Here is a 143,304-nt window from a genome sequence, read left to right as displayed (position 1 = left end):
GACTGCACAAATGGCTTCTCCAAGTGCCACCCGCACTGCGTTCAACAGCCCCAGGGAAAAGCTGGGAAAGTGAAGTCACAAACCTGTAGCCGCCCGGGCATGTGCATATAGAGAGAGATATATATTAATATATTTATGATCGTTAGGGGCAGGTGCGGTGTTCATTTAAATGTCCACATCAAAATACAACATGCGCAGCAAATTCCAGACACACGTTTCGTACCTGCTGTTGATATTTACTAGATAACATTCCGATATTTGTTTAAAAAAATTTCATGGCTTTACGTTCCACATGATTGGAGGGAGGAAGAACAAAAAACAAACAGCAAAGAGGAAGGGAAGCTGGGGCAGCTTTGGTTAGTTCTGTACTGCGCAGAGTTTTGGTCAGAGCTATCTGCTTTGGAGTAGACAGGCTGCAGTTGATCCCGGTAGAAGCCACCATCCTGGGCAGTTAATGCTGCGGCTGCCCCTGCCGAATGCAATCACGGGGTAGTTAATACTGTGGTTGCCCAGGGAGAGAATACTTACAAGCAGAGTGGAGAGAGGCTTTGATCCTCTAGCAGTCTGACCCCCCAGGGGATGCTGAGCACCACAGCTCCCCTTGCAATCAACGGGAGTTTCAGCACCTCCCGGGATTTGGCCAAGGAAGCGGCTCCATCCTAATATAACCCCCATGCCGTGGTCTGACCGGTGATTTGTCTACAGCACAAGGAGAGCTTGGTTTATTCTGCTACTTGCTGCTCCACGTGCACCAGAAGCAGCCCGTAGCTTGGGAGAAATAGCTCTCCTGGGTGCTGTCCACCAGGCATCTCAAAATTGCCTTTGAGGAGCTGCTTCAAAGCCCAGCTGCAGCACTGCAGTTCAGACAGGGCAGTGCTTAGGCTAGGTTTTAAACTAGTTCAACAAACAGGCTTTGGGATCCAGTATGGACATGGGCTAGTGAGCACAGGCAGCTGATGGATAGGAGCTTCGGCTTTGGAAATCAGCTGTGTGTGTAAAAGCATTTGAGGAGGGATGCTCACTTTCACGCTTAAAACAACAACAGAGAAAGATGTTTAAGTTACTATGGAGAAATTTCTGCCCTGGGGGAGAAAATGGAAGCAAAGTGTAAGGACTTGGCCCTGACATCAGGACATCCAGGAATGGTAATCCAAATTAACTAAAGGTGCAAGTTAAAAGTAGATTAGTTAAACTGCATAAAACCCCGGTGTGGGCACACTGATTCAGAATAAAGATGACCTTACTTCACTTCAGTTTAATTCACGTTTGAATTAAGCTACACCAAATTAACGCCACTTTAGTTCAGAATGAGCATCCACACTGGGGTGTAATGGAGTTTAACTATTCCACTTTACTTTCCTGAGTATGCTTGTGCAAACAAGCCTCAGAAATCCAGACTCAGTGGAATGTTTTAAATGCAAACTATTTATATTTTGGTGGGGGACAGGGCTTTCCAGCTATATATCACACACTGCCCCCTACATCTCATTATTCCACAGTCCCTTCCTACTGTGATCTGCTCAGAGGGGACGGGGCTGGGGAATTGGAGCCTTGGGGGAGGGGGGATTTTCAAAGGACAAAAGGACAGTGATGTGCCTAACTCCCATTGGCACCTGTAGAAAATCTCACTCTTGCTTGCTTAGAAATGTGCTTCAGTGAACCACCTGTAATTGAAAACCTAAATCAACGGTGTCCTCATAACCCCACACCCGAATCTGGTACCACACTCATGTCTTCTTGCTGTAGCAGCCTTCCTGGAACAAGGGGATATGGGCAGGGTGGCTCTATGAATAGAAGCTGCCCCTGATTAGGCTTCCACCTGCCTCCTGGACAGAGACGAGCCCTGTCACGGATGCTCAGGAGGTCAGTTTCAAGTCACCTGATGTGGTGGGGAGGAACAGAGGGGTCATGCAGGGGGTGACGTAGGTGGACCCCAGCTGCTGTGATCAAGTCAGAGATTCGGGGACCTCTGCCTTGGGGCTAGTGGGAGCATGGGCACTTTGTAGCCGCATGAGAACTGGTTTGTTTTTGTTTCTTTACAAAAATAAAAGAATCATTTGAAAAAAGAATTCAAGGTGAAGGTAAAAATAAAGATCTCAGACGAACCACCCACTTTCCTGAACGGGTGTGCAAACTGCATAGAGAACACCTTGTCTCAAGATTGGGAGGAGGGGGGAGAAAAGGGGACCCAGAGAATGTGCTTGTTAAAAGAAAAAAAAAGTAGGGGGCGGGGGAAGAAATCCAGAAGTTCAAAGCTCTGCAAAGCTAGAAATGGAGTCACATCAGCCAGTAGGTATGGAGATGCTCCTGAACCTCCCACTTTCCTGCACACTGCCCCCAAGTTGCCTCAAGGGCAGCAGGAGTCTCTTCTGAACCATCAGTCCCTCTCAGCATTTCTTCTTGAGGAGCTCTTGCAGATAGCGGCAAACTTCTACAGCCGAATCCCAGGGAACCACACTGGCCTGGAAGGCTCTGGGTTGCTTTTTCTCCATCTCCTGGGTCATCTGGTGCATGGGGTAGCCCTTCCGTGGGAAAGCAATATCTGTCGAAGTCAAAGCCACGGAAGGGCAGAAGTCATTGGCCCCGTCCCCAACATAGAAAATGCTCTCGAATTCGGCTCCCTCCTGGGCCCGCTCCATCAGGTACTCAGTGAGGATTTTGCGCTTACACATATTTGCGGGGCACTGGGGGCACTTGTGAGTGTGATAGGGCCCCAAGGTGAGGTAGCCCCTCTTGTCAAACCCAGAGGGGTTGCTAAAGATTTTGCGGAAGAGGGAGTGGACACCGGCGGCTCTCAAAGTGCACTCGATGCCAAACATGTTGGCGTCGGAGAGGAGGATGATCTCAAACTGGTCTTGGTTCTTGGAGAGGAACTGAAAGAGCTCTGGCATCCCAGGAGACAGCGGGATGTTCTCATAGGCCGTTTTGTAGTTCAGCATCTTGACTCCTTGGTCTCCCAGGTACTCGAAGACACGCTGCATGTACTCGTTGTAGAAGCCATCCCGGAAGGTCTGGCGGATGTGCTCTGGAAGCACCTGGCCCGGAGCAGCCCTGATGACCGAGTCATCGCTGTTTTCATTGATGATAGTTTCATCAAAGTCAAAGACTAGGAGGTATTTTGGAGGCTTGGGGGCAGCCATGCTGATGCCCTGTGAGTTGAACCAATGAGACATGTCAGTTACTCAAGATGGGGGAGGACTCTCTACCCCAGATACCCTGGTGTTGTTAATGGACTCAATCTGACATGGGTTGAGAGCTATCAACGTAACGCTAATTAGGTAAAACAGGGCCGTCTCTCCCTCTCTCCCTATATTTTTCTGTCCTAGCTGGGGACCTAATCTGTTCCTTGTATATCCTAACCCTGACCTGAAGAGGCTTACGCGGCCTGTAAAGAGAGCATTTTGTCACTCTTAATCCTGGACTTTCCTACCCTCAAGATGGTCACTGTGCCAAGCTGCGTACTGGACTCGTTCTCACAAGAGGATCTAGTTAACCTTAGGGCGGCACTTTTGACTCCGCAAAACTGCAGCCGGATCATCTGTGTTTATCTGTCTCTCAATAAGTCCCAGTCAATGTGCTGGGTTTACATGCAGAAAAGTACGTGGGGAGGTTGCCCCTTAGAGCTGCCAGATTTGCAGACTCACCCTGGCCTCCGAAAGCCAAGCTAGACTCTCAGGCATCGTCCTGCCACAGAGAGATTCTGCAGGTCAAATTCTGCTCCCACATGCAACTTTCATCACCTTCAAATTCTGGGTCTGATTCACCCCCGAGTCGTTCCATTGACACCAGACATGGGCAGTGGTGAATCAGGCCCTCATGTCTTCAGTTATCCAGGTGCAGCCCCCAGTGCCTCAAAAGAAGAGGGGCCCAAGCATAAGGGAGAACAGCGTCTAGCCCTGCCATTTGAATGTAGCTAACAGAATTTTGCTGTGGCACATGAGATAGGACAGGACAGAACGCAGCTCAGTGTCCCAGAGCCACATTTTCTCTGCAGGGCTAAGTTTAGGTACTGAAGTGGCAGAACTGCGCTTGCTTGGAACCCCCTGATTTAGGACTCTGCAGGGGTGTGAGAATCTGACCATGTGGAGAGAGACATGCAGGCTCAGGGCCTTATTTCTGTCACCAGAAGCCAGCAGCTGTGACTCTGAATATGCACAGGGTGAGCCGAGCAGCTGAGCCAGCTTTGCAGCCACTTTTCACGGCAGGATTGCGCACCAGTGACAGGGGCACCTTTATTAAAACCAGCTGCTTCATAAGCTGGAGAGGGAGGAGGAGACAGCCCTGTGCAAAGAGATCAAAATGTTGGAGAATTGCACTAACCTTAAAAAGGCATCGCAGCCCAACACCCTCAAAGCACCCGTTCATTTTAAGGACATCACTCGCCAAACACTGCTTTTCCTGCTGCTACAGTTTAAGGCTCCCTTTGTGCTGGTCACATCACTGCAAACCACAAGGGTAATTTGGTTAACAACCACTTTGTAGGCCCCCTTGCACTTCAGGGTACTGTGTCAAAAGTCACAACAGATTGCTCCAGTTCCAAAGGAAATAATCTCCCCTCCCTGTCCCGGATGGATCATGCTGGCCTCCAGCATCAAGAACTATAACAGTTGTTGTGAAGGGAAAGGGCTGAGTGGGCAGAAAGAGATTGTTTAACGCAGCTGATCCTTCTTAACCCCTTCAGATGCTAAGGGCTTGTCTACACTGCCTGGCATAGGTACTCCAGAACAGCTTTCCCAGGTGGAAACACTCTTCCCAAATAAAAGTGACTTTATTCTGTAAAAATTACTGTGCTCACAAGAACAACAAGTATCAGGGGGTAGCCGTGTTAGTCTGTATCTACAAAAACAACTAGAAATTACTGTGCTCAAAAGAGAAAGTCACTTTTATTCTGGAAGAGTGTGTCCACACGAGCTATTCCAGGATAGCTACTGGAGAACAGTTATTCTGGAATAGTTGTTCTGTTAGAGCTATGTTGGTCCATTTCCCCATGTAGACAAGCCCCTTAAGTGAAGGGAAAACCTAGGGGAGCATACAATGCATTAGGTTGTGCACTTACTCTTCCTGGGTTCTACTGACCCCTTGTGGCCAGTAACTGTCAAAACTGGACTCTATAAACAGTCAAACCTGCTGGTAATTTTCCACTGTGCTGAGCACCCGCAGCTCCTATTGGAGTCTAAAGTATAAATGGGTACTCAGTGCTCCTGGGAAATCAGACAGCTGTTAGCCAAGGGACTGTTCTGGGGGAAATGGGCATTTGTAGCTCAAGAATTCTGATCTGATGGGGAGTGAGACTTCAATCAAATTTCATCGGCATCCTGATCCAATTTTTTTTTTCCGGTGGCCTCAAAATCATTTCCTTTAAGTCTTTTTTGTTCTAAATCCAGTTTCAGAGATGATTTTGGCCAGAAATTGTACTAGAAAGAGTTTTTGCCCAGAATCCTTGTGTTGAACTAATTGCTGCTACTAGAACAAACACCACAAGTTATTTGAACATGTCAAGGTATTTTTAAGTGTAAAGGGACATGGACAACTAAAGTTAGGCCCTAAATTGAAAAGTTGTTAAAATGGGCTTTCCTTGAATCTAGAAACCAAAGTCGTCTTTTCACTTTTAAAAAGATATCCATTGAAAACACGGCAAGCATTCCTGCACCCAAATATTGCTGCACTAAGAACTTGAAAATGAAACTGACTATAAGCAAAAGTGAAACTGACCTCATTGATTTTCATTGTCCAAGTAGAGAGAAAGCAAAAAGTAAACAGTACAAACATAAAAAAAAGTCATTTGGATTTTTAGAAATTCTTTTCTTCTTAACAATGATTTAATACTAGTGGGTAGCAGAGGTGAGGAAATGTTTGTTTACATTTGATTAAGTGGACAACGTCCCTTTAAAGTAGCTTCTATGCATGTTCAACAGTTATAGGCTATACTATTTTATACCAACTTTCTATTCACAAAATTCTAACCAGTGAGAGTCTCTGGAGAGCTAGGGTCAAGAATTTAATGGTGGGGAAATAATTTCAGTCTAAGCCCAAAGAAGGTGTTAAGATATCAGCATGAAAGTAGCAATGAAAACGTGTTGGAAGGGATGTTAATATGTCTCCATAGAAAAGAGTTACTAGTTAAGCTACACCTAAGGGAAAATGGGTCAATCCACACAGATGTGGGAAGCAAACCTGTGTTTTGAAAAGCTCTGCAGGGGCCCAATATTTCTGTGTTTACTCACATGGGTAAGGGCTGACAGATCAGACCCTCAGATTCTTTAAGCTAAGCATGTCAGATTACACACGGACATTTAAAGTAAAAAAAAAATAATTGCAGTAAATAAGCAGGGGGGGTTTTAAGTCACACTTTGGTGCCTTTCACTGGAAGATCTCAAACACCATGCACATAGTTGCCTCCTTTGAGTTAAGTGTTGTTACACAGCAGAAAAATCCTGGTTCAGCAATAAGTGAAAACAATTGAGTCAGTTAATTTCTGTTCTTCATCTCATCTGTGAGCAATAGTTCTGAGGTCTGCAACACTGTGAGGCAAGGAGATCACACATCGTGACTGTCTGCTTGTCCACAGAGGAGTTCTTGGAAAGGTGGTTGCTTCTCGGGAGATAAATTTTTCCTCTTTAACACATTTAAGGGGAAGATAAAGTTGGAAGTCATTTTCTGTGGAACAACTTTTGAAATTTGTGGCCACAATGGGGAGAATTCTAGCTACTTCTGATGAAGGCTGCACCATCAAAACATATGTAACAATACATGTATCAACCTCATGTCCATGAAGTTAAAACAGTGCGCTAGGGTCAATAAATGTTGATACTCACTGCAGTGTCACCCCTCCCCCATTTTTACATAGGGGCAAGTGAATCATGGACACATTTAGGCTGAAGTTTTCAAAGTGGCTAAAGGAGTCAAGTGTCCAAATTCCATTGAGTTTCAATGAGATTGGGTGCCTGAGAGAGGCAAGCATCTTTGAAAATCCCAGCCTAAATGACTTGACCAGGGCTATATAGGGAGTTGGTGGCAGACCCAAGATCAAATCTCCTGCAGAAGTCCTGGCTCCGGGTTCTCCTCTGTAACCACTAGACCACACTCCCTCACCCCACAGCTTCATCAGAGAAGCTAGACTAACAATACATATTCCTAGCAGGATGTGTGAAGGTGCAGGGTTAGGATCACGTGGGAATAGAACAGACACAACATGGGGCCGGGGAAAGCGATGGCGGCACCTAAAAATGCTGTAGAAAACGGTGAAGGCAGGTCATACCTGTGCAGTTAACTTGGACACTTGGTGCCATACCATCGTTTTTGTAAATAGCAACGCATTAAATTTCCCCTCCAGGCACTAGCAAGGAGACGTCCATCAGAAATCCCCTGTACTGTGATTAACAGAACCCAGTGTGGGTCTTTTTGGGTGAGGAGAGGGAAGGCAAAGGAACACAATCTGATCTCTTAAAATTAGCAGCTGTGTGGCCTAACGGATAGAACACTGGACTGAAACCTGGGTTCTATTCTTGGCTTAGCCACTGGCCTACAGGATGACACTGAGCCTCAGTTTCCCCATCTGATGATACTTCTCCTCTGTAAAATCTTCCAATTAAAAGCGCTATTTTTTATTATTAACCCAGAGGTTGTGAACATCTTGCCATTCTCATATTGCTAAATGGGCTAGGTCCTGGCTAGCATGAGAGGGAGGGGAATGGTACAGAACAGGGGTTCATGTTATGGAAGGTTTGAGAACCACTGACTCAGCCAGTTTAGCAATGACTTAAGATCACGTCTGATAAAATCCATGTCAAAAGTTGGCTCAGTCTGTGAGCAGGAGGGGAGACCAGAGACGAGAAAAACACTGTTTAACAGGAGTCTCTCTTCTCTCTGTCCTGAATTACCCCATCTAGTAAAGCAATGAGCACGTGTAATGTCCGGTGGGTGAATCAGCAGTACCACATGTACAAAGCATGCGTACATGGACACGAGCCATTGATTTTGGATTTGCTAGGGGTTAGCCACAGAGAGAGAAGCACGAGCGAGCTGTCCACAACCATCATCTTCCTTCACAACAGACTCAGGGCTTGATCCAAAGGTTAGTCTTCCTCCTTGCGCCCCACCCCTACCTTTTTGAAGCCAGATGTTGGTTTGGCTGGAATCAAACAGGCCCACGTAGCACCAGCTGCTGGCACTTGTTGGTCACACACAATAATGCTGTGGTCAGTGTTAAAACAGAAGGGAAATGAAGGCCTATGAACTCACAGTCAGCACACTACTTAGTTTTTTAGGCTGGCATTTCATAAGAACCCTGCTATGCACTGGCACTGCAATTTTTTATCAAAAGGCTCCAAGTGGGTATTACTCCTGTGAGGAAATTGATGCACAGAGAGATGAAGTGACTTGCCTAAGGACACACAAAAGTCAGTGGCAAAGCTGGGGATACAAGCCAGGTCTGCAGACTCCCTGATCCTGTACACTAACCATTATACCACATTGTCCCCCATTTTGCTGAACACCTCAACAACAGCCTTGAGCTCCTCTCGAAGGCAGGCTGGATTGCTGTTAAAGAACTTGGGGGTTTTCAAAACTTTTAACAACTGTAGTCAGCTTTCCCTCAAGAACTTTCTGCTTCGTGGCTGTGCCAAGCATGGAGCCTTGGGTAACACTCTCGCCAGAACTATTTATATATTGCAATGACTCACCTAAGGGCTGCTTCCTGGGTGGGTGTTCTTCTACCTTCTGTAAAAAAAGTAGTCCCTCCAAAATAAAATAAAAGTGGCCGTACTTCCTAACATTATTCAAAGCCTGAATGTTGAAACAGAAAATAGAACGGAAGTTTGCTTATTAATTGTGTGAACTACTGTTTTTTTTGGAAAAGGTTTAAAACAAAATTAAATTTGGGGCAAGGCTCATGGTGCAAAGTGGGGCAGCCATGGAAGGAAGGGTCAGGAGGAATCTGTCTCATGGAGAGGAACTGGTCATTGGGGGAGGGGGCAGATGGAACTTCTCCCCATGGTCCCTCACCCTTTTTTCACCCTGGAGTAAAGAGAGGAACATACAGTACCTCCAAGCCTTCCTAACAGGATCCTCCTCCTGTATTCACTGGGGTGGGGGAGAAAGGGCCAGCAATACTCCTCACCTTGACTATCTCAATTGCAGTGCATTCTGGGGAAACTCTGTGCCCTCCTGTCATTCTTGTTAACCAAGGGCCTAATCCTGTAAAGGGGTAGACATGTGAACCCTGGGAGTTGTAGGAACAGTCCCTCACCCGCGTAAGCCTTTACAGGATCAGGCCCATAACTAATAAAAATCACATGAAGTCGAGCCTGCGTAGGATTTACGCATGTGCCTACGACTTTGTGGGATCAGTCATTTATTTCCAAAGTCTAGAATCGCTGAACTTTGGAATCATCTCAGGCCATATAAATTTCCCAAGAAGGTATGAATGAATAAATACATAAATATACATACAGACCGTTAAACGTAAGTGCAATTGTTTTCCGGGACTCAGTCACACCGTGCCTGTGCTATCTATTCTCAACTCGCTTTGGTCACATCATGTAAAAAAAAAAAAAAGATTCTAAGACTAAACAAAACTCTGAATGCTTGAAACAATGGGGGAGTTTTTGGGTCCCAAGGGGCCACAGGATCCAGGGGCGGATCCTGTGGTCCCTTGGGATCTGAAAGCTCCCCATTGGCGCCAATAGGAATTTTTTGGCTGCTCGAGGAATTCAGGGATGAGGCCCTTGCCTATTAAACTTGCTCTCAACTCTTGCTCTCTCTCTGCCCAGCTTGGGTGTGGCCCAGCTCCAGACAGGAATGATTTTAGAGAGACCAGGTGGGGGAAGTAATGTTTTATTGGACCAACTTCTGTTGTTGAGAAAGAAAAGGTTTGGACCTTACACAGAGCACTTCTTCAGATCTGGAAAGAAATGTTGAGTGCCTTCAGAATTCAGGAAGGAATGGGATGGTGGTGAGGGAGGTTAAAAATTCCTTTCTGCTATCCCGTTTGTCTCAGGAGCTCCCTTGAGAAGATGGTTCAACACATTTTCTCTTCCTAGTTTTTGACAGTATTACCCTTACAAAAGTACTGTTCTGTGGTTCTAGGGTCATATTTTAAAAAGGTATTTAGATCCCCAACTCCCACTGAAATCAATCATCATTCCAAACTAGTCGTCAATCTGTCCTCAAACCTACTTCCTCAGGTATCCCCCACAAAATCAAAATCGAGACAGAGAGAAGCAGAAGACTACTTATTGTTGCCCCGAATGCAGGCAACTGAAAAACCATACATCTTCCTCAGCCCGTTGTCAATTACACTAATATTTTTACATGCTAGAGGACTCCAAAGGTGACCGGAGAGCCTGTTTGCTCTGACTGGATACTACTGCTTTTCAAATTTATGGATGACAAGCACAGAGGCTTAGGAACAAGATTTTCAAAAATAGGAGTCTAGAATTAGGTACCTAACAATAGAATTAGGGTTGGATTTTCAAAGGTGCCTATGTGACGTCGGAGTACAAATTGCACTGAAGGTCAACAAATGTGCTTTGTGCTCTTAAGATGTCTCAGTGCTTTTGCAAATTGTACCCATAGAAGGGTAAGGAACTAGTCCGATTTTGAAAATTGCCAACACCCACCAGCTTAATTTCATCAGAGGCTGTTGGGTGTTCGGCACTTTTGGACACTGGGGTAACATTTTCAAAAGCATCTAAGTAACCCAACATCACTGGGTCTTGGTTGCTTTTGAAAATTTTACCCTAGCCTGCTTATTTAGGAGCCTACATAAAGAATTAGGAGCCTAAGATTTTAGGCTTCTCTTTTTGAAAATCTTGGATCATAGTTTGTTTTACTTTGGCTCTTTAAGAAACTAAACACCATGACCCAAGCTATCTGGGAACTGAATTCCCACCCGCCCATGTGAACAACAAAAACAAAACAAAACACTCACACAAAAACCAAATTCAACCCCCCAGATCTGGATAGTTTGTGACACTACCAGAGGGTTAAACAGATTTGTGGAAAGCTCTGGGTCAATGCAGGTTATCAGGGTTACATTTTTAAGATGCCCTACAGAAAATTAACCACCAAAATATTACATTAAGCTCAGTGGCTTTTGCAACAAACATTGAGGCTGCGTGCTTGATTTAGTAAGAGATCTAAAAGTGCTTATTTCTCCAGTTGCAACATTTTGGTGGCATGTGCTAGATGCCTCACAGGGAAATGGAGGCATATGTCAAATTGGCTCAATTTTGAGTGGCATGTTGCTTGCCCTTCAGAGGCAGCACTGTCTGTAAAGCTACTTTAAAACATGTTTTTTCCAGTTTGTAATATGTAGCAAAGTTATTGCCTTACTTTTTAATTTTGACATTGTGAGTTTTCTTTTGGTGCTTCATTTTTAGGGGAGGGATTTTAATTTACAGCGGATTCAGTTTAGTTGGGAGCTTCTAAACGTAGCGTTCACTGTTGATCTCTCTTTTAAAATATTCAGTACAGTTTGAACTATCTATTCCACACGCACACAAAATCAGGCCAGATGGCAGCTGGTTTGTGGGAGTCCCACAGAAATGCCTGACCCAGAAAAACCTGGAGAAGAACAAACAAGAGGGAGGGGGAAGGGAAGCAGGGAGTTAAATAAATAAAACTTTGTATAGCAAAGTCTGTATTTGTATTATATACTCCATAAACCGGTGGGACACCCTGCTAGGGAAAGAGGATCGCCTAGGAGCTATATTTAAGGTGTCTGGAATAGAGTATTTTTGGACACATCTCAGTCCAATGCTGTTCCTGTCCTCTCCCTACCCCAGGCAGAGGGATGAATAGGCGTAGTTTGGCGGTACAGTGTTACTCACCTGAGGCAGAGGGCATTGGGAAGAGGCAAAGAAAGCAAAGGAGAACAGGATCAAGAGTCAGAAAGGGTATTCTGGAGTGCATGTGTGTGCAGGGGAGGGTAATGGGCCTTTGGAGCAGTGAGTGAAAAGATAAAAGGTACCAGGAAAGGAGCAGGAATGGGATATTAGGGACATCAGAGAAGTCCAGACCAGGGCTGAGCCAGAGAGAGTGTCAGAACCCTGTACACATGGATTGGATGCAATGAATGCAGCATTAGCAGCCCCTCCCCACAGAGAGTACTAGGGTCCTTCCTGGACTGGGACCTAGTTCATCAGCATATTGACACCTGCTAAACGCTTTTCTCCAATACCAACTACTGGATCATTGTTCCTGGACCCCCACCCTCCGTCCTGGTATTGGTCCAACTCACAACCCATTGCTCCTAGGCACCAACACCCCTTCTGGTACCAGTGTCAACTCCTGGTCCACACTTCCAGGATCCTCCCCCCATCTCCACCCTCAAAACCCCCCCCCCAAAAACTTCTGGTTTCAGAGTAGCAGCCGTGTTACTCTGTAGCCGCAAAAAGAAAAGGAGTACTTGTGGCACCTTAGAGACCAACAAATTTATTTGAACGTAAGCTTTCGTGAGCTACAGCTCACTTCATTGGCTGTAGCTCACAAAAGCTTATGCTGAAATAAATTTGTTGGTCTCTAAGGTGCCACAAGTACTCCTTTTCTTTTTGCGGATACAGACTAACACGGCTGCTACTCTGAAAAAAAAAAAAAAAAAAAAGTCTGTTACCAGTGCTACCTTCAGGCCCTCTGCTTCTGGATACCCCTCCAATACATGAATGGTACCGGTCCCACCTCCTGGCCCATTGCCCCCTCAACATCTATGGTACCAGTCCCACCTCTTGGACCATTTTGCCCCCGTACACACACACACACACCCCTTGCCTTCTGAGCACCTCTTGGCCTACAGTGTCCTTCTAGTACAAATATCACCTCTTTGGCACGTTTTTCACGGTCCCTGTGGAACCCACGACACCGACACCAGCACCATCCTCCCCAGCGCATCGCCCGTGGCCCTTTCTGGCCTCCCCGGCACCGCTGCCGGGCTGCGGACTCACGTGGGATCCACCGGGGGCTCCTTCGCTGAGCGAACGAGCGTCTCCAGGATCCCCGGCGCTGGGGTTGGCCCGGTTCGACCCCGTTTCTGGGGCGCCAGAGGGAGGCTTCAGCTGTTCACGGCAAATTTTCGCCTCTGCTCCCCACCCGGCTTGGGAGCCTTGCTCCGGGTTCGGTGCCAGCCGGGCGGATCAATGGGGAAACCCAGCCCCCGACCCGGATCTCCGGGCTCCAGCAGCCCCGCGGTCCCTTTAAAGGGACGGGAAGGGAGCCCGGCGCTGCTACATGGGGACCACCGCAGTCCCCGCCCGTCACAAACGGGCCAGCCCATGGCAGCCGCGCCGGCGCAGATCAAAGGGGAACGGGAGGGGGCCGCGCAGCAAGCGCCCCCCCCCCCCGCCCGAGTCTCTGCAGCTCCGGAGCCCAGAGCCCGCCTGCAAACAAGCCCCGCAGAGCGGCCTGCCCCTCACGCACGCGAACACGGGTGGGCCACGCTGAAGGAGGGCGGGGGGCAGGGGGGGGACACCCCCCAAAGGCCCGCCCAGGGGCTGGGAGCCCTTAACGAAAGGCAGCTAAACGATCGGACCGCTGTGCCCGGCGTCCGCAGGTCCCCCCAGCTGGCTCGATTCGTTCCGAATTGAAGGTCAGTGAAATTACAAAAAGGAAAGGAGGACTTGTGGCACCTTAGAGACTAACTTTTTTTTTTTTTTTTTTTTTTTACCTTCAGTCCTTTCGGTATGATGTCCATCTGTTTGCATTTGGAGAGGAAGAGGATGTCTGTCTGTATCTGTGCGAGTTTTTTTCATGAAGTTGATAGATTTCCACTCTATACGGCTAAATTCAGTGCCTTGCATAATGACAGGTTTCAGAGTAGCAGCCGTGTTAGTCTGTATTCGCAAAAAGAAAAGGAGTACTTGTGGCACCTTAGAGACTAACATTTATTAGAGCATAAGCTTTTGTGAGCTACATCCCATGAAATGCATCCGATGAAGTGAGCTGTAGCTCACGAAAGCTTATGCTCTAATAAATTTGTTAGTCTCTAAGGTGCCACAAGTCCTCCTTTTCTTTTTGCGAATACAGACTAACACGGCTGCTACTCTGAAACCAGTGAAATTACAGTTGTCGTCCTTGAATCGGTCCCTGCTGCACCTCTGAAAAGGTCTCGACCCATCTGGCTTGGAGATGGGACGCAGCCAGCAAGGCTGCCCCCTTAGAGCGGGAAGGGCTTTCCCTAAAATGCTAACAAAAAGAAAAACACATAAATAAGCCCAAACCCCAGAGACTGCGGGAAGTGAAGAAAATGACCTTCACCTTTTTAACTAGCCTGGGAGGTGATGTGAACTGGGAAAAGGAAAAAGGCCAAATTGGGTAAGAAATACATTTACTTAAAACACTTTTGCCATCAGAAACAGAAATGACCCTTGGTACTGTAGCCCTCTAGTGAGACATTTGTACACCTCTTGCATCCCATCTATTACTGCAAGCATTAGATCTTTGGACTCTTTTATATTTAGGTCAAAGCCCTACAACATAGCTCCCTACAAGATAGCCAAAGATAAATGACAGAAGTCAGTGTGCTTCACTGTACGCATTTCTTCCCCACAACTCCTCTCTCTTTTTTTGGTTCAATTTTAACTTAAAACGCCCAGTGAAAAAATTGGAGACCCAGAGAACACAAATACGCTCTCTTTGGCTAAACAAGTTGCCCACAACTGGGCAATGGTCTGGTATTAATGGCTAATTTTAGATCTCAACTCTGCCACAGGACAGGGGATTACAGAGAACTCTTCCAAATCAGTCTTCTACAACTGAAGACACATTAAAACAAGTTTGTCCACACCCTAAAATATTATCAACGACGCTTTAGGCGGTGCCCTAAGTATCATCTTTGGTTTTGCAGGACTTTCTAATTTGTACCATGGGCTTCAAAGATAAAGAGAAGCTTGTTCTAAAATTTGAAGGCAAGGGGAGAGAGGGAGGGAGTGGTCAGAGCAACATGACATTAAAAAACCAAATAGGAGAAGGTTACAGAAGTATTTTTATTTTATTTTCTTTTAAACCAAGCTTCCAAAAATGAAAGGAACAGGCCAAAATCCAAAAGGGTCCCCCCAAACAGCACAACTCCTTGGACCCTGAACCCTGAACTCTGTGCTTTGATGGTGTCACTATATTAGACAGCATACATTACACAAAGAAGTTCTGAATTAAGCTCGATCCCCCTACACTTTCAAACCTTGCCTTGGACTTCCACACTGAGCAAATTTCCCACTTTTGGTAACAGGGGTTCAAGGTCCACAGGTGGGAGTCGCATCAGGAGCCCTCTGGCAGCCAGCCTGCTGGAGTTTTGAGCACTGCCTTGATCTGACCCTGCTGTTAGCAAAGGTTAGGTAGCACAGTACTTAAAATGCTGGTGGCAGTTGATCCACACTAAAATTTCCAGCGTTGCAACCACTAGTGGTAGTTACCAGCATTGGCTGGTGTTGCCGACGATGGGAACTAGTGAAGACAAGTCCATTGACTCCTTTCTACACTCAACCTCCCTTACACTTAAGTGTAAAGGAGTCTAATCAGCATGCCAAGGAGTCAGAAGGATGTGTAAACTAAAGTAGTCCACCCCCTACTTGACTTAAACCCATCTGTTGGTCTCTTTTCTTGCTATACTCCTATTTGCTAGCCCCTCAGATTGAGTTACACCATCCTGAACTCTCATACACAGATACACACACCACCTAAATTTTGTTTATGTGGGTGGGAGTCTAAGGACCAGATTCACTACTGCTAGTGGATAGCACCAGTGCATCATCTCCACATAAGCTCCCAGCGCAGGGGGCATTCCAGGAGATCAAAGGAAGGGAGGGCCGTATTCCAGGGTAGTCGTGTTTCCCAGAGATTTCCCACAGCTGCAAACCCCTAGAGAGCAAGTGACGACAGCTTTACCCTGCATTGAACTAATCCCTGGAAACCCCAGAATAGATGAGATGTAATCCATCTCATCTGTCCCTCTGTGAACACAAGAATTCCCTGTAATGGTGTAACATGTTGGGGTGCAAAGAGGCAAACTACACAAATTTACATTTACTTCTCTTTGAACTTTGGTCACTGTTCTGAACTTGTGAGAGCTTGTGTGTAGTCTTAACAACTCAGCGACAAGCCCAGAAACATTCATGCATGCATATTCCTTCCAGCTGTTTTTCGCTATCATATTTTCAAGTGGTAAAAACTGAGGCAGCTTTAAAGCCTGAATTGGTTCAGTGGCCTACAAGAAATGAGTCTGGCGCCTCAGCACAAGTGTCCAACACAATTGGCATTATTAATTGGCTCTGATGTTATCTCGGGAAAGGGCCCCAAAAGCGGAACTAGTTCTAGAGGCAGGTGTTCTCTACAGCATGGTCCTGAGGTACACTGACAGGAAAATCAACTGCAGCTACACTCACATTGTATCAGCCTTTTTCCAGTACAAAATTCCCATTACCAATGTTTCTTTTACTATCATCAGTGATTTGGCATCTGCATAAAATGTATATGCTCTTATGCTCCAGCGGCTAGCGCACTGGACTGGCTAGCTAATCTATTCTACAGCCAGTTTTTCCATCGACTTATTGTGTGACCTGGGACATCTCTTCTCTGTGCTTCAGTTTCCCCATCAGTAACAGGAAAATACCTACCCACCTCTGTAAAGCACTTTGAAAATCTATGGATGAAAAGTGTTATATAAAAGCTAAGTATTAGTCAACTGATGTAATGCTACAGTTAGATTTTCAAAGGTTCCTTGGCTGGGAAGTAGCCTCATGGTGTGCTGGGTTATTGAAAAAGACTACCTGCTGCTGACTTACGTTGCACACCAAATGCAATTAGTATTTAATATTGGGCTAATAAGCATTTCATTAAGAAGGGGAGAGAAATAAAAGGGCAAAAACAAGTAAAGAACTCTGAGCCAGGGACATGTGTTGCTAATTGAGCAGTGGTGGAAAGGCAGTTTGAAAACTACGGCCTACACATTTAAAGTGTAGATCGCCAAGAGCAACTACAGAAGCTGCTGGCTAAGAGTCTCAAGGCAAAAGCCACACAGTGTATAAGAATAGTAGTCAAGAAAGCATGTAACATAAGGCTATAATTCCATCAAGGGTTATACAATAAAAAGAAGCTGTAACGGATTGTTAAGGGAATGCCAAGTTATGATTATGCAGCCATACATAAAATGGGCAACAGGAAAGGGGCCACTTATCAGCTGGCAGAGGTTTCAGCTGTGGTGGTACATACGTACACGCAGCAGTACAGGCCAGCCCTGGCCAGCCAGTTTAGCCACCCTCACAGCAGTATGGTGATGCAAAGACTAATAAAGCTCCTTCTCAGCAATGGCAGTTCACACTGTAAAAGACGACCATGCATTTCTACACATTTAATCAGATAGCCGACTTCTTGTGCATGCAAGTAAATTCAATCTTGTTCTATAGTACTATCCTATCAACTCAAAGCTAGGAATCACCCCTCCCTCTCTCTTTTGTCAGGTCCCCATAGCTCCCACAGGGTAGCACACAGATACTGTTGTGATGGATGCTATAAAAAGCCTAAGCAAGACAGTCAGACAGGTAAACTACATACTTATCAGGATCCAGCAAGCACTGTTTGTAGATACTGCTAGAAAACCCAAGAAAAGCATGCGCAGGAATTGGATTCAGTCTGTGCAATTCACAAGTCGTCAGACAATCCTGCTATCAGAACAGCTGCCATGAAAACGGATGCAGTGTCACAGAAATAGAATTCGCAAAAAGAAAAGGAGTACTTGTGGCACCTTAGAGACTAACAAATTTATTAGAGCATAAGCTTTCGTGAGCTACAGCTCACTTCATCGAGCTGTAGCTCACGAAAGCTTATGCTCTAATAAATGTGTTAGTCTCTAAGGTGCTACAAGTACTCCTTTTCTTTTTGCGAATACAGACTAACACGGCTGCTACTCAGAAATAGAATTGTGGTGCTTTACACTGATTAACAAAGTTAGGTTACATGTGATATTAGCATCCCCAAAGGTAGAACTGTAAGCATTAATTTAGGAAGCAATGAAAGTTTAGTGAGATTAGTATATGATAATTATTCTGAGAGAACGAAGCCCGAACAGTAGAGCTCTACTAAACCAGTATGTTCCTTCACCCAGGGGTTCTACAACACCACCAACACCAAAGCAATGTGTATCCTCATTTTGTCTCCTTAGTTTGCTTGTTTTAGGGTCAGCAGCAGGTGTGGATCAACTCCACCCACTACCATCTTCTATCTATCACTCCAGAACTTATTACTACTGCTTGCTCTCTCTCCTCCAGTTCAAAAGTGGATCCCAAATCCTAATCCCATGTTGGATGATTTCCCCAATCACTAGGACTTGGGAGAAACCATGAAGTACAATGGTAATAGCAAATGAGGAGTTAATGCAACTCACGTTAGGTCAGTCAGTCTCCACAGTTAAACCAGCCTAATTCACACTCTCCATGGTGATCCAATGTTCATTTCACTGGAGATGGGGAGGGCAATCAACCAAGGATGTCTGTACTCTGATTATACAGAGATTAAACCAGAGATTTGTACTCGCTTTCCCAACGGTATCTACAGATTTAGAATCCAAAGTTTGTAGTGCAATCCCACTAAATCACTTGGAGTTTACATACGGAGGAATTCTGATTGCACCTGTATTCAGAAAATGAGGGAGTTTTAATTTTAAACTTAAAATAATTTAAAACGCTAACAAGCATTGGAATACATACTAGATGCCTGCAGTGGGACTGGACCTAAGGTTTCTATTTAGCAGGGATTCTATCTAGCTAGAATTACTTACATTCCACATAACTGCTTTTAAATGGATTACATTCCATTTATACAAATCACTTGTATATAAATGTGGAAGGTCACAATTAGTACATATGACTGCATACATCATCATTTGCGACTGTTTAGTCTGCTGAGTCTAGGAAAATATCCAGAAATAGTCCAACATTTCTTTGAATGTGTACTTATTGATATAAAGCCATTGTGTTTACTTGACAGATTACACAAATTATATATCACAAGAGATATAACTTATTTGAACATGTAATCAACTATTTATTTCAACCAGTACACATTCAAATACAGGGTATATACAATATATTTTTATTAAGTATGTGATTATTGGTCTGTAATGAAGTACTTGGTATCAATGGCTACCTGCTCACATGTATATCTGAACGCTGCACATTGCAGAATGTATTTTGCATGCAGAATATAGTATTTTTTAAACACTTCGTTTACTTCTATATCAAATTTCTTTGAACATGTCAAAAGGCACAGAGGACTAACTATGATAAGTCATACAAATCATGCTTAAAATCAAGGTAAACAAATATACACAAAGCTGTATGAGTGTGCAATACCTAAAGAGTTATATTCTGTAACATAAGGTCCAACAAATATATCCGACTTTCCATACAACTTCACAATTATGAGCAGTTTCAGCTCCAGTAGGTATTTTCCTTCAGATGTAATCACCCCAAAACAAGAAGATTTATACATGCTTATTTCTAAAACTAAAGTCTCAACTCTAATTATAGGGTTACTGGCATATTGTAACATACAATCACCAAGAAAGAAAGGGACTGTATCATTTTCAGTTACAAATTTGCAACTAAACTGGTCAGATAAATAGGCTTCCTCAGTTGCCAAGGCATCCAGCAATATAAACAGTCCAGTCCGAACAGGAAGTATAGGATAACATACCTAATTTAAATCACAAGGCCCATGTAAGGAGATAGAGTTATAAAAACTGGAATTTGACCAGGACACAGTAACTCATATCTTATGAAAACTGCCATAGGATCTTTATGGCTACAAATGGTAGTTAGGCTTATCTGATAGAGGACACCATCAGCAGCTCTGAATTTACTAAACCTGAAACAAAGCTTGAAGTGGATATGGTTCCGGGTCATAAACAAATTAAAATGTGTTCTCTCTTGTCTGTGGCTTTTGCCTTCACATATCAGTTTAAGTGCAACCTCACACTGAGGTACACTGATAATATCTACCACCTGACTATACCATATACAATCCATTGCTAGAGAAACCTTACAGAGAGAGGATCATAAGAAACTGAAGAGAAAAATCTGTGTTCTTGTGATTAGAACTCGGGATTGGGATTCAAGATACCTGGGGTCTTTACCACTCACTCAGGCAAGTCACACTGTTTTCCCATCTATAAAAATGGGGATAATGTCTTCCACCCAAGAGTGCTGTGAGGATGAATACATACATGAGCTGCTCAATTACTAGAATACTGAGCATCACAGAAAACCCTGTAGTGCAGGCAGAGACTGTCTGCCACAGCAGTGCTTTCTAATGAACTTCCTTGTTTTTCTCACGTTTATGGAGAAAGGTGTCTAGCTGGCAAAGTCTGACACCAGATATTTCTCTTTCTCTGAAGAGTGAAAAGGGAGAACTTTTAAACAAACAAGTATATGGAAGCCTACAAATCTAGGTGTGTCACTGGACAGGGATGCACACACTGCTTCAATTTATTATCTTGTGTTGAGTTACTAAGACAAAAAAAGGCTGAATTCCTGTTGGAAAGTTGAACAGCAGAGTCTATATTGTAACTGCTGCCTCATGAGCTCCTAATTTTGCAAGTTTTCTAGCGTGCCTATCCTATGTGTGATTTCTGGATTGTTCTGTAAAGTGTGCAAGTCCACAGATATGCAGACATCGGTACAGCACTTTCCTAGCTGTAACATATGCAAGAATCTGAACTGCTGTTTCTGTATCAGCATATGTTATAAGCAGTTCCAAACTCCACTCATTATCTCCTGCCCCAACCACATCTCTCTCAGCTATGGTCAACCTGAAGATGAAGCTGTGAAATTAGGACAACAGTCACAGCAGCTCACAGTTAAGAACCTAAATTGATTTTCCATTACAGCCAAGACTGAAATAAGGAAAAGTAATTATGTTTGATGGATCCTTATGGTTTTAATTTTTTAGTTCAATATTAGCAACAGCAGGGGCTCTTATCAGTATTCTGATTAGTCAGTGTCTATACTGCAGCTTTTCCACTGGTTACTTCTGACCTCTTTTTTTTATTGCTTGCTGGCACCAGCTCCCAAGTGCAATGATATATACAGTTATCTATAATGGGGGTGAGGAGAAAAAGTGGGAAAAATCTCATCTCTCCTAAATTCTTAAAAGAATCTTAGCTCTAGATTTTGAGTAACTTCTCCGACATGGAAATGTAGTTACTTTGCTTCTCTTTCTGCAGTCTACATGATGTTATTTATAGTATGACTTATTTTATTGGACCTGCAATTTTGGAACCTTCTTTTGGTGTTCAAGACATTACACAAATTAAATTGATATTGTACAAAAGGGCCCAATAAACCTTCCCTCAACTGATTTTGTAAGAAGGGTAAGTGCAACATACACAGTAAAGACAAAAAGAAAAGGAGTACTTGTGGCACCTTAGAGACTAACATTTATTTGAGCATAAGCTTTCGTGAGCTACAGCTCACTTCTAAGCTTATGCTCAAATAAATTTGTTAGTCTCTAAGGTGCCACAAGTAATCCTTTTCTTTTTGCAAATACAGACTAACACGGCTGCTACTCTGAAACCTGTCATTATACAATAAAGACAGACATTTCTTTTTACTTTGAACATTCGCAAAACGTTGGTTATTGTACACATTCAAAGGCTCAGCACGTCAAACATTGCGAAATGGCACATCTGGTAGCAGAGACTCAAGAATAAAATATACAATGCAACAATGATGGGCTAATAAAACAGTTTTTACAATGTGTAACTGTTATAAACTTTATTTTTCAGAGCCATGTTTGAGTTGGGGGAAGTGCACTCTATTGCTAAGGAAACAAACTTAGCAACTGAGTAAATATAAAAAGAAAAAACTCCAGTCCGACTGGATTCGTCCAGATGCAGACGTGAGAGCATTCTGAAGAAAAATTGAAAATTGTGAGCTAGTTTGAGACTACAGAAGAGGAAATGTGGGAACTTACATATAATGAACTAGTGACCCAACAGTGCCACTGGTGCACCATAAACCAGAGTGGACTCCTCTCCACCCCATCATGGCATCAATCCAAAAAGAGTATATAGTCTCATTCATTTGCAAGCATCTCAACACCAAAAGCCCCTTGTATTTTCCACAGGGCAAGGGTTACTGCCAAACACCTCATCCTGATATAAACTCCAACTGGCCATCTTTGTTTCTTTGCTAGTATGATCGAGTGACTAATTCATATGACAAAGGGTTCAATCCTAGACATCCAACGGAATCAGTGGGAGATGCGTCCCCAACGACTAGTTTACCTTTAGCTAGCTTCTCTTTAGATGCCATCTGTTTAGTGATGTTATCACTAAACAGTCTAGCTTATTGCTTAGATCTAGCTTTAAATGATTCACTGGATGTTTTTCTTAACATGTCAGAAAAGTCCAAGGAATTTTTGTACTAGATCAGAAAAATCAATCCTACTATATACAAACTGATCAGTTTTAGTATTCTTGTTAATTGTAGATTTTACTTTATTATAGAGGTGGAATTAGAGAAATAATGCAAGACAAAATCCTCTAATCAAGAGAAAGGGTAAACACTGCTCAGTATCCTCTGAGTCATATTAACATCAGTATTGCATCTCAAAAGGGGGCAGGATCAGAGTGCTTCTTTTGAAGAGCTTGCAAGTTCTCCAAGCTTAGTTAAAAGGGAAAGAAGTTGAACAAGAGCAATGTCTCTTTTTGGACTGGAAATTTTATAGCATTTCCAATAGTTCAGAATAATCCAAACTGGGCATTTAAAATCTTCATATTAAAGTACATGGTGAAGTACCCTAGCTTACTGTAGTCAACAGTATGAGAACACTTTAGACAGGTCAACACAGATACTGGTTCTTATGCTAAATTAGTAGAGGGTGAGTGGCATGGAGACAATGGACGAGCTGTTTGAAAAAAATGTTAATAGTATAAAGTAAAAGGACAGTTTCCAAACTTCTAAATGATTAGTTTTCTAACCCAGCCTTGTGCAGCTAGGGAAGCTGTGTACAAAAATTGTTTTACATTGGTGTTACTGTGTCAAGAAATGCCGATTTACTGTCATATACAGCCAAATGTAGTCTGTTCATCACACATATGGGGCACAGCTCTTGTGAAAAGGCTGTCACTCTCAATACCCGACACAGTGAGAGAAGAATGATTAAACATTTCTGAAGAATTTCACAATCAGAAGCAATTTCCTACTTCCTTGGCATTTTAAGTCAGTGAAAAGGGCAGCAGAATAAGTGGTTATAATGATCAGGAGGCAGCATCAAAGAGTTGTTCACAAGAAAAAAAATGGACAGGCCATTTTTCTAAAGTTTAGGAGAATAAAAATCACCAAACCCCTCTTAAATCCCTATACTCTTTGAAAAGGCTCAGCTACCAAACAGAATAATCCAACACTGTCTACAGAGAGCTCTGTGGTTACTTTTCCAAAAGCAAAGGGTGCCCCCTGCTGCCCACAAATGGCTTCCTCATTAAGCACCAGAATAAATGACTAGGTGGGCTCAAGCAGAAATTCCTGGGGAGAGCCATGAAATTAACATAATTCTCACCACTTCTTACTCAATCATATTAAAGATTAGCAATCACAAAATTATCTGACTGTTACCAGGAGCAAAATCGTGAGTGTGTTTCTGAATCTTAAACCGGAAGAAAATTTTTACAGAGTTCTCTGCTCAAAAGGCAACTCACTACTGAGTGGAAAATGCAGAAAACTGTTTTATCCTTTATTTTTAGCTCATCTTTCCTTCAGAGAAATTAATCCTTCTACCAGTCCCATCATTTTATACAGAATTTGCCTTAAATTTTCAAGTCTCTCATTGTCATACCAGTAACAATCCACCATGGACCCAAATGAAAGGACTAGTAGATTTTTAGATTTTAAGGCCGGATGGGATCATCAGGATCTAGTCTAACCGGCTATTAATAATTCAAAAATTACTCCTCTCTCCAACCTTTATCTGCCAAACTCTTGGGAGTTTGGTTTGCCTTGTGAAAACTAAATTAGGTGTTTACAGCAAGGAAAGCAAATGGTAGAAGAATGAAGTCAGATGGAACTGATAAACCTTAAGGCTAGACTATTCTCAGTCGTCTAATTTACCCATCCAACTAACCCAGTTTTCAGTCTTTATTCCCCTTTTCAAAAGCAACTAAGATGAGTCCTTTTGTTCGGTTTCAGACAACACAGGGGTGAAGGGAACGGAAGAGAGCTGTTCACTGCGTAAACCCCAGCTGCAGCAGCCAAAATAAAAATAAAAATGGTGGTTTTGTTATTATGTAGGAAGCTGAACCTGATGTGTGAACAATATATTATACCACTTATGATAAAGGCAGCTTCTATTGTACAAGTTCAGAAGGCTTTTCACAGAAAAAAAATCAGGGTAGAAAAGAAAAGTGGTTTATGGAAAGAATTAAAAAGTGACTAGAAGATACTGGGGAGGATTGGAGGAAGTTCAGAATGACAGCTGCATAAAGCGAACATCAAACTTTCAGCTTTTTGCAGCCATGTGGAGGGGCTGGAGTCAAGTGAATGGACAGAGGAGTAAACGGTTGAGTGAGCAAATACTTTTGAAAATAAAGGAAAATTTAGGACTGCATCTGAACATACTTTGAAGCTAGTGAAATAGGACAGGAGATGATGTGAGCTTACTTCCTGGAACAACAACAAATTGCCTAGTAGCAGCATTCTGGTCTCCTTGAACATTAGTGCAAAGGAACGGATCTAGGAAGAATGGATCTAGGAAGAACTGAAATAGGCAATATAGGAAAGGATTAAGATTTCTGCAGAAGTGTTAATAAATTACATAGGTTTCCTGAAAAGTGATTGGAGGTCAAGGAACACTAGATTTCTGAATATACGAGGAAAGCTAGGAAGAGTGATACAGGAGTTGGAGTCATGGGAAAAGGACTTTAAACCAGATCTATAGTTTTTAAATATTCTGTACTAGAAAGTTACAGCATAATCACTATCCAAGAGTCAGAATGGAAGAGAGATAAGATAGCGGGATCAAAGGGTTGGTATGTGGAGCAGGGTGACATTCACATGTAAATGATATTCAAAGATGAAACTATGAAAGAGAGAGAGGAGGACAGAAGAAAGCTAAAAACAGCCCTGAGGCACTCAGTGGAAAGGGACAAAGAGAAAGCCACCCCATCAGAAATTAAAGGAAAATTTTGAACTGGGATGTGTTTTGGAAACCTGGCTTCCTCAATCAAGGCACTCAAAGACAGAAGGGTAGTGCTGACCTGTACAGAGATAGGGTAGGATTGATGGTAAAACACACAGAGGTTAGCACCAAATAGGTGATTCTATTACTTGAAATTCATAGCTGGCCCTTTGTCTGAAAAGTGCATCAAAACTATATTAAATTTTACTAGTCTGAGTTTTATTTAGATTTTGTGTGTCCTGAGATCATGGCAGAAAAATCAGGTTTTATCTATATACATATGAAGGTGCTTGATATAAAGCAGCTAAAACATGTCCCTTTTCTTAAAAGGGGACAAAATAAGTGTCAACTACTAGTAAAGGCACCTATACACAAGAAATCAACAAATAGTTCACAAAATTGTGGAATCAAGTAGTGAGTAAAATAAGTAAATTAGAGTGTAGTACGGTGAACTCTTTAGATGTAGGTTAGCGACTGATGTTGCATAAAGGATATTTAAATCTTAATGAGTATTTCAGAAATGGTAAGATTTTGTGACAAGAGCTTCCCTATTTAATCCTTAGAAGAGTTAAACTATTACATATTCATAAATGTGGAATTTTGCTTTCTTCAACTGTTGCAATTTTGGATGATTTACCTGAAAAAAAATCAGAGAGTCTAGACTTGAATATTAAAAAGTGTTTATCAATTGTGAAAACTGACAAGTTTTTGGCTAATGGCCTTTAAGGTCTAAAATGTTGAGAGCGCCTCTGATTTGCTGAGGTAGTGTCCAGTGCAAGGTGGTTATCAATAATCATAAGTTACAGAGCTAGAATCTATTGCATAATAAAGATAACACTTGCATCCTTAATAAGGTGCAACTATTCTCCATTATAACACACACACATTTTTCAAATCGGAATGTAGTATGTCACCCCAGTCTCAAATTTAGCATGCAAGTTTTTGACTCAACAGCAATTTTTTTAAACCAATTTTGAAAACCAAAATCCATTTGCCCACTTTAAAATCATAAGATTGGGAGAGGGAAAAAAGAGAGAGAGAGAGAGAGAGAGAGAGAGAGAGAGAGAAGCCTGAGATAAAGAGGACTTGAATAGTCATGACTGAAAAATGGTAGAACTCAAAGTTCAGAAATGGGTTAATGTGCATGGGCAGTAAAATTTTTCCATTCTTTCCCCCTCATTCTAAAAAAAAGTATATTGTATTACACAATAGACTGGACAAGCTTCAAGAATGCTATTACTTGTCTATCAAGTACCCAATATTTGTTATGGAAACTGCCTCATGTATTTACTTAAATGACCTCAATGATCTCTCAGGTAAATGTGTGTCTTGGGTATTTTTTCCCTCAAAGCAGCTTTTTAAAGACACAGCTTAATTAAGCCTCTATTTACAGACAAAATGTTCTATCTCAATGGGTAAAATTACACAGTTCAAGTCTATAATTATGAGTTTTTTCCTTTTTATTATTACTCAATGGAAATTAAACCATAAAACTTAAATATTTTAATATGAGTTTGGGCTAAATTCCCACGAGCTAGGAAGTTTGGCATTACTGACTTAGTACACTCATGGGCCTCACTACAAGTCACATGCTGTTCTATCACGAGGTCCCTCAACCACTTTCAAATCAAGGGCATGTACATGTACAATCCATATGCACAATCATAAAATCAAAAGTTTCAGTGCACAAACATTTGTCTCAGAGTCCAGTCACTACTGAATAATATGATACATCACTCTGAAAAACACTTCTAAAATGCCTCTCATACAAATATTGTTCATAGTTGGATCACTAATCATTCTATTTGTACTGCAAAGGGGTAGGCAGTAATTCAAGTAATTCTTAGGTGGGAGAGTTACATTCTGTTGCTCACCTACTTGGTTAAAAACAGAAATGAAAATGACATATGGAAGCGCTTGTGTTTCAGATGATATCACTTCAGTTTTACCTCCTTCCTTCCTTCCAAGAGCAACCAACACCAATAATCATTACAAGCTCAACAGATTACAAGACCAAACCAAAGAAATTCATAGTTCAGGGTAAGGTGCAACAATGAGGTACATAGGAAGCTCCAGGAAAACAGAGAAGAATCCCACCTATTGTGGATTGACTGATGAGATATATTCCCCGTTTAGGACTCAGGCTTGAATCTGGCTCAAGATACTAAATCTAAAATCATAATACCCCAACAGCTGTTTAATGATTCATTAACAGTGTTAGTATTAGTTGTAATGATGGTTTTTTAAGTGGACATCAATCCATTAAGAATTAGACTGACGCTAAATGTTCCTATTGTTAGCAGTATCAGCAAAGACGACAATTGTGTAGGCAGGCATATAGACACAGAACTGCTCTCTCATCTGAAAGGCTGGTTTCCTTTCAGGTCAATCTGAGATACATACTGTATAGGGAAGCTTGCATTACCACTGCCTTTTCTGAAAATAAACGACTTCTCTCTCCAAGACTAGCAGTTTTGTATTTATCATAAGCTCTAAATTGACAGAGAAGGGAAGAAAAAAAAAAAAAAAAAGAAGAGGGCAGCTTGTCCCACCGCTGCTGTCTGACTCCTAAGTTAATTTTGTATGTGACAACTAGTGTTTGTCAATTTTGCTGAAATTTCTCCTTTAAAAATGCATTTAAAAAGTTCAAAAAAAAAATCTGAGTTAGGTTCTAGAAAATTTTGGACGGTCCAGAATTCAGTGCGTCAGACTTCAACAGCTGTGTCCAGATGACAGAAGCACGCAAAACTTGGAGGCAAATCCTCAGCTAGTGTAAGACTGCCTTTGCTGCATTTACTTCAACAGAGCTATGGGATACACGCCAATTAAGGATCTGCTCCTTGGAGAGACTAAGCACTGCCACACCTATTTTAAAGACAAAGTAGGTAAAAATAAGCTTTAAACAGGCAAATCAACTAGCCTACACTGGCTAAAAGCTTCCAAATTTGGAAATGAGTCAGAGCTCTACAAATAAAGAGAAAGCATCTTGTAAATCCACATTTCCATGTTTGTTGTATAGTTTTTTTTAACTCAGAAAATATCAAAATCATTTTCACTTCTGGACTAGCATCTGGGCTGGAATTTTTTCTAGGCTGGAACTTTGTTATATTTTAATACTTTGCTGTCACTAGAAAATTGAGTAACAAACATACTAGTGTCAGGAACAAAACACTTAATATATCCTAAAAAACTCTTTAGGCCAATAAAATACACACACAATAAAGCTAACACAAAACTCATGCATATTTTTCCCCTTCACAACAATGGTAAAGTGTTGGACAAATTCTTGTCATATTTTCCAGTATTGCGTGAACCCTGTAAATGAAGCCCATGTTAATATAATTTAGGGCATATGCCATGTTAAGAATGTGCCAGTAGCCATGGCAAATCTCTCCTTTGAATTTTCACCTGCCCTCTGTTACTGCAGTTTGTAGTTTTATGGTACAATATTGCAGCACTTTTAGACAAGCATGTGAGATTCCATTTTAAGTTTGCCCCCAGATGCTTACAGAGAATTTGTCTCCAAGTCATTTTGTACCATGACATTATATTAAACATGTGCCTATTAAGTTAATTTTTCCTAGCCCAATTTCACTTTCTTCCGCAGAATGCTAGAAGTTCCTATATCTCAGCGGCAAAATCAGCTGAAATCCAAGATGTACAATTACTGTGTACCATAGAAGAGAAAAATGGTCTCAGATTCTCGAATTTTGAATAGCAGCCTAATACTGTAAATTTATTGAGAAGAAAATCATTTTTCAAAACCGGATTACAATTCGTTTACCAAGATTTTGTTTTAGCATTTAAAAACCATTTAATAACAGGCCTGACCACAAAATCGTGGCACAACAGAAACATAGGTTGTAAATGTGACATGGAATGCATAGAACTTTCCTGGGCGGACGTGCCACAGTAAATACAACAGTCATAATCATGAGTGGCTTTATCACCTAGAAGATAAAGGGTGTATATAAATATTGTAGAGAAACATTTAGAAAACCCGCATTCTTTTATTTTTCAGAAATGGGGGGTATGTTCAGTTCAGTCAAAAATGAGTATGTTGGCCCAAAAGGGACTAATTCCTTTTCCTAAAATTTCCTATGAAAAAAGAAAGCATTAACGATTAGATGGCAGAAAGTTTGTAAAATATCAACTAAGGAGCTAATTCCCAAAAGATGGAAAATGTGGTGTTTAAAAAAAAAAAAAATAGTGAACAGCATTAAACTTGAAGAAATAATGCTAGGAAGAATTCCCACCATTTCTGCTACTTTGAAGGTATTGATCAGCCACAAAAGCCCAGTCCATTAACTAAAATGGCAGTCTGTCTACTGGGGTCTTTGGAGATGGAGTTTGGGTGGGATTCATTTTACAAAGCAGCACAAAATAGTAGGAAACATTTTTGAAACTTACAGTACAATGGCCTTGGGCCTCTGTGTCTTCATTGAAGGTGGCAACAATTACCTAGATTGCATAATGCTGCTATATTCAATGTCATTTGAACAAAAATACAAACCTGAAAAATAACCACTCACTGATTAAAACAGATACATTTGGCCTTCCAAGCCCACCACCTCTGCACCAAACTTGTCATTTGCCACTCACTCAGTGCCTCACAAGATTATGAAACAGTGACTTGTCTAAATTCAAAGGTTTCTAACCTATAACTGTCAAACTCCGATTTGCCAAAAAAGGGGACTATGAACCCCTCAGCATCATCCCGTATTGTCTGAATGTGTCATGTTTATGGGACAGAGCTCCATACTGTGGATACATACTGCATTTTTTCAGCAATGTGTCTACTTAAACACCATTTTCCCATTCAAATTTCTCCTCTTCTCATTCTTACAATCAACCAAACACCACATTTGTGAATCTAACTTAATTCCCCTCTCCTAAGTCCAGGAATTTAAAAATAGCAATCTGAATGAGCAGCATTTGATATGATCCCAAAATTAAAATCATACCATAAACAAACATTAAAACCAGGCCTTCCTATATCAAAGAAGATATGCTTGGCTGACTTGAGATAGTTTATTTCCCTCTCCTAAGTCAGATCTCTCACTCACCTGTGACTTCGTAACTCATGAGCTGTTGAGTTTCTTCACCCAACAGGTGTGTCCCTTTCAACCCATTCCACACTTCCATCTAACTGAACTAAGTGAAACTTGTAGAGCAGGAGTGTGGTATCTCAATGTCTTTGTTCAATAAGCCTAAGAGACACTGTGGAAGGGGAAAGGTAAGGTTTAAAAACTACTAAATAAATTACATAAAAGTTCTGAAATCAACACCACTTCTGAGGCAGCCTTGCCAGAGACCTTTTGGGTCCCCCTCTTCTCTGAAGCACCTTTTGAGTTGTATGGATGTAAGAATAACTAACTATAGAAGCTATTTGCATCTTTTTAGAATCACGTTTTGATGATTATAAAATTTTATCTATTATACAACATAGGTCCAGCTACACTGAAAAAATTACACCGCTTATTGAAATACATTTCATTTTAGAAACAGACTACTAAATAGGTCTATACAAAAAACTCTAAAATAATTTCTGTAGTAAAATAAAGAGTGCGTTAGGAGAGCTACACAAACAAATTTTTTTGTCTTTCTCTATAATGCTTGATATACTGTGATACGTGGCTGGCTCACTCCGTAGCCGGCACCAAAAGCTGAAAAGAATTCATTACGATACACAGTGATACAATTAATGCTCTGTATTAATCTCACAGCCTTTCCGATTAGTACAAAGGAAACCAGGCCCATCCCCTCTTTGAGGAGAAGTCCAGGATATAAAAGCAAGCATACCTCATCAGCTGATATGAAATTATAAAATTCCACAAGTCTCAGTATTTGAAATTTATAAAAGTCATCAGTAGAACGCAAGCAAATTGGGTTTCAGTCCCTTTGGTTCCCCTGGTTCAAATGATCACTGCTGATCCAACAGAATTTTCTTGTTCGTTAACTGATTCATGGGAATACCAGGACCTTCCAAGTGGGGAAGAGATTGAAAAATCTTCACTAGCTCTCCCTCTGCAATTTCCAGGAGGGCACGTTTCCATGTGCATAAAACAGGAAAAACAGCTGGCAGGAAGCAAAGGTGTTAGTGGTGTTGTGCTGAAATGTTTTTTTCTGCCAGGTGTCGCAGAAAGTTGTCCTCACTCTGGCCTCTATGATTTAAAGGCTCACTCTTAAATAGGGCTGGAGGTGGGGGTAAATGAGGGACTGGGGGGACTGGGAGATGGTGTGGATGGTGTGGGTGAGGGTGGAGATGAAGGTGTGAATATGGATGTGGGATGGGACGTGGAGGGAGCGTGTTCACTGGGTTCAGGTTAATGGGTGGAGTTGGGGTGGTGGGTGTGTTTGCTACAGAAAGGACCGCGGTAGCAGGAGAAGTTGTGGTAAGTGGGATCTGAACAGCAGGTGGCACATTAACGGGGCTTGTGACTCGGAAGCACTTCTCCTTGTGCGCCTTGAGCATGTTGGAGAAGCGAAATCGCTGGCCACACACATCACATGGGTAAGGCTTCTCCCCTGTGTGAGTTCTGCGGTGTCTCTTCATGTTTGGGCGGCTGGTGAAGCTTTTGCCACAGATTTCACAGATAAAAGGCTTCTCTCCTATAAGACAAACACAGCAGCCAGTTAGGCTGAAAGCTTCTGCTAACATAATTTACTTCAGCTATCAGTGGTCAATGAGTTGTATATTCCACAGACTGCACTCTTCCCTACTTATGGCCAAAATAAAATCACAACCGACACTGCTTTCCCAAAAAAACCCAAACCCCTCAATCTTTGTGAGCTCCTCTCCCAGCTTCACAGTATAGTGCATGAGGAGACCTCTAAAAAGGCTGGTAACGGGCTTCTTCAAACCACAGTAACATGAAGAGAAACATGCACAACCACTCATTTTTGCAGTTGAAATACAGTATACAGTGCAGTGGGAGAGGAGGTTAGGTGTCACCAAGTTACTGGATGGATCTGGGTTGAATTTGGCTTTAGGCATAAGTTTCGTGGGACTGATACACATGGAAGACTGGGCATGTTTATGCCCTGGAGGTGTGTGCATTTTTCTTAGATATGTTCTTACCAGTGTGTGTTTTCATGTGCTCATCGAAGTACTGTTTCATGTTGAAGTCTTTGCCACACCACTGGCACATGAACTGTTTGTGCCCAATGTGGATGCTCATGTGGGAACGCAGCTGGTACTTGTACTGAAACCTTTCATCACAGTTCTGCAACAGACACAGACCTTGACTTTCAGGCATCTCAGGTAAGGAAGCAATGAAGTTGCAGAAGGGTGTTCTACTGTTGCATATATAAGAAATCCAGAAGACCATCCCAAAGCAGTACAAAGGTAGACCCCTCATGCACCAAGAAAACATACAGTGTAGAGATGATTTAACAACAGTAGGGCATCTAGTTAAAAATGCATATATGAAACAAACACACACCACTATTGATACCCACAGTTTTTTGGGGGGTCCATTATTAGGAGCATTATCTTGTGTACCCAGGAGGTATAGCCTTAAAGAGATTTATGAAAAATCAGGGCTTTGAAACTGCTCATCGGATACCTAATAGCCACAAGTAATATGAAAAATGACTCTTCATTTTACTAACAGATTGTTTCATTAGAAAGCTCAGTGTATTCCTTGCACTGCTGAAGAGGGAAAACGATGGACTCTTCCAACAGCACTTTCTCTGGATTCTGTTGAGTCCTATTGTAGTTTGGCATGTAGGTGCCTGGTAAGTTTAGAACGACACCCTCCCCCTACAAAGTTAGGACAGAAAGGGATGTTTTGTTTCTTCATCCTCCCCAACATTGATGAAAGCGATGGCAAGCTTTGTTTTCCTCCATTTGCCCTGAAGGTGCTTGGAAGAGAGATCTGGATAATTGGTCTAAAGATTCCTTCCTACCCTCCTCCATTCCTGGTTTTGGAAATAAAGGGAGAGCTTCTTACCTGCTTTACCCTCTCACCCCCAAACCAATAGCCCTTTTCTGCCCCCATAGTATTCCCAGCAAAGGAAAAAATGACACACTGTAATGGGCTCCTTCCACTGCAGCACTGAATCAACCCAGATTTCTTGACAGTTTTGCATTACTCCTATCTGCACTTATGCTCTGCTCTCCCCAGAGAGTACATTTTTTCCCAATGCCTTAATACAACTGCACCTCATTATAAGATAACACATTTTCACATTTGTAGCTTCACATTGGTGGCTACTAGATGCATATGCCTCGTACCCTGTCAACACATCATTAAAGTGGCTGCCTCACCTCACATCTGAAAGGTTTCTCTCCAGAATGCTGTAGGGAATGCACTTTGAGCGACATACTGCGTTTGAATGATTTTCCACAGGTTTCACATGTAAATGGCATATCCTTTGTATGTGCTGCAACATATATATTACATTATGAAAAAAGGTTACTAAAAATGCAACACAAACATATTACTTCACTCAAAATCTCTCATTCTGGACTCCTGGGGAGAAAGTATTCACCTTTATAGTACCAGTCTATCTGGTGTTCCCAGTACTACGGACGTACATTTTTAGTTTCCCTCTAACAGATTAAGCTAAGGAAGTTAGGTTACTTGCATTATAGGTTATATATTAAAAAGAGTTAAGACCAGGAAGACAACAAGGTATCAGGCTCAGCAAACATAAGCAGCAAGAACTCACCAACCATGTGCTTCCGCACATGGGCCATTGTGTAGAATTTCTTTTCGCAGATCTCACAGGAGAACTTTTTCTCTGCATATCCATGAACAATCTTGATGTGTTCATGGAGAGACCAGAGCTTCTTGAATGATTTCTTACAGGAAACACACTGAATGAGTGGGACAAACAAGGAAGCTTAATTCACAAAGAGTTTCAAAGCCACAAGTCACATATCAACTTGATCAAGGAAGAATGTCCCCAAAACAAGGAAAAGGTAGTATGAATCCCAACATGTCCTTCAGCCCATATTCACTGTCTAAGAATTTGGAAAATTTAGATACACTTACAAGGAGTACAGAACAAGGAAGAGTGGAATGAGGGAACAGAAGTTAACACACTTGCAGTTTGGTGCCATCTGCTGACGTCTCAAGAGCAGTGCAGCTACTACATTACAGTATCCTGTTTCCAAAACCCAGTGGGATCTATAGTATCAGCTCATGTTAGGTTGGACTGTCCAGTCAGATTCTAGTATTGGGAGGAGAGGTTTAGAATGTCCATATCAGGGTCCTTATTCAGCGCCAGAAAGCAAGAAAACTTGCATGCTTTGCATAACTCTTGGCATGGCTCTTTACTTTTCTTGGCAGCAGGACTACATAGGAAGAAACATCTTAATGCCAGAGCTCAAATCCAGCAACAAGCCCAAAGGAGACAGCAATACATGGCCAGATTTCCCTGTTTCTGGATCTTTAGGGCCCTGCAAATTGTAAGGTCAGAAGGCACTATGCAACCACCTTAATACTGACCTGGTGCACTTCTGGACACTGCTATTCTAATCTTGATCCTTTATTGAGCAGGGATTGTCAACTGTGTGGTGGTTTTATGAGATGGATAAGTAAGGCGTAAAGACACACTGAAGTCATTTTCACTAATTACCTAATCCAGACAGCTGGATGCGAGATGGTCATGAGTTCTAACCCTGGCTTGTACAACAACACTGTGATCTTGGACAAATCACTTAACTTCTTTGTGTCTTACTTTCTCCCTCTGCAAAATGAGGATATTACCTGCAGGGGTGTTGAGGAACAGTTAAATTCTTTGTCACTTTCAAGAAGGAAAGCACTATACAAGTATACTAAGCAAGAATTTAAATCCAGTTCTACAGAGGTGAAAGCCTAATACACTAACTCATGTAGACAAACTACTTCTGACCCAAGAACCTTGTTTGCCTTGCCTTCAAGACCATTTTATATAGGGAAATATGCAGTACATGACCTCTCAATTCAACCCCAAACCCCAACCCCAGCATTACCATGAAATCTCCAGACAGGATCAAGGACATGCATCTCACGTACACCCCCATTTTCAAAAGAACATTAATGATAAACACAATGTTTAAAAATCTTTGTACAATTTTATACATTTCAGAACAGTTGTGAATGGAGCAATATATGAAGATAGCGAACTTTTTTTTTTTTCCCCATCTTTGAAGGGAAAGGGAAGGAGTTCTCTAGAAATTTTAATCTTTCCTGGCTGTCATTCTTCCTGCTCATGCTCAAAGTGAGCTGGATGCAGTTTTCTAAGGAGACAGTCAGTGCCACTCCTGTCAACATGAGCTGTTCCTCCCCCCTCATGGGCAAGTCATACTGCCTTCACAGTGCACCCAACTTTTGCTGGACTGGGAGTTTGCATACCACACTGCCACCAGGAAGAGCCTTCTCCTTTCAAAGGACCTATTTGGAGATGTCAGGAACAAACTGCAATCGATGGTGGAAAAACCCTGGAGAGTAAAGCAGTGCTAAAAAGTGATCATTTGATTTAACACAAAGTTCAGCCATTGGGATATGGAAATCTAGCATTTCCATGAGCGATCAACAGCAAGTAATCTAGATACACCAATTTAACATCTGGATACAGCCTAACAGAACAATAAAAACCTTTGTAAAGGCACTAATTTTGAAAAGGTACTTATCCAACAGAATACAAAGGCTCTTTTGGAATGGCTACAATCCATCATATAGAGCTATATTTAGGTTTACACATGACTGAACAGCCATTATCATCAGTCCAACTGGCACTTATGTAATCAAGCCACATGGGATTTGTTCTAGACAAGGCTCTATGTCTTACTTGGCATATTAGAACTATATTACGCAACTCTGCCCCCACCTCTTCACTGCCTTCCCAATCAAATTAATTTTTTAAAAAGCTGCTCCCAAATTTTCATTTTTAACATGCTGCAAGTTTTAGTACTGACAAGGTATAATTGCATAATAGATGTTTACAGGGAGAATCTGAAGAAGATAGTCAGGCACCCATGAAGTTTTGGGAGACAGTTTTGGGTTCTGAGTCTTTTGATACGGGAGAGGGAATATATTCTCCTCTTTCCCTCTCCCTTTTGGGCAGAGGCAGAAGTGCCTAAGGTATTGCCTAAATGAGAGATTTTTGCATTAGTGTAGCTACATCAATACAGCTAAACTGTCGCAAACTCCCAACACAGATATTCTGCACTGGAATAAAGCAGGTCTTATAGGTGGGCTGACTTATCCTGGGTACAGTAGTGCAAAATGCCTTGCACCAACATAAGTCATGTTTATCTTAGGAATTTGGCACTACAGTAGCTATACCAGTGGCTAAAAATCAGCATAAACAAGGCCTTATGTTTGGCTCACATTTAAAAAGTTACTTGTGTAACCAATAAGGGCGAGACTTTTAAATGATCGCTTACCTTTCAAGTGTGGTAAGTGTCCTGACAAATACTTCTATTCAATGTCCTCAGAAGTCCCTTACATACCATACGTTAACTACTTATAAAATCCCATTGACAGTTCTAAACATTATTTGCTGTGAGCTGAGTCACCTAAATGACAATATCATCCTGTAAATTTATACTTACTTGGTCTCTGCTACACTACAAGCTTTAGAAATGTTTAATTTAAAAAGTGCAAGGATTTTTTCAATTCATTGATAGGAATGAGGATGCAGCAGAATGTTTATAATTTTTTACACACACACACACACACTCAACGGCAATGATGTTTACATTTTTACTTAGATGACTTATAAAGGGCATTTATCCATAGTCTACTATGCACTAATTGATGCTACTGATGCTTCAAATTAATTTTATACAAATATTTATCGGCTTTTTTCTTTCTGATCTATTACAGGTAAACCAATAGGTTTAATTTCTCCTAGACTATTGTCCTACTTTGAGGAATTTTAGAAAAAAATCCTACTGGTGCTGTCACTGGTTTAACTGCACCCGGTGTTAGCATCAGTAAAAAGCCTTAGTGTAAACAAGGCTCCAGTGGGTTACAAAGCTTTTATTACCATATCAGTTAAACTCGTTGAGAAGCAGGTTTATTTGACAATGGTAAAAATACTAGAAGCTGCTGTTGTCTTGTGAACACTGTCTTCAATTGATGTTAACACCAAATATAACTGAATTAGTTGTAGCACTACTGGATTATTATTTTTTTAAACACCAAAATGCCCAGGTATAAAATGGCTTTATACTAGGTCACTTCATTACATGGCTGTCTCCTGGATATTTGGTTATGTACATTGGCTTGTCATTAACAGATCATGCCCAACTGTTTTACTGCAATTCTAGCTCCAGGATCTACTTTGAATCCATTCTCAAGGCTTGTCTGCTCTTAGAAATAGTTCTGACTAGGCCAGGAATGGCCACCAATCAGTGTAGCTGCATCAATCCTGACCCTTATTTGTAGACAAGGAGATACAGGTGGGTTTGCACCAACTGAGGTTTACCCATGTTTCTATTGGGGCAAATCCAGGCTTGCCTTGCCTAGCCTATATTTAAGAGTCAGCACCAATGTAGCTACACCACATGCCAGCCACCAGTGGCTGAGTCGGGGGTACTCCTAAGTATAGATACGGTCTCAACTTGGGAGTGAAAACCATTCTGGAATTTGTGTGGTCCAAAGCCTAACCCATTGTAACCTCAATTTTTAAAGCCCAGTGTGGCCTAATGGACAGAACACTGGATTGGGTTCCAGGTAACTTGGGTTTTACTTCTGGCTTTGACACTGGCCCGCTAAGTGACCTTGGGCAAATCACATCACCTCTCTCTGCCTCAGTTTCCTCATTTGTAAAATGGAAATAACGATGCTGATCTTTTTTGTAAAGTGCTTGAGAGCTACTGAAGTGCTCAATAAGAGCTAGGTAATAATAATTAATAATTTATCCTTCCTTTCATCTCCCTCTTATGAGCTGGAACATAAGTTAAAACAGTTCATTCAGAAATGTCATTTGAAATGTACCTCTACAAAATTGGAAAGTCTGCATTTATTTAAAAATTGTTACTTTTTTCCTATATATATTCAGTGTTTTCTATTGTTGTTTACTAACAGTGTAAACTGCATATCAGTACAGGTCCAGAAATGAAATTTAAAATAAAAGGGAAAGCTGTTCAGAGACTTCATAAACAAATTCTAAGTAAGGTCAAAAATTATTGGCTGCTGTACCAAAAAGTTAAGATCCATTTTAGGTAAGAATCCAAGCTTCGTGGCTAGGATTATTTTCAGAATACTGGAGCAGTCCAGTAACTTGTTCAGAAAAGGGCAACAAAAATGATTAGGGGTATGGAATGGCTTCCGTATGAGGAGACATTACTAAGACTGGGACTTTTTAACTTGGAAAAGAGACTACTAAGTGGGGATATGACAGATCTATAAAATCATGACTGATGTGGAGAAAGTAAATAAGGAATTGTTATTTACTCCTTCTCATAATACAAGAACTAGGGGTCACTAAATGAAATTAATAGGCAGCAGGTTTAAAACAAACAAAAGGAAGCATTTCTTCGCACAATGCACAGTCAACCTGTGGAACTCTTTGCCAGAGGATGTTGTGAAGACCAAGACTTGAACAGGATTAAAAAAAACTAGATAAATTCGTGGAGGATAGGTCCATCAATGGCTATTAACCAGGATGGGCAGGGATGATGGCCCTAGCTTTGGTTTGCCAGAAGCTGAGAATGAGCGACAGGGAATGGATCACTTGATAATTATCTGTTCATTCCCTGGCATTGGCCACTGTCAGAAGACAAAAAGAAAAGGAGTACTTGTGGCACCTTAGAGACTAACAAATTTATTTGAGCATAAGCTTTTGTGAGCTTCAATTCATGAAAGCTTATGCTCAAACAAATTTGTTAGTCTCTAAGGTGCCACAAGTACTCCCTTTCTTTTTGCGGATACAGACTAACACGGCTGCTACCCTGAAACCAAAGGGAATGTTTTAATGTTCTGGGCTGAAATGGGGCCTTCTGCTTGACTGTCGGAAGACAGGATACAGGGCTAGATGGTCCTTTGGTCTGACTCAGTATGGCTGTTCTTATGTCACGTTTCAGCCAAATGTATGTATTCTTTTTTAAAAGTGCCCTCTTTTGGTGATATTCATTGGATGGGAATAATTTACTGCCCTTCTGCCTTTTAATGTTTCAACTAAATTAAAATTGAATTCAAGGGGCTTTACCGTGGGGCAGTGGGCCTATTTCATCATTAGGATGCAGCACTGTGTTAAGTTTTCTTTAACAAAGCAAGACTAAATCACCAGATAAAAACAACAATGCCCATGGTTATGAGATAACATATACGCCTAAGAGCAGAAAACAAGTCACAGATAAGTCAAAAGCTCAGAAATTGTATTCCATCATTTAAATTATTTAAATGATTCTTTCATGGCAAAGATTTCCACTGTTGTGTATATAACTAAAAGTGACAAACCTTCTGGTGAGATGCAGTCCAACAAAAATCTCCCTACTAATAGCAAATTCAAAAGGCTAATTATTATTTATTCAGATTTTGCAGCACTGAAGAAATCGGCAGATTTATGAACAGGTTCACCTTTTGCATTATTAGAAGGATTTCCACATGCCTACGTGCATGTATACAAACACCATTGTAAATAATATGTCAAGAGAATTTGAATCATCTTAATGTGATCCAGAGAGCAAAGATGACATATTAACACTTTTCACATCTTGAAGGCATTACAATTTTTCTAGGTCACTTGTGTGTCAGCCAACATTCTATACATTGCTGATTCCCTGACACTTGTCACCATTTTGTTCTCTCCTCAAATTCTTACCTTTACACATTATGTGCCTGATTTTCAAGGGTGCCAAACATTCAAAACTTTGACTGAAGCTACTGGAAGCTGCAGGTGGGTCAGCACCTCTGAAAAATCAGGTCCTATTTTGTACAAAGTGGTGCACTGCAGACAAGTTTTCAACCCATTATTCTTGTATCTGGCATTTGTTAAAAAGTAGTCTGGCATCTTCCCACAGTGTAGATTAATCCTAGCAAGAACTTTGCTAAAACAGCACACGGGGCACCCTCTGGTCCCTACAAGTTATTTCCTTTGGCAGACACCAAGAAATGCTGACAGGTAGAGGTTGATCTCGGTCAGGACCTTGTCTCCATTAAAAAAAAAAAAATCCCTCTCTGAGGTGTCCACTAGCTGTATCCAGGGCACAACAGAAAGGTGTGGAAATCTGGCAAGCAGGTGAACTAACCTACCTGAATGTTTTTTTCACAGTCTGTTTGCTGGTGAAGGGACAGCTCACTTTCTAGAACAAATTTCTTCCCACACTTGTCGCAGATCTGCATACGCCTGTGAGTGACGTTCATGTGCTTCTCCAGGTACCAGCGTGTGTTAAACACCCTGGGGCACTTTTCACAGGTCAAAGTCTCCTTTTCTTCACACTTTGATTTCTGCACAGGTGCCTTGGGCTCCTTTGCAGCTTTCTTCTTACGCTTGGGGGGCTCCACACTCTTTCTACGGCCCCTTGTAGTTCTGGGTGAAGGAGAAGTTGCGGCTGCTGCAACAGATGCAGCTCTCCTTGTTCTCCTTTGGGTAACACTAACTTTTTCCACTCTTTTCTCTTTTTTCTTCTGCCTCTCATTTTCCTCATCATCATTACTGTCTTCAGTGGCCTCTTCCCCACTGTCACCCTCCTCTTCCTCACTGCTGGTCTTAAGAACAGCAGTCTCTTTGGACTGGGAGGGGACACCCTTTTCCCCTTTTGAAACATTTAATGTTTGGTTGTTAAGGTTTACCTCCACTATAATCTGCTCCCTTTTGTAAGTCACTTCATCTTCCTCCTCTTCTTCCTCCTCAGAGTTGTCAGAGTTCTCTCTATCTTCTTTCACAGCCCGGACCTCTCCCACTGATCTGTTCTCCCTGAAATATGGCTGCTCCTCTCTTTCATGGAGATGTGGTTTACTCATTTTGCTGTCCACCAATACAGAGTAAGGGCTTCCTGACTCTCTTTTGTACACTTTGGTGGACAGATCAAGTTCCTGACTGGCAGCATGATAAAATGTGGGTGGCACTTGACCACGACGGCTTTCTTCTTGCGCCATCCCTGCTACATGCACAGCACTGTTTTCAACCAGCTGTTGGCAAGAATTGGCTGTTTGACTCATTGGGGAGGGGGCCCCTGATTCATTGAGCACCTTTGATCCCAGAAAAATCAAATAAACTGCTGTGAAATATGATGAGCTTTCAAGATGATGCCTGTTCCATCTAGATAGAATGACTAAAATACGACTCTCTCCTGATGTTTAGCACTGAAGTGTGTATCACAGAATTCTGGTATTATGGCAAGAGCAGAGCTGTAGTAAATATTCTTCTGAAGAAAGCGACCAACCAATCTCCAAACATTTTATCTACAAAGAAGAACAGAGAAAATTAAGTCATTTTCTTAAAAATAATTGAAGAAACGTATCCTGCAAGCTCCTTGTTTTCTTTCCATGTGTACAATTTAGGCAGAGTCCAGCAAGATCTACCATACCAATTGTTAATTATTCATTATGCTTAGTGGTCTATTCTTCAAATTGCCAAACAAAAAATCTTATTTCCACTGATTACTGGCAACTGTGCAGATCTCAACAGACCCTCTGAGAGAGATAAGAGACTATCAAACTGTAAAATATGAAAATGGACCGTACTACTAGGTCCATAGCTTATAGTGGATAACGTGGGATAAAGGCCATGTGCAAAGAAAAAAAGGGTACCAACCATCTTTTTTTTTTTTTAATTAAACTTATGTCTAAAAGCATCCTGAATGATATCCTTCCTAAAAAAAAAATTTGGGAGGGGTTTTTATCTTTTACATTACAAATTGAAGTCTGCTCTACCCTTTTTTCTGATGATCTATGGAAAGGTAGAGAACTAATAGTATGGCAGATCTCGTTATTAAACCTCATTACTTGAGAGAGAAGTGATTTTCATTCCAATATAGTTTCATTAAAGATTCAGCACACAATTAAGGGCTGAGAAGTCTTGCAATACTCATCTGAGACTACTCCCAAACAAAGTTTCCTGTAAAACCCGAGAATAGCAGACTTAATATTCCTGATATATCAAAGATAAATACAAAGTATTTTTGACGGGGAGGAGGGCAGATAATCTTTTCAAATCTTCTCCATATATCATAAAGAAGCAAAAGAGGCGCAGATCCTCTCTCCCCTTTTCACAGGTCACCTTTAAGTAAGTCAACAAACTCACTGTGGTTCCCAGTAGCACCAAGGACAATTTCACTGTGCTGCAAAAAAAGTTACAGCAGAACAAGAAAAACTCAGATCAAAAAGGCCATGAAAAATTCTGTACATGTGCCAGCCTGGATGAGATGGGTAACCAGACAGGAAAGTTCTGTAGAACAACTGAGAAAGCATCTCTAAACTGCCTCCTCCCTGTTCTACCCTCCAGGTTGTAGTAGCATGCAAACTAGAACTGATTATGTGCCAAAGGACATTTTATTAATGTACATGTGCATGAAGAGTCTCAGTGTAAACATTTTCATCTTGCAGTAGTAAATTAGAAGATATTGGAAGATTGGAAGATATTTTGTGTCCAGTTGTTTGTGTTTCCACCTCACAGATTGTTCATACAATCTCTATTTGATTTAAGGGACCTATTCTCTTCTATCTCAGCTTGTGCTCTGTCCCACGGTTACTCACTCCCCAATTTAGTAGCCATACAATAACACTTTCTATCCATCTAAATTTCACTTGCAGTTATTGAAGTTGGAGTTTGACCAGTACACCAGGGTTAAAGCTCTACTTCTTCCTGCAAAAAATATCACGTGATCTCTACCACTAGTAATCAGAACCTCAAGTTTTTTTCCCCATTCAGGAAATGACATTTCAAGCAGCACAATATTAGAAAGACAATCCAAGGATTTGGATTGAATGGAAGAGATAGAGGAGTATATAAATGTGGGATAGTCAAAAAGTCATGCCTGCAGACAACAGTACATAGAGAGGGTGCAGAAGGAGGGAACCAAGGATAGAGGCCTGGGGGAAGCCCATAGGAAGGAGAAGGGAGGATGACAGATCAGCAAACAAGAGAGTCTGAAGCAGCAATCAGAGAGCTAGGAGAGCCAGAAAAGCCAACCGCTAAACTGTTGAGGTTAAGAAGGAACTTCCTCTATGGGAATATTATTACATAACTGTCCACCTCTAAAGTTTGTTCCACCAGTTCAGAGTTGAGGCACCTTTGATTTAACAACACTGTGTAGTGAGACTTATGCTGCTATTCCTATGCAATACTCATCCCATCAACAGAGTAAAGCACCTTTGGGTACAATTCAGCACCATTCACATGCACTAAATTGACTTCAATAAGAAAAAACTACACATGACTTAAGTAGGAAGAATAGTATATTACAGCTGTACATTACACACTTCTTTCCACTTAGCACTGAGTTACTAATAAAAACATTCTCCAAACCACAAATATGACAACTTCATTCCAGACACAGCTGAATGCAATTTATATAAAGAAGTATATGTTGCATTTCTCTATTCAACAACCTTAAAGAGTTCAATTAAGGTGTTTGAAAAAGGATGACTTCAGTAATAGTTTTTATGGTAAACAAATTCATTAAACCAGTGGTGCTTCACCTAGGGTACAAATTACCAATGATCTGCAGAATAAAAAACAAATATTCTACAGATAGTGCAGGGAGATGAGAGACTGCAAGGCAATATGAACTCAAAGAGGTACTTACAAAGTGGTCTGCACAACAAAGTGTGAATTCCACCATTATGTCCCTCCCATCAACAGAATTTTAAAAATTAGTCATAAAACCTAGCAAACAGTGTTTATGCCATATAGAAAACCATACCTAGTTATTTTGTAAGCTCATTGAACAGATCTAAGTTACATGGCTAAAACTAGAATTGTGTATAATCACTGATAGTATAACACCTGAAATAGCTTAACATGCTGCTGTGAACAAGAAAAAAAAATAAAATCACTTTTTCATTGAATTTTTGTCTTCATATTTATTAGAATTGTTTCACCACTGCTCATTTTAGGAACATTCTATATAATAAAAACCACTCTACATGAATGTATTACCACTTCAAAAGCAAAAGGACACATTTTGAACGTATCAGAAACTGTTTGGTCTTAAACCACTGCACTTTGCAGAAACAGTAACCTAGTTTCACTTTGAATATAATATTTGCAATCCTCAAGAGACCCACAACTTTCGAACAAAATTTCATTAACTGCCACACAGATGGTAAAGAGAGGGACACTTAATACATTCTCAATACAAACAATGCATTGCATCAGAAGATTAAAAAGTTTGAAATAAAATAGTGCTAAAGTATATCTTTTACTAGCAATTTCTGATACAATATACAAATCTTAATTCTGAAAATACAAAAAAGACTAGACAAAAAAATCTATTCTTCTTAATGAGTGAGAGTCTGTCATATCTTGAATTGTTCAGACTCTGAAAGAATGCTTTTCCTATCAGATGGGAGAAACACAGGCTCTCTTTAAAGGAAGTACATCCGAATTCAAACTCGGAAATAGTTTTATTATGCATATAAAATGAATAGTTATGAGGCACCTGCAGGAAATCTGTATTCAGAGACTACACTGGAAAAACCTAAAAAGTGAGGTTACAAGAGTTAAAGGCATAAAGCCCAGAAGCAAAAAGTGCACCAAATCTTGACTTGCAGACAAATGTGTAGGTGGAGGAAGCATCTATGTGGGAGCAGCATTTCACACAATGCCTTTGCTACTTCTAACGAAAAACCACATTTCTTCATGTTATCTGCCATCTAAAAATAGAAAAATCTACCCAGCAATGAACTCAAACAATTATTTGTTCTAACTTTGATTCAGTATCAGCTGTTTTAAATCAAGACCAGTCTGAGTTGGATGTACAGCGTGCTACTGACTATAGATTTTCAATTACATCTCCTCAGTAGTGTGGTTAATAGTAACCAGACAGAGTGAGAAAATCTGGCTTTTATTCTTAACTCTGCCACTGACTCACCAAGTGACCCTACCTCAGTGCCAAATTTCCCCATCTGTAAAATGGAGATAATGCTTATCCCATTTGTAACACATTTTGTGATCTACAGATGAAAAATATTATATAATTATTCCTTCTTAGCATGTTTCTCCATGAACCACATAGTTGTGTAGCTACAGACATACACTTTGAATATCTAGGTGCCTATTACACAAGTGCACTGAATTACTTCTCGTGGCTCCCATGGAAGACAGGAAGATGAAGCATTTTACGTCACTCCACAACCACTTACAGCATTGGGGAAAGCTCTCCAGGGCAGGAGTGACATTGACCTAATTCTTACCAGTTATGCTGCTATCCATAGGGTTCCCAATATCAGCAGTGATTAACTGCCAAAGATATTGGTGGGCTTTCACTTTGCTGTAGCTTTGCAAACCTATAAGCATTTATATAGAGTCATTGCAGTGGTCTCTGCAGACATAGAAAAACAGCACTACACTGGGTTTATACTTAGTTATCACTTGGAAGATTATTTTTGCAACCATGAAGGCTAGAAACTTACTTTTTTAAAATGAAAGTTTAGATTGTATACAATTGGTGGCATTTGCTTGGGAAAGCTCTGTATTCACCATAAAGAAGAGTGAAGGAGCCAAGTTTTCAAGTCCTACTCTCTACTATCTACACTCCTTGCAGGAGCTCTCCAACTTCCATCACACAGATTTGAAAACTGAGGACTGATTCTCACCAAGAAAGAAAGAACGAACGAACTCCAGTAACCGACTCTCAGGCTATGCCAATATAGCCCCCTAGTGTAGACACAATATATGCCAACAGAAAGGAGTTCTGTGGTATAGGACCAGCACCTCTGCAAATGGTATTAGCTATGCTGACAGAAACTCTCTTCTGTTGGTGTAGTTGTGTCTCTCAGAGTTTTGTCAGCACAGATATCACAAGCAGATGTTTTTTCATACCCCTTACTGACACAGCTATGATGGTATAAGTGTAGACTAGGCCTTAGTCTTTAAGCTCAGTACTTACTTTGATTCAGAAACTATTCATTAAAATGTCCTACACTGGCAAACAGTATTCCAGAGTTGGAAGTAGAATAAACTAATTTGTTTATTTTAAACCTCATTTGTGTTGGACTTCACTTCCACCAATGTGGCATAATAAATGCCCCCAACTTTAATAATAAAAGATCACAAAAACCTAGGCCAAAACTGATTTTACAGAAAAGCGCATATTACTAACTGTACACAAAAATTAGGAATTAGTTTTACATACAGGCCCACAGAATGAATAAAACTTACAAAACTGCTTCCTTGTTTTGGAATTTATAAAGTAAGCAATCTAAATTTTGCTTGCAATGCAGAATAAAAAGCCCTGGTTGATGCAAGCAGCCTACTTTAAAGGGATACATGCAGATTACAGATATGACTTCATTAAATAAGAGACCTACTGAAAATTTCACCGCTAGCATAATAATGTAAAAATAAATTTTAATTTTTTATTTTTAATCTTTCCCCACTCTCCCCCTATAAGAAATTTTTGGTTCAGACAAAGACTAAAAGATAGACTTTTCCTTACTGCTTCAATTTAAAAAAAAAAAAACACAGAGAAACAACAAGTTTTGAAATGGATATGGTCAAGTTATATCTTGTCACGTTAACAAGTTCCACTCTGACTTTTAAGCAACAGCATTTTGCCATTTGAGAATCTCTTATCCACACAATGAGAATTCACAATCCACACCAGTAGAAAGTATAATTCAAAAGACTTATTACCTTTTCCTCATTCCACTATTAAGCAATCCCACTTTACCTGTGCATTAGAAATCTGAAGCAGTTAAGAATTGTGAATGTCTTTTAGTTATAATATGCAGTGTTGTAACTGTGTGGGTCTCACGATATTAGAAAGACAAGGTGGGTGAGGTAATATCTTTTATTTGACTAACTTCTGCTGGTGAGAAAGACGAGCTTTTGAGCTTCCACAGAGCTCTTCTTCAGGTCTGGGAAACTTAGGCCATGTCTACACTTCTACTTATGTTGGCAAAACTTATGTCGCTCAGGCGTGTGAAAGAACGCACTCCTGAGTGATACAAGTTTTGCTAGCATAAGCACTCTTGTGCACAGCACTATGTCAGCGCCGATTTAGGTGTTTTTTTATGTGGATAGGAGAGCTCTCTCCCATCGACACAGCGCGGCTACACAAGCGGTCCAACTGTATCGGTACAGCTGTGCTGCTGTAAGCTTACTAGAGTAGACATGGGCTTACTCAGCGTCTCACAGCTTAATACAGGACGGAACAGATTGTTTAGCATTAGTACTTAACTCACATTTCAAGGGACTACTCAAGGTAAAGTGGCCAGTTAACTCTTTTTAGTTATATTGGCAATCAGCGGGTACACTAAGTCCCAGGTTATAAATATATAGCATACACCATGATTGGGGCAGAAGTGTGTTCTGGCTAAAGAAACCAAATGAAAACTCTTATAAAAAGTGGCATGTTATATACTTAATGTCTTTTTTTTTTTTAAAATATGCCTCATCCAAAACACCTCAACATGTTAAAGGACTAAGTCAATCTGCTGGTATTTGAAATTGTAGAAACAGGAAGTCTAAATATTCCAAATTTGATTTTTAGAACACTGAACTATCACACTCTGCAGTTGTCCTTAATTAAAGAAGCTAAAAGACTTCCAGAGACTTAGCACACAAGACCATTAGGTGAATTTAACATTTGCATTATGACATTTACAACAGCAAATGTGAAGATTCAGGTCTCCAGCCATCTCTCTAATGGTTCCACATTATTTCTTTTCGACACTACTTAAAAACTCTCAGGCACCTATTTAACCAATTTGGCAAGTAACATATTCACTATGTGGAGCTGGCCATTTGCCTGCAAATATTTAATATTCCTATGGAAAAGTGGAGCAGACTGGACATCTCCAATTTCAGAAAAAGATACCTTGCATCAGTGTCCTGCAACTGGAGTCGACAAACAAGACTGGCAAACCTGGAGGTCTTCTCCATTAATTAGGTCAGGATCTTATACTGTATCTACAGGTCAGAATTGGGGGACAATGTCTTAAAGATCTGTAACTAAAGGGAATCTCCAAATCTATGGAACTGGAATCTTTTGCAAGCACTAAATTCACATGGAAGAAAGTTGAAGAGGATGTTCTGGCAGGATTCTTTAAAATATAATCCCATAGTCTTTGCTGTATGATGCTGACAAAATTTTCTTTGCTTTTGGGGTTATTTTTAGATAAAAGAATACACCTAGATAGTTTTTTCTATGTCTGTAGTCAAATTATCTTGAAATATGTTCTAGCCCAGAGATTCTCAGACTGAGGATCACAAACTGCAAGTAGTTCTTTAATACGTCTCCTTCAGCTCTTTGCAGCACGGTATTAAAACACTGTGATTTGATTAACCTATCAGAATGCTTTTACTACCAATTGTAGCATACTTGGTCAGTCATTTTGCCGTAAGAATTTTATATTATATTTATATAAATAGTAAATGACACAATTAATTCACTCTACATGGCTCTTTTGGGTAATGTTGATTGCTAATTTGGTTCCTGAATCACTGAGCTCCAAGTGTCACCATAGTTCATTCTAAACCATAAAGTCTAGGTGCACATGTAGAATCAGACTACTATTTCAACAACTAGTGTACGTCTCTACTAATCCAAATTCCTGGAAAACAGACACAGTCAGCAATGAAACTGCCATTTCCCAATGGCATTTTGATTATAATTTCAGCACTGGCTAAGAAGTCTCAAAAATAAAAAAAAAGTCCACTAGACTGTAAATTAAATTAGCTTCTTGAGTTGCTTTCAGGAAGCAAAGAATGGAAGATTCTTGAGAAAAAATGCAATTGCCCTTGACCACTATAAATTTGTGCTTAGAGACTTATGCTTTTAAAGCAGTACCAAACCCGAGTCCATTTAGTACCAATTGCAGAGTCAACTGATTTTAACCAATCATAACAAACAATTGTGCTGGTTATAGTGGGAGAGGCTGTTACAGCGAAGTTGCAGAACTCTCTATTCTGCCTGCTTTTTCAGGCACTCAAAATTTTCTGAAACTCACTTTTTAGGATAAAAAGAAAAGGAGCACTTGTGGCACCTTAGAGACTAACAAATTTATTAGAGCATAAGCTTTCGTGAGCTACAGCTCACTTCATCGGATGCATTTGATGAATGCACATCAGATGAAGTGAGCTGTAGCTCATGAAAGCTTATGCTCTAATAAATTTGTTAGTCTCTAAGGTGCCACAAGTACTCCTTTCCTTTTTGCGAATACAGACTAACACGGCTGCTACTCTGAAACTTTTTAGGATAGTGTCCCAGGTTCATTCCCTACTCCAGGATGATTAATTATATTATTTATTATTATTATTTTAGCTAAGAAGCATTAGCTGGTTTTGAGAATGAGTGAAAAAAAATATTTCCCATATCCTCTTCCAATATTTTTTCCCAAACAATTCTACAGCTGAGAGAGTTACAGTCAGGACAGAGAAAACTGAGCCAGTGCAAACTGTGTTACATCAGTCTAAACTGTGTATATTCTAGGGGTCCGTACTGGTGTAGCTGCACCGCTGGCTGAAGTCCCAGTACAGACAAGGTCTTTGCCTATTCTATTTAGATTATGAGGTCTTTGGGGAGGGACTCTTACTTTTTTTTTTTTTTGTGGGTAGTGCCTAGCACAATGGGGCCACGAGTTCAGGTTGGGGCATATAGGTGCTAACATAATACAAATAATGTTTTCCAGATAAATCAGTGGAAATATGGCACATCAATAACTGGAAACAAAAGGTGCATGTTTCCAACACAGAGCGCTAAATATCCTATGAAATGTGCAGGGATTGAGGAATGACCCTTTCCTTATGAATCTTGTAAGATAAAAGCTGCACACCTAAAATTTGCAGATAACAGATTCTCCTCTGAAAACACTTTACTGTTTACTGTTTAGAGCAGAGAGCTAACTCCTAGTAGGACCTTGCAAGGTAGATAGGATAGGATGTTCTAACGGTGTCATACTTCCACATTATAAAATTAATTTTCTCCATCTCTTTCCTTCTAAAATCCATGGAGTTCCATCAAATATTATATTGACAATCTTAAGGTTACCTTGATGTGCACACACGTCAGAAAATTACAGTTACGGTTGCACATGCAACCTTTAATCTGATCCTTAGCCATCTGTAAGCTCTTTGGGGAAGGGACTGTCTTTTTGTTCTGTGTTTGTACAGCTCCTAGCATAACAGGCCCTAGTCCCTGACTACGGCTCCTAGGGGCTACAATAATATACATTAATGATATTAATTATATGAACATGTACATTTTCTAGTACTGTGTATAACTATATTGAACATGAGAATTGATTAAATTGATTTCTATGACATGCACACAGTAAACTTTCTTACACAACATGTAACTACAACAAAGCACTAGTGAAATACACTAGTATATACAAGCCAGGTTTTCAACTAAACCATTGCTCTAATTGCCTCATCTCCAAAATGGCACCTAAAGACTGATGGTTGGAAAGAAAAGGTACAGTAAATGGCTGATTAAATTATTAAAACATATACATTAAAAATAAAAAACATTTTAGCGTCTAAAAATACTAGATCATTTTGGCAAATAAAATAGTGTAAAGATACCAAAAATACAAGATACTGCCTTATCTAAAGTTTTCAATTTTATTTGATATAGTGTATTTGGGAAATAGCATAGGATCATAACTAAAGACTATCATAATGCATCCACACAAGAAGGCAGAGGTACAGTTGCACATGTAACCTCAACTTTGGCATTTGATGACTTGAGAAATTAATCATGCAACTTTAATATATTTTAGCAATAGTTTCTATGACAATTTTAAAAGTGCAAGAACTAAAACTATTCAATAAAAATCTCTACTTTCAATAGGCTTCATATTACTTGACCTCAGATTTTGACCCCCTTCCCCCCCAAAAAAATCGTAAGACCACATCTGTAGCGGTCATGAAGATTAATTACAGCTGAACAACTTTTTACATTAGAAAGTGCAGAATAATAAATTAATAGCCCATCAAAACAACTCTCAAAATAATGGAAAACAGCAGTGAAATAGATAAAACCTACAAAGATTTTATGAAATGAGATAAAACACACTATATCTTGCATTTCATATGTATATTTATTCTTCAAACAAAAGACACGTACATTGTCCAAAATTAAAAGTTTGCAATGCTGCAAGTAATTTCTTTGAACATAATAATCAAATTCCCAGTCTATTAATCAGTTATACCTAATTTTGTGATGAAGGGATAGCTGGACCAAACCTGAGTAGCACTGCGACCCTGTGCTTCAGGTAACAACATCGGGAGTGGGGGGCCAGTCCCAGCCCCATGGGACAGAAACCACTGCTGTGTGGGATGAATGCAAGGCATGCTTGCACTCAGACAACACCCCCTCCGAGGAACTGCCCTCCGCCCTGGACTGGGATTCAGGTTGCAGTGCCAGGGCAGAAGGTGCATATACGTAATAGTGGGTCACTAAAAAGAAAATGCAGTTAGTGGGTCACTTCAGTAAAAAATTTGGGAACCGCTGACCTAGCCTATAATGAAGTTTCACCCAAACCAAACCAATTGTGTTAAAATACACTCAACAGATGTTGAGCTTATTGGACAGGAGTGGAAGTCTTCTAAACATTGAAAAAATTCTGAATTCAACTGTCCTGTCTTGTGATTTTACTTCTACAATTTCCCACTATTTGACGGAACAAACAATGACAATCTCCTTCAAAAGCAGACTGGAGACAGAAATGTGGATTTTCAACTTTAAATGCAAAAAAAAAAAAAAAAAAGAGTAGAGAATTTAAGATTTTGTTCTAATCACATTTCAGACCTTCTTTTTCTGGGCCCCAATTATGATCTTTGTCTTTGGGATCAATCACGTTAGCTAAATAATAAAGAAGGACCATACCTACTTTTCTTCTTGTATGGTTCCAGTTCTTTGCCATTAATTAGATCAAGCCAGATTTCCACCGAGACTTGAGAAAGAAGTGTTATCAGGCTATAATTTGTTACGTCCCACTGAAACCTCATCCAGTTAAGTTTAGTGCTTCTCTGAAGTCCCTTGTTGTATAAAAGAGATGCTATATTTTGACCAAAGTCCTCTTCAACACTCTTATGGCAGCTGGATACAAACGCACGGTATTCCTTAGATTTCACCAAAAAATGGGACATCAAAAAAAAAAAAAAGCAATGAAATTATCTTTAAGCCCATGAGTGGTTGAGAATTTTTTTTTTTTTTTTTTTTTTTTTTTTGAGTTTCCACAATGTGTTTCAGGTCTGTATTAGTATTACTTCATTCACAGGGCTTAAAGAGCATACTGGACACTGAAACACATCTGATGAAATGGGTTTTAGCCCACGAAAGCTTATGCCCAAATAAATTTATTAGTCTCTAAGGTGCCACAAGTATTCCTAGTTGTTTTTGCTAATACAGACTAACATGGCTACCACTCTGAAAACTGAAACATCAGACAGCTAAGATAAGTGCTCCTGAGAAGACTGTCTTCTTCATTTCAATGCTTTTATATAAGAAAGTGTCACATACCTCCTTTTTCATACTTTTCTCCAAAATTTTGGATGCTATGTGAGCAACTTGGACACAATATTGTTTTCAGATATATAATTAATAGCATTGCATATGTGCACATTTCTCCCCTCTATGGCTGCTTGTACTCATTTACTGGGTCATTTCTCCAGAGTATATCCTGAGCAAAGTGCTTCAATTATTTCTTTAAAACACTCATTTTGTGTTACGCTGAAAGCAACACTACTAGCACAGAAGAAGGTTGCAACTTTATCTAGTTTAAGTCTCTGCCTTTCAGTTGTTTTTACAACAAAACTATTGATTGATATTTGCCATTTGTGAAGCATCACAAACACTGACTGCTCCTTAATGAATCTGATGTTGAAGAGCTTTAATGTGGCTTGAGTAGTAGCGGCAGAGTGCTGGGAGAGAGCTTTCCCAGCACTCTAAAAATACCACCTCCACAAGGGGCGCAGCTATCAGCGCTGGTGCACTGTCTATACTGGTGCTTTACAGCACTGAAATTTGCTGCGTTTGGGGGTGTGTGTGTGTGTGTGTGTGTGTGTGTGTGTGTGTGTGTTTCACACCCGAGCGAGAAAGTTGCAGCGCCAGTGTAGACAAGCCCTTAGTTTCCCCATGTAGACAGCCCTAAGATGGATAGGCCTTTAACACCACATGGTGGGCCAGAATGGGGGTGGTTTCATTTGGAAGGACTTACTTTCTATAAATGCTCTCCTAGGAATCACCTTAATTAAAAGGTTAAAAAGAGTTTTGTTGTTTGACTATAAATTTTTTTTGTCAATTATCCTAAATCATTCATCCTAGCAGGTAATGTGCCCCAATACCAACCATCCACCATCCCAACTTAAATCAAAATCTTTACTGTGAGTCCATTATGATGAGGACTCACTCCACCCGAGCATTTGTCTTAACTCATCCCTCCTAGGTTGACAAAACCATCAGACTTTTTTGTTTTGTTTTTTTAAGACATTTTGACTCACTGCCAGCCTATTAACTGCTGTTTTATAAATTAAAATGTTTTAATAAATTAAACATTTCAAATTTGCTGAGTGCAATAAAAGGTAAAAGTTTGCACTAAAATATGAAGCTCTTTCTGAGCTTTGTGGAAGCGTGCATTTAAAACCAACTTTATTTTTTAAACTTATTGCTTTAGAATTTTGAAATATGCCACCAGATCATGGAGTTAAATGTGCTCCCCTGTTCAATAGAGCCTTATACAATAGTAAGCTCTTCACACACCATATCCACATGCAAAATTGCTTGCAATGGGTGCATAACTGTTATGCACAGATGGAACCACATTTGCTTGGAACGCAACTCACCATCATTAATCTTACACTGAGTCAACTCTGCACCACTATAGTAATAGTGTAGAAAAAGGCTTTGCAATTAATTAATTCTTTTAAAAATCCCCTCCCATCGCCACCACCAATATAGATTACACCAGTTTGGAGTTTTAGTTTAGATCTGCTGTCAGCATTTTAAACCATTAGGTCCCTGAACCCTGCTCAGAGCAAGTCTAGCCAACATGGTGATTAAGATTTAAGTGGCTGTGTCTCTATGCTAGCACTACCACCTGTGGAACTGCACCCACAATAGCAATGGTGGAAAGTTTTTAAGAAAAGAAGTTTAGAGTTGACAAGTTCTAAACGTGCTGATGCTACTGTCTCAGGTAGGTCTGCTTGCACAGTCTCTCAATGCTCCTGCAAACTTTCAATGATCTCCTATGTTCCTAATGACTGTACTTTGTTTTGACCTGCTGAAGCTTCTGTAATTTTATGGATACCAAGTTTGCTTTACAAGATAAAATGCATGTAAACTTAAGTCTTTTCTTGTTTCAACAAAGAACATGTTCATGCATTATGAAACTTCTAACATTTACTCTCACAAAACACATTTTATATAGTAAAAATGTTATACAGTTCACATCTCAAAATTTTTTTGGTACAACACCTCTCCAGCCACATATTGCCATTCCTACAAAACTGTACTTTTCAAACCTGTGCTGGAAACTATGGGTTAGGTACTCAGAATGCATTAGTACTGCAGCAGTTGGAGGGAGTGCTATATCTGGACATGCTGAACAGGTCTACATCAGCCACGATGGCCAGTGCAGACACACTGTACCATTAAAATAGTTCATGTCAACCTTCTTTTTTTGGACTGATGCAAGAGCCACTGCTATACAGGGTTCTTGGATTCTATTCCAAGTTCTTCCACGAACTCATGCCGTGAGGCTGGGCAACTCACCTCCCCTTTGTGCAAGATAAGGATATCACACACCTAAGGTTTTCCATCATTGTAGTACTGCAAACCTAACTCATGGGGTGAGGAGGCTTACATTCATGTTTGCAAAGTGCCTTCACATAACTGGACTAAAGCGCCTGTATGAGCAAACAATACTCCTGTTACTGGTTCTGGAAGCCCATATAATGAAGAGATGTGATCTCCTAAAATGACCGATTTGCTTAGGTGGGTGTAACCAGACCAGACAATCTCCAACGAGATAGCAAGGAGAGAGAAGTAGCACCATAACAAATCCTAGGATGCTTCATGAGAGCTGAAGCAGAGAAACACACTTTTTCCAGAGCTTGAAAAATTCATCTGTCTGTGGCAAATAGGAATCTCTCTCAGACAAATGCCAGCCACCAGCTTATGCATAACCTATGCTTTCATTTTAAAGTAATATATTTCAAGCTCTTATAATTACAAAAACAACCTTCAGCTACTATTCATAGCTTTGGCAAACCCAGAGTGAAACTGCAGGTAGCAATGGAAGTATCAAAATTCAGATTTACATCTTGGAAAAGCTATGAATAGCTGTAGAGGTGGGCTGAAGAGATATTTACTGGGGACATGGACCCAAATCAGAGGTTTGACGATGGCTACATTGGAAACACCAGCCTTGCAACAGACCAGGATTTCTAGTGTGAGAATAGTGGAACAGAAAAAGGTTAGAGAACGTTAAACTGATAAACTGCCAATAAGAACAATCCCAGTATTCTCCTCTTTCCCAATAGTCAGAGGTTTGTGGATGAGGAGGGATGGCTGAGAGACAGTGGGGAACTTTGACTTCATCTAGTTCTTTGGATTTTACATGTTTGGATGGGAGGATGAATAGAAGTGAGGATGGGAGAGTGGCTAAATGCACAAATGGATGTCTGTGGGAGAGATTATTTTTACTTATTTTAAATCACCCATAAATTGGCTCAGTTTACAGAAGATACATAAGATCAGGAACCTGTCTTCAAAGAAAGGTAAAAGTTAGAAAAGAAGTAAGGAAGAGAAAAAGATTGATTTGGGGAGAAGTAGGAGAAATGGAAAAATAGAGAAGGAAGTGGAGAACAAAAAGTAGAGAAAGAAAACAGATAAGGGCATGCAAAACAAAAAGATTTCAGATATGACTGAGGTACATTTTAAGGAAACACAAAGATAAGAAGTTACAATTAATAGCACACAATTTGTTCCATATCTTCAAAATGCAGGAGCCATGGCTTACAGGCAGATAGGCATAGCATGATAGCAGAGGTGGGGTTTTTTACCCTAACTAGGTTTAATCCTTACACTAGATTGAAGACCTGCACATTTCAAAAACCAGACAAACTAGAGCAGTGGTTCTCATCTAGATATTTGCCTAGTTTTACAAGAGGCTACATAAAAAGCACTAGCGAAGTCAATACAAACTAAAATTTCATACAATGACTTGTTTATACTGCTCTATACACCGAAACACAAGTACAATATTTATTTACCAGTCGATTTTATAATTATATGGTAAAAATGAGAAAAAGCAATTTTTAGGTACTGGTGTGCGGTGACATTTTTGTATTTTTATGCCTGATTTTGTAAGCAAGTAGTTTTTAAAGGGAGGTGAACCTTGGGATACAGTCATCTGGAAAAGATGAGAGTCCTGAACTAGAGGGCCATAGCAGCCATTTTTGCCACTACATGACATGGGTAAGGAAAAGTTATTGCTATGTAATTTGGTCCCTGTCTCCAACTCCAAAAATCACTTCTCTGAACAAGAGGTTGTCTTTTTACAGCATAAGTTTACTGAAAGTCATGTACATTGAAGGCCAATCCCATTCTAGTGCATGTCTCCAGAAAAGTATTAACAACAGTGATCTGGATCCAAGTGCAATGCTATATTACAGGAAATCTAGGTGCATTACTGGTAGCAGATGCCATCCTATTGTGAATTGAGGTTGCAACCAATCGTATTATCCATGTGCCAATCCTTTCCCAATGTAAATCTTTAGGAAACCCAGATACGTTCACAGATTTGGTCACAGTGAAAGAATAGGGAACCCAGAGAGGAGATGATAGTAAACTGATCCCATCAAGAAATCTATAAGAAATCCTAATTAAATTAGGTTCCTTCACTGAGTTAAACTGTAGCTGCACCCCTCGATCCACCAAGACTGAAAAACAAGAGGAATTAGTTGGAGTAAGGGATACATAATGGAATTTGTATTTTATGAAATGATCCAACTTGCAAGGAATAAGCAAAAAACAAAGTGTGTAGGAAGGAGAGTTATTAAAGTTACTGCTTAAAAAACCCCAGCTTGCTTGATTTTTTTTAAATGCAAGCTGCAAAGAACATTCACCTTTAGCTGAAATCCTAAATATGAGTATTCTGTAGATGTCGAACACAACTATAGTGATGCTAACAGGACTGTCAGCCTTTATCAATCAGATTAACATACAGTAAATGTCCAATCTCTCTGCTGATTTAATCTGCTGCCTACATTAACCACTAAAATTCACACTAGGCCTGCCATATGATCTGACTTCAGAAACAGCATTCATTGAGACATTAAAGTCTTACAACGCCCTTTCACCACAAACTCTGAGCAGGTTTAAATAAGCAATGCCTCTGAGTAAGTGTAGCATTTGGAGCAGATTTTTATTGTCTTCATCAAAACCGGCCAGCCACAGTGCAACCAAAGTTCCAATAAGCCCTCTGCATCTGCAAGATTCAGCTATGTTCCAAGTCAAATATTTCCATCTTATTGTGTACAACATTCAAACAAATGAAGGTATGCAGATCATAGAATGCTAGCCCATAAATTTCCAACCATAAAACCTACAGCCTGAAAAAAGTTAAGCAGATCTGTACTCTTATACTACTTGATTACCTGTCTCCATGATGTCTCTCTAGCTTGGTTACCACCTCAGATATTCCTTTAAAAATAACACACTAAAAAGAAGTTTTCAGTATTTGGAAAAGAATGAAACTGCTTGACAGGTTTAATATCAGCTGACAGCGAGGAACCCAATACAGTTGACACAAGAACTCAAATCTCCTTGTCAAGGAAAGTATAGTAGTCATCCTCAATTCTAAAGGCTTATAGTATATTTTTTAAGTACACATTTTTGGCAGCCTCTCAAACATTCAGCACAGATTAGAGCAAGGGTGCTTTTAGATGTTTTTGCAACTATATAGAGAAAACTTTTTTGAAACTTCATAATTGCATGTTAATTTAGTACTAAATCATTTTTTGCACTGTAGCAACAAGAAGCAAGCCCACTACTGAACTCTTTCCTATATTCCATTTTTAACACACTTTCCCACAAAAATAATCAAATTTCCAAATAGGAGTAGGAGTAAAACTGCAAGCAAGAACTCCAGAAACTCTGAACGTAGCTCTGGTTGCAGCAGTTTGCAAAGCTTAGGATGGCTAAAATCTGAGTGCTTCTCCTGAGAGAAAACTATTGGTCTGAAACCTCCTTAGGGAAAAGTGTCTGAAAGTGTCAAGGAAACTAATGCAAGCTGTTTGTACTAATGAGTTTGAGCTGCTGGCACCACAGCTACCTCAAGAGTTTCACTCCCTCTGCAATTGTCCTCCAGCAGGGTGGAGTGATATAAATCACTTAGTTTTATGAAGCCTCAAAACAATTTGAACATTTGTACTATTTCACATTTAGAAGATTAGAATTTAAAATGAACTAAATTACAAAGGTTTTCTTTTTTAAAAGAACATTACTGTTAGGGTAATTTATTTTAATTTTTACAAAATTGCAGAACTTGATCCTGCAAATACTTAAGGAGATCAGTAACTTTACTGACATGAACTCACTTAAAATTAAGCATGTACACAAGTATTTGCAGTACGAGACAAAAGCAGTATTTGTATTAAATATTTAGAGGTATAAAATTTGTTACTTCAAAACAAACAACAACAATGTTGTTAATGAAAAGTTATTTAAACTTACAATACAATAAAGTTAATGAGCTTTTTATATATATACACAAATAAAAAAAAATCTAAAGCTAGGATCCTAAATCCATATTTAAGGCATTTAAGGGTAGGATATTCTAAAGCACCTATGTAATTCAGGAGTATAAATACCAGTGACTTCAAACCCTGATGGAGAAATATTAGCATGGTTGAAATATTTTAGCATTCCTGACTTATAAAAGTTCAATATAACCAAAGATGGCACAGGCTGCAATTACAGTATGGGGTATTTGCTTATCAATTCTGTGATTGAATGTGTGTTCTTACAGTAAAGATGTTAAGAATGCACTGGACTTATCTTTTTCAGTATAGATGAACATTTTAAATACGAAGCTCCTTAATGGACAAAATTTCCATGTAAAATCTGAAATTCTACTAACAATTAGGAAGTTAAAGAAACATACAATAATCTACTTTAGTAAGTTAAGATTATAAAATGGGAAGAATGTAAAGAACTAGCAACACAAGTATTTTTTTTTTTAAATTTTAGGGTTTTTTTTTTAAATTATGATTTTATCTAGTTTGTCTTCCAGTACAAGCCAAGCGCTGAATCTCACAGGAAGAGAGCAGTTCTCATAGCAGAACACATTACATGACTAGCTGCTCTGTGTTGTAGGAATTTAAGTAAGTAAATGGTTAGAAAAAGTTCTGTAATATTAACCCAAAGAAGCAGGTTTTCAGAAGAAATTATCTTCTCAACAGGTTGCCACTTCTTTGCCCCTACAAAAGAAATTTAACATAACAGGAACAATAGGCTTGCTTTTTGTACAGGCATATTATGGCACTAGTATATACAGTGCTAAATAAACATGGGTCATTTCTGGCATGCAGTTTTGAAATCACCTAAAACATTTCTATCCCTGTCTCAGAAATATGCTGTCTGCATGCTACTCTTCAATTAAACATTCATATATAAAACATGATACTAAGGATGAAAGATGCTCTCTTGTTTACTGAGGTCTATCCAAGTTTAGCTGCATGAGTGTAAAGAATTTTTTCCACCAGCTCTTCCTGAGGCTAACACTACATAAGCTCCCCTTGCTCTAAATGGGGAAGAAACTTCCTATATGTATACACACAGAGTTTTCCCCTTTATATGCGATTACTCAACTCTAATTATAGTATGATATTTTCACATTCTCTAACCCTAACATTCAGACAACAAAAGCAGATTCTCCCAGCATCCTATATGTCCAAATTGATATATTACCCTTAAAATCTAGCTAACTTGTTACTAAACTAGAGATATCATGAAAGATGTACTCTCATAGGAAAAATTGAACCTCTGTATTTTCACATTTGTGTCAAACAAAAAAGCAGTACCACTTAACCCATCAGATCATTTAAAATAGGCCAGTGATACAGTACTAGCTTAAAAGTGCAAGCCGAATAGCTTCTGCTAGTGTAAATGACATAAGTCCACGTTATAAAGCTAAACAATTACACAAGCTACTTCATACTACAGCTTTATTTTCATTCTGAACTGACCTTCACAAATATACCAGATCTAGTTTCTTGCAGGTCAGTTCTGAAGTTTGTAGCCAGAGAAACCAAATCACTAGATACAATTCTGAAAAAAACTGAACACAGTGCACTAAAAATTTTACAATAATAAATGCATAAAACCCCTCTCCCCGGCACTGCAAAACTGCATAATTACCAAGTCAATATAATCTAAAGATTTTACATTTTATGATCTCTCAATTGTACACTTCCGATTAGAGTCCTATCCAACATCTGCACCACCCCTGACTTATATTGTCAATATCAGGATCTGAGCGTACACTGTCTATGGCAGGGATTGGGTTCTTCTTTTTTCATACAGCATAGACACACTGTAGGTGTTTGATTAATCACCATAAAATAGACAAAGTATCTTAAGTGGGTGAAAAGGGGAGAGAAAAGACTCTAGAAACAAGGTACCACAGGTTATACTAAACCACATCAGGTGTTTAAAGTGGAAAGGGATGATTTTTTTTAAAACCAAACAGTCCATAAAATGTCACTAAAGATACTAAACTTTTTAAATGAGATTCTCAACCCACCCAATCCTTTTTCCATAACATACTCTATGAGCCCAGAACCCATACCAATGCAATTCAGTGCCAGCATAACAGGGTTACAGAGCTCAACCCAGTGGGCACACAAGGCTAACCTCCACATTAAGACAACGTGAACAAACAAGGCAGGCAGTCAATGTCATGACAAATCAAGGTGCATCAGATCATCTTTCACAAATCAATGCTTGCACATTAGAGCATCTCCTCTATTCAGTGCATACACACACACCCCAGCATCATTCTCCTGATTCATCGCGCATACACCACTGTCAACAAAGCATGTGCCAGTTGTCACTGCCAGAACAATAAAGCTCAGGTCATCCTCTGAAAAAAATGCATATCCCTCAAATCCTCAGTGCACACACTACCTCCCCCAGTCTTCCTTAGATCACTTCTACTATACCCAGACCCATAACCTCAGGCACACTATATTAAAAAAGTGCACCTATAATACTGTCATGCTTAACCATTTCATTCTTACAATGCAGGTACCAAGATATTCACAGAGCCCCGAGCTGCACACAAGACAGCTCCATGCAAACCGAAGCATGCATACTGCACGGTTTGTCCTGGGATCATCAAGGCAATGTGCCTTATGGAGTGATTGAAGAAACTAGAAAACATGGCCCACAGCCCCAGAGTAGGAATCACCAGGGGGAGGAAGAGGAGGGGGAATACATTTCCCCCTCCCGGCATAACAACTCCAGAGCCAGCCCCAGAGGAGGGAAGGGGGATGCATGTAGCAGCCCCCACGCATCCCTGCCGAGCTGGGGCATGCACGCACAGCGGGTGCGCAGCGCGCAGGTGACAGCGGGGAAGAGGTTGCACCCGATCTCTCTATTGCCCCACGCGTATGCCGCCGCCCCAGGGAAGGAGGAAGGCGAGACCCGGGCCCATCAGCGAGTGAAGGGAGGGGATGTGCGGAAACGTAACCCCCACTTGCTCAACGCCAGAGAAGGCTTACCTGCTTCGTGCAACCCAGCCCCCACCTGCCCGGGCTGCAAACAGCTGGTGCAAACCCCCCGTACGACCCCTCTGCCCCCAAGGTGCAGCAGCCGGTGCACGCCCCGCGCACCCCAGGGTGCGGCCCCCACCCCGGGGGGCTTCGGCGGCTGCCGCCTGCCGACTCTGCCCAAGTTCCTTCTCCCCCGAGGCTGGGCCTAGCGCTGCCAGCCAGCTGCCCCCGAGGCCCGACCGGGGTCCCCTGCCGGGCGGGCGGCCCGTACTCACCCAGGCCGAGCCCCTCTGGGCCACCTCCGCCGCCGTCCATGCCGGGCGGTGGAGGGGAGGGGAGGAGAGGGAGGGAGGGGAGGGGGGCGGGCGCCAGGGGCCCTCCCTCCCGCTCAGCCCCCGAAGCCGCCGCGGCGCTCGCGTAGCTGCCGCCTCAGGCCCAGGCCCCGCCGCCGCCGCCGCCGGACGCGGCTCCCGCTCCCCTCAGCCGCCGCCGCCGCCGCAGCGCTACGTGGCCGCCGCAGCCAGTCTCGCGACTCAGGCTCGAGCGCGAGCGATGAGAGGGGAGGGAGGGGAGGGGAGGGGGGAAAAAGGGAGTGAAAGGGAGCGCGCGCGGGGCGCCTCGCGCCGCCGCCTTTTCAGCCTGTCGCGCGCGCTGCCCCATAGGCGGCGGCGGCGGCGAAGGAGGAGGATGGAGTTGGCGCATGCGCCGTAGGGCGGCCCTGTGCTCACTTCTGCCGGCAAGTGAAGTCCAGCTGGAGGGGAGGAAGCGGGTGCAGGGGGTTCGCTGCACACGTGAGAGGCTCGCCCTGGGGGTAAGCTGGGTGTTGAAGAGGGGTAGAAGTCAGTGCTCAGAGAGGGGGGTGGATACTGAGCTCAGCAGGGTGAAGGGGGGATCAGGGGTCATGCTGGGGGGGCGCTCAGGGGGGTGGAGTGGGCGCCAGGCTTTGAAGGGGGATGGGTGCTATACTCAGGGGGTTGGAGTGGGCCCTAAGGTTGGAAGGGGGATGGATGCAATGCTCAGGAAGTTGGAGTGGGTGCCAGGCTTGGAAGGGGGATGGGTGTGGGGCTCAGGGGGTTGGAGTGGGTACCAGCATCGGAAGGGCAGGGCTCAGGGGGTTGGAGTGCGTGCCAAGCATGGAAGGGAGATGAGTATAGGGTTCAGGGGGGTAGGTGCTGAGCGCAGTAGCCTGGAGTGATTGCCTGGCTGTGGAGGAGGGTTGGTGGGCGTAGATCACTGGGTTAATGATTATTGCTAATGATTAACACTCTCGGCACTCTTAAGAAACCTAAAATTACTGTACTATACAACTATCGCAAAGATGCAAAAACCTGCAAGTCTTGCCATCATAAAATCTGGGCCACTGACACCATAGAATCCTGTAGCATGGTTAATAAGGGTAAGTATTAAAGACAGAAGCCACAAAATTGTAAAGTGTTGCATGCAATTGTTGCAAATGCAGCACTGTTTGCAGGCATATGTGATTTCATTTTTCTGGGCTCCCTCTGTTGCTGCATGGAATCCTGCAACCAGTGGGGCCATTGCAAAACTCCAATAAGAACAGATTCAGGCACACTGCTGGCGCCTGCGTGAGCAGTCTCTCCTGCAGCAAGATTAAAAAATAGGTTCTACTGCTTTCTCTCTATGCATGCATTTCTGTGCCCCCATCCTGCCCAGTTACTTCTTAGTATTGGCATGCTTACACATCCTCGAACTTCTTATGCTGGAGAAAGAGGCTAATGCTGACTGATTGCAGCACAGATAAAGCATAGTGTAAATGATCCCAGGCTGTGTAAACCAACCGTTACTCTATTGTCCTCATCTAGGTAATTACAGTAAGATTTCACTTAATTAAAGTCATCTGAGCTGGGCGAGCTGTGGCAATGCTCTGAGAGCTTTGAGGCACTGTGGCTAACACCAACCCACGCATGGATTGTCTTTTGGCTCTGAGTAAAAGTGACTGGGTCCTGGGCTCATTTGCTCTTCAGCAGCATGGGGGTTTATATTCGAAACAGCAGTGATTCCTGTCTGTCAGCTTCACTGAGGGGTGCATGGAAGCATGAACCTCTAGCATAACGCAAATGCTGCCCAATTTTCGTTTAATCAAGGGCTTGTTGCACTTAAGTGTCCTAACATTGATATGGAATATATGAAGCATAAAGGTACATGTAGAGAGAGAGATGTGGTCGGGAACCAGAAGCTCTCCCGGGTTTTCTCCTAGCTCTGCTACTGACTCACTGTATGGCACTGGCCAAGTCATTTGATCTTTCTGTATTTGTTTTCCCATCTCTACAGTGGAGATAGTACATATATTACCTACATTCCAGAAGGCTTATGAAGAAGAATGCTTTTAATGTGCTTTGAAGGCAAGTGCCAAATATTAGTAAGTGTTCTTATTGTTTCCAGTGTTGTTGTAGCTGTGTTGGTCCCAGGATATTAGAGGTGGGTGAGGTAATATCTTTTACTGGACCAATTGCTGTTGATGAGAGAGACAAACTTGCAAGCTTACACGGAGCTGTTCTTCATGTCCTGAAAGACAGCTTGTCTCTCTCTCTCCTCAACAAAAGTTGGTCCAATTAAAAAATATTACCTCATCCGCCTTGTCCCTCTCTATGTTCGTGTAGCACTCTACCCCTGCAAGGTTTGGTTCAGATCTCATTGACTGAGAAGGCTTTGGCCCCTCCATCAAAAACATTAACACCCTGCCGGATCTCTCCGGAGTATAGTTATCCTCCATTTTACAGATTGGGAAACTGAGGCAAAAATGTGGTCACTCAGGAAGGCTGATGGTCCTGAGTTTTGTTTTCCTTGGTGTAAATCAGGAATAGCTGCATTGACCTCAGTGGAGTTACGCTGATGTAAAACAGTTGTGGTAGGAAAGTCAGGGCCTGTTGTGTCGATGGAGTTAGGATCAGACTTCAGTAGAGTTAATCCAGTTTGACACTGGTGTGACTACGCAGAATTAGGCCCCAAGAATTTAAGATCTTCAGATCTAGCCACCTCCGGGTTAGATTTGGTTGCAGCTCGGCTGGAAAAGCACCTAGTGTTTTTATAACAGCAGATTGGGAGTCAGGACTCTCTGGTCTAGTCACACCTCTGCCACCAGTTTGCTGTGTAACCTTGGTCAAATCACTTAACCTTGCTCTGCCTCAGTTTCCCTGTTGGTAAAATGGTAATAACATTTAACTTACTAGGATGTTGTGAGGCTAAGTTAATATTGTAACATGCATTGGCATTCTCAGATGAAAAGTGCTATAAAAAGGCAACATATTATATTGTGAAGGCTGCTATGAAAGTACAAGTATTTATCTCTCTCACAGAGGCATTGTAAAACTTTTTAGGTTTTTAATTGAGACAGAGAGAGATTCTATTGATTTACCGACGTCATTGGCAGTCAGCAAGAAAAAACAGTAGTCTTGATTTGCAGTCTGCTGCTCCACACCCTACCTCCAAGTTTCTCAGTCTTTTTCCACCTAGAACCCCCTCCCCGCAGAATTCCGTCTCTAGTGGATAACACACTGGACTGCAACCCCAGGGACCTGTGTTCTATTCCTGGCTCTGTCACTGGCCTTCTTGGTGACCTTGGACAAGTCACTTGACCTTGATGTGCCTCAGTTTCCCCACAGGTAAAATGAAGATAATTATACTGACCTCCTTTGTAAAGTGCTTTGAGATCTACTGGCGAGCAGCACTACATAAGAGCTATGTATTCTTTATAGCATTCTTCCATGGCTTCTTACTGTGACCTGAATTTCCCAGTGTTTTGCGGGAACAGGGTCACTGCAGGAAACAAAGGGGTAGCTCTTTGGTGCTGGTGGGGCTATTGCTTGGTGGGTGGGTGGCTGCTGGCTACAGGTGGCTGGTGGGAGATATAGGGCTGGAAGAGGATGCTGAATTGCTCTGGAACTATTTTCTTCCTGCTCCTGCATCTCACGGTGCTCAGGGGAGGCCTTGCTTTGATAGGCAGTGAAGCCTGTCCAATGGCCTTTAGACACACGACTTCCCTTGCCCCAGAGCTGAACACAGCGTAGGAGGGGCAAGAATTCCTCTGTGACTAGGTTATGGGGTAAAAGAGGGTAAAGCAAGGGAGTGGGAGCAACTGGAAAGGGGAGGGTTCAAAATGATTAACCTGAGCTGATTCCTGGTAGCATTTTCCCTGTGGCTTAGCAATTGGGTTGTGACCCACAGTGAGTGTTGCCTCTGAACACGTATCCTCTGGTCCTTGGGGTTGTTTCTTATATTGCCTTGTCTGTTGTGCACAGCAGGTGAAGTTTGGTGGGAGGTTCTCTAAGCAATTCTTTTTGTATAAATTACCTACAAACAGATTTGACCTGGTCACGATTAGTACAACATGAAAATGACTCTGTGCTTTAATACAGGGTTACAACAAAGCTCTCCTAAGATCTTTCATTTACTACAGTGATACTCAGAGCTAAGTGGCTCAGGAGCCGAATTAGCGATCAGCATTATCCAAAAGAGCCACAGAAGTGTGAATTAATTGTTTCATTTACTATAGTACTGTATATTCATATTTAAACGGTATGATGTGGAAATATTAATAAATATATACTTTTCTCACAGCAAAATGACTGACCAAGTATTATTATTTTAATCAACTACAGTTGGTGAATAGCATAGTAAAAGCATCCTGATTGGTTAATAATTCAATCACACAGTGCTTTAATATCATGTGCTGCAAAGAGCTGCAGGAGATGCATTAAAGAGCCCCTTGTGACTCGTAAGCCTCAGTCTGAGTATCGCTGAATTAAAACCTCAAATAAAAGGGACAAGTAAGTGGGAGAGCTCCCCGTGGCATACAGCTAGCATAGCTAACTTTTGTGTCTCACTGCCTATTGCACTTGCTATAGGGACATGGCTGCAGTACCTTTGCTCCCATCGGTTCCCTGGAAGTCATAACCTACCAGCTGACTCAGTTCAGAGCTGTCCCCAGGCTGTTCTAATCTATACTGAGTCTGATGTAGACTTAACTTGAGAGTCAGGGAGCCCTTGCTGTGGCCAGGGAAGAATCTAGGCCTAATAGAATCAGGGCTGCCTCTTTTGACTGCAGAGAGAAGGCGGCTCAGGTGAAGGGGGAGGGTGGTCTGTTTTTGCAAGAGCAGTACCTGCCTGTGTGAATGAATTCAATTACAAATAAACTCAGTGTGTGCTCCAAAATTACAACTTAAATGCAAAAATTTAGGAACCTGCAGCTTAGAGAGCAGGATGATTGAGATGGCTATGAGCAAAGAGATCTGCCTACTGGATCTGGTATCTCAGGGAAGAAAGGGTTTCTGATCTGGTCTTCCAGTTCAGGCCTGTTTTGAGGAGAATGAAATAGTTTCCCAAACATCTTATCTGTACCACAAAGGCCGAATAATGCCCTATAGAAGATGCCATTCTAGAGCAGTTTGACTTTTCTCGTAGCCTTGGGCCCCTGTCCTGTACATCTCCTACAGGCCCTGAGTGCCTTGTGGGACATGCTCTTTGTTAGTGATTGACCAATCCCAATGACGGTTCTCGGTTTCCCCAGTAAGAATCTCTCAGAGACGTTGGCTGCCAAACTCATTTCCTATTCCCACAAAGGAATAGTTTTGGCTACTTCTAGTTTTCTCTTTGATCCAAGTTTTGACATGAAAAGACATGTCAGCCAGGTAGGAAAAAAAACAACCAAACCCACACCTCTGCCTCCATATGAGCTTCTTCAACACATGGAGCTGCATGCTTGCCAATCAGCCACAGATCCTTATCAGCCCTCTGATTTCCTCATTGTCCTCTTCCCTCTACAGTCTGCTTTCACATCATTATACAACCTCTAGAGGTATGTAACCCATACTGCAACCCCCCCCCCCCCGAAAGGATATAAATCATAAGCCCCGACCACGTGCTCACTGAAGATCCTGTGGCACGGCTCAAGATATCCTGGGGCAATTCCAGTGTGGGTAATTATCTTCTACATTCTACATCCTCCCTACGGTTTCAGATGGATATGACATAGTTCTGCCCTAGACTGTTGTGTAGGGTTCTCAAACAGCTGTTCTATCTCACCCCAGAGGTAGCTGCATTTCAGTGGTAGATGAAGTGCCTCTTGTGCATAGTTTGTAGATCAGCTCATTAAATCTGCAAAGCACCTTGGGATCTCATGGGATGAAAGGTGCTATAAAAAAGTAAGTAATTATTAGGCTAGCATCATTAAACATGCCTGGGGATTTTTAATATTATCGTACATTTATTATATATGAAGCATTTTTTTAAGTTAAAGAATCCCAAAGAGCTTTACAAACTTAACAAATTATAGCAGCAGCACTGAGGTGCAGCTGGCTCTGGAGTGGAGAGCAGTGTCCAAACACCACGCAGCATACTGCAGAACAGTGTGGGAAGGGAAAGCCAAGGACACTGAGGTAAGCTCCTACTTTTACAAGAAGTGCAATGGGATCGTAAACATCCATGTGGCATAGGCAGGGTCTCAGTTTTGATACCTACCATCACCCAGTAAACTAAATGGTCTACATTTTATATCTACCTAGAAAGGAAAAAAAGTTGAGGTCAGCTCTGCTGGGATCAGAACTGATGGTGTCAAGGAGCCCAGGTGTCTCAAACCTAATGCTTAGACTGCTAAGCCATCCTTGCTGGCTGTCACTTTGGGAGAGGAAGAAGCTGCAGACCCAATATAATAATGGAAGCCCTAATAGATCAGCATATGGTAATTAAACTGTAAATTCACCGGGGCAAAGTGTGTCTTATATATGTTTGCACCCTGCTGGACACAGCAGTGATGCTCAGAAAAAGAACAGTTATTCCCCGGGGGTCCGTGTGTGGATCTTTGGTCTAATAACACTTTTAAACACTGGAAAGTAAGCTAATGAGTCTGAGGCTGTGGCAGCTGGACAGGGCTGGGAATGGGAGAGCTATTGTGTGAAAGGGAATCTGGCAGGGGTTGGGGGGAATTGTAATTTACAAATTCTCTTCTGTTGACTCTTTGTTAATATGTTGGTTCTTTGTATCTGTCTGTCTTGTCCTTACTGTAAGCACTTCAGGGCAGGGATGAACTCTTCTAAAGTCTTGTCTACATGGGAAAGTTTTGACCAGTTATACCAGTATAATTATAACAATGTAGTTAACCTGATGTACTGGTATGACTCCACACACGGACACTTTTTTTTTCTGATTTAAGTGGCTTTGGGGGAGAAGGGTAAGCTTAAACCCCTTCCCAAGTAACAAGCTAAAGCTAAACCAAAACCAAGCCTGCTTATACTGGAATAAGTGTCCACATGGGGGTTGTACCACTATAACTACAGTGCTTTAAAATCACATCCTACCTTATACCAGTATAACTTCCCTGTGTAGACAAGCCCTAAGGCTCAGATCCTCCAAGGTATTTAGATGCCTAACTCCCATTGATTTTAATGGGAGTTTGGCCCAGATTCCGCAAGATATTTAGGCACCTAAGAGTTTGTAAAGCACCTAACCCAATGGCTCCAATTCAGGGTGGAGTTTTTGGTGTTAGAAGAATACAAAGAATCTATAGGTTCTTGCTCCCCACCGTATAGAATTAGCCTCTGGAGTCCTGTCCCCTCTAAAGGATTTGTTTGAATTAATCTCTCTTGGACATGCTCATTTTGCTTAGACTTAACCCCTGCTTCCTTCCTGTTATTGCCTCTCTTGATCACAAGAGTATTTTTAACCTAATACTTCGGTGGCATGTTGAGCACTCTTCTGTCCAGCCTTGTCTCACCCTTCCTGTTGCGGCCACCACTCTTTGCCCTCCATCTTAGCTATAACTGAGAGGACAAATTTTGCATCTAGCCAGTGGTACATGGACCCTGAGCCTTCCGCATAACCCTCCTGAACATCCATAGCTCCCCTCTGCTCCTGTTGGACTCTGGGGCAGATCCTAGGAGACTGAAGGGAGCTTGTTCCTTATTACGGCTGCTACCCATGGAGCTGAGAGTCAGGTCTCCTTGGGTAATGAGACCTTCTCTACTGATGTCTTGCTGTGTGACCTTAGGCATTCTCCGTTTGTCTTGCTGCACCACCATGGGTGTCCTTTCGACTTTGCCATCTCTGTGACCTTGAACAAGTATTTCACAGCTGTGTCAAATGGGGATAGTGAGGCTTGCCTTGCAGAGTAACTCTACATCTAGAGATGAAAAGCTGCCTTGTCAGTGGAAAGTTTGGTTTTTTTTTATTAATTTCCTCTATCAAGTCAGTGACACTGTCTCCCAAGTTGGGGTGAAGTGTCTTCTATGGTCCTGCAGCGCCCATCCTTTACAGCTCTGGTTTTGATTTCATGGGATGACAACACATCAGTGGCATTTTTACTTTGTTCTTCATCAGGCCACTTTTTCTGTATCTTTGGGTTTTATGCTGTCGCCCGTCACTGCAGTGTCTGGGCTTCTTCCATGTAAAGAGCTAGAACTAACTCGAGTGTTGCCCCTAACTTGAGTCCAGTCCACACACAAAATCCTTTCACTGGAGGGTAGGGGTGCTTTTCACTCAAGATGGCTGGCCTGCCAGGGGTGTAGGTTCAGTCAGCACAACTTGTCAGCTGCTCCCCTGACTGCTCTGCAGTGTGGATGCAGTTTAGCTTTGCAGGAGTGCTGCTAGTTCTCCTATGCCTTCCCACAATTCCCCCTGGGTGCCCAGAAAGGACAGACAAGTTATCCACCAATTCACTGGGAAAGAATTCATAGAGTGGTTCAGCTTATTGCCGTACAAAAAACCCAGGGATGTGTCCTCACATGAGGGGCCCGACACGAGTGAGTGCAGCGTCAGTGTGGATACAGCCGCTCCAGGGTTCTCTCTCAGTGGGGCCATTCTTGCTTGAGCTTGGCTAATTCGAGAGGAGCAACCCCAGTGCAAATCTCTTGAGTCCCCTCTGCAGCAAAGACGGACCCAAAATCATTAGTGAAGACTCTAGTGGAATGACTCCTCTCCCTTTTGGGGGTGTGAGCGCTGCTTGGGGCGGGGTGTTTTCCTTTGTTTCCATCTGGGTTGTTTTAGGCTGAGTAGATGTGGGTGTCAGTGGTGCGAGAGTCATTTGTGCTATGGTTAAAAGGCTTTCTTGAAGAGGAAGATTTTGCAGTATTTTCTAAAGATGATCAGATTACTATTTACTGTTTGTATCACCGTAGAGCCTAGGGCAGAGGTCCCCAAACTGTGGGGTGTGCCCCTGAGCATTAAGGGGTGTGCTGCAGGGCCTGAACTAGCCCCCACAGCGGTGGGGGGGAGCCCGGCAGCAGCTCCACACCTGGCCACGCAACCAGCCTCAGCCCCTGGCAGAGGCTCCATTCCCAGCTATGCTCCTGGCCCCAGATGCAACCCTTACTCCTGTCTGTGGTTCCCCCCACCTCTCCCCTGGGAGCCACGGCGCTACTGCCAGCTCCGGGGAGAGTGGAAAGGGGGGGCACAACCCTGAAAAGTTTGGTGACTACTGACGTAGGAGCCTCAGTCAGAGACCAGTACCCCATTGTGCTAGGTGCTGTACAAACACAGAACATACAAACTGTCTCTGCTCCAAGGGGCTTACAGTCTGCTAGGATAGTGTCATCTCCTATTCAGGTTTCATCCAGATCTCATTGACTGAGAAGGCTTTGGCCCCTCCATCAATAACATTAACACCCTGCTCGACCTCTCTAGAATAAAGTTATCCTCCATTTTACAGATTGGGAAACTGAGGCAAAGATGTGGTCACTCAGGAAGGCTGATGGTCCTGAGTCTTGTTTTCCATGGCGTAAATCAGGAGTAGCTCCATTGACCTCAGTGGAGTTACGCTATTGTAAAACGATTGTGGTAGGAAAGTTGGGCCTGTGGTATCGATGGAGTTAGGATCAGACTTCAGTGGAGTTAATCCAGATTGACACTGGTGTGACTATGCAGAATTAGGCCCCAAGAATTTAAGATCTTCAGATCTAGTCACCTCCAGGTTAGATTTGGTTACAGCTCGGTTCAGAGCTTTGCTCACTCCCTTCTCCCCCATTTTTCCAGGGCAGTGTATTTCTCACTCTCTGCACCTCAGCGTGGTGGTGTTTTATACTGCCACTGTGAACTACTCCACCAGCTGCAAAGCAACGATGAACCAGACCCTAGGTCTTGCCTTACAGTCCCCAGCCCTAATGGCTATAAAACATACCTTTCAGCTGTGCTCTACGATACACGGTACAGCAAACCCAGGGAGCATCCTTACCTGGATAGAGTTCTGCTCCGGCAGCTGCTGCAACAGAGAGGAAGCATGTTTTTTGTTTGATGGCTAAGTTCCAAGTTACAACCGCTCTGACGATGCCAAGCAGTATGGTTATGCATGGTCTTCTCTTCACAAATCAGGTGAACTGGTTATCTATTTTAAAAAATCGGGGGGGGGGCGGGGGGGGAGGTGAGGCAGAGAGGAAATCAGGCAGTTTCCTGTTTGTTTGTGCTGAACAAAAGTGTGTTTGGTTGTTCTGAGTGATAAGCGAGCCTGTGAGCAGCCTTCGAGAGACTGGAGCACAGCTATGCAAATTATCAGAGAAATTATAAAGATGCAGGTTGAAATCTTCCTCCATATGAAAAATCTCAACCATAAAATCATCTTGGGACACTTAAAACGAGGGAGAGAAGGGATGGAGACCTTCACTTTAGCTTGCACCCATCCTAGGTCAGTAATGACTGGAGCCGGTGACCAGATGATTGCTTACGGGCAGCTTCTGTGAAATAAGTTTGGCAGTTCTCAGTCTAGGTCCTCCTTGGAAAAGCACCAGTGCACTTGGCCCCCGTTGTCTCTTGTTGGAAGTCTCCACTGGCCCAAGATATGGGGCATCCAGCTCAGGCCTGAGAGATGTTGGTGGCGAAATGCTGGGATTAACCATGCACTGCTGTCCCTGTTCTGTGGCTAAATAAATACAGGACCTTGGTCTTAAAGCAAATAGTTGGCGTAGCACTAAGGGCTTGGCTACCCACAGAAGTTGCCCTGACTTAACTTAAATTGGTTTAAAAACCAATTTAAGATAAACCGGTGCAACTTGGTGTGTGGTCACTCATGCTTACAGGCATGAGCTAAACTGCTGTAAGCCAAGTTTAAACTGATTATGAGTGTCTGTGCACAATGTTGCATCAGTGTTTGAATCACACCTGGTGGTGCAACTGTGCTTGTAGACCAGTCCTGCTAGGATAACTAGCTTCTTAATAGGGGGCCTAAGAGAGAAATTCTCACAGAGGGAGGCCCCATTATCCGCATGCCTCATACACCAGCATGTTTTGAAAACCAAATTCCAATTAGCCATAAATCCTCCATCTGATTGATTGGTTGATTGATAGATTGATAGTTAGGTAAGGGCAAGAGTGCAAAGTCCTGCTCCTAAATCCTCAATCCTGATTGGCTAAAATCGATACAAATGCCACACAACGTCCTCCCTCCTTCCTGATTGGCTCAGACCCCAACTGGCTACAGGAGAATGAGGTTGGTTTCCTTTCACTTCATGCATCATCTGTGCTCTGAGTGCAGTATTGTTATTACTGGCAAGGCTGTCTGGGGCAGAAAGAACCCAGATCGACTTTCAAATCGCCGGAGAACTGATGTGTGTCATTTTTTTGGCTTGTAAGTGGACCACATTGTTATTGAGGTCATCCAGTGGCAAGAACGATGAACCTAATACTTTGTCTTAGCTAGCACTTCCCCCCCAAGAATCTCAAAGTGCTATACAGGCATAAACTAATGAATTCTCACAGTCCCCTCATTAGGTTGGTCAATATCATTAAAAATGGGAAGATGGAAATCAAGGCCTAAGGTCAGTGGAATAGCTCTGGATCTCTTGAGGTCCACCTTGTTCTTTAACCCCTAGACCGGGGATCTCAAACTCAAATCACCACAAGGGCCACATGAGGACTAGAACATTGACCCGAGGGCTGCATCACTGAAACCTTTTCACACAGCGATACAAAAGTATAGTCAAAAATGAAAAAAATGAAGAGTAATATAGTATGCTACTAAAAGTCAATGTATTACTTTTTTTTTTTTAAAAAAAAAGTGAATGTGAAGAGGGGTTTTAATAAAATATAAACATCTGTAACTATTCCTTATGTGGTCAGTAACACTGATGGTGATCTACACTAACAGTCTATTAACATTGCTGTAATGGCGGGAACTTTTTACAGTAACTATTCATACAAAATACATTGCCAGTTTTAACAAACATCTTCCCAGCTACTCACAGCAAAGAATCATACATGCTGAACTTCATACCTCAGACTGCTAGTCTAGTCCATGAGGCCCCACCCCTGCCCTGCCACTTCCCACCCTGTGGCCACCCCCATTCCAACCCCATCCCAAAGTCCCTGCCCAAACTCTGCCCCCTCCCTGCCCCTATTCCAACTCCTTCCCCAGATCCCCACCCCGGCCCTACCTCTTCTTCCCCTCCTCCCCTGAGCTTGCCGCATCCCCACTGGAATCCCTTCCCCCTCCCCCTGGAAAGTGCTAAGCACTGCCAAACAGCTGTTTGGCAGCGGGAAGCACTGGGAGGTAGGCGGAGGAGCGGGGACACAGCGTGCTCGGGGGGCAGGGGATGGAGGAGGGGGGGCTGGGGGTGAGGGGAGCTTGGCTGCTGGTGGAGTCGGCGTCTATGGCGGGCCGCAGGAAATAACGCCACGTGTTTGAGAACCCTGGTCTTAAAGGCTTCCAGGCTAGCACTGTCTACAGTTCTACATTCATTTAAACAAATTGTGCAGAACTGATCAAATAAATGTGTACTGGGTCCTGGTGGATTCCTCTGCCTCTGATAAATTAACTGTAGGCAGCAGGACTCCAGCACAACAGAATGGATGTAATCCCTGCACAGCTTAAAATTTCTCCTCTCCAGCTCTTGATTTTATCATTTCTATCCCTCTATGGAGCAGCTGTGAGAAGATCCCAAGTGGATTCCAAGCTGCAGTCTACTGTGGAATGAGAGGTGCTGCATTGGACGTGCAAGAACGATGTGCTTTCAACACCTCTTTTCTTCCTGCTTGTGGATTCACCATCAGGCAAAAATCTTGCAGCTGGATTTGCTCCTGGACACTGGCTGCAAGAAACTTCCTGCAACTGGATTCACCACTAGGGATAAGGTGTGAGACAGCTGTTGTGAGAAATATTGCATCTCCAGAATCAGGGGTGCACAGGGGATGCTGCCATGTCGGGCATGGAAATTGGCAGGGGAAAGGAGGATTAAACAAGGAGCTGGCTATTGACTATTTTGGAGAGCTGAGAACAGTTCCACCCAGGCAGAACAGACAAGTTCTCTCACAATCCACAAACAAATCCTAGAATGGCACCTGCTAGTAAGGTGTGAAGAACCCTGCCATATGTATGTCCGCAGGAGCCCAAGCATCAGACAGGAGCCTGCACTTCCAGAGTAGATGCAGCTACACTGGTAGGGATGAATGTACCAATGCAGCATCCTTGGCAAGCACAGGTTTCACATGCGAGTGCCCAGGCACGGGTACTCTGTGCTGTGTAGATGTGACCAAAGATACAACTGTTGTAGCTACCAAAAGCATGGCATGAGATGTATTAAACAGGGAGAAGGGCAGAATAGCTTGAATGAGACGCCTTAGTATAGTAGCAGTAAACCAGTGAAATGAGCAAGGGAGATTGGTTTGGAAAAGCCTGCCCTGGCAAGGAGTCTGGTATCACAGGTTTAATGGGATAACCTGGCATAGAAGGGGTTAAACAGGCAGCTGAGCACCCAAACTTTGTTTGCACATGACCGTGTGACAGATTTCACACCAGTTGTTTGCATGTTTAGTGCTGGCCCAGCACTTTCTCAGTATTGTCTTTGCCCTCAAGGTCCGGGAAGAGCCTTTCTCCTCTGAGGGTACCTTGACCTATTTACTCACCTGCCCTGATTGCAAGGGAAACACCTTTTCTTTTCCTTCCCTGGCCACAAGTTCTGCTCTGCTCCTGAGATTTATTGCTGCCATCTAGTGGTGCTAAAAGGACAAGGCCTGATCACGATTCCCCCCGCCCCGCTCTGCCAACACAGCATGGGTCTGTGAAAATCGTATTGTTCCCTCTGTACATCTGTGCTTCTCGGTGAATGAAATGGCCAGTCCTGGTTGGAGGCTGCAGCCCTCATTTCCCATCTGGTGAAAGAGCCCCCCCTGATTTTCAGCATCTAAACTATCTTCAGAGATACCCGTAAGAAACTGGAGAAGCCATGGATTTTGTCCGAACACGATGTTGCTATCTGTGTCAGTCAGTAGGGTAGGTGGCTACAGGGAGACTTTGGAGAAACAGAGGCACTTTTTGTTGTTGGTATGGAACAATAAACAGGAAAGATTCTGGACTGGGCATTGCTTTGAGCAACTTCTGTTTTTGTTTCTAGTATATTTTTAGTGATGGTGACGTGCCTGGAGTCCCCTCCAACATTCAGTGAACAGATGCACTGATGTGAGGTGGACACATACCTGGTGGAGAGACCAAATATGGCAGGGAGAGGGGAATTGAGTCTTCATGGTCCAGTCAGTCCCCTTTACTGAGAAGGATGCCCATTAATGGTGATAGTGGTTTTTGATTGCAGACACCTTATCTACTGAGAATTAACTAGAGGTCTTTCAACTTCAGCTAGCTCACGCAACCACCATCCATCTTTGGTCACTGCTGACCCATGTTGGATTCTAGCACAAAATTACCTGCATGCTTGGCACCTTTGGATGATAGGCAAGTACCATTGTTTCCTCGCTGCCTAAGGCTGATCTCTCAGGAACAGGCTTCAAGCATGTTGGTGAGGCAAGATGGAGGAAGCTAGTGCTGCAACTTTCCATGTTGCACCACTTATGCTGGTTAATAGAGATCGGACTGCCTCCTTCAAGGGTGCCAGTCCAGCACCTCTAACTACCACTGAGTCAGTTCTTCTTTCATAACTTCCCAATGGTTGCATGCACTCTGCTATGGCTGTCCCTCCACTAACACAGAATCCCTTTCTTAGGTAGGAAAGGGTAGAGACAAGTGGGTCTAGCAACTCAAGCCAAATTAAGCCTAGGGAGGCTCCCATAGGACTCCTCAGTAGCTGGAGGAGGGTGTTAATGAAAAGGAGAGAGGGGAATAAGAAACAGTGTGCTTTAACTGGAGATCAGGAGTAACAAAATAACCCACCTTGCACTGAGAAGCTCAAGATGTACATGCCTCTGACCTGTCCCCATTTTTTGACTTTCCTTGCATCTTAGTCCTTGCTGGTGTTTCACTTTTGTTATTTACATTATAAATGCTGAACCAAGAGGAAGCCACATTCTTCAAGAGGGCATTGGGCTGCTGATTTTTACAAGAATTCTGCTGGGAGTTGCTGGCTTGATGTGACCTGAGCCTGAAGTCCTCTCTAAACCCCTCAGGCCAAGTACAGAACGGGTTGTGGCACTGCAAGTGTCCTCCAGCCTGCCCTGCCAGCATCTTAACCTTGGTTATAGAAGCTCCCAGCCTCGGAGGGAGGTGGGGGGAGGGGAGAAGAGAGGAGGGAAAATCAGTCTTTGGCTCAATTCAGGCCTGGAGTTCTCTGCTGAGACTGTCAAGGAGGCTGCTAATTAGGGTGGTGTTTTGGGGTGACACGGACAACTGTACACAGAACTGAGCCGACAGCTCCAAGCTCGGTTGGCATAGCCCACAAGATGCCGATGGCTTTGTTACAGCTGAACTCAATCAAAGCAGCGTCCATCAGTATAGAGGCTCTGTATCCTACCCCGATTCCCCAAGCCATCCACTTACCGAACCCTCATTTCAAGCTTCCTGTGCTGCTATTTTTCTCATGTCCCTGATTTTGGGGTCATTGGCCACTGCTGGAGCTTGGCCGGGAGACATGATGCCACATGTTCTACCAACCTGGGAAACTACTGTGGGCACGAGATAGCCAAGAGATTCTCCCTGCACATGGTGGGACAGATGCAGCTTTCAAGAGGAGCTTTGAAATTCTCAGGCTCCTGGCAGCTCGAGGTAGGGTAACAGGGCAGTTAACAGCTAGAGAACATTACATCCAAAAGTGGAGGAAATAGTGAGTAATAAGGCCCAGAGGCCACCATTTAGGCCTTCAATCATCTCCTCCAGCGAGGCTAACAGCAAAAGCAGCAGGAAGTGTTCCACTTCGCTGAAAACATGAAACTGGAGGAAGAAGTAACACAGAACAACAGAAGCTGAGAAAGGGATTTTAGATCCACTGTTCTGAGCCCAGCACCTGGCACATGAAACTTAATCTAGAGAAATGCAGGAAGCACTAAGGGTCTTTAAAGAGGGCCATGGGAGAAGAGTGGAAGCTTCCTTAAAAGACTGTCTAAGGCAATAAAACCCAGAACTAAAGAATGGGAGCAGTAGAGGGGAAAGCAGGTCTGGAAGTTATTTGGGAATTATGTACCTTTCTGCTCAGATGTTTAAAATACTTTGAAAGCTCAGGCACTTCATCACTGAAAGTTCTTACCTTGGCAGCAGAAAGAGGACTGGATGGGACAGGCAGCCTTTTACCTTCTTGCGGATTCCACTGCAAGGATCAAAAGTGGCCATCAGATTAAATCAGGGCGGCACTCTCAGATCTGGTCCTACTAGCAAGGTGTTTACACCACCACAGAAACATAGTGGAGTGAGAGGGGCCTGTGCTAAAGCATTTCATTGAGACAGCACTTCACTCATGCCTAATGGGTGCTTCTTTTAGAACAAAGGAAACACTGCCAGTGGGGGAGATAATTGTTTAGGCGTCCAAGCACGGTCATGCCCCAGACTTGAAGACGCTCTTAACGTTGACGTGATTAAGATGGCCAGATACCGTGGTTGGTGGCACTTACAACCAAATATGACAGAGTTTCAAGTTTCTTTAAAGAGTTTCTTTACAGTGCCAGAACAGCAAAAGAACTGAATAGCTTTCTCAATGGTCATCGCTTGAAACGCATCCCACCCAGTCTACCTTGGAATAACCCTAAATAGATCTCTCATATATCTTAACCTTCTGAGGAAAACTGCATCCAGGTGAGGTCACGTAACCATCTTCTAAACAAATTGGTCAGCACTCTATGGGGAGCAAATGCTCAAACTCTCCAATCATCTGCTTTAGCCCTGTTACTCCGCAGCAGCATATGGTGCTCCAGTCTGGCTCCATTCATCCCACGTCAAGTTGGTGACGCACAACTATATTCAACCATGTGCATTGTAACTGGCACGATTCGACCCACAGTAGTATCATGGTTCCCCATATCAAGCAATATCGCTCCTCCACACATCTGGTGTGAGGATGCTACAGACAGAATGGTTGAGAAGATCAGAGCAAACCCAAGCTACTTTGACCGCCCAAGAGGGCACTTATCAGTGAGGTACCCATTGTGGGCCCACTTGCCTTGTTCAGATTTCTCTCTGATATTGCTGTAGTGAGAAGAATGTTCTGTAGCGGACATCAGAAACCAGTCTCTTATAACTGACCTGACCATGTGTGTACCTGGCTTTGATTTGTCATGCCGGTCCTGGGCCCTTGAGAACAGATTTTGAATGGGCTGGGGTCTACACGCAGCTAGCCTTCACACTAGAGGCTAATGAAAGGATGCCACCTGTGGCTGCGGCCAAAGACGGATAATGTCACACATCACTGACAACTGCTCTCTGACCAGATTTGAGGGTGGTCTGAGAGCTCCGCACTTTGCTGATGAGGTGGTGGCAAATAAGGCAAGCTCCACATCAGATAAGTGGGGGAAGAGGAAAAGGGTCTCTTGAGCTACTACTGCAGTATCTTGTGGCAAAATAATTTTAAATGTAACCCTTCTGTGGTGGCTCTGCCTTGTAGAACTTAGCAGTTCTTTCAAGTGCCACCATTCCATCAGGATGTCTCAGCTATCTGGAGCAGTAACTTTAAGTGGTACCACCCTGCAGAGCTTGTTGCCAGCGAGGTAACCAGTAGCCCAAATGATACCATGCAATGAATGAGTTTCTTTTAAAAAACCTTTCACCTTGAAGGCTGATACCGATGAGGAATTGACTCTTGTCCTCAGAGGAAAGAGGTGGGAGTGGAAGGTGGGGTGATGCTCTCATGGGGGTAGTTTTCATCTGGGAGAAAGCCATTAAGCCACAGAAATACCCTTTTTTGGCCTGTATTCTCAGCTCAGTTCTAACCTGGACTGTATAGAAAGAGAAAGGGCTCTCCCTTTCTGAACTCAAGCAACCAGTCAGGAATTGTTTTTACCCTTGGGAGTGAGATGTAGTTAGTGTATTATATACAAGCTCTTTGGGGCTGTCTTTTTGTTCTGGGTTTGTACACCACTTAGCACAATGGCGGCATGGTCCAGACCTGGGAATTTTAGGTGCTGCCTACAACTAATAGATCTTAGAGCTCTGCCATGCACTGTATGAAGGAAAGTGGTAAGAGTCACTTAACAGATGGGCAAACTGATGTGCAGGGAGGTGAAGTTACTTGCCCAAGGCTACACAGTAGATCAATGGCACAGCTGGTACTAGACCCCAAGTCCAATTCTCAGTCTAGTGCTCTACCCCCAGAATTGAGATGCTTTAGCCCGCTAACCTCTGGAAATCCAGTTGGTGCATCTTTGCAGCGGAAGCCTTGCAAGATGTCTTCTATTCACTGGTTTCAGCGAAAAGTCTCACACCAGCTTCTCAGAGCACTTTGATTCTCACACTAGGTGCAAACAGGAAGTCCAGCAACAGACACATGAAAGTTAGTATTTTCTGATGGAAAATGGCTCAAGTTTTAATTCAAGAACTCCATTGCTCAAGCTAAGTTTTATTTAACCAAAAGCAATTTGTTTTTGTTCCACTGCTTGGGAATTTTGCTCAAGATACACTCTTCTTTTGAGCCAGCGAGAATCTTGCTGCTGGGGACTTTTTGCTTTGTGTCCTGAAATAGCAACAGCAAGAAGCACCTTTTTTCAGAACTTCATTCTTTTAAGAAATGAAAACATGACAGAGCTGGGCAGGGTGGTGGTTTCATTTATTGAAGGCTGGGTTATACAATTTTGTCTTTCACATCCTCATTGTAATTCAGGTTCCCTAAATAAAAACACAGCGCTGGTGCTGCAGCAAATCATACTGCCAAGATCAGACTGTGAACTGTGGAACATTAAGTCAGACCTTCTTTGTCCGAAGTAGACACAAATGCAATCACATTTACCAACCTTAGTAGAGACCCAACCTGGTGTACAACAGGGAGTCACTGGAATCGGGGCACCAAGGAGGGGGAGGAGGCAGAGATGGAGAGAGGGAACTATTTCATTATGCAGAGAAGGAACGTTTCCTGTATAGTAGAAATAGCTTCACTTCTACATCGGGAAAGTTCCATCTTTTGGGGTGGAACTCAGCTGCCCTAACACCTGAAGACATGCCATAAGGCTACACCTCCTGCCTACAATGCCACAGTTCAGAAAGCTGAGCCGAGCAGAGCTCAGAGCAGAGCTTTGCTAACCTGACAAGAAATGTCCTCTTAGCTTCAGCTCACACCTGCAAAACACTGGGTTGACCAAGGAAAAAGGCCCTCAGCACTCCCATTCCCTTTCTGCAGGCAGCAGGGACTAACAGCCGTAGTCCAGGGCATGTATGCCATTGTCTGTATTGGCCATGCTTTGTGAAGTATGACAGTGAAATCTCATTGGTACAGAATTTCTATGGTCAACAGAGAATAGCCTGGGCTTCTACAGATTCAACTAAGAAGTGAACACAAGACATCATTTCCCTCACCCCACTCCTCAAGCTGCCGGAAGAGGGGTGATTTCTTCCATCTAGTTTACTGACCATTGCAGCTTCTGCACTGAGTGTACAAGAGAAACTCAGTATTCTCATCAAAGAGAGCCGAGCATTATGTGATTAAGGACTTGATTGAGGATGCATTTAATTTTGTTTCCTTTGCTTTACCCAATTGGGAAATCTCAATGATTTTTTTGTTTAAGGGATTATTTAGAGGCAATTAGGTAATGACTGGCTGCAAAGCTACGTTCACTGCGGCAGCTGGAGCAGCACCGACTGGCCTGACGGCAGGTAGGTGATGTTGCGTGACCGTGAGAGCTGGTAAGCGATGTCTTCGGCTGCCTCCAGCTTGCGGAGTTCAATCAGGCCGTCACCAGCTGCGGTCAGCGAGGTGGCAACCAGCTCGGCTGCTATTGAATCCCCCTCGGCAGTAATGACAGCTGCTTTTTTCTGCTGCTCAGCCTGCAAGGGAAGCAAAAAAGAACAGGCATGTAGGGTAGGAATAGATGGAATGAAGAACCTGAAAAGCAGAAGGAAAATGCAGCTGCCGTCCTTGGTGATTTAAGACCTTAACTTCCCCTCTCCTGCACAAACAGCCTTAACAAGGGAGCTCAGCCAGGTTATTAATTGACAGGGAAAGAGGGACCCTGGGAAGGTAAGAGATCCCAGGTAAAGGTGCACAGACTTGCTTCATTACCTTCTTACAACTCGAATGGTTAGTTTCACTTTGTTTCCAATCAGTTTCATTTTCAGCATGGGTCAACATGAAACTTGTGTTTCCAAGGCTGCTCAGGAATTTTAAAACAAGACTGTTTTCTATTGAAACTTACAATGCTTTGTGCTCAGATCAGCCAAGGATCTCCCAGTACAATACAAAGAATTAAGCCACACAGCACCCACCTGAAGTAGGTACTATGTCCATTCTCCAGACTGGCATATGGAGAGTTTACTTGACTGTTGCAAAGATTCAGCAAGTCAGAAACAGAATCTGAGCACCCTCAATCTCTCACCCCAGCTCTTGCAAGAGAGGACGCTCCCCCCTTTAAAAAGCCTCCAGAGAACATTGCTATTCAGTAGGTTTGGTAAAAACACCACAGCTGATTTCAGAAGACTCAACAGCACAGCTTCGGAATGTGACTTAAGAACTGATTGAGCCTGTACATTCTGTGGCATGATTTCCTGGTCAGAGCATTCTTAAGCGCTTCAGACCATTGGACAAATGAATGTTACTAGTCAGGGTAGGAACTGGATGACATTGGAGTCAGTCCCCAGCCTAAAGTCGTCCACGGGCACTCACCTTTTCCACTATGAATCTGGCTCTCTCTGCTTCCTGCTGGGCCACTTGCTTCAATTCTACTGCCTCTGTGAACTCCTTCCCAAAGGTCAGATGAGTCTGGGGCAGGGGAGAAGAGAAATGAGCAAGATGAGAGTACCCATTAAGACAGTTCTGCTGCTAGGAACCACTCACCATCTGACAGGCAGGAAACCTGCCTGTATCACTGAAGCTGGAGGAGAGAAGAGGAAGGCGGTCCCTCTTCCTCAGAGATCTTATTTGGTACACTGGACAAAGCAGAAGAGCCACACCGTGTTCTACAGTCTGAACTCAGATCTTATGTAAACAGGCATAGCTCCATTGACGTGAATGAAGAGGCTGCTGCTCCAATCAGGTTTGACTCAGTTTCTCCCTTCAACTGGTTTCTGTTTTGAATTTAATGGGCGGGGAGAGGGGCGGGAATAGAGCTGTAAAGCATTTAATAAGTAAAAGCACCTAAAGCAAAAAAAAAAAAAAAAAATCTAGGTAATGAAATTCCCCCACAGTAGGCTTTAGACTCAAAGATATATGGCACTAGCCTCCCAGAAAGGCCTATTGTAACTTCCCAATGCAGCCAGAGGGGGAGCTCATTGTAGGTCAAGCTGTCCTGAAACCGACCTACCTTTCCCCACTCAATTCTGTACCTGTATTCTCAGCACACTGTTTGAACAGCTGCACTCTGCCGAGATGCAATGGAGGAAAGGTGAGCCTCCCTCAGCAGCATGTTCAGAAGGCAGCCGCATCAGGCAGAAAGAGCCAGTACTCACTTCCAGGAGGGAAATACTGGGACAGGGAACACACGTCACCAAGAGAGTGTTTTTCTAAGGAACATATCCTGCACATCCAAAGCCAAGTCCAGAGTATGCTCTGATAGGCTATCGTAGGGAAATCCCAGGAAGCAGTGCACGTAATAAAGGGCCAAATGACAAAGGGTTTCAGTTTACAACAAGCACTAGAGCAGAGCTCACTTCAAGGATGGTCTCAGAACAGGGGGGAGCTAGGAGGAGGAATTAATTATTGACAGAAAACTGAAGGGAAAGATGCCAAACAAGGTTTGGATTTTTTTTTTACTAGGCGCTCAGGGTCCTGTCCTTCTGCAGGTGAGAGATCTCCTTACAGACATCTAGGGCCTTCCACAAGAATCCCTAAACAGTTTATAAATGGAGGCACAGTTGCCAGCCAGCAAGTCAGTATGGGCCAGGTCCTCAAGGATTTGCTCAAGTCACAGTAACTCAATAACAGAGCCGCTGATTGTAACTAACTATCAGCACCCTGTCCTAGCCCTGATGGTACGTCTATACTGCCAAAAAAACCAAAAAACCTGTGACACCAGGGGTCAGCTCCCACGTCAGCTGACATGGGGCTAGATTCTGCAGGGCTAAAAATAGCAGCGTAGACCAGTTCTCACACTGGGAGTCAGGACCCCTCAGGGGGTCGTGAGGTTATTACATGGGGGGGGGGGTCGCAAGCTGTCAGCCTCCACCCCAAACCCTGCTTCGCCTCCAGCATTTATAATGGTGTTATATTAAAAAGGTTTTATAAAATTTATATTTAAGGGGTGGGTGTTGCACTCAGAGGCTTGCTATGTGAAAGGGGTCACCAGTACAAAAGCTTGAGAACCACTGGTGTAGATGTTTGGGCTCCAGCACAAGCCCCGAGACACGCCCCCCCATGCAGAGTCTAGCCCCACAGCCTGAGTCAGCTGACTCAGGCCAGCCACGGGTATTTTATTGCAGTGTAGACTTGCCCAATGCATCACATTCCTCCCCCGACATTGGATAAAAACCACGAGTCCCAACCTTCAGTCCCCTGCTCTAGCTATCCCGCTACACTCTCGCTGGCTCTTATCTGAGCAAACTCCTAAAAAGAGCGCTCTTACCAAGGAAACGTCATCTAGGATGAGGCCAAAGGTATCTGCTCGCTCTGTGAGGTCTTCACTCACTTGCCTGGACACCAGCTCTCTCTGTGTGATCAGCTCTCCTGCATCAAAACGAGCCTGAAGCCAGGACAGGCAGCAGAAGTGAGGGGGAAAGAGACATGCAAAAACAACATGCAGATTCTAACGACGGAAAGTTCACAATATCTTGAGCTTCTCCACCCAGCTTTCCCCACCACAGACAGGTAGGTTTTGGGGGCTGCAGCCTAAAAGAATTCCAGCCCTTTTCAGTTGGCATCTACTTGCAACCGATTTTCAAGGACACTCTTTGTGCCCCTTATACCATACCCTACTATACCAGTACAGTGCCTGCTGCTATTCCCCCTTTCCGTCCAATTCCTATTGTCCTTTGTTCTTCCTTCTCTTGTCCCTGTCCCAGCCCCCACCCACACACTCCTTTCTTTTTTCTCCCTATGGTGTGTTTGTAACATGCGACTCCTCTCCCTCCACTTTCCAGAAGGCCACATGTTTTTGCAGCTTAATGCTACAAGACTGGGGAAGAGAAGCCTAGGTTGTGGAGGGAGCTGCCTGAAGCTTCTTGACAGCCAGCTGGGAGAGCTGAAAGGAAATGTGAGCAGTTTTCAAGGAGCTGCCTGTGCCCGATGCCAAGGGGTGAAGCAAACAGTTATGCAGTGTGCATGCAAATCAGGGTTCATTCAGCTTTTCTCAGATCCTGCACACACACACACACACACACACCCACCCACCCACCCCAACCCCCGGTTTAATCTGGTGTCCCCATACCCAAAGAGCAGGAAATGCTGAGTTACCTGTTCCATTGAATGAAACAGGCTCCCATCAACTCCTTAAGAACAAGCTACAGCAGTGACTGCCCAGCAGGGCCTACATGATAGCGTGCGAGCTATACTGAAAGTACTCAGTGGGTGAGAGTTTAAGTACTGTACATACAGAGGTGGGAAGAGGGACTCCCTTTGCTGTAGAGGCTGGGAAGCCCCACAGCAATTCGAGGCTGGAGAGGGGGCTGAAGATAGCTCCACTCAAGAGTGAACAGTTTTGAGGAGCACCAAAATGAACTCAGCTCCCCATCATGCTTGACAAGACTGTATCTGACGCAACTATCAACTCTTCCCAAATGGGGATGGCAGAGAAGCAAACAGTGGTATGACCATCTTCATTCTCTGGAGGACAATTTACAGGAGGGTGTCTAGTCTGGAGCATTGAATGATCCATGCTAAATTAGGTCTCTCACTGCTAGAGGAAGATCACAACTGGCACAAGCCATTGCATGGTCCTTACCACAACAGACTTCAGGATCTCGGTGGTGATGGACGGCAGGACGCGCTCGTCATAATCCTCTCCGAGGCTAGTGAAAATTCGAGGTAACTGGGCAGCAACTGGTCTAAATAAGATACGCAGTGTGATGTTCACATTCTGTAGATCTGCAGAGATAGGTGCACAAGTTAGACAACAAATCACAGGGACAAGGGATAGCACGTGATTGCTCTTTCCACGGTCACCAAACAGGGAAGGACAAATGTGTTCAGATCTCTTCCCTCCCCCAAAATTTGCTCTCCTGCCCAATTTGTCCTTCTATTGTCTCCTTCACTGGGGATCTCAACACCTTTTACAAACATGACTTAACCTTTTGTCTTGCTTCTGAGGCTGGGAATTATTTACCCTACTCTACGTATGAGGAAACTGTCTTTAAGGGACAACCTAAAGGCCTGAGGAAAGGGTTCCTTATCACTACCCATCACAGAACAGACTGCTGGCAGAGGCCACATGCCAGACTGACGCCAGCATCCATGGAATTGCCACACCAGAAAGGACAAGAGCCCTATCCCGATTATGATTTTCTGTAAGGACACAGACCATGAAAATCAGGCCTTACTATCCCTCTGGCCCTGCCTACTTAGCCCTATTTTGTCCCAGGGATCCCATGCCTGTTAGCTTACTTTACTAGGTCACCCAAAAGCAATATGAGAATAAGGGACAGGACATATGATCAAAGAGGTGCTTCAAGGAGCTACAATCTCGCAATCCTTTACTTTGAGGCACTATCCTGCAAGGTGCTGAAAACCTTCTGCCATTACCTTCACAGGGAGTGCAAGGCAGCCAGCATTTTGCAGAACTAACCCTAGTTGACATGGTCACTAAGGATATGTCTACACAAGCTGGCATGGACTAGCCTCGGGTGTCTAATTGCAGTGTAGACGTACCCTAAGGGACTCTGAGTGAACGACACCTATGTTGCTCTCACAGCTGCCACTTGCCCGGAACACTGACCTTTGCTGCCAGTGATGACAGGGACATTACGTGGGCGGGAACGACAGTCGAAGATGATTGGTTTCTGTACCCAGGGGATGAGAAAATGGGTTCCTTCTCCTACCACCACATCTTGAACACCACGGAATCGATCAAAGATAACTGCTCTGTGTCCTCCATCGACTAGAGGAGAAAAAAGAGCACATCAAATACGACTTTAACCATCACCATTGATCATATGTTGCACATTACCAAAACACTTCACAGAGGATATCAGAGACCTATCCAGTTAGTTAAGCCTCTCCAACTCCCAGGGGCTAATCAAGTATTCTTATTTTACATGGGGAAACTGAGGTACAAATAAGTTAAGTGACTTGCCCAAAGTCAAGCATGTCAGTCAGTAGGAGAGCAAACAAGAAAACAATTCCTGGCTCCTAGTCCCCTACTTTCAATCACTAGACCAGTCTCCTTTCAAGAACACCACAGAAGGCAGTTTTCTAGGCAGGAGATTTGATTCTCTGTTTTCCTGCACTTTGTGTCGTCAGTTACACTGGTGTCAAATACTAGCAGTTAAGAATGCTAATGTCGTACACCCATTTTGCACTGGTGTGACTGATAACACAAAGAGCAGAGCAACCAAGAGTGAAGGCCAGGAAGGCCAATTAATTAGTTTTCCCAATCCTCAGAGTAGCTGATCTTAAGCTCTCTTATAAATATCTCAGCTTCACTAATTTTTAGTAGAGAAAGATTATTTCAGCTCCATCTCTTCTGCTCCTCACCATTATAGAGAGCGGAGTTGACAACTCCCCCTGCAACGGCTAATCCCAGACCAAATTTGCCAATGTTCTCAAAGAGTCTGGAAGCCATTTGTCAGTCCAACTGCAGCCTCTTTGCAGAGTCACACCTGCAAAAATCCAGTAAACATATTAGAAAGGTACTACATAAGGAGCTTAGGTTTTTCCCTCTCTCTCTGTAGGACGGAGCAATAAATAACTCCCATCCCCACTGACAGCATTCATCACAGCAGGAATAGCTGCAGCCCCAGGCTCCCGTCCCAGTCAGATCTCTCCTCAATCCCAGTTGAAGGTTGTCCCCTTACCATGGGAACGCCCCTTTCCTTCACCACACCTGCTAGTCCCACAAATCCCCTTGCATAGCCCAACACCTCAGACTAGCCTCTCCATGGAGCTCCCCTTCCCTTATCCTCAGGCTCCAGACTTCCAGAGCTCAGACCCTGCAAAGGCCACAGATTTCAATCCACTTCATGCCCCCACACCAGGGTAAGGCCCTGAAATGCTGTTCTTCTCCTCACCTTACCGTGCTTCCTTCCAGAGACATCCTATCACTAGGGCTCCACTGCTTTGTCCTTCCCCCAGGGCCTCCAAATCCCCCCCCCATCCTTCCCCCAGCACCAGCCCCCAAGGTAGCCAACCTCCTGCATCCCCCTCCTTCCCAACTCCCCCAGGGCCCTCCAACCCCCCTTCCCCAGCACCCCATCCTCCTCCAGCCCCACTCCCCCCTAGAGCCCCCAACCCCTCTCCTCCTCCAGCCCCATGTCTCTTCCATCCCAACTCCCCCAGGGCCTCCCCAGCCCCCCATCCTCCTCCAGCCCCACTCCCCCTAGGGCCCTCCAACCCCCCCCTCCTCCAACCCCACTTCCCCTCCAGCCCTGCATCTCTTCCTTCCCAACCCCCCCTCTCCAGCCCCCCATCCTCCTCCACCCCCCTTCCCAGCCCCGCTCCGCCTCCAACCCCCAGGGTCCTGCAACCCCCCTCTCCAACCCTCTCCCCCAGGGCCCTCCAACACCCCTTCCCCAGTCCCCCATCCTCCTCCAGCCCCGTTCCCCCTCCAGCTCTACGTCTCTTCCTTCCCAACTCCCCCAGGGCCCTCCCTAGTCCTGCTCCTCCTAGGGCCCTCCAGCCCCACGTCTCTTCCTTCCCAGCCCCACATCCTCCTTCAACCCCCCTCCCTAGCCCCGCTCCGCCTCCAACCCCCAGGGCCCTTCAACCCCCCCCTTCTCCAACCTCCTCCCCCATCCTCCTCCAGCCCCGCTCCCCAGCCCCCCATCCTCCTCCAGCCTCCCAGGGCCCTGCAACCCCCCCTTCTCCAACCCCCTCCCCCAGGGCCCTTCAACCCCGCTCCCCAGCCCCCCATCCTCCTCCAACCCCGCTCCCCAGCCCCCCATCCTCCTCCAACCCCGCTCCCCAGCCCCCCATCCTCCTCCAGCCTCCCAGGGCCCTGCAACCCCCCCTTCTCCAACCCCCTCCCCCAGGCCCTTCAACCCCACTCCCCAGCCCCTCATCCTCCTCCAACCCCCCATCCTCCTCCAGCCCCGCTCCCCAGCCCCCCAGGGCCCTGCAACCCCCCCTTCTCCAACCCCCTCCCCCAGGGCCCTTCAACCCCGCTCCCCAGCCCCCCATCCTCCTCCAACCTCCCAGGGCCCTGCAACCCCCCCTTCTCAAACCCCCTCCCCCAGGGCCCTCCAACCCCACTCCCCAGCCCCCATCCTCCTCCAACCCCCCATCCTCCTCCAGCCCCGCTCCCCAGCCCCCCATCCTCCTCCAGCCCCCCAGGGCCCTGCAACCCCCCCTTCTCCAACCCCCTCCCCCAGGGCCCTTCAACCCAGCCCCCCATCCTCCCCCAGCCCCGCTCTCCCGCCAAAGGAGGCCCCGCTCCCATCCCCCCGGGTGGGCGGGGCGACTCACGCGCTCCGGTTCTGACCCCCGGCCTTCCCCCTCCGGATCCGCAGCTAACGCTCCTCCCCCCGCCCCGGCAGGGACCGGGCCGGATCCCCACCTGCCCCCTCCCCCGCTCACCTCCAGCCACAGCCCTGACCTCCACATGAAGGGCCAGCCAACAGCGCCTGCGCAGTCCTCCGCAAGCGCGTCTCTCATTGGCTCCCGCAGGCGCAAAGCACTCTGGGATTCGTAGTTCTCCGGCCGCTTCCTGCTCGCGCCTCTCCGGCGAGGCCGAAGCTGGCTAGACTACAACGTCCGGCAGGCCGCGTCCTGCCCCGCCCGCGAAGCGAAGTCTCTCTCTCTATTGGCCTGGGCCCTGCCTCGCTAGGCGCACGGCTTCTTGGGAATTGTAGTCCTGCCGCGGGGGATGCACGTGTTGAAGGAGGTGGTGCCTGAGGGGGTTCGGGTTTGTCTTGGGCTTGGCTCTCCTCTGTTCTCTCCCCGCCCGGTGCCAGGCAGTCAGCCAGCCAGTGTGATGGGCAAAGAGCCATGCTCCAAACCACGCCACACTTCTCTGCCAGGCAGGGAATCCTGCAAAAGACCATGCCCAACCCCCACCCCCCCATTTCTCTGCAGGGCAGGGGTTCCCCAAAAGGGCCATGCTCCAACCCCCCTCTCAACTTCTGTGCTGGGCAGGGGTTCCCCAAAAGGGCCATGCTCCAACCCCCCTCTAAACTACTCTGCTGGCAGAGGTTCCCCAAAAGGACTATCTAACCAGACTTCAGAGTAGCAGCCGTGTTAGTCTGTATTCGCAAGAAGAAAAGGAGTACTTGTGGCACCTTAGAGACTAACAAATTTATTAGAGCATAAGCTTTTCCACCAAATGCATCCGATGAAGTGAGCTGTAGCTCACGAAAGCTTATGCTCTAATAAATTTGTTAGTCTCTAAGGTGCCACAAGTACTCCTTTTCTTCTAACCAGACTGTAGCACAGAAGGGCCCCTTCAAAGAGTCACTATATCACTGCCCTAGAGCGCTCTTTCTTGTAAAGGGATCCCCAGAAGGGGATTTCTGCTCCCCCCAGAAAACTCTGCGGAGTCAGGCTGTCACCAGAAAGGACAACGCTTCAACCCTCAACCACCTAGCTGCTCAGGATAAAGAGGCTTCTTCGGCGTGCAGTGCTCTGATGTCCCTCCACTTGCATGCCTTCTGCAAGGTAAGTGTGTCCCTAGGAAAGGTCATATTCCCCACTCCTACCAAAACCTTTTGGCCAAGTCAGGGAATTCCTGTCCCAAACCTGACTTTATTCTGTTATTCTGTTGCTATGCAGTTAATTGCTGTCAGAAACGCTGAATCATGGAAATGAAGGTGTAGAAAACTCTGTGCATGTTAAACAAATGAGATCAGGGGTCTTTTCAAGTTTCCGCCCTACTGCTTCCTAGTGGGGAGCTCGTCATGTGTATTAGTCAAGTGTGTGTCCTTCATTTGAGCCTTGGATGATCTTTGGAATGAAATTTTAAAAATCAGGGCCTTGCTCAGTTATGGTATTACTGGAAGTTTCAAAAGAAACATCTCTAAATATTTTCGGTGGTGGTTAATAAACAAGCGTGGCTAAAGGGCAGCTGCTTGAAGAGACAAAAGGTAACATGGCTGAATCTTAACTCTAACCTTTATGGCTCTTTTGAAAACCTGGCTGTATGTGTCACACAGGGGGCTGAGCACTTTGAGAACCGGTACCACATTTAGGTGCCTAAATGAGAGCTGAGATCTCTGGAAAGTCTGCCTACTGAGCATCTGAAAATCAGAGAACGCCCCCACCTGATAATTGCATCCTTAGCCCTCATATGGTAAGAGAGTCAGGGGTCACCACTGTACAGGGCGATGGTGATCTCTGAAAGGTGTCTTTTCCTAGTGTGGAGGAGCAGTGTTTGCATAGGGGAAAGGAAGAAGAGTAGGGCGCTCTCTAGGAGCAAGCATATTTTCATAGCAGGGAGAGTCTTGAAACCAAAAAGGTGTGCAGGCTAGGTGGGTCTGCGGGGAGCCTGGCACGTGCACCTTTAAGGACCCATTTTGGTATGGGATGATTGACACAGCTGATGACAGTGACGCCTGAATCGATTGACAGCAAGAGCCGCAGGGCAGTGAGCATGGTGGTGAACGTTCCATTGTGCTTCAGGGAAGAGCTTGGAGCAGGTTGGCAGGAGCACTGGGGGAAGGGACTGGGGAGGGCAGAGCAGTTGGTAGGGCATGTGATAGTGTGCTGGGCTCTGAGCAGCATGGGGTAGTTGGCAGTGGAAGATGCCAAGGCCGGCTGGTACAGCAGGTGACATAGCTGGGTACTCAGCAGAGTGCAATGAATAAGGCATGGGAGGGTGAACTTGCAGTTCTGGTGCCGTTGGTGCAGCAAGGGTGCCCATATAGCAAGGCGGCTGGCATTTGGCGAACTGACTGATGGCAACGTGTACTCTGGGGAATTATTGGCACCTCTGCCACTAGTAGGGGCCAGAGGGTTTGAAGTCTATGTGAGCCATGTGGCCCAAAGGTGCACACAGTGGAGAAGATGTAGGAGTTGGCAGAGCTGGGGTGTTCTCAGATTATGGCAGCCAGCGGAATGGTTCTGGGTGAGTACTTGGAGCCATCTATCAATCTCGAGTCTTTTAGCATGCTCCTCACTCTGGATTCTAGTGGGATGACTCGGGATGGTGGATAGAGTGGTGGTACCAAGCTGTGGGTGATATTGTGCAGAGCATGTGAACACGGAGAGAACAATAATCTCTAAGAGGCCTAGTCCAGTACCAGGATTTTGGTCACAGAGGAGAAACTTGGTAGGTCTAAGCAAGCAAGGTAGTCTCTAGTCTTGCTTCACATTTGTTCCTGCCCATCTGAGGCAGCACATGGTCACACGGATCTCTTTCTCACGCTCTGGCATATCCCCCAGTTAACTGAAGCATCAAGTCCCAGAAGCCCTAGCTAAACACAATCACAGTAATCAGCCATTACCTGTTCCTTTCCTTTCATTGAAGGAGAGAAAAAGACCTGAAATTGGCTTTTTTCCCTGCTGAATAAGCAGCATTCCCAGGAACGTGGGAAGCAGGATGCTGGGAAGAGACAGATGGGGCTTGGTGTTTGCTGACAGTGCACTGGGGAGGTCCTAAAGCTAAACCCACCTGGCTACCCTTTGAAGAAGAAATGTGGCTAGTTCAGGAGGAAGATTACAGGACTGGGCTGAAACCAGACTCTGGTGTGTCTATAAACGTTGTCTGCAGGTCTGAATTGATGGAGCCTCACAACACTCCCTGAAATAGAGATTAGTTCACCAGTTTTAATGATGAGGAACCAGGCTCAGAGAAAGGTTAAGGGACTTGCCCAGAGTCACAAAGTGAGTCAGTGGCAGAACCAGGAGTAGACCCTGGAATCCTGATTCTTAGTCCCATACCCAAATTGGTACAGCACATTTCCTTCCACATGGTTAGAAACAGAGCCCAGGAGTCCTGACTCCTAGCCCCCTGTCTTTAACCATTAGATAGCCCTGCCTCTTTTGACAGGGGTTGTGCCTATGGGTGTGCCTATACCACAGCGGCACAGCTACGGAGCTGCAGTGCTATAACGTAGATGCTTTCTACATTGACATAAGGAGTTTTTCCAGTTAATCCACCTCTCCGAGAAGCAGTAGCTAGACTAACGGAAGAATTCTTCCATTGACCTATCTGTATCTACACCGGTGGTTGGGTTGACCTAACTACTTCTCACAGGGTACAAAATTTTTCATAGCCCTGAGTGGCGTAGCGAAGTTGATCTCATATTTAAGTGTGGACCAGGCCTATGGTACGTTCATCGTGTCTGGGGTTACAGAGATCAGATAGGTTTCAGAGTAGCAGCCGTGTTAGTCTGTATTCGCGAAAAGAAAAGGAGTACTTGTGGCACCTTAGAGACTAACAAATTTATTAGAGCATAAGCTTTCGTGAGCTACAGCTCACTTCATCGGATGCATTTGGTGGAAAAAACAGAGGGGAGATTGATATACACACACAGAGAACATGAAACAATGGGTTTATCATACACACTGTAAGGAGAGTGATCTCTTAAGATAAGCCATCACCAGCAGCAGGGGGTGGAAAGGAGGAAAACCTTTCATGGTGACAAGCAAGGTAGGCTAATTCCAGCAGTTAACAAGAATATCTGAGGAACAAATCAGACGTCAAGAATTATAACATTCAAAAACCAGTTGGAGAACACTTCAATCTCTCTGGTCACTCGATTACAGACCTAAGAGTGGCTATCCTTCAACAAAAAAGCTTCAAAAACAGACTCCAACGAGAGACTGCTGAATTGGAATTAATTTGCAAACTGGATACAATTAATTTAGGCTTGAATAGAGACTGGGAATGGATGAGTCATTACACAAAGTAAAACTATTTCCCCATGTTATTTCTCCCCCCCACCCCACCCCCCACTGCTCCTCAGATATTCTTGTTAACTGCTGGAATTAGCCTACCTTGCTTGTCACCATGAAAGGTTTTCCACCTTCCCCCCCCCCCCCCGCTGCTGGTGATGGCTTATCTTAAGTGATCACTCTCCTTACAGTGTGTATGATAAAACCCATTGTTTCATGTTCTCTGTGTGTGTGTATATAAATCTCCCCTCTGTTTTTTCCACCAAATGCATCCGATGAAGTGAGCTGTAGCTCACGAAAGCTTATGCTCTAATAAATTTGTTAGTCTCTAAGGTGCCACAAGTCCTCCTTTTCTTTTAGAGATCAGGTAGAAATTTCAAGCAGTCTCAGAAAATGGCACAAAGGCTGTTGATCACCAAGGATTTCCAGGACTTCCTGTCCAGTCAGTAAAGGCAGAGGTTGTGGGCATGAGACAGACACACACAAAAAACGTTGTCAAACCTCCACAGTTTACAAAACCCCGGTTTGCTCCAGGCTGCTTTCGCGATCCCTACTCCTGAATAGCCACTAGGAGGAGACAGCACCCTCCTGTTAAAGTCTCAGCACAGGATGCTCTCAGGGGACTTATCTTTCCCCTGAGCCTGTATCCAGGAAGGAAAGGAAAGACAGATTACATCTAGCTAAGCCTGCGGCCATTGCCCCTGGCAAAGCCCCCCCTCCCCTTTTGCATCCCCACCATGGCAGTAGCTTGTTCCAGGCACCTTCCCCTGTGTGTTCTGCCTTTAACTTAATGCCACAAAGCATGGGGTCTTCATTGAGCTGCAGCCTGGTGATTTGTGAGCGTGTACCTGACATCCATCAGGTATCAGATACGTGTCAGTGGGGGGAGCAGGGCAGGGAGCAGTTAATGGCTGGGTGTCCCCACTTCAGGGGGCCCCGGCCTGATTTACGAGCTCCTAAATAAATCATGTGTATTGTAGCTGGTCCAATGGGCTCTTTGTCTCTGTCTTACATTTAACCTGAAACAGCAGTCAGCCACTACAGAGGGTCTGTGAGCGTTCAGCTTTCAAAGTTGCGTCCCTCCTGATGGCACCTGGAGAGAGGATAATTCTAAATAATAACCTTCCTCTCCGCATCCTTCCATAGCATTTTGCTGCGGAAGATCCCAGGGCGGTTTGCAAGTGTGGAGGAGTGAAGCCTCATGACCCCTCCTGTGAGATGAGTTTGTATGGTTACCCATGTATGATAAATGGGGAAACTGAGGCACAGAGGGAGGAAGGGGTTTTCCCGCGCTCAGCCAGCGCGGCGGGGAAGAGAAGAACGAGACCGGGAAAGGGCAGTTTGGAAGGCTGCAGGGTTTTAGATAAGATCAGAATAAGCTAGCTTGGAAGAAGTTTCCAACAGAGGAAGGATTGGTCAGCTGCAGTGGGAAGAATTTGCGAGAGCTGCTGTCACCCGTGGTGACTGAAGCTGAGTAACCCTCCTCCTCCACCCAGTCCTGACCGCAGGAGATGCTCCGAGATGCCAGACCTGGCTCACTGCCACTGTCCACCCGCAGGCATCAGAGCTCTGTGCTGCCTGGTCTTCTCTTCCTGCTCCGCTAAGAAAATCAAGCAAGTTTTTGCAGAGAGCTAGAGGCCGCTGTCTCCTGTAAACTGCACCTTGGTGCTTCTTGGCTGGTCCTAACTAGTGGGGAAGGCCTTGGCTCCTGGCAGACGGTGGCACCGCTGCCCTGCAACAACTTGCTGCAGAAAACCAGTGACCTCCCTCGCCAGCCTTCTGTCTCGAACCTCTTGTTCCAGAGCCAGGTGGACGTGAACCAGCTCAAGCAACGCCTGGCCTCTGGGGATACCCTAAAGCAGGCTAGAGCAAGCACTCATGACCAGGGTCCTAGGACCCTGCTAAGGGGATGTGTCCGAGCCTGGGTCCTGCTGAGGGTCCGTCCTGTTACTCTGCAGTGTGGATGCAGCTCAAGCTGCAGACCCGAGTCAGTAGGTGTCGTGTGGTGCCGTGTGGACGCATCATCACGGCAGTGAGACCCGGCTCCAGGAATTGCAAACCAGGGTTTACAATTCAGTGCGGATGCTCAAGTGCAGGCTTGGAAACACCGAGTTCACAAGCCCGGATCCCACAGACCTCGGCTTAGTGTGCTGCTGACCTTGCTGCCTCAGGCCCCATCTCTCCAGTGGGGATAATAGCACTGCCCCGCCCCAGAAGGACTGTGAGGATAAATCCATTGAAGATTGCAAGGCGCTTTGCTCCTATAGGAATCAGAATCCTTCCAGAGCCATTAAACGTTGTCTAAGGCAGTGCTACTCAAAGTGGTGGTCCGCGGACCGGTGCTGGTCCGTGAGCCGTCAGCTGCCGGTCTGCGCGCACTTGGGGGGAAAAAAATTGCTGGTCCCCCACATCAGATAGCTTGAGAAGCACTGGCCTAGGGCACAAACAAGGCTCCACCATCCCTGTCGATCAGGAGCTGCTGCGTGCATGCCCTCGCTGTTGTTAAGTCCCATAAGTTTTCCTTCCCTTCCATGGAGGGATTCTTTTAGTCGGCCTCTTGTGCGTGTCCCTCTGACTGCCCAATGGCACAGCTGCCATGGCAGCCATTCTGGCTTCGTTCTCATCACGTGTTCCAGCTCTTCCCGGTTTCTTTTCTGGATAGCGTTAGAAATAAGAAGTAGTTGGACTCTCCTTCAAAGAGCTTCCAACCTAAATAGTCCAGACGGACGAAGGGCGGGAGGGGAAACAGGCACTGTGAGGATATGTGACTTGCTCAAGGTCACGCAGCAGGGCTGAGATTAGAACCCAGGTCTCCTGGTTCCCAGTCCACTTATATCACACAGATGCCTTGCTACTACTGCGTACTTACGTTGTGCATTGATTTCCAAAGGCGCTCCAGGTGCTTTCACAAGTTCATAGAGGAGTCGCCTCTGCGACCTCTGAAATGCAGCTACTTCTAGGGTGGAACGTGGCAACGGTTTCACAGTTGCGCGGCAACGCACAGAGGGAGACAACTGTGTAGGCATTGGGCTAGCACAAAATTAGTCGGGTCATGGCCCCGCCTCCGCTAAGCACAGGAAGCAGCTGATCTTAGGTGGAGAGAGACTGAACCTTCACTGACACATGTCCTGGAGCCGAAAGGAGAATTGAAGCCGGGATCATTTAAAGTGGATTAGAAGATAGTAATTACATCGGAGAAAGGGTCAGGGAGGATTTGAATTGGCATGTGCCTCTCAGTCAGCGTGTGCGTAGCCTGGGGAAACAGGCTGTAGATAGACACAGAAATATGCTACATGTCTGATGGGAAGTTTCACGCTCCATAAAGTAGAGGAAGATGGGGAAAGTTAAGGTGACACTTATGGAGAAATTCCATGTCCTTGGAGACAAGGCAGTCGGGAGACTTCTCTCTTGTATTTGATTGGCCAAGATTGTCTTGTCACTGCCTTGTTGGCTGAGGAAGAACCTAGGATGTGGCTCTTTCCTAAATTAATGGGGATTTTTGAGGGGGATTAAAAGGCGGTTGGTTTGTTTTTGATTTGCCTGCAGCCAGCGCTGGGTCAGGAGATTCCTGGTTGGCAGGATACCCTTTGCGTTGAAATCTTTAACACAAAAATACCCCTCTGTGTGTGCCCCAAGGATTTCCCCTGTGGGGGGAGGGGGGTCGTCACTCCTTGGGTGATGTAGGTCAGCTTCTTTGCTACCTCCCTTAATGGCTGCAGCTGCAGGGGGTGGGGCTGAGCTGAAGGGATCATGGCCAGGATGTTCCTGTGCTCTGGTGATCCCAGGTTGTTGGAATGGACCCATGGGGTCATAGCAGCTGGTGAAATAAAGCAGCCCTGAGCCTGCTGTAATTGACTCTGCGGACTGAATTGGGGGGCTGTGGTGTGCAATGATAACTCAGTGCTTACGGGGCTTGAAGGGATCTGCTTTCTTCTGTGTCTGGTTCCATCAGGCTGTGCATAACAGGAGTGTCAGCATGCCCCACCCAGACTCTCTGTTTGGGAAGCTCAGCCCTTACAATCCCCAATACCACAAAGGGCAACGTTGTGCCTGCTCCTTCATCTAGAGTTGCATGAACACCTATGTAACCCCCTGCATGCTTGGCACGCTGGCTAGGCCACCTAGAACTTGGTGAGCCTGCCTCAGCCTTGGCTAAGAGACGTGTCTTTCAGCTCATGCAGGAGCAGCTCATGCATTTAGCTCCAGAGGTCCCAGGTTTGATCCCTGCTGCCGATGCCCCTGGGTGAGTCAGCGTTACACCCACCCATCTGCAGGGACCCCTTCTGCAGTGCCAGGGGGGCATTCAGCCTTCATGCGTAACCTTGGTCTCTTTGCTGAGACTGCCAGCCAGGGGTCCGGTTAGTGCCAAAGGCAGAGGTGTTGTCTGTGAAGTGATTTCCTGTTCCCGGAGAACTGGATGGAGACCAGTCTTAGACTCCTAGTGCCACAAGTGAAAACGCAAGGTGCTAAGAATGCAATTTGCTGTTTATAAAGTGAGTCCCTCACCTGGAATCTAGATTCTCCCCTAGTCCTTTCCTGGAGTTTTGCAGAGCCGAGCAACCCGGCACCATTTCACATAGCAATTCCCAGCAGCCATTGCCTCTGAGCTCCTAGGTTAGCCTGCTCATTCTTCCAAGCTGTCTGCGGGAAGGAGAGGGGAAGGTCAGCACATCGTGGGTCACGCAGCCAGTGTGAGGCTCAGGTATGTTTCAGGCTTGGGGCCAGAGTCTGACGCTTGCAGCTGTTCTGTGCTGTGGCTCTACCAACTCCAGCTGTGATCTTGTTGGATTTCCCATCCTACGTAGGGGTGGGAGAGGTCAGTATTTGGATAGGGAAACCCAGGGTGTTGGGTTGATGCTGATGACTCGACAGCAGGTGATCTTCCTTCTGAGTCACACATAACCAACGCCCCAGCCCAGTGTCGGGGGTCCCACACCACGTCAAATCTGGTGTAAATCTGAGGTTCTGATTCTTGATCGCAATGACACTGTTTGTGAGGGACATGGCGTCAATACCCAGGCCCTCCCCAAATTCCACTTTCTGCCTGAGTTCCCCCTGCAGTTTCAGATCCAGCTGGTATGCTCCTCCACTTCCTGTCCTAAAGCAGTTGTGCGGGGTTGCTGAGCCCCACCCCTGAAGTGGCTGCATTTCAATGCCGGGAGAAGTGATTAGACCTAGATATTATCATAGCCAGATGATCCATCCTGCCTCCAGTGAAGTCACCTGGTGTTTTGCCTTTGACTTCCATGGGAGCAGGACAGGTCCCTGGCTTTCTCAGCACAGCCCTGGCTGGGTTCAGGCTGGGAGGATTTGAGATTCCCCAGGTGTGACCTGGTGCCATTGTGCCGTGTTGTACAGCCCCTAGCACAATGAGGTCCAGGGACATATAATACATATAATAAATACTAAGGATTTTGTTGCCCCTGGAGCTTTAGAGCAGGAAGTAGCCTGGAGAGATCCAGGAAGACAGGAGGTCTGATTCACTCAACGGCCCTTTTACGCCATCCTGGCACTGGAAAGGGGCCTTTCAGTGGGCATCGATGCGAATCAGACCCACAGTTACTTAGAGTGAGATCCTGGCTCCCTGGAGTTGATGAATAAAAGCATTTCCCTGCAACATGCCTTCTGGGAAGCACTGTGTCAGGGTCCCATCAATACCCTCCCCACCCCTAAGAATCCAACTACAGGGGCCATCCCCACTGCATTACCACCCTCTCACGGGCAACCCCCTGGCGGGCTTGCATTGCAAACCTCCTGGCCGGCTCCAGCAGGAACACCGGCATTCCCTGAGCTTATTGATCGAGCTGCTGGCTTTGGCTTCTCCCTGCCCCAGCAGACGCTGGAGTGCGGGCTCAGGGGGGACCCGCGGCTGTGGGTGAAAGCCGGCCTTGTGGGCTCTTTTGTGTGGTGTGACCTTCTCCTGCTTTGTGTCCCCGAACAAAAGCACTATAGTAGCCTCTGCGGTGACTGGAGAGCGGGCAGAGGGGGAGTTAAGCGGAGCCGAGCGGAGAACGGGGTGAATGAACGTGGCCGAAGGGCTGGAAAAAATAGACTCCTGCCTTCAGGGCACAGTAATTACTCATCAAAGGCGAGCGGGGAGCTCCTTTGTGCGCTGCGAACGCTCCATGCCTCTGCCCCCGCGCAATGAGGAGCAGCTGCTGCCATCCACAAAAATTGCGAAGGACAGAACGGGGCCCGTGGCATGAGGTTCAGATTTGCCCGTGTCTCCATCGTGCACAAAGCGCCAAGGCCGCTGAGCTGAACGGGCTGAGTTTGGGGGCGGAGGGCGTAGGGGGGTTACCACTCTGGCTCCATGGGTATTCACGTCCACGTAGGCGGAGCATGTGTGTGTCTGCCTGCGGTGGGCCAAATCCCAAGCAGCTGTCAGTCAGCATGGCTCTGTTGGCTTCATCTGTACAGTTCTGGCCCCATGTGGTTTGCACGTGTATGCATGCTCTGTAGGTGTGCGTGGCGGCATCTGGTTCTGGTGTGCACTTCAGATGGAACGAATCCTGTTTCCACTGATGTCAACGGCAAAATTCCCAGTTGACTTCAGTCTGTTGCATGGGCCGGCACCAGCCAGTCACAGGGACATGTGGCACTTGCATGGACGCACTCCAGTTTTATGCCAGCGTAACTCCATTGGCGGGAGCGATGTTCCTCCAGATTTACACCCCTGTATGTGAGAGCTGAATCAGGCTCTGCGGGAGTGGAAGAGAAAGAGGTGACTACTTCACTCCTGGCCTTTGCTTGCCCTTACTCACTTTTCATTGCAGGGTTGGCCCCTGTTTTGTCTGGTGCACTCACATGGGTGTCACTGCGGCCGGGCAGTCCTGCGCACAATGAGGATCGTTGGTAGGGTGAACCAGGCCAACAACTGGCATTATTTACAAACAGCCAGAGAGTCTGTGTGTGGCCCCAAACCAGCGAAGAACAGCTGGGCCTGACATACTGGCTGCCAACTCCTCCTCCACAACCTGTAGCATCCAGGGAGAGCAAAGCAGATGTGGAGGCTCTGAACTGCAGGAGGTCCTGCGAGTTTGAAAGCGCAACGTAATAAGGATCCCCTCAGCCTCCATCCCCAGAGCTCCAAGAGCAGGTTCACAACAGATCCCGCTTCCGGCCACACATCTATTTCTGTTTCCTTTACAAAAACACATATGCACGCCCCAGAAACCCCCGCAAAGTCCCTTGCGGAGCCCAGCTGCATGGAGCAGATGTTTGGGAACTGTGTCCTTATATCTGGCAGCCCTTCTCCCGAGCTCACAAAAGGCTCTTTTCTGCCTCGACAGCGCTGGGAAGCGGAAACATCGGCGGAATAAGAAGAGGATGCAAAGGTGTTTATAGACGCACAGGATCGTTGTGGTGTCTCATCCACCAGCTGGAGAGAGCAAGGGATTGAAATTCCTTCTAGGTTTCCAACAGCTCATCCATTGGGGAAACTGAGTTATGGGGCCAGCCAGAGGCCCAGGGAGCAGGGGCTGCAGCGTGGTGCATGTCTATTCTCATGAACATGAAAAGATTGGCCGCGGGGAGCTTGTGATCAGCTTGCTGAAGGGAATGGGGAGAGGGGCCCTGAAACGACTTTTACAGCCACATAGGACTGGTCTTGTCCTGATCAAATTATATAAGGGGGAAAGGGCCAACGGGCTAAACCAAGGTCACCTGGCTTGGAACTCTGGAGGCCTTATTCTGATCTCATGCTGGTGAAAATCATTGACGTCAATGGAGGGTTGCCAGCGGACCCGATTTACCTGCTTAGAAACCCCCAGGAAATGAATAATTGTGGGCTCTCCCGTGGTACCAGCTATGGTCCCAGAACAGCTGGATATCCAGGCTCCTTAAACAATGGGATAGAATACAGAGAATTTCTACCTAGCTATTTCCCCAACAATAGCCACTCACTTCTGGGAGATTTCTCTTCACCCATGTATCCTAAGCAGGGACAGAACCAACAGATACCCAATTCATTCTTGGTGTAACTTTGTACAGCTCAGTGGCGTTTTCCCAGGGATGCATTTGGCTCTGGGAGGTTTCTATCCCATTGTGTCTAATCTAATATCAACATCCATTATGGCGAGAGAGCCGAGGCAATAAACACCAGGAAAGGTGCACCCTTTCAGAGGTCTGCAAGATTTACAGAGGGTGGAATTCAATCAGTAAGTCGACCTCTTCGCTGGGGTGAATTCAGCCTTTTGCAATGCAGACCCAAGCGTGGATGTGCTTGTTGGTTCATTTTGCGCGATTTCACACCCTTTCCAGCTTCCTACGAACCAACGTTTCTTGTTCATGCAGAAATGGCTGTTGTCTCATGGAAAGCCTGGTGTTTTCATGCTTTTTTTTTGATGCAAAGCCAGCGCGGCTTGGGACATGTGCAAAACTTATGGAGCAGGCAAAAACGTTTGCCTGATTGTCCCATTTTGGAGACACATACAAGGGATGGAATGTGACCTCTTCAGTCATTTTTGTTTATACCCACACGTGTCCATCCCCATTAAACTCGATCCCTAGAAAATTTGAACTGGCTCAACAGAGAGAGAAAAGAAGTCAACAGTATGTGTGCGAACATGCATACACAGACCCCTTTATAACCCTAAGAATGGGGAGAGATTCCTCAGGAAAAGAGCATTAGGGACAGTGATAGACTATACGGGGCTAAGGGGCCAGATCTCAGCTAGTGTAAAGCACCATAGCTGATGTGGATGGAGCTATTGCAGTTGACACCAGCTAAAGGATCTGGCCCATGAGAGACACTCAGAAAGCATGGTAATGTGTTTAGGATGGAGGGGATGGATAGATTGCCAGCAAACAATCCCATTGTGCTATTTACATTGTAAACACTTTGGGCCTGAACAATATTTGTACAGCACCTAGCGCATTGGGGCCCCATTCTTGGTTGGCTCGTCAGCACTGCCGTAATGAACAGGTTAAATAATAATTAATACTACTTAGCTATTTCTCCCATAATATCCCAATCCCAATCAGTGACACAACATACACAGGAACAAATCCTGTAGGCTTCTGTTCTGCTCTTTGTTCCTCTTTCTACCCAATACCTCTGCGCCAACCAGGGGTAAAAGCAGAGCAATAACTCCCAGGAGGAGATGTCTTCCCAGCCGTTCCTTACCCAACATCCTTATCCTAGCAAGAGGAAGCATCTCACAGGCTACGTGCCGTTGGATTTGGACCCATCTCTAATCAAACCCACCCTTATCCCGCATGAAATTGCCCGATGTCCCGGCCAGAGGAGGAGGGGTAGCATTTTCCCGGCTGACATCGTCAGAGCCTGATGCTGTGGTGAGGAAGTGAGAGGTGGGTTGCCACCGATCCGTCATGTTGCAGTCAGCTTCCACGTGACATGAATGCCTTGGCATTTCCGGCAGACTCCTCCAACTGCTGTTCCCTTTCGCTGGTTGGTGCGGTGATTGTCGGCAGCAGCGTGGGAGCCCTCACCCTCTCTTTCTGTCTCGCTCTTTCTCTCTCCTGGGTCACGATCCGGTGACACACTCCAGAGAGAGCATGGAGGCTGTTGTGTTTTCAGCGCCGGCTGGGACGCAGGAAAATGGGCCTATTGTCTGGGGAATATCTCAAGGGTGATTCAGCCAGGACTGACGCCTGCTTGACAAGCTGACGCATTGCTTTGTGACCGGGAGGCGGGGTGCTGCGGGGAGAAGCCTAAACATCTCCCATCGCCCAGCGCTTCCCCACTAACTGGGGGTCACCGTCTCGGGTTGCAGGGGAATGTCAGGTCAGCGCTCCAGCTTTCCATGGGAGAGGGCCGTTTGGCCCGGTGGGCTTGGTAGGGAGAGTTGAAATCTGCCCTCTGGAAGTCGGGGGCCGGAATCTGAACACTTAGAGTGAAATGCTCCCTGGTGCAGAGTTCAAATGCAGTGCCTTGGCTCTCTTCAAGCCCTGTTTTGAGGCTGCATTGGTTTAAGGACTCATATAATTCATTGCAGAGAGGAAGGCTGGCCTAGTGGTTAGAGTGCCAGCCTGGGATTGGGGAGACCAGGGTTTAATTCTCTGTTCCACCGCAGGTTTCCTGTGAGACCACAGACAAGTCACTTAGTCCCAGGTCCCCACAGGTATCTAGCTGCTTAACTCCCACTGACATCATGTGTATTGTGGTGGGGAAGATGACTCACCCCCCCCCACACACACACACCAGCCAAGCAAGAGTTAAAGAACTTTTGTGGTCACAAGCGCCAACCTATTGCACCTGAACGGCTTTTCAGGCCTGGGTGTGGGAGGAAGTTAGTGCAATTGAGGGCACCCTTGGAAGCAAGCAGAGCCATGGCTCCCAGACCGAGGCCCTGTGGTACTAACTGATGGGTGGCTTGAGACTGTTGCCCGCCTGAACCTCTGGGGAAGAGGACGGGCCCATCTGTCTTGCTGATGAAGCCCTGGCCTTTAGCCACACAGAAGAGCGGGAGCCGAGAATGACTGCAGGGTCCCAAAGTCTGCTGCCTTCTCCCTGGTACCAGGAAGAGGGCCCAGTTTCTTGTGGTCCATGGAAGTATTTTCCTTTTCTTTGGACTGGTGTATGTCCCCTGAAAGGGGGTGGACTTGCTAAGGGCTACAGCCAGGGGTGAGCTGGAGCCGGTTCGCACCAGTTCGTGCGCACCGGTTGTTAAATTTTGAAGCCGGTTTAGAACTGGTTGTTAAAGAATACAAGGAACCAGACAGTGTGCTGAGAGGCAACTAGAAAGCTTTTGAGTGCTGTAACAAGAAAACACTTAAGCACATGGTTAACTTATGGCAATTTTTACTCACCCAGTGGTCTTCGACAGCACTTCGGCGGCAGGTCCTTCACTTGCTCCGGGTATTTGGCGGCAGGTCCTTCAGTGCCGCCGAAGACCCGGAGCGACTGAAGGAACCGGTTTTTCAGCTTTTGGCAGCTCATCACTACCTACAGCTATAGCCCAAGACTGGACTAAAGTTGCGGCACCATGAAAATGATGCATGAGATAAGCAAGCTGCCTGCCCTCACCCCAAGAGGGCGACAACCTTTCTCTCGCGCGCGTGCATGTGCACACACACTTACACAGGGGAAGGAATACTCCTGCATTTGAAAGGAGAGGGAGTGAATGAGTCCACAGGACTTTTCCATCTTTAAATTCTACGGGTCTGATTCTCCTCTCACTTATTCTGGGTTTACAACACTGCAAGTCCATTGCTCGCAGTGGAATTACTACTGATTTACAGTGGTGTGATGGTGAAAGAAGCTCAGATCACCCTCATTGCCCCCCAAAAATAAAGCACCTGGCTTTGGATGCCCATGAACCTGGCAGATGTCAATTTAGCTTATAGGATGACTGCCAGCTCCCGGCTTCGCAGATGTTCCCTTGAGACCTGCTTTGGGGTTTTGGCACACACCGTATAAAGTTACAGAATGGGCCCTACATTTGTTTGTGCTTGCTGAGTGTCTGTGTTGCTAAAGCCAATTCCCTGGCCAATTGGTAATTAGCCATTACCGCACGATTGATGAGCTGCTAATTGACATTTGTCTCCCGGTGATATTTGGAAGGTTATGACAACACACACTAAACCCCGCATTAAACATTAAACTTCTGTGCACCCTCCTGCTACATTTGCAAATCTTCTTTCTCCCTCTCTTTTCCGCTTCTCGTACTCGTTCCTCTCCCGTTCTCAAGAGCTCTTTTAAATGCAGCACCAGATTTCTCAGTGGATTGGGAGTGGCAGTGGGGAAGCTCTCTGCTCTAGGCAGGCTTAATTTGTGCCAGGGCTCAGCCCCGGCACCTCTAGACTTGGCAGTTCAGAGCCCCGGAACCTCTGGCCACATCAATTATTAAAGTTAAAAAATTGCCTCAGCCCTGGCTCCTGTTTTATTACAAATTAAGCACTGGCTTTAGGTCATCAGCTCAGCCAGCCCAGGGGCCTAATCCAGATTTCAGTGGGAGCCCAGGTCAGTAGCGACCCCCTTGTTTGCCCAAACAGCCTGACAGCAGTTTGGTAGCCAATGTGAAATGAGTGCCTGGTTCCTAGTGTACAGGTGTCCATGTAAACCCCACCCACCCTGACCCATCGACGACGCTAAACTCTCCGAAGCTGATTTGGCAGCATTTTACACCTGCAAGAGGCAGGGTAACACTGAGCTACATCCTGAGTAAATAGTGAGTAAGGACTTCAAGATTTAGTCCAGCAACTGCAGTCCTGGGGTCTCCCTAGCAGCAGTCAAAGATGCACGGGATTGTAGCATCCACTGATCTTGAAAGACCCATTTTACCGGGGCTGGAACTTGTGGGTTGGGTGTCTTTGCTTAACAAGATTTTGGGGCAGCATCTCAGCAGCTTCGGGAGCGATCAAAACCTTCCACACCTTCATTTCCCTTTCCAGCTGGGGGAGCTGAAATAATTGCTCACTTGAGCAAGAGAGCAAATAGCCCCGCTGAGCTGCAGAATCATTTGCTACAAACCCATCAGCCAGCTTTGTGGGGTTTTGTTTTTTTTCCCATTTAGATCATCCGTACCAAACCAAACACACTTTCTGATCATCTGTTCATTGGCAACAAGCACAGCCCTGCGCTTTTCCAAGGAGGAACCTCTTATCAGAAGGAACCAACTAGGAGCTAGACAAATCTTAAAGCGATTTTAATCTCTGTCAAAGAAGAAAGAGAATATTTTGGTTTTTGATGACAGTAAGCTCTTCTTTTTTCACCCGCTCTCCAGTAGAACATTAAGCCTTTGAGAAAACCCCAAACCAAAAGAATATCTGTGCGTCCTTCCCCAAGTGCTGACAATGGGATTTCAGACAGATGAGGGCTTGTAAAGCGAGCGGACACTGAATCGGGACTCTGTGTGGCAATCTGGTTTATTTCAGAAGAGACATTCCTAGATGGGGCAAAACCTCAAGTGGATTAAGCCCTGGCCTCGCAGTCAAGAAGTGGCCCATTGTGTTTGTGCTGGGAGGCCAGGGCTGCCCAGACTTCTCTATCTATGGATGGAGCAGCAAGTCCCTTGAACAAAAGGCCCCCTTTTTCCCACCATCCAAAATTCATCTCTCTGGGACAATGCTGCCCAGAATCCACCCCAGGAAAAATTTATGGCATGAAATTTGCAAACTCTGGAGAATTTGAACGCTTGTTGCCAAGTGGCCCTGGAGATGTATTTCCCTGTCAGTCAGCCATAAAGACAGTCATTGATCTCTGACGGTCTTGTGTAGGCATCCCACTCTTCACCAGAGCTCCAGCCTCAGCTGGGTGATAATGCCTGAAAATGCTGCTTCGGAACCAGAGCATTCAAGTGGTGGGAAGACCCTTGTGTCCTGATACGAGGAGCAGTGATGCTACAGAAGTGCCAGTTTTTTCAGGTTAATACAGCGCCTGAATTGCTCTGGATATAAACCTGTTGCACGATGCACCTTGACTATGGACCGTCCTGCCCACATGGGAATCCAGTTCCTATCCCCTGTGATTCAGAGGTGGTCTTATCCTTGCGCTGGCATACAGCACCATAGAGGAGCATCCCCTGGGTGGTGGATGGGGGTAGCCCGTCTTGGGGAAACCCAGAAGGATCTCACTAAATATTACACAGTAAAGTGCCAGGAACCAACTGTGTGGGGAAGAAGGGAAACTCTGCTTTCAAATGAAGGCAGACAGGGCTCATGTCGTCTCTTTAGGTAAGTCTGTCTAGGAGAAGGAATCCAAGCAGTCCAACCTTGTTAAAGTTGGAAGGCAAGTGGACTAGAGTGGAACCACTGATACCGGTTCCTAGCAGGCTCTGACGTGGCATTCCCATGAGCTGCACAGGGTGGATTGGCCTAACAAGCCATTGCAATAGAAACAGTTCAACAAGCCAGAGTCAGGGCAACGCTATACTGCTCCCTGTGTCTGTAAACATGCTGTGAGATGAGAAGATTATGCCCTGAAATTGGGGATTTCTATCCCTACTTCTTTTCTCCTCTCGACTGTACCTGTGGATGGTCTCATCAGCTACATTAATTCTTCAGCAACAATCTTACTAAGTGCTTCACCTCATCTAGTGGCAAGGAGTTCCACAAGTGAACCACACGTTGTGTATAACAAGCCTGACTTTTCATTCGTATTAATTTTGATGGCTGTTAATTTCACGGAATGTCCCTCAGCCAAGGCTCAGCCCACTCCCTTATTCCCCATTTTCTGGGACCAGAAGAGGCGCTGTGGCCCACTGGTGAGTGCTCTGTCCTAGTGCATTGCCACTCAAGAGTTGACGTCTGACCCTAATGCTCAGGTGCATTATGTGGCTACTTGAATGGCACTTTGGGCATTACAAGGCAGGCTTTGGAAAATCCTACTAGAGGGGTTGACCTTTCCATGTTCAACTCATCTCCCCTGTTAACTAATGCTACTGCTGAGTCCACCTCCCTTACTGAGGTCACAATGCTATCCCCACATGGAGCCAATCCTACGCATCATTCAGTGGTCTATTATGGCTCAGCCGACCCATCCTGGAATCCTTCCTCAGGCAAAAACACCCCTTGAAACCAATAGAAATGTTGTCTGAGTATGCATTTTAGGTTTGGGCCTTGGAGCCTTGAGGCACCACCAAATCCTGCAGGGACGTAGCTTCTAGGTTCTGGGGCATCACTACAGGGTTAGGTTCTCGGGTACGACAGTGGGGTTATAGACTGTGCCTATGGGGACAGGGGTTAGATTCTAGAGTGAGTTGGATGCTAGCCTAGGCGCTGGCTCCGTGGGTGCGCTGGGGCTGGAGTGGAGCACCCAGGGGGAAAAAATAGTGAGTGCTCAGCACCCACTGGCGGCCCTGCCAATCAGCTCTTCCCCCTCTATCCCAGCACCTCCCGCCCACCATGGCTCTGCTGTTCAGCAGCATACAAGAGGTGCAGGGGGGAAGGTGGCAGAGCGAGGGTAGGTGGCACTCAGGAGCGGGGGTGAAACAGGGGTGGGAAGACATGGAGTGGGACCTTGGGGGAAGGGGTAGAATGGGGGCAGGGCCAGGGGTGGAGCGGGGGTCAAGCACCCCCAGAAAATTAGAAAGTCAGCACCTATGGATTCTAGAATCTTATGATGTGAGTTAGGTTGTCAAGCATTACTATGGGTTAGGCTTGATCGCATTATTACAGAGACATGTTCTAGAGCATGACTAAGACGGTTATAGTCTAGAACATTATAATGGAAAGAGATTCTAGAGCGTTAGTGTCTTTCACCGTGGATCTGCCCCCAAATCCTGCTACAGGACAGACTGGCTCAGAAAGTGGCAGTATTACAACATCTCGCATCTCTTGCTGTCAGAGGAGCTGCAGAGAAGGCAGTGTGCTAACACCGAATGAAAAGAGGACGCCTTCCTCGAATGGCAAAGAGAAGCAGGGTTCAACCTGCTGGCACCCCAGAATCCCCCGTTCCCCAGACCAGCCTGGCAGTAGCTTTTTTTTTCAGTGTTTGTGGCTGGAGGATAAATATAGTTCAGTTGCAGGAGATTTGAATTGCTGTTATTCAGGCTCCTCTGACTCAAGCTGTCAGCCTGTAATTAAAACGAATGTTCAAACAGCCTCTTATAACACAGAACAGAACAGTGTCTGCAAGGGAAGCAACGCAGACACACATAGGCAGGAAAGCCGGCGTAGGCATAAACGCAGCCGTGCATGAACGAGTACACGGTCCAGTGCCACCAGGTCTGACTTACACACATGCAGTAACAACAAAAATTACTTGGCACCTTCTGTATCTCAAAGGGCTTTGTGACTATCAATGCATATAGCTTGGGAGATGGGTTTGATTATCCTCATTTTAGAGATGGACAAACAGGTGAAATGGCCTCCCTAGAAGCTTTTGGCAGCTGTCAGGATTATAACCCAGGTCTCCCACACCCCAGTGATGGATTCTTTTCTCCTAATGCTCCACTGATGTATTAATGCAAGTGCTAGGGGGAATTACTCCACGCAGGAACAAGAGGGCCGGCTTCAGCTTCTGTCCTTCCTTTTTAGCCTACACATAGGGGCAGCGTGCCAGGTGCAGATTAGTGTCATAGGTCTGGGCTATTGCACAGCCAGCACAGGAGGGACTCTTGTAAATTAGAGCAATGCCACGTACGCTGTGTATGTGTAGATGTTAGTGCTGTTTGGTATTTTCAGTGAGGTTTTGAACAGTCCTTTTACCGTTGCCTTTTGGGCAGTTTTATGCTCCATCGGAAACATGTTGACGTTCAAACCTCAGCTGCATCAGTGTAGCTTTGACTTTTGAAGTTTGCTCACCAGTGGGCTTATGTCTTCTGGGAGACCGAAGAACCCAGATCGTTCTCAAAATGTGGGCTGCTGCTTTGGCATAACGAGTTCGTAATGCAATGCCTAAAACTTGAGGTTTCAAAGGAACTTAGGGGAATGAAGCAGGTGGTGCCCATTGACTAATGGGATCTGAGCGTCCCCGTTGTGTCTTTGAAAACCTCCCCCTAAATGTTGAGTGCTTTTCTTTTCGTTGCAAATAGTTGGTGTAGCACTAAGGGCTTGCCTACTCACAGAAGTTGCCCTGACGTAACTTAAATTGGTTTAAAAACCAATTTAAGATAAACCGGTGCAACTTGGTGTGTGGACACTCATGCTTACAGACCGAGCTAAACTGCTGTAAGCTAGGTTTAAACTGATATGAGCGTCTGTGCACAATGTTGCACCAGTGTTTGAATCACACCTGTTGGTGCAACTGTGCTTGTAGACCAGTCCTGCTAGGATAACTAGCTTCTTAATAGGGGGCCTAAGAGAGAAATTCTCACAGAGAGGGGCCCCATTATCCGCATGCCTCATACACCAGCACGTTTTGAAAACCAAATTCCAATTAGCCATAAATCCTCCATCTGATTGACTGATTGATTGATAGATAAGGGCAAGAGTACAAAGTCCTGCTCCTAAATCCTCGATCCTGATTGGCTACAATCGATATGAATGCCACACAACGTCTGTCCAAGTCCTCCCTCCTTCCTGATTGGCTCAGACCCCAACTGGCTACAGGAGAATGAGGTAGGTTTCATTTCACTTCATGCATCATCTGTGCTCTGATTACAGTATTGTTATTACTGGCAAGGCTGTCTGGGGCAGAAAGAACCCAGATGGACTTTCAAATCGCCGGAGAACTGATGTGTGTCATTTTTTTGGCTTGTAAGTGGACCACATTTTTATTGAGTCATCCAGTGGCTTAGCTAGCACTTCCCCCCCAAGAATCTCAAAGTGCTATACAGGCATAAACTAATGAATTCTCACAGTCCCCTCATTAGGTTGGTCAATATCATTAAAAATGGGAAGATGGAAACCAAGGCCTAAGGTCAGTGGAATAGCTCTGGATCTCTTGAGGTCCACCTTGTTCTTTAACCTCTAGACCAGGGATCTCAAACTCAAATCACCACGAGGGCCACATGAGGATTAGGACATTGGCCCAAGGGCTGCATCACTGAAAGCTTTTCATACAACGATACAAAAGTATTGTCAAAAATGAAAAAAATGAAGAGTAATATAGTATGCTATTAAAAGTCAATGTATTCACTTTTTAAAAACTGTAATGCAAAGAAAGGTTTTAATAAAATATAAACACTCAGTAATGCACCTCACTGAAATGACAAAACAGACATTTACTTTTAGAATTACTTCGGTTAAAGCACCACCCACTCTGCCCCCGGCCCTGCCCCCACTCCACCCCTTCCATGAGGCCCCGCCCCGCCTCTTCCCACCGTTTCCCCATTCCAACGCCTTCCCCAAATCCCCGCCCCGGCCCCGCCTCTTCTCCGCCTCCTCCCCTGAGTGTGCCACGTCAAAAGCTTATGATTGAAAGCCTTCTCTTGACTTGGGCTCATTAAGATTGTTTGTATTACAGGAGCACCTACAGGCCCGGATTGAGATGGGGGCCCCATTGTGAAAGGTCGTGTACATACACGGTCTGTCTAAGTGGCCATCAGCAGGCGCAGAGATACCAGAGCGATCTATCTAAAATAGCCATGAAACCACCTGCGTGCAATACCAGCCGGGATATGGACTTGGGGAGCTAGCCTGGGCCATTGCAGCGTCACTGCGGTTTTAAGCAAGCTAGCTTATGCAAAGCCGGCTCTGTCTATATGTGCTGCAGTTACACCTTCCAGTTGCCGTGCGGACACAACCCACAGCGTAGGAGACAGCTCCTGTGCTGAAGAATTTAGACAAGACAGACAATGGGTAAGAGGGGGGGTGACTTGCCCAAAGTCACAGACAGAACCAGAAATAGAACCCAGGAGTCTGAACTGTCAGGCTAGTGCCCTGCCCACTTGGACCACGCCACCTCTCAGGATCAAGCCCTCCAGAGGGACCCTCAGACTTTTTGCAGGCTCTTTCCTGGCTCCCGCGAATGCTGCGTCCCCTTTCTAGCTGTGCTCCGTAGGAGACCAGGCACGAATTTCCTGTCTGAGAAGAGCGCTGCAGGTTGCCCTCTATACCAGCTGTCTCTTGCTCTCATCCTCCCCCATGTTATCATTACAGCCTTAATCCATCCCCTCTCCGACTAATTGCTTTTTTACCAGGAGTTAACGACTGGTTGGTTATTTAACAGCCAGAGGTAGGGCAATTAACAAGTGAACCCACTGGTTGTTAACTGCAGCAATGACTAATTTCCAGGGCCTGCAGACACAGCAAAGCCCTGGTTTATAACAGCAATAACCCATTGTGTGTTTTAGAAAATTAATAGCCACACAGGTTCTGGAGGAGGTGTTTCTCCCCGCGCCAGCAAACAAACGTTTAAATGACTGTCCAACATACATAGTAAAGAGCTGCTTTCCTCCTCCACTGGAGGGGCAGAGCTCTGGGCTGGGAGTTATTCATTACATTACAGCCCTCTCTTCGGCTTTGAGCTTGGAGTGTTCCAAGCACAGCCATGGTGGCAGTTGGCCAAGAGCTTAACGGCTGCGACTACTCTGTGTAGTAGGCGTGATGTAGTCCAGTGGTTAGAACAACTGTGGCAGTCTGTACCCCTATGTTCACCCCTTTTAGAAGGGTATGATCAGTTTTGTACAAAAGTATGCCTTGTGAGGTATCATTTGAAAACTCATAATTTGCTGATCATTATTGTCCTGGTAAAATATGTGTGGCAACATTACATGTAAAGTTATAAGTGTCCTGTATATGATATTACTAAGGCCATGCCTACACTTAGAAGGTTAGAGCGAAAAGAAAAGGAGTACTTGTGGCACCTTAGAGACTAACAAATTTATTTGAGCATAAGCTTTCATGAGCTACAGCTCACTTCATCGGATGCATTCGATGAAGTGAGTTGTAGCTTTTTGTGAATACAGACTAATACGGCTGCTACTCTGAAACCTGTCAAAGATTACAGCTGTACCAATACAGCTGTGCCATTGTAAGAGCGCTTGTGTAGCCATGTTATGTTGACGGGAGAGAGCTCTCCTGTCGACACAATAAAACCAGCTCAACACGTGGTGGTAGCTATGTAGGTGGGAAAGCATCTCCCGCCTACATATCACTGTGCGCACGAGTGCTTATGTCAGCAAAACTTATGTTGCACAAAGGTGTGTTTTTTCACACCCTTAAGCAAAAAAGTGTTGCCGATATAAATGTTATTGTAGATGTGGCCCAAGACATGTTCCAAGTCTGGGGGGAGCAGCCACAAACCCGTTCCCCAGAGACAAAAGGCTAGCCAGACCTCAGCCAGGTGTCAACAAAATCAAATGGACCATCACCTGGTTAAGGATGTGGGTGAAAATCTACATCTTGACAAAGAAACAGCTTGGAGTTCCTGTCCACACAGACTTTCTGTCTCCTGAACCTCAGCTGGAGATAATTCTCAAAGAAAAGAAAGAACTGTAAGAGGAGAGAGGAGATGTCCCAAATTATTCCTCCCTTTCTCTCTAAGCACAGCATCCACAACACCTGAAGAACAAAGGAAAGAGCTTTGCACTCGGGGGAGGGATCCTGACTGAAAGACATTCAGCCGGGAAGACTGATGGAACATGTGCTTTGACATCACTTAGCTTGTTAAGCTAGGTTTCAGAGTAGCAGCGGTGTTAGTCTGTATTCGCAAAAAGAAAAGGAGTACTTGTGGCACCTTAGAGACTAACAAATTTATTAGAGCATAAGCTTTCGTGAGCTACAGCTCACTTCATCGGATGCATCCGATGAAGTGAGCTGTAGCTCACGAAAGCTTATGCTCTAATAAATTTGTTAGTCTCTAAGGTGCCACAAGTACTCCTTTTCTTCTTGTTAAGCTAGGCATTAGTTATGTTTTTCTTTTATTTTCTTGTAACTAATTCTGACTTTTATGCCTCATTACTTGCAGTCTCTTCAGATCTATCTTCCAGTAGTTAATTAATGTGTTTTGTTGTTTTATCTAAACCATCGTGGTTGGGTTGAAGTGTTTGGGAAACTCCATTTGGGATAACAAGATTTGTGCATATCATTTTCTAAATGGCTGACTTTATATGAGCATGTGTTGTCCAGTAATGCAGTGTAAAAGGCATCCCAGATTGGAGAATTAAGGGGACACAGCTGTTCATCAGTCCAGATTGTACCCTGGGTAATGTCACAACAGCCCCAGGAAGGATGTGTTACCCTGGGACTTAGAAGCAAGTGTTCCCTTCCTTGCTCTGCTACAGACGTCCTGTGAGATGTTGGGCAAGTCATTCAGGGCCAGAATTTTATAGGTCTCTAGGTGCCCAGTAAGATTTTCTAAAGGTCCTATTTGAAAAATAGCCCTTTTGACACTCCCATGAGGTGCCCATAAATACCTTTAAAAATCTGGCCCTTCGTCTCTTTGTGCCTCAGTTCCCCATCTGTAAAAAAGCACTGCCATATTGCATAGGGATGTTGTGACAATGAATACATTAAAGATTGTGCAGTGTTCATATTTGACAGTAATGTAAGTATCTAGGTAGGTAGAAAAGGGACCTGGGAAGCAAGATAGCTAGGGTTTATTTTAGATTACTCCACCCTCAGTCTAAGATAATTTGGAGAAGTCACATTGTGTCTCAATTTCCCTAGCTGTAAATGGGGTAAATTCTTTGTAGTAGGAGCCATCTTTTCAATTCTGTGTGTGTACGGTGCCTAGCACAATGACTCTTGATTGGTGGTCTTCTCTTGGTCCTACCGGAAGACAGATAATACATATTTAATATTATTATTATTTATTTATTTTATTACATGACACTTCGGGCTGGTTTTTCATAAGAGCTCAGCACTTGAAAATCTGGTTTAAATTATATGTGCAGAACTGTCTTCTAGTGTCTCCAAAGCACTTTAAGATTTTTGGATGAGAGCTGCTATAGGCATTATTACATATACATCACATGTAGTCATGGTATTTCTTTATATCAGTTGTTATTTGTTAAACACCAATGTGCTTAGAACTGTGTGAGGGCCAAATGAGGATGCAATCCCCGCCCGGAAGCATTTTCAGACTGATGTTTTCTACTTGCATCTTCCTTGAGAGAGGAATAGAAATTGCTTTTTTGGCAAAGTTCACTAGCAATAAAACCCTGCAGCTGCTCGGCTTTTACCATCATCCAACAGTTAGTAAGTAAATAAATAATAATAGGAGTTGCTAATATGGCCCCCTGTAAGAGGAGGAGGAGGATTTTCAAAAGTGCCTAGGAGTTTAATTCCAATTTTCAAAAGCAACTTAGGACCAGATTTTCAAAGGTCTTTAATTGCCTAACAATGCAAATGGGTGGCTAGTAGGATTTTCAAAAGCTCCTAAGTAGTTAGGTGCCTAAGTCCCTTGAAATGAATGAAAGTGACTGCATAACATATGCAGTAAAGAGGTGAAGACTTAAGTCAAGTTTGCATCCATCCCTTCTCTCTTTTTGCTGATCTCGCATTCACACACACTCTTCCCCTCTTTCTCCCGTCCTTGTGTATATCCCCCTTTCTCCCGCTCCTCTCTGCATTTATCCCTCCCCCCCCCAAGTATGTGTGTAGAGCACATAGGGTAATGATTCTTGACTTATGGTCTCTAGGTGCTCTCAGAATACAAATAATGAATACTATTATTAATTATATTATAATTATAATTAATTTATTAATTATTATTTCAATAAAGGCTGGTGTCACTGGAACTGAAGTCAATGGGACATAGGCTCCTCAGTCACTTAAGACTTTTTGAAAATTTTACCTGAGATCTTTGTAACGTAAAGAATTGTGCCTCACAACACCGCCGTGAAGGAGGTAAAGGATACATAGAGAACACTGTGCCCACCTCTGGGGTGGGACGTGGCAGCGAACAGCAGTTCAGGAAAAGAAGTGAAGAAGAATTCCCAGGTTACGTCCTGCTCTCCGTTGCACCAGTATAAATCTGGAGCAACTCCACTGAAGTAACTCTGGATTTATATTAGTTTAGTAGAGCAGAATGTAGCATTACTTGCCCGGAGTTCACCTTGGGTACTGGAGTAGTGACCTGTGGCAGTGCAGGTCAGCTGCCTGAGTAATTACACAGGGTTCTGGGCAGACTACCCAGCTTCGGTGCTTCAGGATCCAAGCTCACTGGGTTATAGCTGGCTCGGGTATGCCTATATTTCAGTCACTTGCTGTGATTGAAGCTCGTATAGACTGAATGGGAAGAAAGTTGGCCTAGGGCTAGTCTACACACTTACACTGATCTAATTAATTTAGTGAAACCGGTGCAACCCCCTCGTGTGTGGACACACTAATACTGATTTGAAACTGTCTATATCAGTGTATCGGTTTATAGCTAAACTGCTATAAACAGTTTGAAACCGGTGTCAATGTTTCCACGCTAGAGATTGGCACCAATTTTACTAAATCACTGATTTAAAGAACTTGGCCAAAACCTGTGTGGCCCAGCCCCTAGGGGATAAAGTGCTAGACTAAGAGTTAAGCGACCTGGGTTCGATTCCTACTTCAGCTGCAAACTTTTACTGTGAGCCTAGGGAAGTTATTTCATGTACCTGCTGCCCTCAGCTGTAAAAGAGAGAGAGAGCACTTCCCTGCCTTCCAGGAGCATTCTGAGGTGCTCCCATACTGTGGTGCTGAGGGCTAGCTAAGAAGATAGCCTGGAAAGATTTATGCTGGGGATGAATTTGGTCAGGGCACCTGAGTTAACTCACTGACTTTTACATGCTTCTTGAAAGGATCCAGGGCTTGATTTTATGTCTCCTCTGAAAGATGGTTTGGCACAGCAATGCTCCAGTACCCTGCCGGGCTATAACCTCAATGCTGATGCGGAGGGAAGAGCGCCCCCTGCTGACCCACCCTGCTCCATCCAGTTGTAACAAGGAGGCAGTGTCCTTTTAGGATCCTGCAATTCTCAGGCTGCGCTCTGGGCACCCTGCCTCCATAGCGGGATAACAGCCTCCTCGCCACCCACACCCACTCTGATGCGCCTGCGTGCACTCACGCCACCCTTATATCTGCATTCCACGTGGTTCTGGGGCTGTCAGGGGGAAAATCAGAGCCCTGTAGGGAGGAGGATCTGGGCCTTGTGTTGCGATAAAGGCCTGGGAGGGAGCCCAAGGCATCTGGCTAACATTATTTTGGTCTCCCCACTTTAATGCTACTTCCAGATCCCTATCACCAGTTAACAAAGTTTCATTCCCCGCAGAAGAGGCCAGCGATCTGAAATTGGCTGCATTAAAACCCTGTTCCGCTTCAAGAAAGGTCCTAATGGCTGGTAATTGTCTGCTGACAGCAGCAAGAAGAGCCAGGCTGGTGCTGGCAAAGATTGCAGGTGTCTCCCTTCCGAAAGCTCCCACTCTTCTTTCCAGCTTTCCCCCTCGACCCTCCACTTCATTATCTCTCCCACTCCCTTCAATTGCTAATCTCTCCCCCATCCCTCCAGCTGTTTCTCGTTGCTGATCAATTACGACGCACATCTGGGCTCCTTTGCATTCCCCCACTTCGTTGTGCTGTTTTGGGAACAGGGCGTACTACAGGTGCTACCTGGCCTAAGGGGTACATGTAAGAGGATCTGGAAGAGCCTATCTAGCGTTAGAGAGAAACAGAGTGCAAGGCAGGTGAGAGAGGGGGAAGAGAGAGCAAAGGGGACCTACACATAGATGGGAGAAAGAGAGGAAGATTATTTGTGTGTGAGAGAGAGAAAAAGAAAGAAAGACACCGACCACACGGTAAGAATATGCCATTTGGGGTCCCTTCAGTGTCTCCTTTATAGAAGCCTAATTTTGCACATTGACTTTGTTGGGATCACTTGATATTAACCTCAGTCTGGCACCCCGTCCCCACAAGCCTACAGTCCTTCCGCAATTAACTGCATCAGCGATGCAAACAATCCATGATCCCCGCCTAAGCCATAAAACGCCTGTAAACAGTGCTATCTTTACCACAGGAGCATCTGCCAGCTTAACCGGCAATGAGCCACAGGCTTCAATAGCTGGATTTTGTGTTCACTGCCTTCTCTCTCAATGGCTGAATTTACCCATTAAAGGTCTCTGCCTCGCTCCAGCATGGGGACATGGGTTCCGGTTTCTGACTCCCAGCCAGACCCTGGTTTGTCCTTCGGGTGAAGCGTCGAAGATGTGCCTTCAGGTAGGTCTATGCTGCAATCAGACACCTGCGGCTGGCTGGAGGCACCTGACCCAGGCCAGCTGCGGGTGTTTGAGTTCAGTGTAGACCCCTAGCTCTGAGCACGTGCAAACTTTGGAGAAGTTTGGATCTGGATCAGAACTGGAGCCCAGTGTTAGTGAAAACCGATGGTCCCAAACCAGGGAGGAAGAGGATGAATGGGCAAGTCGTTGAGGAAGTCACCCTTCATCCCTGGAACATCTCAGGTCCGAAACCATTTGGTTTGATTATTCTGGAAACTGTGAGGCCACACACATAGATGAAGGGCCTGGTTGCCCTGTCACTTCCACAGGTGTAAACCAGGAGTAACCCCACTGATGTCAGGTGGAGCATCCCTGGGGCTGAGCGGGCGTGAGTGAAGAGTCAGACTCAGGCATTTATGGACACATCTGTTTATTTTTAGGACAAAGCACAAATGGAGGCCAAGGGCCCAATTCCCACTGACTTTCTCTGCCCTTTGTGTCTTGGGAGCTTCGACCCCTTTAAGGTCAGCATACCTCAGAAATGAGTATTTTACCAGTTTTAGCAAATGATCTGTCGCCAATACAAACTCATTGTTTTCGCATTTCACCAAGGGGCAGAATGGTTCAGTGGCTAGGATACTGGGATTGGCTTCAAGAGACCTGGGTTCTGTTCCTGACATTGCGTTGCTGGGTGACCTTTGGCAAATCTCCTTTACAGTTTTGTGCCTCAGTTTACCCATCTGTAAAATGGGGATAATGCTACTGACCTCCTTTGTACAGTGCTTTGCAATCTGCTGATATAAAGCACTATATAAGAGCCAGGTATTATTGTGTGTGTGTACAGCACTTAGCACAATGGGGTCCTAGTCTTGGTTGGGGTCTCTAGGTACCGCTGTAATGAGAATCAAACTGAACTCCAGAAAGGGGGTGAGTTTGGACTTTGCACTGGGTGTGGCCTGTGCTTGCAAAGCATGTTGGGAGAGGTGCCTGCTCACAATCTTACATTAGTTTTAAGATATTTTCCTTTTTCTCTGAAAAAGAAAGAAGAATCCTTCATGGAAATTCAGGGTTGTTTTTTTTTTAAAGTTAATGAATAAATGAACCATAATCATGAGCAATGAACTGCTGACCCTCTCTCATTGGAGGGTACTTTGGATACATTTTTTTCCCTTCTTCAGTAAATTTAATGCTGGTGAGATGCACTGGGTAGGATAAGGGAGTCCTCTAGCTAACCACAGACCAGATGGAACCTGGTTGTGCAGGGCTCGTCCATTGTCCCCCACCAATATGTCTCACCCACACACCCCCTTGTTTTGAGGGACATCATTCACCTGAACCCCAGAGTTCCCTGTGCTGCACACAGATGTGTCTTCCCCCTCACTTTTGCTGTGGCCAGTAACTGACACCAGAATCACAAAACTCAGGTTGTCGTTAGAGTTATTTACACTCCGGCAAGGAATCCTGGAGCATCACAAGTTTCATAGACTCATAGTTTGCGAGGTCAGGAAAGGACTGTGGTGATCAGAGAATCTCACCCAGTGAGGCCCATGGTTGAGCCAAGCATCTCATTTAGAAAGACATGAATAAAAAGTTTGCATGCAGCGTTGTTGTAGCTGTCTTGGTCCCAGGATAGTAGAGAGACAAGATGGGTGAGGGAATATCTTTTATTGGACCAACTTCTGTTGGTGAGAGAGACGCTCTCTCTCTAAAATGTTTGTCCATCATTTAGGACGATGGTCAGACATTGTAGGCCACATTTGGGCTTTGGCAGGTTGATGATGATGATTGCACCCTCTTGGGCTAGGTGCTGTCCAAACAGAATTAAAAGAACTTACAATCTAAGTACTGTATAAGACAAGAGCCCCTGGGGGGTTACAGATGGACGGATGGGGGAGCACAGTGAGCCAGGGCAGGTCAGCATGATGGTCTCCGCTCACCCTGCTGTCTCACCATTCTCTGGTTTTTTGTAGGCATCCCACCAAAGCCTGGTTTGAAGGAGGATAGTGAGGTGGAGAGAGACGGTTTCATACTCTAATCTGGACAGGCTACTTCTAAAGGGAGTTCAGTCTCCACAGCCCACTTTGCTCTTGGCCTCTTTAATGCTTTTGCTTCTTGTGGGTGGGTGCTTCCAGGATGGGTGACCGGCTTTTTCAGGTGGCTTCCGGGAAGAATGTAGCTTTCCCTTGGTATAGCCCTTTCTGAGAATATTCAGAGCATCTCTCTCTCTCCTCATTTGCGTGGGGCCTGGAGGAGAGGTATTGTGGGGTCTGGATGATAAAAAAAAAAACAAATGCATCTTTCCCTTGCCTGACTCGGATTCTTTTGTCAAGTAAATGAGGGTTTGTTGCTCCATCTGCAATTCCAGCATGGTTTGAAAACCCCAAGCTAATTATTAAAACGGCCTTCGTGAGAGCATCAGGCAACTGGGACCGCAGAAAGAAAACAACCCATTAAAGAGCACAAATGAACTCGGCGTGCAGGGATGGGTTGGAATCAATGGCTGTGCGCCGGCGTTCATGTTATATTTATTCCTTATTGCACTCACGGCTCAGCCCTCTTTGGAAAGGGACTCTAATAGCATTTCCATTTGTAGCCAGAAAGCATTGGAAGCAACGCAGCCTCTCCCAGGCCGGCCCGCCGGTGGCAAAGCAGGAAGTCGAGGCCTTTCCTTGCCAAAAAATCATATCCCCCACTTGTGTCTGTCCGATTTGGTTGGGGAGCCCTGGTGGGTTTCTTTGGCCCTCGGTGGCTGCTGCCTGGTGGCCCCTGTGCACTGATTGGTCGTGGTTTGCTGTGCACGGTGTCAGTGCCGCGAGCTACACCTGCATCGTGCGCAATGACTAGGCTCCGCAGCCTTTGCATGGCCAGGCTCCGCGGAGAGGCCACGGAGACTGACCCCGTAACGAGATCCCTTGATGGCCGGGCTGGGCCCTCTGTCTCCTTTCTGCAGACAGAGCACTTCAGTCTCCCAGGTTGTCAGTCTGACACCTTTCGCCAGGGCCGCTTTAAACCCTTCCCCCACAAATATCCCTGAGAGCTCCATCCTGCAAGGGCTTTGGCCCCGAGCCTCAAAGAGATTTAGGTGCCTAACTCATTGAAAGCAGTGGGAGTTTGGTGCCTGAATTCCATGGAGGAGCTGGGCTTGAGGGCCTTCAACTCGCACGGAAGTCCATGGGACTTCAGGGTCCTCAGCACGTGCAGAATTGGGCTGCATTTGCTCACAGCCAGATTCTGGGACTCTTACGTCCATTGTGATTTCAGTGGGACCACTCATGGTCTATGGTACTATCCAGTGTCAGCAGAGGAATGAGAGTCTGGCTCCTGGTCTGCTAGGCAGAACAGTTCAACATGGACCTGTGCTCAGTCCTCCCTTTAAGTTTCAGTGACCAGTGAGCTTTGGGACAGGTGTCTCGATTGATTAATGCGTATCCAGGCACAGGGACCGGCGTCTGCCTTGGGATCGCTGTGTATCCAGACACGGGGACAGGCGTCTGTCGAGGGATCAGTGCGTATCCAGGCACAGGGACAGGTGTCTGCCTAGGGATCGCTTGGTATCCAGACACGGGGACAGGTGTCTGCCGAGGGATCGGTGCGTATCCAGACACGGGGACAGGCGTCTGCCCAGGGATCGGTGCATATCCAGGCATGGGGACAGGCATCTGCCTAGGGATCACTTGGTATCCAGGCACAGGGACAGGCGTCTGCCGAGGGATCACTTGGTATCCAGACATGGGGACAGGTGTCTGCCGAGGGATCGGTGCATATCCAGGCATGGGGACAGGCATCTGCCTAGGGATCACTTGTAATCCAGGCACAGGGCCTGGCGTCTGCCGAGGGATCGATGCATATCCAGGCACGGGGACAGGTGTCTGCCGAGGGATCGGTGCGTATCCAGACACGGGGACAGGTGTCTGCCCAGGGATCGGTGCATATCCAGGCATGGGGACAGGCATCTGCCTAGGGATCACTTGGTATCCAGGCACGGGGACAGGCGTCTGCCGAGGGATCGGTGCGTATCCAGGCACAGGGACAGGCGTCTGCCTAGGGATCGGTGCGTATCCAGACACGGGGACAGGCATCTGCCTAGGGATTGCTGCGTATCCAGACATGGGGACAGGCGTCTGTCGAGGGATCGGTGCGTATCCGGGCACAGGGACAGGTGTCTGCCTAGGGATCACTTGATATCCAGGCACGGGGACAGGCGTCTGCCTAGGGATCGGTGCGTATCCCGGCACGGGGACAGGCGTCTGCCTAGGGATCGGTGCGTATCCAGATACGGGGACAGGTGTCTGCTGAGGGATCGGTGCGTATCCGGGCACGGGGACAGGTGTCTGCCGAGGGATCGGTGCGTATCCAGACACGGGGACAGGTGTCTGCCTAGGGATCGGTGCGTATCCAGACACGGGGACAGGTGTCTGCCGAGGGATCGGTGTGTATCCGGGCACGGGGACAGGCGTCTGCCTAGGGATCGGTGCGTATCCAGATACGGGGACAGGTGTCTGCTGAGGGATCGGTGCGTATCCGGGCACGGGGACAGGTGTCTGCCGAGGGATCGGTGCGTATCCAGACACGGGGACAGGTGTCTGCCTAGGGATCGGTGCGTATCCAGACACGGGGACAGGTGTCTGCCGAGGGATCGGTGTGTATCCGGGCACGGGGACAGGCGTCTGTCTAGGGATCACTTGGTATCCAGGCACAGGGCCTGGTGTCTGCCGAGGGATCGGTGCATATCCAGACATGGGGAAAGGTGTCTGCCCAGGGATCGGTGCATATCCAGGCATGGGGACAGGCATCTGCCTAGGGATCACTTGGTATCCAGGCATGGGGACAGGCGTCTGCCTAGGGATCACTTGGTATCCAGGCATGGGGACAGGCGTCTGCCCAGGGATCGGTGCATTTCCAGGCATGGGGACAGGCGTCTGCCTAGGGATCACTTGGTATCCAGGCATGGGGACAGGCGTCTGCCCAGGGATCGGTGCATTTCCAGGCATGGGGACAGGCGTCTGCCTAGGGATCACTTGGTATCCAGCATGGGGACAGGCATCTGCCTAGGGATCACTTGGTATCCAGGCATGGGGACAGTTGTCTGCACCGTGATGGGTTTGTATCCAGGCACAGGGGCAGGTGTCCATATTGCATGCCTGTGACTTCATGAGATAGAGTTCTGCTCTTGCCCTGGTTTGCTCAGTTACTTCACAAGAGCTATCGGAGAACTTTGCACTCCCCATCTGTGACTGAGATCCTTTTGGAACAATGGCACTTAAGTCTCCACTTCCCTCACAACCCGCAGCTGGTCTGAACACCCAGCCATGCCCCTGTGACCCCTCCAGCACTGAGGACTCTCTCTCACTGCCAGGCTTCCATCAAAGATGCTAGCCGTAGGTTTCCTCTCTTTCAGTCCAACAGCCCCATGAAATCCCCCTGGGCTCTTTATGACTAGGAACCTTTCACTTGACTGACAGATGCATAGACAAACCTGACGGCCTGGATGGGTGGCTGTTTCCATGGTAATAGCAAGAGGGTCAGAGAGAGGTCTGGGATGTTTTAGTCTTCCTCTAATATCCTTAATTGCCCATTTATTTAGTGCAATTAGTCCCAGGTGCTTGTTCTTGTCTGTGTGACCCCTAGCGAATGCATCTTCAGCCCTGCTGGGCTATTCTGAGCTGCCCTATCGATCAGTTTCCTGCCAAGGTGGCTGAGTCTATCAGAATTCTAATTTAGGCATCATGTGATTGTGTATAGTGCGTGTACTTGAGTGTGCATGGGCACATACATCTCAAGTGCAAAACCACCCCTAAGCAATGAGGCCGCGTTACATTTACCCCCTGCAATGTCAGCAAGTCCCTGTCCCACATCCTGTATATTTTACAGCATGTACATTGACACCGGACCTTCATGCAACTTTTGCAGATTGTCACAAAATTTTACCAGCCCAGATTTGTCATCCAACCATCACCGGCAGGTCTGGGGATAGTGTAGCAATGACTGATGATATTGTATCCGCTGTACCTCGGAAGGACATTGCTCACTTTAGTCCCAAAATTACCTATGTGCCACAATAAATCGCCTTGCTTTTGTTGTCGCAAATTATTTGGATCTGAAATGAAGAATCATAAAACTGTGGAACTTATGCTGGACCTGACAGAACCAACCCAATTTGTCCCGGAATCCTGTTTCCATCAGTGGCCAGAAGCTGATGTTTCACAAGAAGGCATAAGAAACCCCTATAGCTGGCTGATGTGGGATAACCTGTCCCTTCATCAAGGCCTCATCCTTATCCCTAACAGTTAGAGGTTGTCTTAAGCCCTGAAATATTAGGTTTTATCTCCCTCCTGATTTTTTTTGTTTTAGGTGTTATAACTCTGGATATTCTTGTTATCCATATAAATATCCTAAACCTCTCTGAATCTTACTAAGTTCTTGGCCTCAATAATATTATGTAGCAGGGCGTTCCACAGTCTAATTACATGTGTGGAAAAGTATTTCCATTGTCAGGAACTCCTTTTTGAGTTTACAGAGGGTGTCATTCACATGAATGGAATGAATGCCAACGTCTTTTAAGTTTCCTCCCTGAATAATTTTGGTGGGTCCTGTCTTTTAGGTCTTCATCCACATTATGTCCCACACTTGGCCCTGGTCAGATTAAGAGGTTTGCAACTTGCCCGTGGTGAGAATTGCACAAGGCTGCTTTAATGGATTTCTTGTGTAGATTTTAAAAGGAAATCAGAAAGAGCTACTACTGCTCAGATTGTAAGATCTTTGGAGCTGGGTACTATCTTTTAGTTCTGTGTTTATACAGTGCCTAGCACAATGGGTCCTGGTCCGCGACTGGGGCTCCTAGGAGTTACCCCAATACAAATAATAAACAATAATAACTACTGACATGAAATACAGATGAGCTGATTATGTGGAAGCAGCCATAGCTTTTTCTAGTTTCCTGCCTTTTGTGTATTTGAGTTTGTCTTTTTTCATGTTGCACTAGTATAGAGAGGTTTTTTGCATTTCATTTCCTACCCTTTTAAAGCAAAAGATGAGGAGGAAAAGGAATCAAAACAAAACAACAAAATCCAAGAGCTATTTGATGTAGGGAGCTTAGAAATTTTCTGAACTAGAATTGTCCAGCTAATGATGCTTCCTAAAGTCTCTCTGTTCAAATGGCTCTTTACTGTTTCTGGTCAGAAACTGGAATTTCTGTTCCATGGGAAATTCTGACATTCGGTGGGGTGGAGGGGTTATAGTTTGGAACAAAAAACAACATTTTGAAATTTGCTATGAAATGAAATTTTTAAAGAAATGGTTTTGCGTCAATTGAAACATTTCATTGTGATCAAATTGAAACGTTTTGATTTAGACTCTTTAAACATTTTTTATTATACTCTAAAATAAAAGACTTTTAGAAACAAAACAATCAAAATGTTCTGTTCCGAAAATATGGACATGATCAAAATGCTTCTCTTAGGATTTTTTTTTTTCCAAATGAAATTTCATCAGCCAACATGTTCCCCAGAAAAGTTTTGATTCTGATGAAATTACATTTTCTGACAGAAGAAGGTTCAGCTGGAAAATTGTTATATAGCTCTCCTTTTTACCCTGTATAGCCTAATCAACAGAATAAGGTGTCCTTACAAACCATCCTGAGTACGGGTAGACTTGGCCAAATTAGATTTTTATGTAGTTATAGTTTTGATGGATAATATTGATGTTAATTTTTAAGCATTTTTTTATTTTTATCAATTTAAATTTTCACGGTTGTACAAAATTATGGGTTTTAAGGAATTTTTTTCTATCTTTGATTTGAATGTTCACAGTTGGGGGAAATTATGGGGGGGAGGCGGTCAGACAATGGGGGAGGGGCAGGCAATAATTACAAATACAATCCAAGCAACACACGAGCCGAGGCAGATTAGGGGTTTGTGGGGCCCTGGGCCAGAGCAAGTGGGGGCTCCTCCCCACCCCTTCCACCTGCAGTCCCTCCTATCCCCCGGCGCTCCTGCTGGAGAAAAGGAGTCGGAGTGCGGGGGGCTTGCCCTGTCCCCGCCCAGTTCTCCTGCTGGGAAATGGGGTCAGAGCATGGGGGCTTGCCTCGCTCTGCCTGCCCAGCACACCTGCCGGGAAGCAGGGTCAGGCCATGGGGGCTTCCCTGACAGGAGCCCTTGGTGGGCGGGGCGGGAAATTGGCCCGGGCTCCTGGGCCCGGGCCCCGTTGGCTCATCCGCGACTGCACACGAGCAGAGAGAACACTGTGACCAGCTGCTCATGTCAGTGTTGTAATTGCAGATCGGCGCCTTTTACCACATCCCTTCTACGGAGCAAGAGCAACCTCTGCTGTGGCCCGGGGAAGGTCTGAATTGGGCCTTCGCTCAGCAGCACTGGAAACTCAGTAGGGCAAGCCGGACATGGCTCGTTCGTTGTTGTTGTTGTTGATGCGCAGGGGCCAATGCACCGGCAGTTCTCGCAGGCTCCTAGGGGGAACAATCTGGGCCTTTGTGGAGGCTGGGAATGTCATGTGAAAAGAAATCTCCCCCAAATGACCAGTGATGTCACTATCATCTGGGCTCTTTTTGTCCGGCAGGGCGTTGTGCAATCAATGCTGCCAAGAAGCGACTGGCACAGTGCACAACAAGGGTCTTCCCACACTGTCTTTTCGGTGGGGCAGGGTGTGTGTGTGGTGTGGGAAGGGGAGAAAGGAGCTGCAGAAGTCCCTGCTTGGTCAAGTTTTATTGAGAGAGGCAGCCAGAGGCGCTGAAATGGATGGAGCTGAACGAGTCAGCGCCCGGGTGGCCGGGCAGTTATCTGAAAGGGCAGAAATAAGGCCGGGTTGCTCCCTGGGAACAATGCAAGGGGAAGTGACATTATCTAGCCCCGCGCTGACGATGGGGGAATCCTGCCCCGCCCCCCAGGGGACTCCATTCCCACACCTAGAGTTGTTGCCTCCACACCCTCCCCCAGCGCGGGAGATCAGGGAAGGAGGCAGGGTGCGGCCAAGTCTGGCTTGCTGCCTGGTGATTCTGCACCCCCGCAAATCCCCATGGGGCTCATTGAACCAGGGGTGAGATGCCTCAGCCCCCACTGCCCCTGAATATGGAAGGCTCCACCTGCCTCCCTTTGAATCCGACTCAATGAGTCCTCCTGACTCCTCCAGCATGGCGGGATGGATTTGTCCCCCCAGACAGACCCAGTAAAGGGTGCAGGGCCCCCACAGATCCCCAGCAAGATCCACCCAGATTCGGTGTCGGCAACAGGAGGACACAGCCCCAACCAGCTTTGCGTCTGTTTTCAGCAGGTCTCTTCCCAATGATCTGAGCGGCTGCACTCGGCAGAGCGCGACGGGATGCGTGGCAGAAAAGGTGCGATCCAGGGCCAGGAGGATTGTTATTGTTCTTAGTGACTACACACGGACTTGGGGGAGTCGTCCTGCTTAAAGGGTCTGAGGGCAGCTGGCACTGATCAGCTCTGTCCAGAAGCCACACATGTTCCTACTCCCTCCTCCGTCCCCTTTTCAGGCTGCTAAAGTGATTCCAGACCTTTTGTTCTCAGCGTCCAGAGAGATTCTCCAAGCAGCTTTTTTCAGTTGCCGTTGCAGGCCTCCACGGCCCTCTAGGTCATAACAGCAGCTCATATGTTGTTTGCTTTAAGAGAGAGAGAGGGTGAAAATATGGTGCTGGCCACGTCGATGAGGGAGGGGCCCTGAGTCGTGGGTGTTTTTCCCTTCCCCCTGCGTTCGACACATGATGGTGAGAAAGAAGAAAACCTTGCAAAAGCCTCTGCTGGACCCAGATAGACGGGCGCCCAGTGATGCAGAAGAGCGAATGTAAATAAATCGCAGTGAAAGACTGGGGAAGTTCTAACGGCGCACGGAGCGCCAAGACTTAGAGCGGAGTAAGAGGGGCGATTTGGAACATCTGGTTTTCAGACCATGAAGCTCCAAAGCTTTCTGGCGCGCTGGGCTCCGGGATGCTGCTAACCCTCGCCTCCCAGCATCTGCGACAGTATTGTCACATTTGCTGGTCTCACCCTCAGTTTTAATCCTAGAGGCCGGGCACCAAGGCCAAGCTTTCCAGACGGGATTTGGATGGGCCTCCATTTCCGAGTGCCCAACTTGAGACACCCTCATGGGGGACTGATGGTCAGGTGCTCAAAAATGCCTAGGGTGGAATTTCACCCCCTTGCTGCCACAGGTTGATGTGGGGCCAGGAAGAAGCAGAAGGTCTGCTTGGTTGGAACATGAGCCAAAGACTCAGGTTCTCTTCCCTACTTTGCCAGAGCCTTCCTGGGGCAAGTCGTGATCTTTTGGTGCCTCAGTTTTCCCATCTGTAAAAGGGGGATAATAGCACTGGCCTACCTCACAGCAAAGATTCTGAAATACCCCGATACTACCCTAATGGGGGCCAGATAGGTGCTTAAGATGGATGGCTGCTAAAAAGGGGCTTGGGGAGAATTCCGTGCATGCTGCTTTGGTCATCGTAGCATGCCCCAAGCTACGAGCATTCCTGAGGAGGCTGTTGTAGCATAGAGCAGCCACCTGGGCTGCTCTAAGTTACACTGGTTGCCATTTTGGCTTCCACAGTAGCCTAGCATTATGAGGGCAGAAAAGTGGTGTAAAGCCACCTTTTCCCCTCCCTCCCCCAGGGCTGTCCAAGGAAGATGCTGCATAGAATCTCACCCCGGTGTTCGCAAGCCACAAAGATGACTTTTAGGATTTGCCCTCTCTCATCACCCAGCAGCCTGTACTCCTCATCCAAACAGTCACCATCCTTCTTTAAGGGCCTGCTCCTGCTCTCGTTCAAGTCAATGGGATTTTTTTGTTGCAATTGACTCAAAGGCAACAGCCTGGGTCCCTAAAGGCAGCAAAGCTAAATGCCAGGGATGGCGCTGTTTACAGCCCTGTTCTTTAACTCTTAGAGCTTCTAAGAGGAAACCAAGATTCTCTGCCAAATCCACTTCCATTGGTCCCCAGATATTTCCTCACCAGTATCTCCACCCCAGCATCTCATCCATCTGCATCTTTCAGAACTCTGGAACTGACAGCAACCGACAGATCTTTGAGCTTAATCCTTTTTGCTGCTTATTCCCCCATAAACCAAAATTTCAGTGCACCTTAATTGTCTGCCAATTGATTGCCTAAATTCCCCGCTGACACACATAATCATAGAATATCATAGAATATCAGGGTTGGAAGGGACGAGGCAACAAAGGGGCTGGATAAGCCCATCTTTAATTCATCAAGTCTCAGAGTTCCAGCCTGAAATTGCACTTAGCGAGTCAGAAAAAGGCTGTTTAGAATAGACACGATGTCATTATTTTTTCTTTCTTTTTTTTTTTTTTTGCACCAATTCCTGGATGGTTAACTTGCTTGTTTGCAGCAGTGAAGGAAGATGCACAATATGGTTGACTGCGGGGGCTCCTCTTGCATACTAGGGCCAGATTTTCTCAAAAGTCTAGCGCACCTAATAAGGGTGTGATGCTCAGTATGCAGCAGCTCCTGGTGTGACCTGAGGGCTCCGGACACAGCTCTTTGGAAAACCCACTGCCTTATTCTGGGGCCTAAATGGGGGCTGAGCTCTTTCCAAATCTGGCCCATAACCACTTCCCTGCCCATAACTCTGCTTCTAAAATCTGTCCAGCTGTGTTTGTTTTCAGTACCCCATTACCCCTGCCGGCAAGGCTTCATTTCTACCCAAGGGCTGTTGTATCAAATTTCCTTCTCAGTTACGCCAGTGTAAATGAGAAAAGGATTTGGCCCATTCTTTGGGAATCCAAGCTCGGCTTAGGGAAGCAGTGGGGACAAAAAAACCTAACTTGTTCCAAGGCTGAGCTTGATAAGTATATAGATGGGAGAGTGTGATTAAGTGGCCTACAATGGCATATGGCCCATCCATGTCTGCTTTGAGCAAATATCTCCAACGGCCAGAGATGGGACACTAGATGGGAAGGGCTCTGAGCTACTACAGAGAATTCTTTCCCAGGTGTCTGGCTGGTGCATCTCACCCGCACGCTCAGGGTCAAACTGATCACCATGTTTGGGATCGGGAAGAAATTTTGCACCAGGTCAGATTAGCAGAGATCCTAGGGCGCGGGGCGGGTTCGCCTTCCTCTGCAGCATGGTCACTTGGTTTTAACTACAGTAAATGGTGCATTCTCTGTAATGTGAAGTTTTCAGGCATGGGTGGCGGGTATTGTAGGCAGGAGTAGGCAGTGCCTCCCCAAACAGCCTAGCGTGGCCCCACCCACACTCCGTCCCCCAGGCCAGGCCCCCTCCTGCGATTCCCAGTCCTCTGCCCTGGCTGTCCCAGGCTGGCTGGGACTGGCTGGCCTGCCTCCTGCAGGGACTCAGGGCAGCTGGTGCTGGGGCCGTGCCACTCAGAGCACCGGGACTGAGGGCTCTGCCTGGTTTCCCAGAGCTGGGGGCGCTGTCACCTGGTGCACCGGGGCTGGCTGCACTGCCCGGCCACCCGGAGCACCAGGACTGGGCTCTTGCCCCCTGCCCAGCCGGCGCTGGGGCCGTGGGCTGCAGAGGGGGTGCTCCGGGCTCCTGCTGGGGAGGAGGGCAGAATGGGAGGGGGAGAGGAGGGGTCTTGGGCATAAGGGGAGGGAGCTAGCCTCCCACAATGGCCGGGTCACCGGCCACCCATGATCAGGACTTCAGTAACTCAGCCAGAGGTGATGGGCCTATTGCAGGAGTGGGTGGGCGAGGTTCTGTGTAGCCTCTGGAATGCAGGGGTCAGACTAAACCAGAGGTTCTCAACTTTTTTCTTTCTGAGGCCCTCCCGACATACTATAAAAACACCACAGCCTAGTTGTGCCACAACAAATGTTTTTCTGCATCTAAAAGCCAGGGCCAGCGTTAGGGGGTAGCAAGCACGGCAGTTGCCCAGGGCCCCATGCCACAGGGGGCACTGCAAAGCTACATTGCTCAGGCTTCAACTTCAGCCCCAGGTGGAAGAGCTCAGGGACCTGGGCGTCAGCCCCTTGCGGTAGGCTTCAGCTTTCTGCCCTGGGCCCCAGCGAGTCCAATGCTGGCCCTGCTTGGCGACCCCCGTGAAACCTGCTCATGGCTCCCTAGAGGGCCCCGGACCTCTGGTTGAGAACCACTGGACTAAATTATCATAATTGTCCCTTTTGGCCTTAAAGTCTATAAATAATAGGGTTTTTTCACTTTGATGGCAATTCTGGGGGCAACAAATGGTCGCATGTCAATCCAAAAATGAAATTTTTCTACATTTTTGGTGAATTGAAAAGTTGGGGGGGGAAAAAACCATTTCCAGCTGAACAAAATGTTTTGTCTGACAGAGAACAAAATGTTTCATTTCAATTTTGAGCATTTTAATTTTAAAGAAACGAAAGGAAATTTTGAAGCAAAAAGTCATTGTGAATTGAAAATTTGAAATGTTTCGTTTAGAAAATGTTGAAATGAAATGTTTTGATTTTTTTCAGGGTTTTTTTCCCCTGACCAAAACGATTTGGTGAAATGGACCCAGATCCGTGAACTATTCTGGTGTTACTGAATCTGCATTTTTCACAGAAAAATCATTTTGCTCACAAAATTTCACCCGTCTCTATTTATGACAGCACCAGTGAAACCTGGCAAAATCTGAATGTACTTCGGTGAAACTGGCACGCAGAACCAAGTTTACAGCAATGGGTAAAGGTCAGAATGTGTCCAACTTCAAAAAAGGGTAGGCAATGCCCATCTTGCCTCTCCTGAAGGTTCTGCTTCTGACTTGGTAGGCTGGGCATGGCACTTACCAAAAGATTATCAAAAAGAAAAGGAGTACTTGTGGCACCTTAGAGACTAACAAATTTATTAGAGCATAAGCTTTCGTGAGCTACAGCTCACTTCATGTAATAGAATATTGTCACTCCTGTGCTGAGTGGTAGCAGTTGTTGGGGCCTTGTAATTTAGCTTCGCATTGGAACTGAAATCAGTGACACAGAGTCTGAGTATATTTTACATGCAACTTGTTTATTTACCCTATGTACACCAGTCCTGGAACAGAGGTGGTCACAAAGAGCACACAGGCAAAGCTTTCTTTCAGGGATTGCAATTTAGGCACCAACGACTGATTCCCAGGGAACAACTCCGTCTCTGGATTAAGGCAGAGAGCAAAGTCTTTTGAAACTTGCCACAGTTCCTCCCACAGAATCTTCACAACACCAAAAGCAATATCATCAGTTCTTCAGAGACTCAAAACTTGCTTGCACACTAAAGAAAAAGTTCTTGTAAGACTATGTGAACAGCACCATCAGGTGATTCCTGCCATAACAACTGGAAATGCTGGTTCTGAACAGCAGAACCAAGACCTTTGCTCACTCACTGAAAACCAAGCAAACCCCCAAATTCCTATAAAGTCAATATATGTTTTAAATAGGTAACATATTAGTTTAGGTCCAGTAGTATTTCTCCAAATCTATCTAGCTGCTCATTACAATCATTAATGAATTTATCCTCACAACAACCCTGTAAGGTAGGGAATTAAGATCCTCATTTTACCATTTTGATAAATGCAAAGTAATGCACATTGGAAAACATAATCCCAACTATACATATAAAATGATGGGGTCTAAATTAGCTCTCTCAAGAAAGAGATCTTGGCGTCATTGTCGGTCGTTCTCTGAAAACATCCACTCCATGTGCAGCGGCAGTCAAAGAAGTGAACAGAATATTGAGAATCATTAAGAAAGGGATCGATAATAAGACAGAAAATATCATATTGCTTCTATATAAATCCATGGTATGCCTGCATCTTGAATACTGCGTGCAGATGTGGTCGCCCCCTCTCAAAAAAGATCTATTGGAATTGGAAAAGATCCAGAAAAGGGCAACAAAAATTATTAGGGGTATGTAATGGCTGCCATATGAGGAGAGATTAATAAGGCTGGGACTTTTCAGCTTGGAAAAGAGACGACTAAGGGGGGATGAGTTAGAGGTCGATAAAATCATGACCGGTGTGGAAAAAGTAAATACAGAAAATGTTATTTACTCCTCATAACACAAGAACTAGGGGACACCAAATGACATTAATAGGCAACAGGTATAAAACAAACAAAAGGAAGTATTTTTTCATATAACTCACAGTCAGCCTGTGGAACTCCATGCCAGAGGATGTTGGGAAGGCCAAGACTATAACAGGTTTCAAAAAAGAACTAGATAAGTTCATGGGGGATAGGTCCATCAATGGCTTTTAGCCAGGATGGGCAGGGATGGTGTCCTTAGCCTCTGTTTGCCATAAGCTGGGAATGGGCGACAGGGGGTGGATCACTGGATGGTGACCTGGTCTGTTCATTCCCTCTGGGGCACCTGGCATTGGCCACTGTCAGAAGACAGGATACTGGGCTAGATGGACCTTTGGTCTGACCCAGTGTAGCCATTCTTATGTTCTGTATGAGGAGAGATTAAAAAGACTGGGACAGTTCAATTTAGAAAAGAGATGAAGGGGGGATACGATAGGGACTACACAATCATGACTGGTGTGGAGAAAGTAAATAAGGAAGCGTTATTATTATTTACCCCTTCACATAACCCAAGAAATTAATAGGCAGCCAGTTGAAATCATACATAAGGAAGTACTTCTTCACACAACGCACAGTCAACCTGTGGAACTCCTTGCCAGGGGATATTGTGAAAGCCAAAACTGTAACTGGATTCAGAAGAGTTAGATAAGTTCCTGGAGGACAGGTCCATCAATGGCTGTTAGCCAAGGTGGTCAGTGATGCAGCCCCATGCTCCGGGTGCCCCTAAATCTCTAACTACCAGAAGCTGGAGTTGGACGACAGGGGATGGATCAGTAGAAAATGCCCAGTTCTGTTCATTTTCTCTGAAGCACCTGGCATTGGCCACTGTCAGAAGACAGGACACTGAGCTAGATGGACCATTGGTCTTGACCCAGTGTGGCCATTCTTATGATGGGGGAATTGATGCACAAGGAATATTATATGACTGGCCTACAGTCATGCAAGAAGCCCACAGCTCAGGTAAGAACTGACCACAAGTCTCCTAGCTTCTTAGCCCAATTCCTGCACTTCTAGACTGTCCTTGCTACCCTTTTGCTCCGGACTGTCCTCTTTCTGTCTCTTTTCCATCCCAAATTCCACGGGACATGTCATCAGAATGTTGTACGTTCAAGAGAAGACCAACTGCTAAGATCCATCCTTTGCAAAGAGAAGTCCTGCAAAGAGAACGCCAGGGCAGGTTGCTGTCCCAGGACAAATGCTCCTGTTTTCCTGGCCTGCAGAGATGCCCTGGAGTTCCTCCTGGCGTTTCACAGGCAGGGTGTGTGTGTGCTGATGGCAGTTCCTGAATCAAGGGCATTGAAACAATTTGTCCTGGTGTGGGGAGCAACTGTGCTTGAGTGAATCACCACCACTCCCCAATACAGTCTTAACTCCCATTCCTGCTTTTCTCTGGGGGACCTTGACTTCAGGGTGAGGAGCAGCGGGGACTTGAATTCCATCTCCATTCAGCAGAGACTACGGTGACTGGGGTGAGGCTCCTGCTCTCCTTTGGAAATCGAGCCAGTGCTTCAAGAGCCCCTGCACAAGCTCCTGGAGATGCCACCAGCATTCCCTCATGGGCCTTCAGCACCACTGTGATGCATGTGACTTCAAGAATGGGATGAAGGAAGCGTATGGCACAAAGGAGGTGAAATATTCTGGAAGGGATTCAGCCTGCACTTCTGCAAAGAGAGGCCATAAACAGTGCAGACACTTTTGGGTTGGGGGAGACACTGCATTGCTCCACCCGTGAGCCCCAACAAAGAGGGCATAGGAAGGGTGGAACCAGGAGTGGACGGGGTTATAACGTCGCGTAATGACATAGGGTTATGGATGGCTTCAGACTGTGGAGCAGTCCTTGGGAGGCAGCCGTCCATTTGAGCAGCCCTTGGCTGCAGGCTGCCCCAGCCGTCTGGAGCAACCCCAAATCCTCAGGGCACAAAGACTGTGGAGGAGCCCAGAATCCCAAGGCCCTGCTCCCCATCACTCTCGGCCTACACCTTGGCATAGCGCAGAATCTCAGCCGCTGTGTTTGCGTGTAATCTGCTGGGTGAGGTGGAAGGTCCTTGTTCATGTTACTGTCTGATTTAGGTGGATTATGCTTCAGGCCAAGGCTCTGTTAGGAATTCTTCTCCAGGAGACACAAAGTTTGTGCCCGGAGTCTTTTCATGAACAGCACGGAGGTGAGAGGGGACATCTCTCCCAGACGGGACCTTTCAGCAGCCTATTAGAGAAAGCAGCAACAGTAACAATCAGAAATAATGAGCCGCCGATGAAACAAAGATGAGAAAACAGCTCGGTTAATGGCTGAGCACAAAGGGGACTTTGAAGTTTATTGGAGCAAGACCCAGAGTCCCTCTAACAGATAAAACGACCCCAGGATGGTGGTTTCCTGATCCCTCCAACGTGAGTTTTGGGGATTGACTGGAGATGTAACAATCTTGGATTCATAAAAGGGAATTAGAGCAGGGCAGCTCCATGGGGGAACAGCTCAGGAGACCCCAGCTTGAAGAAGCATCTCTCTGCAGAGGTCAGCTAGTGTGAGAATTATGATGCATGAGGGTTCGGTGCAGGGCTGGATTAACTCTCCTGTGGGCCTGAGGCTATTAGATTTTGTGGGGTCCCTGGGGGTTTGGAGTGGGGGAGTGGGCTCGAGATTGGGTTGTGGGAAGGGGTGCAGCTCCAGCTGTGGGGGTGGGCTCTGGGGTGGGGCCAGGGATGGGACAGGGGGTTGGAGTGCAGAAAGAGGTTTGGGGTGGGAGTTTGGGTGCAGGAGGGGACTTAGGGCTGGGACAGGGGGTTGGGGTGCAGGTGGGGATGTGGGATCTGGGAGGGAATTTGGGTGCAGGAGGGGGCTCTGGGCTGGGGTAGCGGGTTGGGGTGCAGGAGAGGGTGCAGGGCACAGACTCTGGCCGGGCGGTGCTTACCTCAGGCGGCTGCTGGTCGGTGGCACAGCAGGGCTAAGGCAGGCTCCTTTCCTGCCCTGGTTCCGTGCTGCTCTGCTCCCCGAGGTGGCCAGCATGCCCGGCCCCTAGGCAGAGGGGCCAGGCTGCTCTGCACGGTGCACGCTGCCTATGCCCACCCCCGCAGCTCCCATTGGCCGCAGTACCTGGCCAATGGGAGCTGCGGAGCCGGTCCTGGGGGCGGGGGCAGAGCACAGAGATTCCCTGAACGCGCCTCGCCTAGGGGCCACAGGGGCACATCAGTGAGCCGGCGCTCGTGGCTCCAGCTCCGGGGAGGCACCAAGGCTCAGGGACTGGTGTCTGGTCCGCAGCACAGAGACTTGCCGTGGGCCGGATTAAAAGAAGCAGCAGGCCGCATCCCGCTTGCGGGGCCCCCCATAGCCCAAAACCCTGGGCTGCAGCCCCTAAAGCCCCTGCATTAATCTGGCCCTGGTTCAGTAGCAAGGTTGGGCCCAGATTCTGCTGTCTGTTATGTTGGTGTAAATCTGGAGGAAAACCATTGAGTTCAGCAGAATTACACCAATAGAGTTTAGGCCACTAATTCAGAAGAGCGTCCCAAGCAGGGGACTAGAATGGGCGTCCAGATGCCTGGGTTATATTCCCAGTTATGCTGCCCATCAAGTCACTTTCGCTTTCTGTGCCTCCCTGCCTCTGTCTTGTCCAGTTAAACTGTAAGTTCATCAGGGCAAGGACTGTTCTAACTTTGTACAGCACCTAGCACCATGGCCTGAATGCCACTGATGCCTAGGCACTACAGTGACATTACTGCCACCACTAATAAGGTATGAGCAGATATAAATTCCCAGGGCAGAAGAGGACTGCCACTAGATGCTACGTCTCCTGCGCACAAGAGAAAAAGAGTAGGCCAGGAATCCTGTGATTTCCGAGAGACCATTTCATGATGGGGCAGCATGGAAGTCGCTGAGAAATTAGCTAATAGAGACTGCACTTGTGTCAGATAGTGAGCACCATGAAATCTTTCACAGTGTAATGGGGAGGAGGTATCTGATCTGGATTTGTGTGCCCAGCTGAAACAGGACTTGGGTACAGCTGATGGGAAGAAAAGATCCCCGCCTCGAATGAGGCTCCGAGAGCAGACCCTGGAGAAGATGTACCTGGGTATGGGCTCTGGATATTACTAACCCCTTGAAGAACAAGATGCTTCTGAGCTGAATTTCTCAGCCTATCCTGGGATGGACTCAGGGTGCAACATCCACAGGGAGAAAAGACATCTGGACGGGATTCCTCTACGATGAAAGCCAGGCTTGACGACTCCCAGGAAAGGGAGAAGAGGCTAGAAAGAGATTCGGCGCTGCCCTGGATTTGCGTCTGTGTTCAGCACCCGCAGCAGGAGGGGTGGGGAGGAAGATTTCTGTGCTTGCCACCAGCACAGTAAGAGAAGGTGACTTCACAGCTGTGAGATGGAGGGTACATAGAGGAGTTCTTGGATATATGCTGAAAGGGGAAAACAGTGTGTGTGGGTGTGTGTGAGACACACTCATCCACCTGCCCACCCCTCACCCCCCCAAACCCTTCTCTCTACCTCCCATATTATGGCTGCTGCTATCTGCACTGGAGAAGGTACATGTGGTGTAGCTATCACCATCCATGAACTGGCAGCTGGCCCTGCGCAGGATTTATTACAGTGTGATTAGAACAGTTCATGGCAGGCTCCTTCCTAAGCGGGCTCCGCATTAAGGCGGGAGCTCAGTTTTCAAACTGCTGCTAATTGAACAATCTGCCAGGCTAATGGGAGAACTAATGAGGAGGGCAGGAGAGGTGGAGAAAGCTGGTGGCTCCTTCCTTTGCAGGTGAAAGGGAGCCATGACATTTCCATGTGCTCCTCCGACTGACCCAGGGCCTTTCCGGAGACAGAAGCAGACCCATCAGTTTTCCAGCCTTAATCTTTACACACTCCAGACTCAGGGACTAGGCGCAGCCTTTGCCAGGAGTGTGGGATCAATTTGCAGGGGAAGCAGCAGAGAGAGAGTGTATTTAGTGATCAGGCACATTATTAATTTTACCTAGATCTGATCAAAAAAACAGGACACGAATTTCAAAATGTCCAAGTTGTTTCCATTTTGCAGGGGACCTGTTGTCACGCACATTGTTTTTGCCATTTTTTTCATTTGCCGGCATCTCTGTTTTCAGGAAGAAAATGTGGGTTTGCTGTGTATAAAAAAAGTCAGTCATTTTAAAGCAAATTTTGACAAAAGTGTCATGGGAAATGTTGGTAATGTAGAATTCTTTTAACAGAAAGTTTCAGGGTTTGGGGTGCATGGGGGGAAACACCATGTTTTGATTAAACAACTTTTCATGGCTAAAATGTTAACCAGCTTGGATTCTGATCAATTCCTGGGCTTTTCAGAGAGAAACATACTTTCTTCCTTTTCACGATATTTCTCCCAGGTTCACTGGCCAAGTCTTCATTGATCACGTTATGGGGCATGCAGTGCTAGGAGAGGTGGATGAAAGCAAAGCTGGGAGAATGGGTGTGAGTAATATTTTTTTAACTAGATGTTCCCACTTAAAATTGCTTGCTTTGGTGGCCTAGTGGCTAGAACACAGGGGTGGGACTCAGGAGATCTGGTTCTTTTCCTGGTTCTGACACTGGCCTGCTGGGTGACCTTGGGCAAGTAATTACAATGCTCTGTGCCTCTGTTTCCCCATCTGTAAAATGGGGCTAACGACACTACTCTTCTTTGTAAAGCACTTTGAGTTCTACTGATAAAAAGCAGTATATAAGAACTAGGTATTATTGAGAAGGAGAGTGGTCTAGTTCTAAAAGCAGGAGGCTCTAAGATCCAGATGGTCTACATGCTATGCTTTCCCCCCCTGTAAGACAGGAATGTGGCCTAAGGGCTTATAGCTTTGTGCTATAAGTCTGGGTTCCAGCCCTACCTCCGCAAGGGGAAATATGCTTTACAGTAAGGACTTCCAGATTCTATTTCCCACTCTGTCCCTCCAACCTCGGTCAAATCTCTGACTCAGTTTCCCCACCTGTAGTGATTTATCTTCCCTTGCTTGCAGCAATGTTGTGACGCTGAATTAATTAATCCTTGTACAGGGATCTGAGGAATTCTGGAAGAAGAATATATTAGACTGCTGCCAGCGCTTCAAGCGACCTCTCTTGCAGTATACTGTCCAGACAGCAAAGAAATCTGGGATGGGAAAATTCTTGTTTCATTTCCAAGCCCAATTCTAAAACAACAGAGGTTTGGAAACACCAACCTGTTCTCAGTTGCTCTTTATTTTAATTGTTCTTTTGCGCCAAGGTAAAGCTCCTCTTTTAGCAATCAGGACCATGCCCCCCTGACCGTACAGCAGACGAGACCTGAATCTCACCTTCACTCACTCGGACCCAAAGGGCAAATCTGGGAGGGAAGATGCTCTGATTCTCTGGCTCCCTCTGGGATTCTAAAGGTCAGGGTGGCTGGCAGCTCTCATTACAAGGGCTAGAATCAATTAATTAACTATTTTTCCTTTGAGTTTCTTGGATAAATTCGAAGAGAGACCCTCAACTTTCTCCCCACAGTTCCTGGAGAAACATGATTCACATGCCCAGGGGGTTTGAAGGTCAAAGTGTGGTGAGAGGCTTGGGGGAGGGTGGATCTAGAGTTCAGGCACAAGTAATTCAAGCTACAGCTGGGCAGAAGGGTCAGTATTGCAATCCCAGTTAAGTTTAGATTCTGGATTTGTTACTGCACCAGGTCTAAGGCTTGACTGGTGGAGACAAGGACCAGAGCTAGGATTTGGGTGCAAAGGGTGCCGAGATACTTGCAAGCTGCCCTCATTCACTCTCATCCCCTACTGGAGGCAGCTCATGGTAGTGCCTGATTCCATGGGATTCCCTCCATGTCAGATGGCAGAGAGCTGACATGATCAGCTGTTCTGGTGAGTTTTCTGCCAGCATGGGCCAAACAGAAGGGATATGGCTGCATCCAGGTCAGAGTTTGAAAGTTAATCCTTCTGTGATGGGGTATTCACCCCACACTAGCCTAGAAGGGGTTAATGAGGCTGAGAAGGGGGCCAGTGAACCAGGCAGGCAACAGCTGAGGGGAATTTGGTAGCCTCTGAATGATGATGGAGCCCAACTGAGAAAGAACAGGCAGGGCTAGTATAAATCCAGGAAGCTGGCAGAAGAAAAGGGCTGCAGAGAGGGAGTCTGCAGCTACTGTCTGGCTGTTAGAAAGGAAAGGAAAGGAAACAAAGCAACCCACCCCACCCCACCCAGTAGAAACCGCTGGGGATCCAGGCTTTGAAGGAAGGGTTTATCCTGAAGGGTGGTGGAGTGAAGGCCTGAGAGAAGCAGAGTGAGAAAAGGTGTCAGGGAAACATCAGCAAGGTGGGACATTGCAGAGCTTAGTGGCTGATTAGAGGGTCTCTGAGCTGGAACTGGAGTGGAGAGCAAGCCTGGGTTACCATACCAGCCACTGGGGAAGTAGCATGGTCTGGGCAGTGAATGGGAAGACTACCTGAGACTGTTAATGTGGAGAGACTTTGGTACCCCCAGAAGGGAAAAACATACGAGGTGGCCAGAGGGCCAAGCCAGAAAGAACACCCAGAGAGAATCATAAAATATCAGGGTTGGATGGGACCTCAGGAGGCCATCTAGTCTAAGTCCCTGCTCAAAGCAGGGCTACTCCCCAATTTTTGCCCCAGATCCCTAAATGGCCCCCTCAAGGATTGAACTCATGACCCTGGGTATAGCAGGCCAATGCTCAAACCACTGAGCTATTCCTCCCCCACATGGAGAGAGGCGTCAGTGTGCATGAGCAAGTGACAGAAGGGGGCATTGCTCCTGGAAGGAGCTAATCCCCAGAGCAGCCAGCAGGAGGTGCCCTAGCAGGGAGGGTATCCAGTGACACCTTCTGAGTTAGGATAGAATCCAGAAGCAAAACCACAGGTGTCTGTTTAGATTGGGGATTCACTCTCCGGGCTGTGCTGAATGAGGGGAGGGACTAAAATGCCCTTTGATAGGTAGCGGGAAAGGACTCATAGACTCATAGACATTAAGGTCAGAAGGGACCATTATGATCATCTGGTCTGACCTCCTGCAGAACGCAGGCCACAGAATCTCACCCACCCACACCTGCAATAACCTTCTCACCTATGTCTGAGCTATTGAAGTCCTCAAATCATGGTTTAGACTTCAAGGTGCAGAGAATCCTCCAGCAAGTGACCAGAGCCGCATGCTACAGAGGAAGGTGATATATATCTATAGCTCATGGATCAAATCCACTGCCCAGAAAATCAGAACTAGTTGATCACTGGTAAGGGGTCCCTCTCACATGTAGAAAAGAAGTCAAAATGAGGGGAAGTTCACTAAGGAAAGAAGTTAACTCTCCTAGGCCTTTCAGCAGAGCATATGTGCACAATTGCAAATACCTTCACAATTGTGAATAGTGTCAGGCCTATAGAGGGCTTTTACCTATTTCATTGTGTTTACAGTTAGCCACATGTGGGCACCTGGAGCCTTGGCTGGGGGCCGTTATTATTTTAAATCTACATATAACCCAATGAAAATAAGGAGCAGGGGCACAACTGGGCGGCTTCTGTTGAGTCCATTGTAGATGGCCTGGGGAAGAGCTCGCCTCTCTCAGCAGGGGGCAGGCTGCCTGGATGGCACCGCTAGCACAAGCACCCCGGCCAGGGCCAAGCCTCTGCCGCTGGGAGACGCCTGTCCACCTTTCCGCCCCCCGGGGGCGCCACGCAGCGCTTGCTGGTTTGTGTGCGGCGCGGAGGCCAGAGGCTACGGGGACGGGCTCCCTGAACAAACATCCCAGGGACAGATGGCACGTGCCACCAGAGCGCTGGTTCCGCTCCCCTCTGTTAGCCCATGAGCTCCTCAGGCACCCGGAGGTAGCGCACCAGGGGAGGCTGTTTGCTCCTAAGCACGGACTCAGAGGAGAGGCTGGGTCAGCATCCCCCCCCTCCGCCCCGGCAGGCAGGCAGGCAGCCCACCTAGCGCCTCCCCGGCCGGGCCGGGCCCCATGGAGGGGCTGCTCTGTTGGACTCGTTAAGTCTCCTGGCTCAGGCCAAGGGAAGCAGCAGCCCCGGCGTCTGCCCACTCAGAGACCCCACCGGGCAGGGGCCCCGGCCGGAGCATCTCGCCCACCCGCTGCCTTGCAAAGCGGCCCCCCGGGGCGCTCAGTGCAGCGAGCCCCGGCCCCGCGCCGCAGAGTCAGGGGCCACCCGCCCGCCAGAGCGGTACCGTGTCTCCGGGCTGCCCGCATCCGCCAGGCGCTGCCACCCCGCCGGGCAAAAGAGATGAATGGACTGAACGAAGACCCCAATTCATTTCACATCAAAGGACAAGGGCTTTTATTCCCACTACAACCATAGGCAGAATCTGAACTAGCAATGAGTGGGGGGTGGGAAGGGGAAGAAGCACCATATCCATCTAATCTCCCTCTAATTACTAAAATTCAGTAGCCAGCAAAGTTAAAGTAGGACCAACCTGCTCCTAGGAGAGTGAAAGCAGTGACATTTGTATATTGCTGGAAACAGTCCAGTCGTGCATTGAAGGAACACAGCGCCCGGGTAGTGTGGGGATGGAGAAGATCGCTGTCCATGCTTTCATGTTGTAGAAGCTAATTTATTGTCATTTATATGAGACCAGACTTGTGTTAGGCACAGAAGAAAAAAATCAACAATGAGGCATCCTTGTGGCACCTTAGAG

At 45.6% G+C, this 143,304-nt stretch overlaps 4 protein-coding genes across 12 annotated transcripts; all 4 read right to left on the bottom strand.

Annotated features, from left to right (window-relative positions):
• Nucleotides 1–220: 220 nt before the first annotated feature.
• On the bottom strand, nt 221–13,274 carry PHOSPHO1 (phosphoethanolamine/phosphocholine phosphatase 1). Of its 6 annotated transcripts, XM_043503312.1 has the most exons (5): nt 12,942–13,264; nt 11,335–11,565; nt 8,682–8,784; nt 4,321–4,440; nt 221–3,149 (listed from the first exon to the last, which is right to left on the bottom strand). In XM_043503312.1, the coding sequence occupies exons 4-5, from the start codon at nt 4,363–4,365 to the stop codon at nt 2,388–2,390; spliced, it is 807 nt and encodes a 268-aa protein (XP_043359247.1). In that variant the 5' UTR covers nt 4,366–4,440; nt 8,682–8,784; nt 11,335–11,565; nt 12,942–13,264; the 3' UTR covers nt 221–2,387. The 6 variants fall into 6 exon arrangements, with proteins under 6 accessions (XP_043359247.1, XP_038241349.1, XP_038241348.1 ...); XM_038385421.2 differs by lacking the exon at nt 8,682–8,784; XM_038385420.2 differs by lacking the exons at nt 8,682–8,784; nt 11,335–11,565 and having other exon boundaries at nt 12,942–13,274.
• A 15,592-nt stretch (nt 13,275–28,866) lies between these two features.
• ZNF652 (zinc finger protein 652) lies at nt 28,867–80,715 on the bottom strand. 3 transcript variants are annotated; one of them, XM_043503560.1, is made up of 9 exons: nt 80,478–80,715; nt 78,399–78,458; nt 72,176–72,325; nt 66,122–66,306; nt 40,356–41,507; nt 33,835–33,982; nt 33,431–33,546; nt 32,240–32,384; nt 28,867–31,770 (listed from the first exon to the last, which is right to left on the bottom strand). In XM_043503560.1, exons 5-9 carry the CDS (start codon nt 41,262–41,264, stop codon nt 31,256–31,258), a joined length of 1,833 nt encoding a protein of 610 aa, XP_043359495.1. In that variant the 5' UTR covers nt 41,265–41,507; nt 66,122–66,306; nt 72,176–72,325; nt 78,399–78,458; nt 80,478–80,715; the 3' UTR covers nt 28,867–31,255. The 3 variants fall into 3 exon arrangements, with proteins under 3 accessions (XP_043359495.1, XP_038241577.1, XP_043359494.1); XM_038385649.2 differs by lacking the exons at nt 66,122–66,306; nt 72,176–72,325; nt 78,399–78,458; nt 80,478–80,715 and adding an exon at nt 62,271–62,630; XM_043503559.1 differs by lacking the exons at nt 66,122–66,306; nt 72,176–72,325; nt 78,399–78,458; nt 80,478–80,715 and adding an exon at nt 45,748–45,821.
• Nucleotides 80,716–80,886: 171 nt separating this feature from the next.
• PHB (prohibitin) lies at nt 80,887–90,187 on the bottom strand. 2 transcript variants are annotated; one of them, XM_038385894.2, is made up of 7 exons: nt 89,943–90,187; nt 87,906–88,030; nt 87,148–87,309; nt 86,158–86,300; nt 84,844–84,960; nt 82,950–83,045; nt 80,887–82,114 (listed from the first exon to the last, which is right to left on the bottom strand). In XM_038385894.2, exons 2-7 carry the CDS (start codon nt 87,991–87,993, stop codon nt 81,902–81,904), a joined length of 819 nt encoding a protein of 272 aa, XP_038241822.1. In that variant the 5' UTR covers nt 87,994–88,030; nt 89,943–90,187; the 3' UTR covers nt 80,887–81,901. The 2 variants fall into 2 exon arrangements, with proteins under 2 accessions (XP_038241822.1, XP_038241823.1); XM_038385895.2 differs by having other exon boundaries at nt 89,832–89,959.
• A 31,811-nt stretch (nt 90,188–121,998) lies between these two features.
• Nucleotides 121,999–123,660, bottom strand: LOC119849190 (extensin-like). Its single transcript, XM_038386023.1, has one exon. It carries the CDS (start codon nt 123,658–123,660, stop codon nt 121,999–122,001), a length of 1,662 nt encoding a protein of 553 aa, XP_038241951.1.
• Nucleotides 123,661–143,304: the final 19,644 nt, after the last annotated feature.

Source organism: Dermochelys coriacea, chromosome 27, assembly GCF_009764565.3.
Source record: "Dermochelys coriacea isolate rDerCor1 chromosome 27, rDerCor1.pri.v4, whole genome shotgun sequence".
Lineage (NCBI taxonomy): Eukaryota > Metazoa > Chordata > Testudines > Dermochelyidae > Dermochelys > Dermochelys coriacea.
The sequence above is the reverse complement of the archived record's forward strand: the minus strand, read 5'-3'. Positions and strand labels throughout refer to the sequence as shown.

Bases quoted from the DNA above. Each gene is read 5' to 3' on its own strand.
- PHB (XM_038385894.2), bottom strand. From the start codon at position 87,993: ATGGCTTCCAGACTCTTTGAGAACATTGGCAAATTTGGTCTGGGATTA. The intron at 83,046-84,843 runs GTAAGAGCGCTC...CCCCTGCCCCAG, and splicing joins TCCTAGATGACGTTTCCTTG to ACTCATCTGACCTTTGGGAA. The intron at 82,115-82,949 runs GTGAGTGCCCGT...CTTCCCTTGCAG, and splicing joins CCAGATTCATAGTGGAAAAG to GCTGAGCAGCAGAAAAAAGC.
- PHOSPHO1 (XM_038385420.2), bottom strand. From the start codon at position 4,365: ATGAACGGGTGCTTTGAGGGTGTTGGGCTGCGATGCCTTTTTAAG. The intron at 3,150-4,320 runs GTTAGTGCAATT...TTCAACTCACAG, and splicing joins GGCTGCGATGCCTTTTTAAG to GGCATCAGCATGGCTGCCCC.
- LOC119849190 (XM_038386023.1), bottom strand. From the start codon at position 123,660: ATGCCTGGAAATGCACCGATCCCTGGGCAGACGCCTGTCCCCATGCCT.
- ZNF652 (XM_043503560.1), bottom strand. From the start codon at position 41,264: ATGAGTCAAACAGCCAATTCTTGCCAACAGCTGGTTGAAAACAGTGCT. The intron at 33,983-40,355 runs GTAGGTTAGTTC...CCACTCATTCAG, and splicing joins ACTGTGAAAAAAACATTCAG to TGTGTTTCCTGTAAGAAATC. The intron at 33,547-33,834 runs GTGAGTTCTTGC...TATATGTTGCAG, and splicing joins TGTGCGGAAGCACATGGTTG to CACATACAAAGGATATGCCA.